The 136,005-nt window shown below is 45.4% G+C and overlaps 15 protein-coding genes and 1 long non-coding RNA gene across 29 annotated transcripts in view; 10 read left to right on the top strand and 6 right to left on the bottom strand.

Moving 5' to 3' along the window:
* Positions 1-384: 384 nt before the first annotated feature.
* On the top strand, positions 385-18,277 carry fubp3 (far upstream element (FUSE) binding protein 3). Of its 4 annotated transcripts, none has more exons than XM_076163805.1 (19): positions 385-536; positions 5,527-5,638; positions 7,021-7,054; positions 7,255-7,304; positions 7,466-7,537; positions 9,298-9,355; positions 9,604-9,766; positions 10,236-10,334; positions 10,580-10,684; positions 10,783-10,885; positions 11,269-11,369; positions 11,658-11,787; positions 14,422-14,582; positions 14,879-14,952; positions 15,086-15,165; positions 15,595-15,651; positions 16,206-16,262; positions 16,396-16,523; positions 16,616-18,277. In XM_076163805.1, exons 1-19 carry the CDS (start codon positions 438-440, stop codon positions 16,622-16,624), a joined length of 1,692 nt encoding a protein of 563 aa, XP_076019920.1. In that variant the 5' UTR covers positions 385-437; the 3' UTR covers positions 16,625-18,277. The 4 variants fall into 4 exon arrangements, with proteins under 4 accessions (XP_076019920.1, XP_076019921.1, XP_076019922.1 ...); XM_076163806.1 differs by having other exon boundaries at positions 15,089-15,165; XM_076163807.1 differs by lacking the exon at positions 15,595-15,651.
* A 4,508-nt stretch (positions 18,278-22,785) lies between these two features.
* On the top strand, positions 22,786-25,921 carry prdm12a (PR domain containing 12a). The gene is made up of 5 exons (XM_076164324.1): positions 22,786-23,008; positions 24,276-24,466; positions 24,578-24,733; positions 24,943-25,054; positions 25,449-25,921. Exons 1-5 carry the CDS (start codon positions 22,786-22,788, stop codon positions 25,919-25,921), a joined length of 1,155 nt encoding a protein of 384 aa, XP_076020439.1.
* Positions 25,922-27,197: 1,276 nt separating this feature from the next.
* On the bottom strand, positions 27,198-28,613 carry LOC143011170 (uncharacterized). Its single transcript, XR_012964898.1, has 3 exons — positions 28,272-28,613; positions 27,543-27,629; positions 27,198-27,454 (listed from the first exon to the last, which is right to left on the bottom strand). It is a non-coding gene; the product is annotated as an uncharacterized LOC143011170 (long non-coding RNA).
* Positions 28,614-28,635: 22 nt separating this feature from the next.
* fbxw5 (F-box and WD repeat domain containing 5) lies at positions 28,636-35,735 on the top strand. Its single transcript, XM_076163927.1, has 10 exons — positions 28,636-29,068; positions 29,945-30,140; positions 30,236-30,393; positions 30,593-30,776; positions 30,977-31,125; positions 31,223-31,561; positions 32,202-32,385; positions 32,466-32,613; positions 32,735-32,947; positions 33,037-35,735. The coding sequence occupies exons 2-10, from the start codon at positions 29,954-29,956 to the stop codon at positions 33,311-33,313; spliced, it is 1,839 nt and encodes a 612-aa protein (XP_076020042.1). The 5' UTR covers positions 28,636-29,068; positions 29,945-29,953; the 3' UTR covers positions 33,314-35,735.
* A 2,100-nt stretch (positions 35,736-37,835) lies between these two features.
* traf2b (Tnf receptor-associated factor 2b) lies at positions 37,836-46,317 on the bottom strand. The gene is made up of 12 exons (XM_076163732.1): positions 46,214-46,317; positions 43,429-43,633; positions 42,446-42,524; positions 42,167-42,265; positions 40,545-40,706; positions 40,361-40,435; positions 40,029-40,103; positions 39,687-39,911; positions 39,292-39,595; positions 38,926-39,074; positions 38,182-38,826; positions 37,836-38,071 (listed from the first exon to the last, which is right to left on the bottom strand). The coding sequence occupies exons 2-11, from the start codon at positions 43,602-43,604 to the stop codon at positions 38,608-38,610; spliced, it is 1,563 nt and encodes a 520-aa protein (XP_076019847.1). The 5' UTR covers positions 43,605-43,633; positions 46,214-46,317; the 3' UTR covers positions 37,836-38,071; positions 38,182-38,607.
* Positions 46,318-46,382: 65 nt separating this feature from the next.
* coq4 (coenzyme Q4 homolog (S. cerevisiae)) lies at positions 46,383-51,283 on the top strand. 2 transcript variants are annotated; one of them, XM_076163735.1, is made up of 7 exons: positions 46,383-46,924; positions 48,557-48,709; positions 49,504-49,600; positions 49,717-49,819; positions 49,927-50,056; positions 50,380-50,473; positions 50,824-51,283. In XM_076163735.1, the coding sequence occupies exons 1-7, from the start codon at positions 46,846-46,848 to the stop codon at positions 51,005-51,007; spliced, it is 840 nt and encodes a 279-aa protein (XP_076019850.1). In that variant the 5' UTR covers positions 46,383-46,845; the 3' UTR covers positions 51,008-51,283. The 2 variants fall into 2 exon arrangements, with proteins under 2 accessions (XP_076019850.1, XP_076019851.1); XM_076163736.1 differs by having other exon boundaries at positions 48,560-48,709.
* A 979-nt stretch (positions 51,284-52,262) lies between these two features.
* bspry (B-box and SPRY domain containing) lies at positions 52,263-55,236 on the bottom strand. Its single transcript, XM_076163733.1, has 6 exons — positions 54,829-55,236; positions 54,184-54,282; positions 53,824-54,054; positions 53,610-53,635; positions 53,376-53,500; positions 52,263-53,130 (listed from the first exon to the last, which is right to left on the bottom strand). The coding sequence occupies exons 1-6, from the start codon at positions 55,234-55,236 to the stop codon at positions 52,595-52,597; spliced, it is 1,425 nt and encodes a 474-aa protein (XP_076019848.1). The 3' UTR covers positions 52,263-52,594.
* A 21-nt stretch (positions 55,237-55,257) lies between these two features.
* Positions 55,258-61,736, top strand: zmynd19 (zinc finger, MYND-type containing 19). Its single transcript, XM_076163737.1, has 7 exons — positions 55,258-55,323; positions 57,341-57,595; positions 58,625-58,684; positions 58,773-58,879; positions 59,678-59,818; positions 59,928-60,108; positions 60,215-61,736. The coding sequence occupies exons 2-7, from the start codon at positions 57,545-57,547 to the stop codon at positions 60,356-60,358; spliced, it is 684 nt and encodes a 227-aa protein (XP_076019852.1). The 5' UTR covers positions 55,258-55,323; positions 57,341-57,544; the 3' UTR covers positions 60,359-61,736.
* Positions 61,737-63,604: 1,868 nt separating this feature from the next.
* tmem141 (transmembrane protein 141) lies at positions 63,605-65,433 on the top strand. Of its 2 annotated transcripts, none has more exons than XM_076163968.1 (5): positions 63,605-63,758; positions 63,892-63,958; positions 64,422-64,505; positions 64,568-64,693; positions 64,927-65,433. In XM_076163968.1, exons 1-5 carry the CDS (start codon positions 63,705-63,707, stop codon positions 64,986-64,988), a joined length of 393 nt encoding a protein of 130 aa, XP_076020083.1. In that variant the 5' UTR covers positions 63,605-63,704; the 3' UTR covers positions 64,989-65,433. The 2 variants fall into 2 exon arrangements, with proteins under 2 accessions (XP_076020083.1, XP_076020084.1); XM_076163969.1 differs by having other exon boundaries at positions 64,583-64,693; positions 64,927-65,424.
* A 2,910-nt stretch (positions 65,434-68,343) lies between these two features.
* Positions 68,344-76,036, top strand: sapcd2 (suppressor APC domain containing 2). Of its 3 annotated transcripts, none has more exons than XM_076164212.1 (6): positions 68,344-69,359; positions 71,059-71,192; positions 73,616-73,762; positions 73,921-74,022; positions 74,122-74,241; positions 74,366-76,036. In XM_076164212.1, exons 1-6 carry the CDS (start codon positions 68,576-68,578, stop codon positions 74,495-74,497), a joined length of 1,419 nt encoding a protein of 472 aa, XP_076020327.1. In that variant the 5' UTR covers positions 68,344-68,575; the 3' UTR covers positions 74,498-76,036. The 3 variants fall into 3 exon arrangements, with proteins under 3 accessions (XP_076020327.1, XP_076020328.1, XP_076020329.1); XM_076164213.1 differs by having other exon boundaries at positions 74,125-74,241; XM_076164214.1 differs by having other exon boundaries at positions 74,149-74,241.
* Positions 76,037-81,648: 5,612 nt separating this feature from the next.
* hcar2 (hydroxycarboxylic acid receptor 2-) lies at positions 81,649-82,533 on the top strand. The gene has a single exon (XM_076163625.1). The coding sequence runs from the start codon at positions 81,649-81,651 to the stop codon at positions 82,531-82,533; it is 885 nt and encodes a 294-aa protein (XP_076019740.1).
* A 359-nt stretch (positions 82,534-82,892) lies between these two features.
* Positions 82,893-86,450, bottom strand: LOC143011124 (uncharacterized). Of its 2 annotated transcripts, none has more exons than XM_076163846.1 (3): positions 86,100-86,450; positions 85,742-85,861; positions 82,893-85,258 (listed from the first exon to the last, which is right to left on the bottom strand). In XM_076163846.1, exons 1-3 carry the CDS (start codon positions 86,296-86,298, stop codon positions 83,547-83,549), a joined length of 2,031 nt encoding a protein of 676 aa, XP_076019961.1. In that variant the 5' UTR covers positions 86,299-86,450; the 3' UTR covers positions 82,893-83,546. The 2 variants fall into 2 exon arrangements, with proteins under 2 accessions (XP_076019961.1, XP_076019962.1); XM_076163847.1 differs by lacking the exon at positions 86,100-86,450 and adding an exon at positions 85,982-86,070 and having other exon boundaries at positions 85,742-85,903.
* Positions 86,451-87,323: 873 nt separating this feature from the next.
* LOC143011123 (uncharacterized) lies at positions 87,324-96,451 on the top strand. Of its 4 annotated transcripts, none has more exons than XM_076163845.1 (18): positions 87,324-87,562; positions 87,754-87,811; positions 88,460-89,032; positions 89,345-90,050; positions 90,323-90,404; positions 90,485-91,052; positions 91,198-92,208; positions 92,463-92,543; positions 92,651-92,763; positions 92,874-92,932; positions 93,025-93,114; positions 93,210-93,253; positions 93,402-93,574; positions 93,688-93,758; positions 93,857-93,999; positions 94,098-94,242; positions 94,928-95,074; positions 95,572-96,451. In XM_076163845.1, the coding sequence occupies exons 4-18, from the start codon at positions 89,496-89,498 to the stop codon at positions 95,851-95,853; spliced, it is 3,564 nt and encodes a 1,187-aa protein (XP_076019960.1). In that variant the 5' UTR covers positions 87,324-87,562; positions 87,754-87,811; positions 88,460-89,032; positions 89,345-89,495; the 3' UTR covers positions 95,854-96,451. The 4 variants fall into 4 exon arrangements, with proteins under 4 accessions (XP_076019960.1, XP_076019959.1, XP_076019958.1 ...); XM_076163844.1 differs by having other exon boundaries at positions 87,324-87,524; XM_076163843.1 differs by lacking the exon at positions 88,460-89,032.
* A 6,244-nt stretch (positions 96,452-102,695) lies between these two features.
* pax8 (paired box 8) lies at positions 102,696-108,571 on the bottom strand. 2 transcript variants are annotated; one of them, XM_076164063.1, is made up of 11 exons: positions 108,550-108,571; positions 106,645-106,810; positions 106,322-106,519; positions 106,127-106,203; positions 105,890-106,015; positions 105,614-105,789; positions 105,389-105,506; positions 104,961-105,185; positions 104,286-104,387; positions 103,044-103,130; positions 102,696-102,766 (listed from the first exon to the last, which is right to left on the bottom strand). In XM_076164063.1, the coding sequence occupies exons 1-11, from the start codon at positions 108,569-108,571 to the stop codon at positions 102,696-102,698; spliced, it is 1,368 nt and encodes a 455-aa protein (XP_076020178.1). The 2 variants fall into 2 exon arrangements, with proteins under 2 accessions (XP_076020178.1, XP_076020177.1); XM_076164062.1 differs by having other exon boundaries at positions 104,952-105,185.
* A 15,914-nt stretch (positions 108,572-124,485) lies between these two features.
* Positions 124,486-127,882, bottom strand: LOC143011033 (ADP-ribosylation factor-like protein 3). Its single transcript, XM_076163684.1, has 6 exons — positions 127,739-127,882; positions 126,571-126,714; positions 126,262-126,378; positions 126,092-126,142; positions 125,699-125,884; positions 124,486-124,747 (listed from the first exon to the last, which is right to left on the bottom strand). The coding sequence occupies exons 1-6, from the start codon at positions 127,739-127,741 to the stop codon at positions 124,700-124,702; spliced, it is 549 nt and encodes a 182-aa protein (XP_076019799.1). The 5' UTR covers positions 127,742-127,882; the 3' UTR covers positions 124,486-124,699.
* A 258-nt stretch (positions 127,883-128,140) lies between these two features.
* wbp1 (WW domain binding protein 1) overlaps positions 128,141-136,005 on the top strand; it is an 8,665-nt gene continuing 800 nt past the window's right edge. Inside the window, exons 1-4 of one of the 2 annotated variants that reach the window (XM_076163682.1) lie at positions 128,141-128,383; positions 129,346-129,448; positions 129,847-130,014; positions 131,816-136,005. The exon at positions 131,816-136,005 is cut by the window's right edge and continues 800 nt beyond it. In XM_076163682.1, coding sequence (XP_076019797.1) covers positions 128,321-128,383; positions 129,346-129,448; positions 129,847-130,014; positions 131,816-132,357 — 876 coding nt within the window. In that variant the 5' untranslated portion in view covers positions 128,141-128,320 and the 3' untranslated portion in view covers positions 132,358-136,005. The remainder of the gene's footprint in view (positions 128,384-129,345; positions 129,449-129,846; positions 130,015-131,815) is intronic. The other variant, XM_076163683.1, reaches the window with a different exon arrangement.

A 136,005-nucleotide genomic window follows, 5' to 3' on the forward strand; every position in this document is an offset into this window, starting at 1 on the left:
AACACCTGATGCAAATGCTGAACCCCTGAACAATGTTTCTAGCAGGTTTGGAGGCGATCGGAGAGATGGTGCTCATTGGACCCGGGTCTATACACATACACACACACAGGCAAGTATAGTGGTGAGGGACATGAGAATTACAATAAAACATGGGGATTGTTTGTTGCGCTAACGTGTGATGTGGTGTGTCTTTATATTTGGCATTACAATCTTAACATTATATATATATAAATGCAGTGCAGTATTATAAAAGTGTATTTTATTGGCTTAATAAGATAGAGATTGGGATCAATTACCAGGTTATTAGCTGATTATATATCATATGACGGTAAGTATGTGGGCTTTCCTGATCTCGCGAGATCACGTGGTTCTCGGAGCTGGAGCCTGGCACGTGTGCTGCTCTTTTTTTAAAGTGTGGCTCTCAGCTGCCGAGGCGGATGATGATGATGATGGCGGAGCTGGTTCAGGGACAGGCCTCGGTGGCTCAGCCCGGAACGAAAGATGACTTCGCAGACGCGTTACGCCGTGTCCGACAGGTAAATCCCTGTTCAGCGAAGACACCTTACATGTTTTGGGGCCACAAATGTCGTGTTTCGACGCGGTGCGGAGCGGGACTTTGCTCCGGCGCACCCAGGACCCCCCTGCTCCAAACAGTCCTCATGCACACAGCGAAGCTAGCTGGCTAGCGCTAAGTAGCAGAGAGCATAGCTGTGCGAGCAGATTAGAGTTTACACGGACATAAAGGTCCTTCACAAACAGTGCCAAGACTGTCACAACGACCAGCCGCGTCGAGTACTGTCGCCAAAAATAAAGGCCTCATATTATGTCGAAGTTTATGTAACTTTACTAAGTTAAGGCGACATACTGCAACCTGTTGTCAAGTCACAGAAGTTAGTTAGCTTAGCTTGCTAACTTACTACAACAAGTTGGGACACTTGCAGCTCGCCTCGGCCCCGTGAAGCCTGACATTTAGCCCGGGGACGAAGCTTAAACTTAAGTTAAACGCCGTCTCAACTTCTGACACGCTGTCAAAAAATGAACTCGCTGGTTTTGAGCGAAGTTAGCCGCGGTATAAAAACTGCTTATTGCTGCAGTTGAAGGGACACAGAAGCTTTGCGTCGTAAACACACGAAGTGCAAGACATTATTCCTTGTAGTTCATTTGAAGTCTACAGAAGCTGTTCTTTATGACGTTTTGCGGCACGGTGATTAATATTGGTTGTCATTGGAGGCTGTGTTAGCTAGCTTAGCGAGTTGGCTACCAAGTGTCCTGGCAGGCAGCATTGGAGTTAGGCCATGTAATAGTAACGTCATCTGGTCAAATAAGCCCCTCGACCCCCCCACTCTGGAGTACACACGGGGTTTTTCCACGTACTAACTGCGAAATAGCGCTGAAATATCACGAACAAATACAACCTGCACATTTGTTGTAAATTTACTGAAAGTGTGTCGTAACAGATGCCACAGTGAGCATGTGCTCCTGTAGTCTGGATTAGTGTTCTCTACCTGTATAAATAGTCTCTTTAGAAGACTCCAGCTGTCTCAATTACCTTTTGTGTTAAACTTATCCTAAATCTGTTACTGTAGCCCACCTTCGAATTGTTAACCCTCGTTTGTATGACTGTTCTGCAAATACCTACCTTTAATTAGAGTTATGCCTGCATGCTGATCCAAACATTGTGTTCAAATCTATTTTTGTGATTGGGAAAGTGTTATATATTTGACTAAAGGGGATTCATGATGTGCATGCAGCTACATTCCTGCCTTAAGTAATAGCTTGCATACCAAAACGGTTCAAATACTGAATGCACATGGACAAGCAAATGGCAAAAGCATGTTATTTGTTCCATTTGGAGACTATTTCATAAGGCCTTTAAAACCACTTTAAGCTTCCCTTCCTTTTTTCTTTTTTTTTTATAGCTGTGTGTACAGTCCTAATTCAGATAATCGCACATTTGTCAAAAGTACCAGCTGCCACCCGCACTGGTAGGTTCATTTCAGCCTCTTCGTTTGAAACTGCACTGAATATAATCTGCACAGACTTGTTTACACAGTTGTGCGAGGTGTTTGTTCCCCTTCAATCGAGCTGTAGTCGTCTGTCTCGCTGTCATTTAGATAGGAACTGCTTCAGTACGCACTGCCTCGTACATTATAACGCTTTTTATTTGCAGAACAATTACACGGGATGAGTAACTTGTCAGCCCATGAGTCGCTGTGACAATCCCGTTTTCGCTGAACTGGTTTTTGGGCGGGTCCATGTGTGTGTGCCTTAGCGTCACCTAAGCACCTGTAGTGTTGCCGAAACTTGCTGATCTGGTCAATTTCAGATGCTAAAAATACCTACGATCATTTGCATTATCAACACGTTAAGGTCTCGGCATGCTGCCACAGTGCGACTCTCATTTTCATGTCCAAGTGGCCTTTTTGTGTGTTTTTTCTGTTATTAGTTTGAGCTCAGACGATCCCCTTCTGGTAAACTAATCAGGCAAACACTTTTGTGATTTTTGGAGAGGTGCAAATCAACAGCACACAGGGGTGGATGTCAAGTTGTCAAACTTGTCTGTGGCATCAGTGTTGGCAGCTTCTGATGCTCTGCTGTGCTGTGGTGTGTTAGTATGCACAGACTTAAGCCAGCCACCAATGCCTCAAATAGCTGTCTGACAGAAATGACAGCATGGGCGAGGGCAGGAGGAGCTCCCTCTTGTTTGGTGACTGTCACACTTAAGTTAGTGCAAGAGCACGTGTCTTTGGTGCCCAGGAGTCGACATCTGTCTTTGGTGACAGCGTTTGTTGATATTTGCAGCGGTAGCCTATATTTAGATATCATAATGACTTTCAGTTGTGCAAGTTCCCAGCCTGGCTGTGGTAACATGAACACCACTAGCCAGTTCATTAATGCGTTGAAATATGCAAAAAACTAGTGATGGGACTTGGCATTTGTTATTTTTTAGTACATGTTTTATCACAGAGAGCCTTTTGCAGATTTGTGTAGCAAAGACGGTCTTTAATAAGTTACAGAAGCAGCTCCACAGTCCACAGTGGTGTTTGCCATGCTGAAGCCTCAGTGGACCCTGAGGGGTTTCTGCTATAGAATAAACAGTTTGCCGTAGTGACGTCTTGAATGAGGTCACACTTGACATGAATATAACCACCCCAGCAACCCGCATCATGAATGATGTCACACACACACAATGGAAAATATGTGGCACTTAAGCTCGAATGCAAACTTGACAGAATTGGCTAACGTTAACAGGAAAGGGTGTGTGTGTGTGGCGTGCGCTCCGTTCAGGGCTCCAACATTTGCATGTGGTGCTTTCCATTTCATACATGTAAAATTAGAAGTTTATTTTTTGTCTGTTACCAAATTATAGGAGTGGTGACATGAACACCCCCCCATAATTATATCATGAATGATTTCACAGTTGACATGAATATAACCACCCTAGCAACCCTCCATAATGACATCATTAATGAAGCGAAAATCCTTTCAAATTCCAAAAGCCATTTGTATCCTGCGGAAGAAGCAACCATCACTGTCGGCAACAAGCCGTGCTTGCAAATCGGGAGATTTGCCCACTTTATTCCAACATGGCTCACACGGTGTACTTTTGAGGGGTAATGAGTGCGGCCAGGGTAAATTATCGGGGGAGAATGTTACGGGAGGGTCGGCAAGAAAAGGTAGAAACACCAACGGCTGCCTTTGCCCTGACGCAAGTACAAACATTGCATGATTAACCCCCCCCCCTCGGCCCCCCTCAATTGTTTATAAGTTAAATTACTCAAACATCTTCAATCCATTGTATTTTAATCTCAGTGCGTAACCCATTCCATGCCTTTCTCGTCCTCAACAAGAGTTCATTTAATTTTTTACTCACGTTTCAACCTTAATCACAAGGCAGACGGAAGCCAGGGAAAAGTGCCGTACGATCACTCTGAGCAGCAAACACAGGGAGATTTTAGTGCAGACACACACAGCCATTAGGAAATGATTTGGAAACTTGGAAAGATGGATTTCCAGTATGCTCCAGGGTCTTGACTTTGTCCACAAACCACTCGATGTTGCATGAAAGCCCTATGTACCTGTGGCGTCACGGTGCTGCCTCACACCTGCTTTCCTCCCTCATTTCAGCTCCAGTCCTCCCTTCATGCGGTTGCTCCGAAGTAGATAATGATCCCCGTCTGAGATTGAAGCCTCTAATTTGTTCGTCATTGTATTTTCATATTGCAACAAAAAAAAATTCAAGTCGGGCAGCAATCTCAATTTTGTGTAATTTTCTGAAACGCTATACTTAACTATGGAAGGAAAGGTGGTAGATTAACAGGGAGTGGAAATTGCAGTCAGCATGGTGTTGTGCGGCATAATTTAAGATTTGAAATGTCCATCAGTGGCAAACACGAGCTGCTATTTTGGGCGCTAGTGGCTAATTTTGAAAGCAGCTTTGTAGTCATGTTCGCTCAGACATTGCATTACAGCTCAGCTAAAAGCCAAACATGTACACAGATGTAAATGTGCAGGACACGTTTGAGAGGCTCCGTCAGCGCTCGGGGAAACGAGTTGAAATGCGTGTTTGAGGTTGCCAAAAAAGTCTGCGGGCCATGAGCGGAGCACAAACAAAGGTTCTTTACCAAGTTTCTCGCCTTATGTCGGCTAATGAGTTCTAGAACTGAGCTGACTTTGTGCTACACTGTAAAAGCTCATTCACTAATTGTGTATAGCGCGTGAACATTAGCAATTAGCTGAGACTTAGGAGATCGGGTAATTAAAACGGTCCCCAGCTGATCACAAGCCTACATACCCACCTACCTGCTGCCTCTGCAAATATGACTAACGACTAGCTTGTTTGATTTGTTGGAATTTTCCTTTCCCGCTGTAGGCAACCGGAATAACTTGATGCAACTGTTAGTCATCGTTTGATTAATTCAGTCATTAAAATTAGCGCTGTGTGCTGACAATGGAACACACATGAATTGCTGATGTGCAGAGGAAAAACAGCAACGGTTGAATCAGCTGGAACGCAAGCAGAGTGGCCACCTGCGCCTCCCCCCTGCAGCAGTGTACTTATTAGTGTTTGTAAAAGGCAAAACTTTTCACAACAGAATAGTGGGTCAAGGCTTAACCTCGCAGCCGACTTTTCAGTATACAAGAGGAACAAAGAGCTGTGATGAAACGCAACACTGACAGTAACAACCCAGAGACTAATTGAGAACAGTGTCTGAAAGGGAGTCTTCTATATGGGACTGGAACTAGTAATGTAGCCGTCTGTAAAATGTGTTTGTCATCTATGGCTCCTCAGACAGGTCGTCCCAGATGATGCCTGCGCAGGAAAGGTCCAATCACTTCTCGTCTCCTGGCTCAACTTAGAAACAATTATGTCTTGACGATCACAGCTGTTCCGAAGCATAGGAAGGGGTTAGGGGGCTTCTGTAGGACGATGTCTCGGGACAGGGAACTTGTAGTTCAAAGAGATTCATGATATATCTACTTATCACCTTTTCTTCTCCTTGTCTGGCGGTGCCGTGTCTCCAGATGGCTGCCAAGATGGGAGGGGACCAGATGCCCAACATGAGCAATTCATCTCCAGTCATTGACCCCTCCCTCTACGGCTTCGGAGGCCAGAAACGTTCGCTTGACAATGGAGGTAGGCCTCTGGTACACACACACACACACATGCACACGCATGAATGTATTCACATATTTTTGCTCGAAAGCATTCCTTCAGATGGCTTTAGGACTGTCTACACCAGGTACAGATGTTATTCATGAAACTAGATTGTCAAAAGTTTGAGGAGCCTTTATGCTCATGTAGTCCTACTCAAAATATAGCTACATCTCTGCATGTCCTTGGATACTACTAATATTACCTATTAATCGAATCTGATGCAGGAGAAACCGAGTGAGGCCCAAAAATGCCACCACTCACCACTAGGGGGGGGGACTTCCTGAATTGTCAATCATGTCTCAAGTTGTCGGGTGGGAGGAGTTGTGGAGGCTGGACTAGGGTGCAGCACGTAGGAGGCTTTCTCTGCGCTCACACCCCCTCCATTACCTTACGGGCTGCTGCTTTAATGGGTTGCATTAAAGGGGAAAATCCTTTGCTGAAATATGATACTAATACGATAAAAAAAGCATTAATTTCCCTGCTGATTCCATCTTTGTTGCATCGTCACCCCGAGTTAATTCATCAAATTTGTGCGGTGAGACCGACTATCAAATTAAAAATCTGACATTGCAATGCTGTGAGAGGTCTTGTTCGCTGCCTTGCAAACTAAATGGGCTCGGCCCATTTTAGACCCCAGGAAATGGAAGCATAAGTCATTTATCTTGTCCTCCTTATCTTGTCACAGTAGTTTTATGATATTTCAGCCCTGAATGCATCGACAGATTGTATGCAGTTTAGGTTCGTCTGTCGCTCGCCTTACTTGTCCTCCGTCGTTCTCATTCAAGGTTGCACTAATGGCACATATTACCTGTGTCGCACTGTAGTTACCTTTTTGACGTTTCACTCCCTGAATAAGTACACAAACACGCACTCCGGCACGGTCCCTGTACGTGGGTTTTTTATATTCATAGCCGTCCGTTCTCGAGCGTTAACCCCAGCGCCTTTCCAGAAGAAGTGGAATCGGTGCAAAAAGCCATAAAATTGATTGAGCCCGCTAGATATCAACTCGGGTGTTCAGGTCCGAGGCGGGACACATCCTCCAGTGACCCTGCAGGACCCTTGCTCGGCACTACCTGTCAAAAATTCAATTCGGCACCAGCAGCCAGTGACCCGACGCTGCCTCGCTCTCTCTCTTTGCCCACCCCCACGCCCCCTGCTGTGGGTCAGACACCAACCTGCAGACTGGCAGGACGGGCCTCCATCTGTTTCCGTCCCCTCTAGTCCCTGACTCATTCTTCCTCATTTTTGCTGCTTCACTTGTTACTGTTTTGAGTTTAGCAGAAGGTTAATGTTTTTTTTGATCTTTTGGTATTTTTTATGTGCTTATGCATTTGCTTTCCTCTCCTTCCCTTTCCTCCCAGTGGGGAACCACCTCGGGGCAATGGTACATCAAAGGTGAGCGGAGCAAACCCTTATGTTTTCATATTAATGCACTTAATGGTAAGTCTGTCCGTGGTTAAGCTGTTTGTCATCCTTTAGGTTACATTGTTTGACATTTAAAGAATCGTAATTGAAGATTTGTAGTTTTTTTTTTTTTAACTATAACATAAGTCTCTTGATTCTCCTTAAATCGATCATGGCCTGATCTCTCACAGGGCTCTTGGAACAGAAGACTACAAAGTGCCTGATAAGATGGTGGGATTTAGTAAGTAGCCCTTCTATTGACCGTAGGCAGTACTACTATTTGACATGGTAATCATCAGTATTGACATTCCACTTAGTTTGGGGCCGTTGCCTGGGGCTCATTTGTAATTCTCAAAAGCTAAAAACTTTCCTTTTCACACTCTCCCTTCTTATCACCCGCAGTCATCGGAAAGGGAGGGGAGCAGATCTCAAGAATTCAGCTGGAATCGGGTTGCAAGATCCAGATTGCTGCCGGTAAGTTGTGCCGTATTATCTGAACCTCCTATTGCAGTCCAATGTTACCATAGTGTGTTTTCGGGATATCTAAGAGGCACAACGTCAGCACACAGTGGCCTATGAGAATGAGATTTTCAAGTTTTTGTAGAGAAATCCAGTGTGCATATTTACTTATCAGCTGCTTTGGAACATGGAGGGATGGATAAATATTCACACTCTGTACCTGTATAAAGGATTAGTGCAAGAACTAGCTGAATAGTGTTTTCCGTTAATCATCTTATTTGTTTCCTCAACATTTGTATAGCTATGACATCATTGTTGTAACTTGGTTCGTTTGGATGGCATCACTGTTGTTTATTTAAGTGGCTTTGGAGTCTGACACTGTTGTATGCCACATTAGAAGCAGCAGTTTTCTTGACGTTGCGTTTGACTTCGTAGCTTTGTGTGCCGCGACATTTAGTCACAAAGCTAAGCTGAGCGAGTATACGTGGCCAGGAGTTGGTCAGATGCTCAGAAAAGGAAACGTAAACCCTCGCAAGCATTGTCTGGTGACGGCAGCGAATCCCTTGGCGGTATCCCCAAGACAAGATGGCTGACGGAGATCAATATAATTGGTTTCCACACAAAATTGGAGATTTCATGAAAATGACACAAGTTTGGATTGATGCTGTGCAAGCGGCACCAGCAAAAGTGGAAATGCCAGAGGAAGATAGTGGCTCGCAAGATTCAGTTCAACCGTGTGACAGTGTTTCGCAGGTTGGCGTCATTGGTAGCAGGCGCACCCGCCCATCTGTATCTCAAAAGAGTCATGCATCGACGGCGTCACAAACTTTGTCAACACTTGCTAAACCAGAGACAGAACGCGCTGCCCTGCTCGAACGGACCGCAGCACTGAAGGCAAAGCGCCAATTTGAGTTAGAAGAAGCCTCCTTAAGGCAACAGCTCGAGCAACACGAGGCCGCCTTAAAACAACAGAGTTTAGGTTTAGCCAGAATCAAAGCTAAAAAAGAAGAATTAGAGTTGGAGACTGCTTTGGCTGAAAGCAGAGCAAGATTAAAAGTGTTTAAACGATATCAAGGATCAGCAGATGGTTGGAGCACTAGCGCACAAGAACATAGGCGACAAAGTGTTGGCGTGAAACAGGAGTGGAGCAGCAGTTGGCTCTCTTGGCCAGGCCATGCAAACCTTCCCTCATGGACATGGTTCCCCCGAGAGCCTGTATCATCAGTGGCTCAACCAAACGTCCAAGCCAGCAGAGGTAATGGCATGATAGAAGTCGTGCAAGATGCACCGCAACCACTGATTTACTCGTAAAACCAACCACCTTGCAATTCCAGCTGCCAACAAAAGCTTTATCAGAGCGTTTGTTAAATGTGATACATTTTGCCTTGATCACTGTCGGTCTTTTGTTCTATTGAGTGCTCAATTTACAGCCGGTAAACCCCTAGAGTTAGTTTGCATCTGCCAGAAGAAGTAGTTTTGCATTTGAGCTTTAAATTTGATAATGGCTTGTAACGTAAGAGCCAAAAGATGAAGTAGATTTAGAAATGGAGACGTGTGACGTTGTTGTAACTGGTTTTGGATGACATCACTTTGATTTGATGGCATCGCTATTGAAAGTAAAGTCACTAAGTCTCGTCGTACACGTGACAAAACGCCGTTTACTAGGGTTACATAAGATGTGACACCTCCCTGCTGTGGAGGGGAGCAGGATGGGCCACTACAACTACAGTTTCTAGGCTGTACAGTATCTGATTCCTGCCCTTCTCTCCTTACAGATAGTGGAGGCATGTTGGACCGGCCCTGTACACTGACCGGGAGCCCAGAGAACATCGAGTAAGTCCCAAAGATAAACACAAAGGCCACAAACAAAACACCTCAGGGCCGTGCGTTAGCAAAGTGATGAATTAAAATTTGAGGTCATGCCCTATTAGCAGTGAAGAGTCCTTTCACTTTTCCCTAATCATTTACTGAATCACCTGAAGACCTCTTTCTTTCACATGTGACGAAGAGAAATGTGAGGCAGCAGAGTTGTTGTGTGGCATCTGTATATGTGCTGACAAACGCATGTGTGTGTCCCTCAGGCAGGCCAAGAGGCTTCTGAGTGAGATCGTGGAGCAGTGTCGGTACGGCCCGGGCTTCCACAGCGAGATGGACGGCAACAGCGCCATCCAGCAGATGCTGATCCCTGCCAACAAAGTCGGTCTGGTCATCGGCAAGGGAGGAGAAACCATCAAACAACTGCAGGTCTGCGATTATATGAGATCTGTTTGTATCCTGTAAACATGTCCTCCTATGAATACTACCTGATTACTGAACAAAATATGTACGAAAGATCAGATGTACATTTCCGAGTATGATTATTGGGTTTATTTGAACATTTCTTAATCGAAGCATTAAAAATACCCTGGTTGTAAGTCATTTAAATTGAATCATTATGAGCATGAATGATTTTCGACTGCACACTAACAGAAGGGTTACAGGTACTTTATTGAAAGGAAAGAAAGTACTAGCAATCAACTACATTTTTAATCACTTGAAACATTTCACATTGAGCAGCGGTGAACACACATCTTGGTCTGCATCTGTCACAAATATGACAATGACAAATCTGTTCCTGGGGAGTTGGCAAAATATCCGGCGCTCCCACAGTGTGAACGGGCATTTGAAACCCCGGTAACAGTTCTGTCTGTGTTCTTTGCTCCGCCCCCTGCAGGAGAGAACCGGAGTGCAGATGATAATGATTCAGGATGACCCCATGCCCACCGGAGCGGACAAGCCCCTCAGAATTTCAGGGGAACCCCACAAAGTGCAGGTCGGTCTCTAAAGAGCTGTGTGTGCCGACATCTCTACAGTTTACACCCAATTTTTTCACATTGTGTGCTTAATGTGCCATGGAAACATTGGAAAAGCAGGAGAATTTCTACCCTGGGCAGTATTTACGCATGCAATACTAAAGCACACCTAATACCATAGACGCACGCTTAAGGCAGTGTCCTGTGTAAACGCCATTATTGTTTATCGTAAAGACTTTGCTGTGGTCTGCATTGTTCTCCTCAGCAAGCTCGTGAACTTGTGGGGAAACTCATCCGGGATAAGGACCAAGGAGAGTTCAGAGTTGGAAGAGGAGACTTTGGATCCAAAATTGGAGGAAGCAGCCTGGATGTAAGGCCGCTCTACAAATGCCGGATAACCTGGCTGACTCGTTTAGTTTCACAATTCTCATGAATTCACTTGAATTCCTTCCCCCCCTGTCCCCCCAGGTGGTCGTGCCCAGATTTGCTGTTGGCATCATCATCGGCAGGAACGGCGAGATGATCAAGAAGATTCAGAATGATGCCGGGGTCAGGATCCAGTTCAAACAAGGTCAGTTTGAGTCAGTTTAGTCAGATTTTAATGATTTGTTTAATAGCATTTTTCCTACATACTCGATTGACCCAAGAAACATGACCAGTCTGAAGAATGAATGTAAGTAATAAAAACGGCCCATTGAGACCTTTTCATGTCATGCTTTCTTTGAAGGTATTGATGTTTATTGCCATCCACAGCATCCAGAAATAGAACATTTGTCCTCTTATTTGCCTCTCAGTTCGGCTGTGAAATCCAAACCTGCCAGCTTATAAACATCACCAGGCTTTCTCTTCCTATTCATCGTGATGTGTGTTTGTAACACTTGAGTCCATGTGCTTGTGTTCCTCTCTTGTCCTAAAGTACTGAACGCTCTGCTTGTCCTTGCCTTTGTCGTGCAGATGATGGCGTCAGCCCGGAGCGCATCGCCCAGGTGATGGGCCAGCCCGACCACTGCCACCACGCCGTCCACCTCATCAACGAGCTGGTTCAAACTGCACAGGTGTGTGTGAATCTAATCACACCCTATAGTTACCTTATCTATCAGACACATTATCCACACACATCAGTTCAAGTGAGTTTGTTTCAGTATAGTGAGATGGTAACGGCGCAGGATTCTTTGTGTACACCTCACACACACCAGGTTAAACATTTAGTGATGTATTGGTATAAAGATGAAAGCGTGTTCCCGTCTTGGAAAGAGTTTTTGTGTAGCCATTTGCAACCATATGAATTAAAGCTCTGCTCAGCTCCTGACGTGGCTCTTTGTTCTCTTTCCGTCCCCGCATAGGAGCGCGATGGCTTCGGCGGTATGATGAGCCGCCGGGGGCGAGGCGACTGCAACATGGGCGGGGCTGGCGGGCTGCAGGAGGTGACATACGCGGTACCTGCCGACAAGTGCGGCCTGGTGATCGGCAAAGGTAAAGAAACAAAGAACGTGTGACCTCATGAGCTAAACCTGATGTGGATCTGATTTAAAAGACCTGTTGAAGCTAAAACGCGACTCGTGAACATTTTGACAAATTTTTCTCCTGTGAGCCTCAGCAGAAACGATTTTATTAATATGGAACGATCCAAACACAGTCTGGCCGACTCGCCGCTCCCTTTCATAACTGATGAACGCCATGTGGTGTCCTGCCACTGCGTGAAACTGATGAGAAGGGGTGGGGGGGTGGCTGAGTGAGCACCCTCCTATTCTCCCTCCAGGGCTCATGTATATAGCACAAGTGGCATTCATTGGTTTCACTAAAGGCTTAATGACGGGGATAATGCGTGTAATGTGACATTAATTGTTAAAGGTGCATAATAACAGCCCTCAATCATGTGGAAGGCTGCCTGGCACCTAATGAGGGTCTTTCAGCCCAATAGAGTGCGGCGAGGGAATGAATAGGAGGAATTAGCTTATTGGCTATTCATGCCCACTCTATTGCCAGCTATTTAAAAGTCATTGACCATTGCGTTGGAAGGGAGCTCTGTATGTGTGTGTGTGTGTGTGCTATGAGTGCGCGCATGTCTCCTCCCGTGTCTGTGTGTGCGTGCGTGCGTGCAGCGGTGGGCGGGGTCAGAGGCCGGGGGGGGGGCCCCCCCTCTTTACCTAAGATAAAAACATGGCAATAGAAATGTCAAGTGGCTTTTGTGCATGTAGTGGGGCGAGGGAAACAAATAAACCTGGGCGTAGCGTCCCCCTCTCCCCGCATTAGCATATGAAGTGGGCCAATATGGTGGAGATGGCGGTGGGTCTGGGTGCTGTCAGCCGCCCCTTAAAGGATGCAGTGATTAATATCTTTACGATGCCATATGTAGCCCATTGCCCCTCTGTTTTGACCCCCTACACACACACTCACACTCACACACACGGCTTGACGATTCAAGCCACCCACCAACCTGCCTTAACTTAAGGACAGGCTGGACTCAGTGCAGCACACACACTTTAGAATAGATGTAATAGTTTCATTTGTTCTCTGCAAAATCCTGAAGTTTCATAATGGCTCAAAGTCTCATTTCTAATTTCAGCCTATGATGAAAGTAGAATCTGTGATCTATGTGTTAATAAAGAGAGAAGCACCAACGTCCCAAAAGGATTTAGGTGTCAGAATGATCTCTTGATATGAGTCGAGGAATATTTGGATTCATTCCTGGATCCAAATCGACATCATGACTGAACTCCCACCATCTTTACACACTGTTCTGTCCACTTTGGATCATTTTTAGTGTCAGTAAAGCAAAACATCCAGGCACCAAATCTAACCTCTTTGTTGAAGGTGTCTTAAAGTCTGCTGCTGTTAAAATATTTATTTGTTTTGCTTGTACTTCATTTTAAACACTACAGTAGAAAGAGGTGGAATTATGAGATAATCCAGATGAGTTGCGACACAAAATGACTTGGAATGTTCTGTAGATTTATATATCCAACCGCATGTCCAACAATGAAAGATTTAGACTTGAACAGAGGCATATATTCAGACATATCTAGTATAAACCTCATTTAAATCGATGTCCCTCTGTTACCTGCTGGGTGTAAATGTGCAGTTAGACTCTGCTAATGTTGTTTTTCCCTTGAGGCCCTTTTTTTTCTCTCCCCCATTTCATCCCACCAGCACCTAACCAGTCCCCTTTGCTTCGCCCTGAATGCCGTCACCAGTTGCACTTTTGTGTCCCCTCCTTTTCTCCACCTCACTAAACCAGTCTCATTAATAAGACCCGTATTATCTGTCCTCACTACAGCCCAGTCCATGAAATGAATAGTCGGGGTCTTCATTGCTCTCTGCTGTCTGACTAGAAGAGCTCATAATGGCTTCATTAAGGCAGAAGTTTCATTTGGTTGACAATGGGTTAATGGCCCATGTGCAGTCTGTTGGCAGCAAGGGATAGGCGACGGGAGGAGGAGAGGTTTTTGATGAGCGTTTTCATTCCGGGGTCAGCCAGGGTCATCCGAGTGTCAGCCACAAGTGAACAAATGTGTAATTGATGTTGGGACAGCCCCGGTGTCCCCCCCCGGGAAGCACCCTCAGCCTTTCCCCTTCAAATGGGCACCAGGGAGGGGTGGGGTGGGCTTGGCGGTTGCGTGCCCCCCCCCCCCATCCACTCCCTCTCCTCATCACAGAGGACAACACGGAGTCAAGAATGAAAAGGCGCTAAAAGAGACAAACGATGCTCCCAGAAGGAGGATACGCTTCAATTTCGGCCCTTTTCTCCTGCCGGCAATGTTTCATTTCTCCTGCTGGTTGTAATTGCTCTCCCCACACGTCGGGAAGCTGGCATCTGATTCGGAGGAGCGGGGGGTTTGGGGGTGGGCCGGTGCGCAGGAGATGTCCCCTTTTTGTTTCCCGATTTGCACGGATGTTAACAGAGAATGGTAGATAAAGTGGCAGGACACATGCCGCCGTCTCGTAAGGTAGCGGCGCCTCAGCCTCTCGGTGGAGCGACTCGGCGCCGACGCGCAGACTGTGCAAGTGTACGCTCGCTCCAGCTTTAAGGTTCTTTGTTTGGCTATGTATTAAACCCCATATTTGATTGCTTTACTTATTGGAAGGTCCTTGTCGATGTCTTTGCAGGCGGCGAGACCATTAAGAACATCAAAGAGCAGTCCCGCGCTCACGTGGAGCTGCAGAGGAACCCGCCGCCCAACACCGACCCCAACGTGCGCATCTTCTCCATCCGTGGCACCCCGCAGCAGTTGGAAAAGGCCCGTCAGCTGATCGATGAGAGAATTGGGGTAGGTGGTCTGGGGTCTGGTCACCCCTCCCCTTCCCCCTTCGAAAAAAAAAAGTTATTGTCTGGGCCCTATATTCATGAGCACATGTCGGTGCGGGGAGCTGCCGGGGCGAGCGAGGCTCCTGTGGTCCTGGTGGCCAGCAGGATGTCACCAGGGGTTAAACATGAAGAATCCATCAAATGGACTTAATGGAGTGCATCAGCGGTCGGCCCTGCCCTCTGACCTTGCCTGTTGGCTCCTTTTTAAACGCAAGTGTGGTCTCTCTCTCGCTCTCTCGCTCTCTCTGTCTGCTCCAGGGCCCAGGAATGGGAGGCAACAGCAACTTCGGCATGAATCCGTACAGCCAAGGACCAACCACTCCTCCGCAGCAGTAAGGGCCTCTTCTTCCTCCTCCTCGCCATATAAAAGCGAGCGCTGCCGGCCCACGGCACATAAGGAGTCATTGGAAAGGCTTTAAAAAGTGATTATTCACGCTGGCATCTTGTGTCTGTTTGTTTGTGTTGAAGTGGCCCCCAGACGTTCATGACCGGAGGTTGGGGTACAACATTTCAGATATGGCAGCCTCAAGGCCAGCAGGACCACAGTAAGTTAACATGCCAGTGAATGTTTTCAATAGAGGCTTGTGGGCACGATCCTGCCACCCCCAGACTAGAGACGCTCACCATAACAATAAGAGATTGTATTCCTCACTTAACAATGCAACAACGGAACAAAACGGACATAAACACAAAAAAGGAGAAACAAGTTTCCCTTCCGTTTGTGTACAAATCGGAGCTGGTTTCACCACAGCCTGTCACATTGCTGCGGTGTGTAAAACGTTTGCAGGCCATTATGTTGTGAGAAAGTCCACGTTTCCCCGTGGCCCGAACGCACTCTTCCCTACGCTGGGAACGTCCACTATTTTGACGTCGATGGGAATGATTACGAGCAGGAATGGCTCGTAAGGTGGAAGGGGGGGGGGGGGAGCCAATCGCTCTCTCGCTCACGCGCCCTTATCTGCGTCTGCTTTCAGGTCACAATGGATCCCAGACGGGCCAGATGGACTGGGAGCAGTATTACAAAAAGCTAGGCAAGTGTCAGGGAGAAATGGAACACTCGCCCGTTTGATCACCTCCCCCTCCCCCTCCTCACTTTAGTGTGTTAGTGTCAAAGCTGCAGGGAAAATTGAAATGACTCTACTGTTAATATTATTTACACTCTAACTTACATGTGTGTTTGTTTATAGCAAATAATTGTGTACTGTATCCCTAAACCCTGAATTGTCCTTGAAGGAGGCAAACGTACGAAACAGGAAGTACAGTTCCTCGCCCGTTAAATCTTCAGTTTTACTTTTTTTTTTTAAAAGTATTCTTAATTGTATTTTTTTTTAGATTTGTTTTAGCACTTTGGATCTGTTTGTATCTGCTTTTATCCTCTGTAAAGCACTTTGGTTTATCTTGTATATTAAATGTACTTTATGAATAAACTTGCTTGCATTGTACTTTGATTAAGACGATGAATGCTTATTTTATTTTTAATCGCCTGCAGCATTTCTCATTTGTGTTTTGTTTGTTGTAAGACGGAGTGAAATCTAAATATACTGAGCACTTAAACTGTCTGTGGTGATCTCCTGTGTGCTTACAGGTCAGCAGAGCCAACAAGCTGCCCAGAGCACCGGGTCTGAGTACAGCAAAGCCTGGGGTTGAGTACCTACTTACTTTATCTATACTGACTGCAGCTGAATTAAGAGTAACGAGCTGTTGATTAAGTGCAGTCTTCTTCTTCCTCTCCTCCTCCTCCTCCTCCTCCCTCTTCTGTTGTCGCTCCTCTGCAGGCCAGGCAGCCGGCCCGGGCTCCCAGCAGACCTCCCCTCCCGAGTACAACGCCTGGGTTGACTTCTACAGACAGCCTCTGGCCTACTTTAACCAGGGCGCACAACAGACACAAGCCCCAGGACTTCAGGTGAGACGGGCAGAAACACACACCTATAGAACCTAAGCATGATATTCATATGAAGTGTGATTAACCCTCTGCTGCTGCTGTCTCTCCTCCAGGATCATTAAGAGCCGACGCCCTGGTTAAAGACTTGAATCACTGAGAGGATGAAAACCTTTTTTAACAGAAGGTTCTAGATTTGCAGCGCCTTGATGACTTTTTTCTTAGTGAGAAACACTAGCTGTAGAGTGACTTATATGCTAAAGTAATATTTCTAAATCAGGAACATTTATTTGTTACTAAATACTTATGTACACTTATTTTGAATAGTGGGATCCCTTTTTGGACTTGAGCAGTTTTTCGTTTTCTATATTTTCCTTTTTGACTCAGATTGTACCGCCAAAATGTACCCGAGAGTTGTAACATTTCAAAAGGCAATATAATCTATTTTTTTCTAGTTTCTGTTGAAATGAAATTATAATTATGCGCTTAGCAGTCTTGAATAGGTTTTGTTATGTCATAAGATGTTTAAAGAGTGTGTAAAATGTTTTCCTTTTACATAATTCAGTGAAATGAAACTGTGATGTTTTGTTACAGCAAATGTATTTTTGTTACAAGGTAAAAAGGATTAATGTCAGCAAATGGCAAGGATTCTAATTTAATTCCTGTTGTGCATTGTATGCTGTTTTTCATTGTCATTTTATTGTACTCTGGTTTAAAAAAAAAAGGTGCAATATCTTATTTCACTTTTGAAACAAAGATGGGTTCTCTAATATTTTGACACTTTTAACTTGTAGTTTTAAGATTTTGTTTCTTTTGACAAATGGAAATATCATGGATAATTTATTACAGTGATCTGATATAGGATATAGGGGGATGTTGCAAATAGCTTTTTGCCTTTGCTACCTTGTAAAACTATGTATATATGCTCATATATTTGACTGTTAATTTAAGATATATATGTTTCATATATATATATACTTATATGAAAATTATTTTTCCCGTGATCATCATGGTCGCGGGAAAATTGTCCCTCTTTTTTTCTGTTCTGTTTTTCATACTGAAAATGCTCAAAGATTGTGAATGTGTGATTTGAAATTTGATGTTGCATCTTGTTATGGAGAAAACATAAGAAGTGCTAGATTTTTGTGTATGTTCTGTACTGGGAGCTATTCAAGACTGCTAAGCCCTCCTGTAATTCTACCTGTGTAATAATTAATTGTAGAATTTTTATGTTTTAAGTATTATGATCAAAACTTTTTGTCTTATGTACCACCCAGTTCACCGGTGCCCCCCCCACCCCCTGAGCTCCGGCCCAGCCCTCAGCGGGGGGCGTCGGCCTCAGTCCAATGCTAATAACCTTTTTAATTCAGTTTTTATTTCTTTGTGTGTTCTAATATAAATGATGCATCGTTATGGAAAAATCATTCTGGTATTAACATAATTTCTTAATGAAAAGGGATATAATTTGAAAATGTCTAATTATGGTGTTTTTTTCTGATGTGTACAGTTAACCATGTATTAAAAACATGAAGACTACCTTTGTGGTGTATGTTAAGATGATTTTGCTTTGTGACATTAGAAATGTGAAGTCTTTTATATTCTTAGTTTGACATCTGAAACATTTCCTAAGATCTCTATAGTGTGTGTGTGTGTGAATACTAACATGATGCATAGAGGTGATTTAGGTCTCAACTGTACGTTTTCATGTTTTATAAGCAGAAAATATATTTTCTAAAGTCTACAAGTTCTCAAATTCAAATAAATTTTCCCGGAAGCTTCTTTTATGGTGGAATAACTTCATTATAGTTAAGATTAACACAGCATGACTTAGAAGAAAATTGTTAATATGAGAACATTTTTAATGGCCAACATCAGATATTCATATTGTTCACTCCTGTGTGTAATATTTGTCCACATGTGTCTCGTCTGTCCACGTTGACACTTCTGCTCCCTGACTGCAGGTCTTCACTGATGTGGACACTCGCTCACTCATTCCTACGTTTTTATGAAAGCAAATTTACTCCTAAAATCCTGACAACTGGTGACTCTTTATTCATTTGTTTTTGAAGGAAAAGAAGAAATATTGAGTATCTGTATTCTAAAGGTGAAATGAAAAGTCTGCAGGGAAATGTTGAATATGCTCAGTTTGATCAATAGGGCTACTTTGATTCATGTGTACAGTCCTGTCAAAAATAAACTTTAAAGCTCCTGTAACCTGACCAACATCACCGTCCTCTTACTAATGCTTCCTATACTCAATAGTCAAACCTCTGACTATATGGATGACATGAGGATTTAAACCAAGTCTGAGTCTCATGGTCCCTAGAAACGATCCATCATCCTCTTTCCTCCTCGTCATCGCTTGGGGGTCCTTGTCCAGCGAGTGTCCCCCCCCTCCTCCCTCCATGCAGCTTTGTCAGTGCACATCTTTGCGCTCAGCGGGGCGCCTGCAGCCTCACCGGACCCTGCTCGGCCCCACACTGGCCTCTGTATTGATGCCGGTGCAGCTGTTTCCAAATCCAGCCCTTGATTTTGATCCTCTTCTTCCTTTTTCTCTCCCCCCCCCGCCCCCCTCTCCTGCAACATGCTGCATGCCCCCGTGGACGTGTCCGGCCCGGTGGTCCATTGTTGCCCCTCTAATAATTTAGTTGTTGCTCCATCATTCCCAGACTGAGGTTGAGAGGCAACATGCTCCATGTTGTCCTTATAAACTGGACTTTTAAACACACACTTTGGGTTTGTGGCAACGCGTGTGTGTTTACTTTGGGGTGTAAACAAGAAGAGATGCGTCGATTATTTTTTTAAGGTGGAATCACAAATATGTTCTAAATTGATCAAATGGATAATCGATTATTTGGGGGAATTGAACAAGTGAATCCTCTAATATCCTCCAAACATCCTCCTATTGAGATCCTATAGAACGGGGGATTTCTTGGTGAATAAGAAAATGCGGAACTGGATTTTATTACAATCAAATCACAGTAGAAATTAAAGATTTAGAATTCATGAAATCATTTATGTAATTGTAATCGAATCAATTGTCCTGCAACACGCACACACCTTAGAATACATTGTTTACATTACATCCTATATATGATGTAATTCCAGTCAGATCACAATAATAACTTGTAAAGCTCTATAAAGGTATATTAAAGTTTATGTTGCAGGATATACAGTATGAACAGAGTTATACTTACCATCGTGTGTGTGTGTGTGTTATCTCGTTCTCTGCGTGTAAACAGCATAGTGTTTAGATTCAGCTTTTTAAAAGTGCCTTTTCTCTTTCTATTGTGTCTTCAGGCTCAGACACTCCTACACAGCCTCTTTACATCAATGAATAGTGGACTCAATGAGCTGTATTGATCTGTGCGGAGACGGTATGTGTTCGGCCTCATTCTGATGTGTGTGTGTGTGTGTGTGTGTGAGAGAGAGAGGGAGAGAGATTTAAAATGTGATATATTTGAGTCACCAAGCTGTGGCACTAAACCATTTAAGACCAGGTTTCTTGCTGTGTAAATGATGAGACACACACACACGCACACGCACACACACACACACTGGTCTCGAGCAGGTGTCCCCTCTCCCTCTGCCCTGTCATTCTAAGGAGGAGGCAGAAGCACCTTCCTCACCTTTTGCAGCAGATAAGCGGATCTCCAGCATCCAGCACACTGAGACTTCTACCTTAATCTGTTTTTAATGACCCTAAAGAGGGTCCCGGGAGACCCCCGGAGACCCCCGGCCCAGCTGCTGCTGCTGCCTGCACGGGACACGGGGCTCGCCTCGCCTGAGAGTGTGTGTGAGTGAGAGTGTGTGTGTGTGTAAGTGAGTGTGTGGTGATTCCTCAGTGTGTGATGTTGTGTTTACTGGCTGCTTGTTGAATGGAGCTGAGCCAATGAATAATTGAGCCACGTGTGTTTTTAAAGTGTAATACCCCTTTAAATGTCTGGGTGGACACTTCTCCTATTTCAAACTAATTCTAACTTTAAGCGTTTATATTTTCGAACGCGAGCTTTGCTTTTGTTTTTCTTCTTGGCACCATCTTGTTTGTCCTTATTGTATAAACGTCTCGTCTCTGCTTTAATAAGCGTAAACTCCGCTATTTATCCGCAAACAAACGCTTTTCTTTGATAGGTTTCCCACCGGCTCTTTGAAATAAAACAATTACCGGACTCTTTGTGCAATAATTGTCAATCATCCACATTAAATTGATCAGCTTTAAATGGACAGAATAATAGCTTCAATGGTTTTACAATGGAAGGGCTAAGCGGGATGATTTGCTATAGCTGACATGCCCGCGGCTTTACCAGCTCCGCATAAAGCCACAGGTTAATGCATAAATAAGCAAATCAAATCCATGCGTTACCCCAATTCAATTCATTTAATTCCTCTTTAATAAAGAGCGGCTCCACCCCCCTGTCCCCCCGCCATTTAGCCGGGATTTGTGCGCTGAATGCTATAAATGTAAATCAATCTAGATGAGAAAGAATCCCATTTGAAAAGAGCGCAGAAATTTCATCTGGGAAAAAGGAGACAAACGTGGGAGGAGCCGCTCATAAAAAGCAGCTGTTTGGCAGTAATCTGTTTTCGTGCCCTGTCACTCACCTTCATCCCGGCCCTGCTCTGCTCACTGCGCTCCTTTGTGCGCACTTTTGCCACCTCTTCTTCTTCCTCCTCATCCTCTTCTCCTTCTTCATCTTCTCCCAGTAGGACTTTTGCACAGTGCACGCATGAGTCCATTTTCTTCTCCTCCTTCTTCTTCTTCTCCTTCTTCTTCTCCTCCCTTGGACAATCCCCCCTAGTTGGTCGGGGTGCAAGTGAAAGCAGCGCAGTTGCACGGATGTCAAATTGTCCTCAAAACACCATGAAAGATTGATTTGCGGGACTTTTCAGGGGCCCTGACGTCGCTCGGAGGGGATCTGAATAGGAAACACCCCGGAGCCCGCGGGATGGAATAAAGATGTCCTCTCTGCTGGAAAAGAAGGAAAAGTGCCCATTTAGCCGCAGTCCATCAAGCCTGGAAAATAGGCAGGAGAGGAAAAGACACGGAGGAGAGAAGAAAAGAGCCGCATATACTCATCTGAGCCCGGGCACAATGGCGCAAAGGCTGAGAACATCCATGAATATTAAACCGCTTATACCTCAACAAGGGGCCCGAGAAAAGTGCAGCACGTCAAAAGCAGCTTTGCGGGTTTTTTGGGGGAACAATGGCGCGAAAACACGTCGAGCTTGTTTCCATTCTTGTCATTCCCGCGCTAAAGTCCACGCAAAAAAATAATAAATACAAATTAAAATTAATAATATCACCACCGCATGAATACGAAATGCATGAGAAAAAAACGTGCGCTCCTCTCCCAGCCTGATGACCTCATTCTGGAAAAAAACAAAAAACAAAACACCTGACGCAAGTAAACGCACCATAGAGCAGCACATATTTTATTTTGAAATTATTTATTCAATTCCACATTCTGACACTTAATTTTAAATTTTGTAATTTTATTTTTAAAGGTACATATTTTTCCTTTACTATATAAGGTATAATAATAATCTATTAATTTTTAATAAATGCATTTATAAAGTATATTATCTATATGTTGTAATAATCTGGGCTGAGATAATCTGTTTATTATAAATTAGACTATAATAATGAGCCTATAAATGAATAAAAGTGCATTAATTATTTGAGTTCTATTGGCCACTAAACATTCTTTAATGCTCTTATAAAAGCTTATCTAAACTTGAATGAGGCTATTTTATCCCATTTTCGATCAAGAGATTATGTCAATTAATATTTATGACCTTTTTCTTTAGCCAATCAGCACGCGGCGATAGAGGTGCATTAATTAGATAGGCTGCTTGAATATGTTGGATATTGTTGGGGTAATGTTTTGGGGTCTCTCTCTCTCTCTCTCTCTCTCTCCCCCTCTCTCCCTCTCTCTCTCTCTCTCTCTCGCTCCCCTTCTGTGTGTGTGTGTGTGTGTGGGAGTGTGTGGGAGCAGGCAGGTCCACGCCATGAGGGGTGTGTCATTAATAAGTAATTAGACAGGGGGTCACACAGCCACTTATAAGAACAGACCCTCACCACCAGCAGGACAGCTCTCCACGCAATCTGACACACACTTACACATACTTTACACGGAGGATCTCCAGCTCCGCAGCTCGGCATCTCTCCCTCTCTCTCTCTCCCAACACACACACCATCTCTCCCTCTCTCTCTCTCTCTCTCTCGCTCTGTGTGTGTGTGCAGCTCTTGTGGCTCTCTGCAGCTCTTGCGGCTCTGTTTGCAGCGATGGGCTCTGTGCTCCCCGCCGACGCTTTGGCTCTCAAGTCTGGATTTAAGTGTCCGGGCCGCTCGCTGTCTGATGTCATCACCTCGGACATCCTGCACAGCTTCCTGTACGGCAGGTGGAGGAACGTGCTGGGCGAGCACCTGAACGAGGAGCGGCACGGAGCCACCGGGGCCACCAAGACCGCCTTCACCGCCGAGGTCCTTGCTCAGTCCTTCGCTGGAGGTAGGCTCACTATATATCCCCCATGTTCTCTTTATTTACGTGATTGTTTATATTTTCCTTGATTATCTTTCTTGCATATTCACAAAGGACGTTTTTTTTGGAAATTTTTGTTATTTTTTTACGGTTAATCCTCAAAGTAAAAGTGTAAAAAAATAGATAGAAATGTACTTTTTTGTGCAGCTCAACAAATGCAAACTTTTCCGCAATATACCAAACTTCCCCGGCGTTTTCCTCTCTGTCTCTCCCCCCCTCCCGGTCCCGGTGCTTGTTTTCGGCCCCTCCGGGTGATCTCATGATCCCTTCCCGGGGCTTCGGGTCCTGCTCGCCCGCAGACTTGTGCTCCGTGTAACCGCCGCTGATTGAAAGACGCTGGGGCATTAAATTCACGTGGTTAACTTTGTGCTTGACCTGGGAAAGTTTCCACTTAAATCTTAAGGGGGGGAAAAAGGTTTCTTTTCTTTTGAGATGTCCCGGGTCTTTTTTTCTCTCTCTCTTTTTTTTCTCTCCCGCATTCATCAATCTCCGGACGGTCTCTTTTCCTCTCTTGGCAGCTATTGGGGCTCCGGAGCTTTTCTCTTTCTATTCCCCTTAAAAGATTTGCTGTTCCTCGCATAATGCGCCGTGAAGGCTAAATCTAATGCTATTCATAGCATGTCAACCATCTAATCGCCTTTCCATTTTTTTGTTTGAGACATTCCAGCGCCTTTTAAACAAGTCCTCGTCTCATTCACTGCAAATTTATTGCTACAAAGTTCTTAAAAGGATAATGAATTTGGAATTAGCCGTTTTCTTTTCCAGTAAACTTTAATGAATATCACATCTGAAGCATGACAAATTGCTGGACCCTGAGCCATAGAGGAGCGTTTAACCTCCATTCTGCTGGAGCTTTTTCTCACTTTCAAATAAAAAAAATATCTTTGATTTCGACATTAAAGAGGCGCAAGAGTTTTTTCTTTCTTTTTTCTCGTTCTGAATGCGGATGAAAATGCTTTCCGAGGGGGTTCCCCTCATCACAAAAAGCCCTCAATTCAGCCAGATAATCGAATTAAACGGAGATCAGGTGTAGCTTAATATTTCGTGACTAAAATAAGATCCAGTCCATTTAGCGCTTTCACCAACTCTGAGACCACAAAAGTTAAACCCTCTGCTCAGCCTGAATTACATTGATGGAACGTTTCTCTCTCTTGGTTGCTAAACGTCTCAAATCTTCTTATTCCACATTCCGTGTTTCCACTTTTAACATATATATTTCTTTCCGTCTTCACAGAAGTGCAGAAGCTCTCCAGCCTCGTTCTGCCCACTGAAGTGATCATCGCTCAAAGTTCGATCCCCGGAGAAGGTCTGGGAATCTTCTCCAAGACCTGGATCAAGGCCGGAACAGAGATGGGCCCCTTCACGGGAAGAGTCCTGTCCCCGGAACACGTGGACCTCCTCAAGAACAACAACCTCATGTGGGAGGTAAGTTTCTGATGACGCGTGTTTATTTATCCACATTTCCTCCATATGACCCGGAATAACTTCATTATCTTGCTGTTATTAAACCATTCCCCCTCTTTGTGGTGCGTTCAGGTGTTCAATGATGACGGCACCGTGCGCTACTTCATCGACGCCAGCCAGGAGGACCAACGCAGCTGGATGACCTACATCAAATGCGCCCGCAACGAGCAGGAACAGAACCTGGAGGTGGTGCAGATCGGTAGCAGCATCTTCTACAAGGCCGTGGAGGTGAGAACACATCACGAAGCTACACACACAACAGACGGAACAGAAAACAAGAACCTTCAAATTAATGTTGTGGAGATCGAGGCGATATAGCCCTAATTTGAGAAACAACGCCCTCTGCTGATTTAAAGAAGAATTACATCTATGATTGTCAAAGTTCATTTTGAGGATGCACTGAGTGACCTTTCCTTCTTCTTCTCTCTTCTCTTCAGACCATTCCTCCAGACCAGGAGCTTCTTGTCTGGTATGGGAACACCCACAACACATTCCTGGGAATTCCTGGTGTTCCGGGCATAGAGGAAGAACAGAAGAAGAGTAGAAATGGTGAGACAACTTATCTATGAGGCAATATCAGTGTCAGATTTTTTAATGAAGAAGTACTGATACACAATGAAGAAGAGTGGAGTTTAGTCCAGTGAAAAACTTATAAACATACTTATATTGGATATATTAGATATTTAGACAATTTGATTAATGCAGAAAAGGGAACAAATATAGATGCAATTAATGACGAATTACTAACTACAGATAAGTATAAAAAGTATCTCTATCGTATAGTACAGTGTACTGAAGTGTAGAATTGTGTAGTGTAGTATAGTACAGTAGAGTAAAGTACCAGTATTTAATGTGTACTGAATTGTAAATGTACTTTAGTTTGGCTTTATTCAATGAAACTTGGGCATGTATCTCATTATCTCCTCCTCCTTTCCTCCCGCAGACGACCCCCACTCATGTGACGGCTCTTCCTCCTCCTCCTCCTGCTCCTCCTCCTCTCCTCCCTCCTCCTCTTCCTCCTCCGTCTCCGCCTCCTCCTCTGCCGGCCGGATGCGATGCGTCATCTGCCACCGCGGCTTCAACTCCCGAAGCAACCTGCGTTCCCACATGCGCATCCACACACTGGACAAGCCTTTCGTCTGCCGCTTCTGCAACCGCCGCTTCAGCCAGTCGTCCACGTTGCGCAACCACGTCCGCCTGCACACCGGCGAGCGGCCCTACAAGTGCCATGTGTGCCAGAGCGCCTACTCCCAGCTGGCAGGCCTCAGAGCGCACCAGAAGAGCGCCAGGCACAAACCGGGGGCGCAGGGAAACGACCCGGCCTCCCAGGTGTCCCCTCAGCCCCCACAGATGAACAGCATGGCCCACCAGCACCAAATGCCCCTGGTGCACCACATCCCCACCATGGTGCTATGATCCCAGCAGACACGGACACAAACACAACACTGCACTTTAGATTCAGGCTGAAAGAGGAGAAATAAGGCTCTCTGACAAACAAAAGGGTTGATGTGATAGTGAAGCATTTACATTTGTTTGTTTGGTCTCATCAGATGATCAGGATGGTGTTTTAATGACTGTTCTCTGGAAAAGCTATAGACTTTCCATGTGTAATCTTTAGAACTAAACCACTTTCCCATATTTTCTACTCTTTTGCATCACATCCCGACCAACTCAGGTGAACTGTTCTTTCAGACAAAGAGACTGAGACATTTGTAGGAGTCTGGACTGTGGCTGCCATCGTTCCAGCTGTATCATTTCACACTGTAAAATGAAAATGTCACTTTATCCTTGTACAGACTGTATACTTTGGAGATTTGTGTAACTCTAAAATTGTATTGTACGCTATTGTACATGTGAATGTAAATACATTTGTGCTTTCTTATATTCTAAATAAATGATATGATATTATCCACTATTGATTATTGCCTGGTTATATAATATCTCTGCCACTTTAAAAGATTCAAACACAACTTTGTGCAAATTATAACAATATGGTTGCTCTAAATTGCCCAGACTATGAACACAAGATCAACACAACATCCTAATTACAACAGAGCAAATCTGTGTAAGACAACAAAGACCTGTAAAAGTTGCAGGTCACAGCTCACAGCTTTGAAGACACTCTGCTGTGGCTGGCTGGGTGTCTCCATGACGATTGACAAAGATGACAAAAATCTGTTGTTGTGTGTCACACAGGGAACAGCACAGTATCAGCTGTGACTGGACCAATCCAGAATGAGAGTTTAATCGACACATTGGCCCTTTTCTTCCAGTATTAATGAATTAATTCTTTTTTACAGATTTAGCATGTGCACTTATAGTTATCGGCTCTGTTATTCCAGTTATGTGTTTATAACAGCCAGTTTGTGTTTGTGCCAGATCTGGAATTTTTGGAAATGTATTGGCATCATATTAAAAAGCGAATAAAAGTGAATATAATGTGCAGCGTGCAGGGAAACGATTCGTGCTCTTTACTTTTCGTCCACTAGGTGACGCCAAATACTAGGGCACAAATGAGTTGCCAGAAAAAGTTAGTCTTACTAATTATCTGTTTCCTGTGTTTCCCATCAGGCTCAGCGAGTAAACAGGTGACATAATTGTGCCGTGTTTGATCACGTGATTCGTCTGTTTCAGTGTAGAGAAACAAACACGTGGAGAAATGAAGAGGATGGAGCCATTTAGATTGCATAGATGTAAGATTTATTTTAATCAGGTAGTTCCATTTTTAATTGCAGTTTATCTGCTGCACTTATCAGCCGTCAGACATCATCCAGCTTCCTAAAGGGAGTTTACAGACAAGTCATCATCATCATAAGTGCAGAGGAGCAACATGGAGTCAGGTAGATAAATGTGTCTCTTCACTTCATTGTCCTGGGTGGGATTAGGAAAGGCCAAACTCATTTAAACCTGGTGGTACTTGTTCACTGGACATCGTCCACACCTTGCCTTCTGTATAACAGTGAAACGATAAGAGATTAATCATCAGAAACATGTAGAACAACATTACAAACGATTTGTAACCCACAATCAGCAGCACCTCTTTGTTGGTACGGACATCCTGTTTGTGCTGTGTCCTTCTTTGACCAGCCACAACAACAAATCCACTGCAGTGCTCTGCACACAGCTGAGGGAGGACAGAGTGAGACAGACAGACAGGGTTTACTCTTTTATCTGTGTGTAGTATCAGCCATGCTACCTTTCAGTCTTTTCTGCTGTAGTAATGCCATGACATGTAACATGATCCCACCCGTATCAGGTTTAAGCCGTTTTAGTATTTATTTACAAATGTGTTTGTCACAGGTTGAAGATGAAGCTGTTTAGGGAAAACCTTTTTTTAAACCCATATAAAACTATATGGGAAGAAATTACTCTACAACGGCTCTTACAAGCAAACATACAATAAATTAAAGGGGAAAAACTCTGGAGGCATACCGAAATCTAGTTTCACAATAATTATGAGTGAAACAGCTCCACTGAAAAACAGCTTCTTTGTAAGGGCTATAAGTGAACTAAACAAAATCAAACATTAGACAAGTTACTACCTCAAAGGTCAACTGCAATAAAGGGTCATCTTGTGCAATGGGACTACTTCTGTTTTAATGTATGAATGGAACTGTGTGTTGTTTATTTATTGTTGTTTATTTATTACTGTCCTGAGATTCAGGCACAGCACAAATGCATTTCGTTGTATTCTTATGTACAATAACAATAAAAGCTATTCTATTCTATCTTGCAGGAGATTTGTCTCAGGTGTTGTTTTACTTACCAGAGAATATTCGTCACAGCATCACTCTTTTGTGTTTTCAAAGACTTTGTCCTGAAGTCCTGCTGTTGCTGAGTACTCACTGTTATGATGTCCTAACACTGGAAGCGAATGAGCCTCAGGTACTTCAATCATCGGTCAGCAAGCTTAGTGTTGCCATGGAGATACAGGGAGCAGCGTCATCTTAACTTTACAATGGCATGTTTTTATGAATGCAATATTGTTTTAATGACAAGGCATCGTATTCTATACAATAATAGCTTTGAGTTTGATATGAAGAAAATCAAATATATATAATATATAATAGATTTAATACAGTTATCACCTGTTACCCCCCCCCCCCCCCCCCCTTCTGACTGTTGACCATTTTGAAAACAAATCCATAATTATGGTCCTGAACACGACGCCAACGAATCTGCCAATCAATCCACCAGCTTTGATCCAAATCTGATCAAAGCTGTCATCCGTCAATCATACAAATGCCAGCGATTACAATTATTGGAGGGATTGATTTTTTTCTAGCAATGGAAATAACTTTAAAAAAAGCTCTGAAACAAACAACAGGAAACCATTTAGAGAAGGCGACAATTTACACAATAACGAAAAATAAATAAATTGATACACACAAAACTGTAGCGTAACGAGATTGGTCGAGTTGGCCTGAACGATGCTTCCGTGATCGGCTCGTCGGGTCTGGCTGGTTCGCCGCTGTGCCTGTAGGCTTGTTGTCATTTTCCGTGGCTAGCCTCTGACGCTAGCTCATCGTCTGGTTTTCTCTCTCACACACTTTGATTCAGCAGGTCAGTCAGCAGCTTTATGCCGGGTCATTGTGATTTAGCTCAAGAAGCGAAGGCGCTGACTAAATAAAAACTGTTAGTCGTCATACTTAAACGCAGACAAGACGTCAATGTTGGAGGTATAAATATCTCTTAGCTTTGGCTCGGGCTAGCTGGCTCGTTAACCAGTTAGCTAGCCGAGCTGTAAATAAAGCCGTAAACCAAATTGCTAACGCCAGCTGCTTAACAAACAAACAAATTCGTGCTTGAATGCAGATTAAATGGAAGTAATTGTTTAACTAAAGGTTGGACGATATACTGTCGATTTAAACAGTAACTTGCATCGGAATTTAACGCTCAGCCAGACAGAATTGGGTTGTCAACAAGTAACAGCTGTAGTATGGGAGGTTCCTATTCACTTTAGGACTCCATAGAAAGTGTAACACTCGGTTGTTTGAGCTTGTTGTTGATGAATCGCGACTGTACTTCCCCTTAGCTGGAAGAGAAGTCACCGTCATAGGCGTGGTGGCAAACGGCGTCGTATCATGTCGGACAAATCACGTTTTGTAGCTCCCATCTGTCAGTGTTCAGGCCGTGTGGTGCCTTTAAAACCTGATCATGAGTCTAACTCTGGAATGACGTCAGACATTCACCTCAGGGTCTCTTTCAAACATTAAATGAACTGCACCTTATGGTAAATCTGACATTGAAGATGAACAGAAGTCAGTAGTTTGGGTTGGGATGATTGGAGAGTCTGGTACCTACAGTGAGACAGGTGTTATGCAGTGAGACAACAGGTCCAGGACACTCTGCTCATGATCATAATGTCAATTCTAGAGACACAGAGGGACGTATTGAAGTAAATCCAATTGAGACTGTGTGTGTGTGTGTGTTGCTCAGGATGTTAGAATGGAGTTTGACTCCCGTCTGCCGGACCTCCTGGTGTTGGAGATCTTTCTGCGTTTGCCCCATGAGGCCGTGCTGAAAGCCGGCCTGACCTGCAGGCAGTGGTTTGCCGTCTCCAGAGATGAGTTCCTGTGGCGGGAGCTGTTCTACTCTTACTTCCGTATCCCCCGTGCTGTACCCCGACACCCAGGTGACCTGCCAGGATCAGGTTACATACACACAGGCTTTGGTCAGAGATTTGTCATATGTGACGCGACCCATAACCCTCTGTTTGCCTCTGTGCAGCCGCCGTGTCATGGTACAGGGAGTTCAGGCGTCTGTTCGACTGCATCCCCTGTGAGGAGGTGCAGACACTGAGGGAGCACCATGATCAAGTCCTCCACCTGGCCTTCTCCCACAGGGGGCACCGTTTCTCCTCATGCTCCAAAGACTGCACTGTCAAGGTAGGACGTCACAGGAACCTAAAGCTCCATCACCATCCAGGACTTATCCACATCCCCCCAGCACATTGACACCATATGACCCCTACAGTTGTATGTTTTCTTACACACAACATGTTCTGAATTACTCTGATGGCACACAGTAAGTCATGATGAGATTGTTTCTTTGTCTGATCCTCCCTCGCCCTCTCCCGTCTCCCAGCTGTGGGACACGGAGCGACTCGACGGAAAGATCGCAATGGTGCACAGCTGCAGCATGCGGGAGTTCAACTGGGGCTACACCCAGTTCTCCCAGTTCAACGCCGACGACAGCCTCCTGCTGGTGTCGGGAGTTTACCTGGGCCCTCATCACTCCTCCTCTGGGGAAATCGCCGTCATCAGTCTGGGTAGGAACTGAAAACAGCCCCATATAACTCTCCAGTCAGTGTTTCCTCTGTGACTCTTTAAGATTGGGTAATTTTGGCTTTTACATGAGTTTCTTTTGCCGGTAGGGTTTTTTGTCAGTTTGTCTGTGTATTGTTGTAAAATAGGGAAAATAACCATTTAAATCTCTCCGTCATTTGCATGTCTCATGTCCCCACTGCAGACAATTACACGCTCTTGTCCCGCGTGAGGAACAAGCCGTACGATGTGTTCGGCTGCTGGCTGAACGAGACCCACCTGATCTCTGGTAACCTGCACTGGATCGGCAACTTGACGTCCTGCTCTGTGCTGTGGCTCAACAAAGCTTTCCAGGTAGAATTGTCCAAAAACAGGAAATTCAAGTTTCAGGTCAGAATAAATACGTTTTAAGATTTAACACAAACACATTCTCCCGTCGTTCCTCCGATAGGATGTCGAGTCGGAGAACGTCAACGTGGTCAAGCGGCTCTTCAAGATCCAGAACGTCAACGCCAGCACCATTCGCACGGTGATGGTGGCCCACTGCCGGCGTCACGACACCCCAGACTTACTGCTGGACTACGAGGCCCAGTTGCAGGCCCAGAGACAGAAAGGCCAGCAGCAGCACCACCAGCCCCTTCTCTTCGACCTGGGCACCTCTGGCAGCGAGGAAGAAGAAGACGAGGAGGAGGAGGGCGGGGAGGAGGTCCAGAGGGAGAGAAGGTTACATGGCCTCTGTGCTCCCCGCCACCCTCAACCCACTGTCTCAGGGATGGACCGGGTGATACAGGTGAACAACACACACTTAACCAGTGTGTTATTGTTGAAATGAACAGCAAATCCTGGCTCTCTATTGTGATGCAGGCCTATGAAAGCATGGGTACTTTTTATATGATGTAATATGTGGAAAGTATTATGCATGGCAGCTTTGAAATAGCTGTAAAAATTATATAACAGGTTCAGCAGGCGTGTGTGTGTGTGTGTGTCTGTGTGTAATCACCTCGGGGTGATGCGTCATCAAATGTTTCCAGAATGTCTTATTCTGGCTTTGCACAGCTTGCAAAATGTGCAGTAAAAAATGCACTATGTCGGTCGTGTCCGGTTCCCCTCTGTCTAATCTATGTTTAAAACCAAAAGGAAGTCACACATTTGACTTAAATGCTGCGGTTGCAACTTGAATTTCCCCTGATGTGGTCATAACTAAGCCCATCAGGCATTTGGGCTCCTGGAAAGAGGAAATGCTGAAGTGTAACATTGGCACGTTTAATTAAATATAGATAAAACATTGGGAAAAAAAACATCCTGATGTATTGAGGAACACTAATCAGGACTTGATCTGTCACATGTGAATCGGTCTCACCTCTGCTAAAGGTGTTGTCCTTCCTCCTCTTGGTGCTGACCTTCCTCTTCTTCCTCTCCTTTCTGTAAAGAGTCGTAAGAGAGGAGCGACCACGGAGAGGGAGATTGAGTCTCAGGTGGCCCAGCTCATGGGCAGAGCGCACACGAAAGCCCCCGAGCCCGGCCTCACTGACCCCTCCGCTCCCACTGAGGGAGAGGAAATTACGTATCTACTCTTCACCACCGGCAGCCTTACGTACTCTCCCCACCAGATAGGTAAGGGAGCTCTCACGCCTACGAAATCAACGGGTGCCGCGCTGTCAGACTCTCACGCGTCGGTCCGTCTCCATTTCCAGGTATCAAACGCATCAAGCCGGACCAGATGACGACCTGCGGGCCCGTGCTCGGCAAGGAGCGGGGGTCCGACGAGTTTTTTGACTCTCTTGATCACGTGATCGATATCCACGGGCACATCATCGGTATGGGCCTTTCTCCAGACCACAGGCGAGTGACAGAAGGGACGCGTTGACTTCACTTTATGCGTAAACACAACCTCCGTGCTGTAATGTGACCCGGTGCCTTAGTCGTGTCAGTCAATCTCACTGCTCTCCATTCGTCCAATCAGGTACCTTTACGTGAATAGTCGGGCGTGGCCGGCCGGTTGCGTGATCTCCGACCCCATGTCCCCGCCCCCCATCGCAGAGGAGATCGACCTGCACGTCATCGACCTGAAGAGTTTGAGGGAGGAGAGGAGAAGCCTGCGTGCCCACCGTGCCTTCACGCCCAACGACGAGTGCTTCTTCATCTTCCTGGATGTCAGCAGAGACTTTGTTGCCAGGTGGGATGACAACAAATCTCTTATAGATGTAATATATGCTAAAAACAGCAGCGTTGCCTTTATTACAATAACTTCACTGTCCCTTATAGCGGAGCAGAGGACAAGCATGGCTACATCTGGGACCGCCACTACAACATCTGCCTGGCACGGCTGGCGCACGACGACGTGGTGAACTCGGTGGCATTCAGCCCCGCCGACCAGGAGCTGCTGCTGTCCGCCAGCGACGACTCCACCATCAAGGTGTGGCGTTCGCCGCGCATGGTCCGCTTAACTCAGATCCCCGCCAGACCCCCGAGGCCTCGCAACCTGCTGTCATCCTGGCTGAACCGCAACAAGAGCACCGGCAGCGTCAACGGAAAACCGTGAGCCGGTAAAGCACTCCCAGCGGGAAGGGAGAGGAGAGAGGAAGGTTGATCTTTCTCCTCTGTGGTGTGAATATTTTACACTCCTTGTGTGTTTGCAACGTGGGTACAGTATGGGGTTTCGTTTGAGCACACATTGTTGTGACCCACGCCAGCGCTTGGTGTGTACAGCGAATAAGATGCTGGTTGTGATGTGACTCAGGAGAGACGTGCTTTGGAGAGCAAATGGCCGCACAGGCTGCTTAGCTGTACGCAGAATGTCTTAACAGCGTCGGCAAACGGAAAGACAGACGTCCAACTTGTTTTGCACAAGAGGGTTAGGTCTGTTTTTTTATTTGTAAAGTGGTTTCACAGAGGGCTTTCCCAACACACAGGATCAGACAGGGTGCGAACACACACACACACCCGCTGGACCTGAGCTACAGAGATGATGATGTCCTCAGACAGGGCCTGTGGGTCGTGCTTTCCTCATGTTGGAAATTAACGGCTTTCAGAGAATGAGGAATGTAATCTTGACTTCAAAAAGGAGCGACCCTGTTTCCACATTATCACTGTGTCCAGGGAATAACCGGTCACCGACCACTGATTGGAACCTTCTTGGGCCTATGCAGAAAACAAAATGCAGCTTTCATTTCATTCATTCATTCATTTCATTTGGACGATTTGCCTCATGTGCTATTTATCAATAAGTGCAGCTTTATTCGGACATTAACAGTTTGATTTTTGCCTTGCAGAGATCCATTGCATTTAAACTTGAGCCTGCTAAATAAGTAGCTGAAAATGAATAAATAAAGCCACAGCAAACCAAGCGATGAGAAGCTCAACCCTACACAGTCAGCAGACACTGATCGGCCTGATGGTGGCACTTGTGGATTGACTGCATGTGGTTTGCGACAACAACAAAGTCAGCATTTTAGTGTGACCACTAATCGACCCCATTATTAGGAACACCTGTGTAGTGATCAAGGCCTTTAATCAGCTGCTTGATTGGCCACACCTGTGCAGTACAAAGGAGAAAAGTGAGTTTACATGTGATATAAATACACTTGTGGGCAGAATTTAGAGAGAAATAAGATTGTTGAGCACGTAGAGCAGATATTATACCAATTGAACCTGGCTAAATTTTTCTTTAATTGTAATAGAATTGTTGATTTTTCCTTCCTGGTTTGCTATAATTGGCTGCTACATTTGAGTGGGCGTGGCTCCTGAATCAAAAGCGCTATATGTCATGAGTCCTGTGCAACATTAGGACCGTATAAGTTCATGTCAGTTCTGCAATGACGGTCACTGCTCTGCCACCAGGGGGCACTGTGTGACGTCAGTCTCATCATGGCTTACAATTACAAATATTGTGCCATTATTGCAGTTGATTGCGAGTGGCCTGTTCCTCTCTCATTCTTCTGCACTCACAAAATAATGTCAAATCATACTTAACATTACACATATTTGATTAAACATATATAATTTTGATTTGTAATATAGTTTCCTCCCTCACCCAGCCATGTCTGTTCCCCTGTTAAAACTCTGATCACATTTTCGGTCTTTCTCTATAGGAAACTTTATACTTTCCACCAAACCTACATCCTCTTCACGCCTCCCTCCCTGTACTTGAAAGCAAACACAGTACGCCCAAACTGTAAATAAACCATTCCAGCCACACCCATGGACTGCAGACTCACACAGATCTTAAATTGGAACAGCAGATACAGATTATCTTCAGCTATGTTACTGATGAGCCACGCCCACTCAACTTTGACAGCCAATGATATATGTAATATAGGCCAAAATGTAGAAGTGGCAATTGCAGCGCCACCATGAGGCCGACGAGCTTCTGTCCCACCTGCTCACCCAGTTCCATCCAATTCACTACACTAGATCCTCCAACATTGTATGAGAGATTCTTTTGACCTAATAAATAGTGACACATGTTAAGAAAAACAAGCATTTTATGTCACGTTTGACACATTTTATATTTCACAGCATGCTCACTTTTCCACTCGCTCGTGTTTTAACCACAGACTATAAAGGTCAACACACAAAACAGTGGCCAGGTTTGTTAAAGACGCAGTAATGCTTGAGTACCAGACTGTGAGCGTTTACCCTATCTTAAGCATTATTCAGTTTGAGTCACGCACAATAAAGGCAGATTTTATGTACATAAACTGAGCAGAAACCTCACCAAAAACATTTAATTTCTTTGGATGAGTTTATCAAAATAACATTGACGGCTTTCATCATGGAGAAAGTCACGAGTCCCCCCTTGTTTTGTGTGTGTGTGTGTGTGTGTGTGTGTGGTGTATTGTTACAGATCCTGGAGTGAAATTTGATTTTGACGAAACTAGTGTTAGAATATGAAAAGAAATATATCTACTTTATTCCTGCTACCTATGTTCAAAACAACATCCTGGTCGACATTTCTGTCTGAATGCGAGGCGGCAAATGACCTTCTCCCAATGTTTAATGTCCAAATATTATGTGGGTGTGTATTTGTGTATGTGAATTGTCTCATCACTATCCTAAATGTCCCTTCCCCCTAGATAAACAACAAACCAAAAACCCTGCCTGCCTATGAACACAAACACGGTTGCCCTTTGTCGTTAGGCGCGTAATTTGGGGATTTCTCTTCTGGTTGCAGATGCCAATCAGCACAGATGTTGAGGTACTTTATCGCTGTTGTTTGTGCGACTATGTGCTAAGGCGACCTGATTTTTGGATTGTAGGTCAGCTGATGAACACGAGACTCTCATCACCTGCTCCGACTTTTTTTCTACTTTCTTTGCGTTATGTTATCGTTGCCTGAACGGTGAACATCGCCGTCCAGACTTCGAGTCAGATTTCACAGCTTTTCTGTCCTTGCCTCTTTCCCATCATGCTCCCTGTTCTCTGTTCTCATATTCCCTTCAATAAAACAAAGCATGAATGAGTTGAAGATAAGTCACAGCTTCAGCTTGAATACTTTTAATTCTCTTGCAGTTTGATTACAGTGTGTGAAGAAGCAGCAAGAGAACGTGGATACTCATTTGTTGCTGATAATTTGGTGTGAATTGAGGAGGATCGCTTGATGAAATTAGTCATTCTGTCAACTCTTCATATCTCAGCCGTGGGATGACGTAGGAAGGTGGAATATGAGGGAAGCCACAACCAAAACAGCAACAAACTAAACCAACCAAGATCCGGTTTAATGTGCGTAAGTGCTTCAGTTATCTGTTTTCCGTTGACACATTGATTTACGTGTGTGTGTGTGTGTGTGTGTGTGTTTGTGGTAGGTACTTTTTCCTTGTCTTGCTGCGCAGGTAGACATCTGGCCTCTGTCAGAGTTTCTGTTTCTCTGACGCAGAAATGATAACCAAGACGTGAACATTTTGTCTCACTAAAACCTTTTTTACATTTTCTCTTTAGTGTGGCAAAATGTTTCAAGTCCAGTGTCCAGAGTTTGAGCCAGAGTGAAAGTGAAAATCAGTACTAGTGTAGTAGTGTGTGTTTCTTGCATTCACACGGATCAACATAAGTGATGACATTGGTTAAAATCATAGTGTAAGATGATCCGACAGATGGAATGTATTTATGACTCATCAGACAGTGGTGGTTCTCGACATGACTTGAGACTGAGACTCAAGTGGGCGCCGGGAAATGAGTCAGACTTTTTTGACAATCGACCGCAGATGGATGCAGATGTAGTGGTGGCAAAGGGAAACGACAAATTGAGTCTCTGTGCCTTCCGTCTGTAATTCCAAAGTCAGACAGATGAAATCCCTGTTTGTCATTTTGCAGGATGTGACCCATTTGTGAGCAGAAAGGACTTCCCAGTACATTTTATAAACAGGAAAGTGTGCAGAGACTCAAAACTTTCAATGGCAATAAATGTACAAAAATAGAGAAACTTATCCTCCATTATCTGATCATTTAGTTGGTGGGGAAAATAATGGAGAGACCCAATTGTATGAATTTAAAGTGATTTGTGATGTCATTAGAGTGACATCTCAATAGTAACTCTGTGGTACCACAAGTACAACTACAATTACACACTTACTTGTCTAATATGGCAAATTATATCAATATAAACTGTATATAATGCGGTACAATTATGCCAATGAAGTATAATGCCAATGAAAAACAATATCAATGTTAATTCTATGGAAGTGAGAAAAACAAATATTGTTGTTCCATGTCAAACCCCAAAAGATAAGCCATTCACCTCTGTCCTCCCCATCACCCCTAACCACAGCCTCCTCGCTTGACGTGTGAAGTGTGAAGCGATGGAATTCACATACAACCCCGTCCTGTAACATAAGGTGTTGTAACATCAGTCTACCTATGTTTCCTAGCAACCCAAAGTGGTATTTATACCACTAGGGGGGCACTAGGACAACAGGTCAAAGTTGAGCACAGTGATATATAAGGTCTAGGTAAGACAAAGGTAATGTCCACATATGAGGACACAGGGTCTCAGGAGGATAAATACTAAATAGCCCAACGTCTCTTATACAGAAAAAACAAAACATCAGAACAGATGAAAAAGCACATGATTTTGGTTTACGCTGTGTGTTTATTGTAGAATCAATCCTGTGAATAACATTGCATATTATAACACCTAGTAAGTGAGGGTATGATTATAATTAAGATTAGTAATAACCATATAAAAGCATAGTATCTATATTCCCTGGTTAGAAGTCTATTCATAGCTCTCCACCAATGAGGGTGACAAAATGTGTAATCACCAATCAGTTACATAGGTTTAATCATTGGCGTACAGTAAGCCAGTCTACCATCACACACACACACACACACACACACACACACACACACACACACACACACACACACACACACACACACACACACACACACACACACACACACACACACACACACACACACACACACACACACACACACACACACACACACTCACATACTCATCCCTTTGACCAGGACTGTGATCTAACTCGAGCATGAGAGGACAAATGGTCTATCAGTTTGTATTTTGCTGTAAGCGATTACATTTAGATTTACCCTTAAATTCAATATACACTATTACACATTACTGCGTAAAAGTGCTGTTAATATAATAATAATAATTAAACTATAAATAATTATAGTATTTAAATATTTAATATAAGTATATAATATATACTAAAATAAGCCCTTAAATATCATAAGGTGTGATATAAATGTTGCTATGCGATTTGATTTACACATAGTGTAAATATATCAATATCACATATCATTAGTTCAGTATATATATTATTAGATATAGGTATATATGTGTTGTATACAGGTTGGTGTGGCTTCCACAGCCTATAACCCCGTCAGGTCTACGATGGCTTTGATGAATATGGTGTCGTCCCTCAGATAAGGACTCTTTCCTGCCAGTTTAGCCAGCGGGCAGAAGAGCGGGCAGCCGCTGGCGATGTTCATCTCGCTGATCGGCCTCTGGAAGGAGGTGGAGCTGACGTCGGGGCGGAACGCGTCGATGATGTGCTCCCGGTTGTTCTGGTCCAAAAGCATGAGAGTCACCTGAGGAAAAAAGAAAACAGAAACGAAGAAGAGACGTTCGTTTGGGGTTCGAGAGACAGAAATGCGTTTGTCGGGGTGGGGGAGGGGAAGCTGGCCCACCTTCTGACTGAACGGCCACTTGAGCAGAGCGTCACACTTGCCCTTCATGACCACGAAGAAGAGCGACAGGTGCGTTCCTCGGCCCGTCCCATCACCGTTCAAATAGAGCCTCAGACACATCTTGTAGCCGTACTTGCTGGAGTAGAAAGCTGTAGAAGAAGAAGAATGGACAATGTAAGCCATGACATAGCATTGGCGTCATGGGAGAGGAGGTGTGGCTCACACTCCCTAAATGAAAACACTGGTGTGCCTGTGGAAGTTCCCTTCTACATTGTATGCTATACTTAACACCAACAAAGAAGAGAGCAAATATAGAGCATGAGTGATGATTTAATGGCCGGTTTTGTAATCCATCTAACAGCTGACCTGGTGAGAACATGGCAGGTGTTCGACCTCCCACCGCCTCCTGTCTGCGACGGGAGAAGTCTGTTATTTTCCAGACAAATATGCCGTCGAAGGTGCAGAACTGCAGCTCCCGCATGAGCTGCTCGGTCTCGGCCAGCTGCAGGTCCCTCACGGTCAGCGTCCGCTCCAGCTGTCGCACTTTATTACCCAGGTTTTCTATCTTCTCCTGGTCCAGTCGGTGCTGATGCGAGAAAGCCTCCACTGTGATGGAACTGCGCTCCACCTCTCGGTTCAAGACGCACACAATGTTCTCCAACGCGTTTACCTGTCAACAACGCAGCCGGAAAATTCAGTTAGGGTGGTGGGAGAAAAGAGAAGATGGGAGACAAAACGGCATCGCATCAACTGAAACGCACTTTTTTATCTATGTCAACTGAGTGCGTGGACGTTGTGGCTCCGCCCCCCACACCAGCTCCCTCCTCAGGAGCCCTGTAGAGGCCCAGGCCAGAGTCCTCCTGCCACTCCCCGACTCCGGGAGCCTCCGTTCGGATCCGCACCATGGACAGAACCATGGGCAGCAGGAGACGCAGGTGCTCCATGGTGCTGCTGTGCTCGTGGTCGCTGAGCTTCCCGTTCTCGACCTGAGCGGGAAACAAAGACGCAACAAATGATTCAGTTCACTGAGTCGTCCTAGTTTTGATGTTATTCTTCTTGGAAGTGTGACATCACAGGACAGCTGATGAGGTCGCGGCACGTACCACAGCTTTGCAGCCCACTTCGCTGAATGGACACGCCCCCTTTGACTTGGCACAGGAGCGGCTATGGTCACTGAACTGATGGAGGAAAAGAAGGTAAATGAGTGTGTGAGCCATCAGCACCAATGTGAAAGAGAAACGTTCTTGGGAGAAAATTAAGTTTCTACTTGAGTACGAAATAGCTTATGTGCACTTTCATTTCAATTTGAATAAGACAATATTTATTTATAGGGCTTAGTTACACATTCGTTTTTCATCACAGATGGGACGGGTGCTTTGTGTAACTTTACATGAGAATTTACATGGAGAGTTTCAAGGTCATTTTTAGCCCGAACCTTTTCTCTTGGGATCTTTTTCTTGCCGCAGTCTTTGCATTGCAATGGAAACTTAACGCAGATCTCATCGTGGGCCTGAAACACACACACACACGCACACAAGAACAGGAGCGTGAGTAAAACCCATTCCAAGATCATACAGACGACACGAGAGAGAGAGAGAGAGGGACGGGCCGAGTTTCACCTTGATCTCTTTGAAGTTGAAGGTGGACTTGCAGTACTTGCAGTTGAGCGTCCGAGCTTCACACTCCCTCTCATTGTGCCTGTCCTTCTCGGTGCGGAGAACAAGGTTCTTGCAGGCGTCGCACTTCACGCGCTCGTACTCGCAGCGGCCTTCATGCTGCGCCTGGAGACAGAGGCGGATAAGAACATTCCTTAGCAGTATGTCAGCATCTTTATCACTCTAGGTATGAGACTCTTTGTCTGCAGATCTGACACAGCCCGACATCATTCTCATTGTCTAAATGCCTTTCTCAGAACAGAAGATTCCTGAAACACGACTTTGTGATCGGTTGAAAGTAATGACGGCTGCAATGTGGTAAAGTGGGTCAGGTTTGTCAACAATTGTCTCCAAGCCTGCCAACAAAAACAGGCACAGACGCACTTCGTGAGAGGAAATTGCATGAAAATAATGTAATGTCTTGCGTGTGAAAGAAAAAAGGAAGACAGGGGAACAATAACAAAAAACAGAAAATTAAAATAGCAAATAAGCCTTTCAATTCATTCATCTGAAAGCAGAGGGAATGCTGGGGGATTGGTGTGGAGGGTGGGGCTTATTGGAAAGGAAGAAGGAAGCTACTTGTTTCCCCTGTCTGAGCACATGCGGAGCCACATGCAAAGGTAGGATAACCCGTTTCTTCCTTTTGACTCATTTGTTTGTTACGCTAGACAAACCTTAATCTGAAAGTGACAAGAGCTTCAAGCCAAAACCAGACCACATGTACTGGTTTGTCATGTCGCACCCGACCCAACCATGTTTCTTTTCCGGCACGGGTTTGGCTAGCAAGAAATAGCAGCAAGGTTCCCAGTCAACAAATGTCGCACACGTACTACAGCATAACTGCACCATTCAGCACAAACACAAAGTTTCCTCATTAACAAAGAAGCAAAACCAAACTTCTGCTTGTCGGTTGCGGAATTGTAGCGCAAGTCGTAGCGCTCGTGCTGCAGCGGCCATTTTGCTAGCGGCAGGATAATCTGAAATCTTTGCCGAGTGTGATCACATTTTAACTCTCTTAGCCCGTCAAAAAAGCTTGTGTGAGATAACTCCCTTCTGCACACACAGCGTCTGGTCCCTTTAATAAGCCGCTTGACCGCACATGAATGACTCCAGCTGCCAGAAACAAATCAATGGTATCCCATCCTTCTAAGGGCTTTTTACAGCAAAACCCTTATTCCGTCATGTTTCTGTTTTCACGTCTCTAGTCTGAAGGTCAGTAAATCCCGCGTGAAAACACTTCTGTTATGTCTCTCAGTGGACAATAGACAATCTGCCGCTTAACCTCTCGGTGCTTTCCGCGCGTCTCATGCAGCAGATGCAGGGACTTTCCAAGGGGGGCGTGTTCGGTTTCACTTCCTCTTAAACCTTCTGTGATAAAAGCTGCAGCTGAACAAAACATCCCTCACAATGCAGTGCATGCAGGGAGATTTTGTATTAAAATAGTAAACATGTAACCACGCGGGTTTATGTGGGTGGGGTATGTTTGTTTATTCATACATTTATAAAGGACAGAGACAAAAGGTCAGACAGTGAGACATAATACATCCACACTGGCAGCGAAAACAGTATGAAACATCATCCCTCACCTCATACTCTTTGATGGATCCTGTCCATTCACATCCCTCATTGAGACACCTGGCAGGCAGACTTGCTATCTCTCGCCCCGCTGCGTTGTCAGGGAATGCCTGGTAACCACAAAGAGTTCATTCAGTCACATCCTGTTTGTCGTAATTACAATGGGAGAGAGAAGCAGTGTAGGGGGGGTTGGGGTAAGGGTTGATGGGAAATGTGCTTGTGTCTCATCTCAAGGATGTTTGTGTGCGTGTGTGAGGTCAAGACGAGCAAAGGCTAAAAATGCCTCTTACCTCATTAGTGGTAAGAATGGACATAGGCTCCTCGTACATTTCCTCCTGGCGACAGGCCTCGCATGGCTTCGGGCCCGAGCTGAGAAGAGGATGACACATTATTACAGTCAAGTCACACACAAGCAGATCCATTACAGCATGAATCGGGGTATAATAGATGCACAGCATCGATCAGCATTCAGGCAAAAACAACAATGAAGGTCTCCATAGCGACCTGTTGATGATGTTGCCTTATGTGCAAATCATATGGAGCTTAGCTGTCTTTATCATTTTGAATGGCATCTCACAGCAGCTGTTGTGATACACTTGAATTCATGCATGATTTCAGAGACATTTCATGCTACTTCATTCCAAATTCATTCCCGGCCTTTCCGGCTTTCCATTGCCGCCCAATAACTTTATCACGAGGCAGACTTTATCACGAGTTCAGGCATAAGCACCCAACCAGGACCTTGGCCTGTGGAAAGTACCAACACAGGAGCTGATTGTAAATATTTGATCAACCTCGACATTTGACTCTCACTCATGCTTAGTAGGGGGAAAAACAAAACAAAATGTGAAAGAGGGCTTTTATTTGCGTTTGCACGGAGCATAAGCAAGAACGAGAAAGCAGCCATTGTGATAGTATAAATTAATAATTACTATCTTGGGTTTGTGCAGTTTTCTGGGAACTGACAGAGCTGCAAATGCAATTAAGCAGTAAGTCCTGCCAGGCTGAAGAAAGTGATACTAGAGTGTCTCTTATTGGCCAGTGCAGAGCCTTGTGTAACTCATTGACCTGAGCACTATGATCCTATCACGTGGAGCATGATGCTGCACTTTGTGATTTATATCTTGGGACTAAGATTCCACAGAGATCAGCGCTTGGTGTGCTGATGTGTATCAGCATGACAGAGTAGGTCAGAGTTTTCCAGAGCCAACATTAGAGGAAGGTTTAGAGCACACACTGCTTTAGGAAGCATGAGGAGGTTGAGGAGTTCTACCTGGTGAGCTGTGTGAAGCAGAACACACAGAATCGGTGGCCACACTGAGCCTGGACCGGCTTCCTCAGGACCTGGAGACATTTCTGACATTTGTATTTATTTTCCATGGGCACCGACAGGACACTGTGTGGGAACCCTGGCAGGGAGTTGTTGTACTCTATGGAGATACGGGCCATTCCTCTCCATCAATCTGTGTGGCTCAAGCCTGTGAAAGACACACAACAGGCCATATTGTTACTTCAACTATCATCACATGGGAGTCCAAACCCATGAGAAGAGTGATTTGACAGCTAGAACATTTGGCTGATTCATGTCTGTGGAATGATTGTGGGTCCACCCATGATATTCAGTTTAGCCCTTCTACAAGTCACACACATGCTCAGGAACGCAGCAATCATATCATACACAATTCATATTTCAGCCTGTCTGGACATGCAGTGCACCATCATTTGCAAGTCAAATAACATTGAAAAACATTCAAACTTATGGAAAACTATTCAGGCTAAACAACAAAGGGATCAGCAAACTGTACAGAGGGGAGAGGAAAGGGTTTTAGAAATAATGATTGGAGCTTTGCCCGGATAAGTGCATCTAACCGATCTATTAATCTAAAAATAAGTACAGTGCACTCTCCAAGCTCTGGGAGAATAGAAGTGTTGTGTTCCAGCATCCTGCAGCAAAATGAATTTGGTAAACAAGTTCCTCACATGTACGTGCAGGACAAATTCTAGATTCAAGATTCCTTCAACCCTGCAGAAATATGTTTTGGCATGAGGGCGTTGTTACACTGACCTCTACGGGCAGAACGTAGGAATGCGCTCTAATTGCACAACGACCGCATCTTAACAAATCGTCAAAGTCATTACTGCGAATCCAGAAGCTATTTGTTATTGTTGTTTTTTTAAGAAACCGGCAGGTGTCATCATTTTACACCTTCCCACTGCTTATCGAAAACTCGGGAACACTGGGTACAAAAATTTCATGCATGCAAGTCATTTATGTAGCAGGGTGACTGGACACTGCCAGAGCCAAAAACCTTCAGAACTCTGGTCTGATCTAGTAATTTTCACCACTACTTTGTAATGTTTGCTGGAGAGTTAATCCAAACATGTCCACGTGACTCGGAGAATCCACAATATCAGCAATTTCATCCAGTTTGGCTTCGTCAGACAGGATTCACTGAGAATTCCATGTAAGGTCACAGTTTTGTGCTGTTGCTGTAAAGAGGTTATCATGACCACAGTTTGCTGCTGCTGCAGTATCACAACCCTTTTTCACTTTCACCTTCTCAGAAAAAAGAACCAAAAGAACCCCTTCATTTTTAGAATGAGTTTGTAAGTAATTATACATACATGACCAGACACAAGCAATACACTCCTTCGCTGTGACTATCACTACTATATAGTCACAGTAATACTGCCTAGCAAATGTTGTTTTATTTATACAAAATGCTTCTATTTAAAATGTAATTTTGAAAAGCAAATTCAATTTGTATTTCAACATGTGCACACTGACACCTTGGTTTAATTGTGTGTTTATATTTGTTTAATATTGGGTGTGTTTATATTTGTTTAATATTGGTTCCAGATTATCTCTCTCAGAACTAGAACAACAAGCATATTCACGCTTCCATTCACTTTGTTATCTTCTGCAGGAACCTACTTTATCTTCCCTCCTAACGTCACACAGGTGTTATGTTCCTGATGTGGTTACTTCTGTATTTATCATGGAACTTTGTTGCAGGCCAAATCCCCCAGGTAGGGGAAAAACTCAAGGTGCAAACTTGAAACTCAACGCTCTCAGAACCTTATCTCTCTTTTCCTTGGAAATTATTAAAAAAATTAAACCGCCACTACCACTTCTAATCTCATAACAGTGCATGTGATGTAACAGCAGAAGTCCACAAGATTTCGCAAGCTCCAGTGCCGCAATAAGTCACTTCATTTCAAAACCGAGTTCAAACAGAGCTGGTAGAGAATGAAGCAGCTGTACCAAACGTCAGAAAACTCTTTTGAGCTGAAAATACCACAATACAAAGGCAAATGTTAGTAAACAATAGAGCAAGAACGAGTGGGTAGGTGATTATAACCAGGCTGTTGTGTGTAGAAATTACAGGGTAGTAATTAGATATCCTGGGAAAACACGTATAAAGAGGCGCCACGTATCCTAGAAAACAACCTCTGGTCGCATAGTTACCCTCCAGACAAAGAGATCCGTTTCATAAAAAAATTTAAAAAATACGTCTGGGGAAAAGATACATAGCTAAAACTTTACAAACAGCCAGAAAACCAATATTGATTTAAAATTTGAAATGTGGAAAAACACACGAAGACTCAAGGTAAAATATTGTAAGAGATATCAGCCCGCTTCACGTGTTCAGTCATAATGTTTCTTTCTCTAAAAGGTCTTAAAAGTGATCCAAAATCAGACAGAAACGACGCCCAAACATCAGATACAAAGAGTTCAGATACAAAATGGTCATTCAAAAAACAACAACCAGTTACTCCCGCTGCAAGTCAACAACAGCTGTGATCCTAAACGTCTCTCTCTCCCTGCCAGAGACATACACTCTCCCTCAGTGTGCGCCAAAGTGCGTGTCCCTCTAAAATGTCTGTGTGTCTGTCCAAAAGTGTTTGTACCAAACTGTTAATAAAGCTTCCAAACCCAGTAAACATCCGCCCATAAGCTCTGCGTGTCGCCATGGTCTCACTGAAATATTGTAATATACGATCTCAGCCTGATTCTCTGATCGACTCTGAAACAAAACCCGAACATTTTAACTCACCTCGTTGGTAAAGAGCAGATCCCCAGTATACTAGTAACTAGTAATAGCTGCATACTCACTATACTTCTTGTCGCTACTCGCTACACCCACATATCGAGAGCATAGGAGGAGGGAGTACACAAAAGCCACCAACACTCTCACTCTACTTGTTCATGAAGACACTACGCAACTACAGGCTCATGGCGTCTCCTTCTACATCATTGATTGCTGAAAATAGTGTTTCTGTAAATTACTCAATTTCAACTACGGTGTATTGCGGTGTATTGTACTTCACATTTTTATCTCCAGTGCTGATGATTAAGCGACTTACTTTGTTGGATACGAGTGACTCAGCAGCTGCAAGTGGTTATGTGAACAAGTCGCCGAGGGAATAGTACATAAACTACGTGGATTACTGACCTTTGCCCCCTAAATGCACTCGTTGTGACCAGAGTACGAGTATACGAATATACCGTGTGGCCATTAAAGGACAGCTCAACCTTTTGGCACTGTTTACTGTGTGCTTGCTGTACGCGCCAGTGTGTCTGGACTGGGACCCGCTCCGGAAAGTGGATCAATGCAGAATGCTGTTGAAAGTTAAGCCCCGCCCTTTCGCTGGATGCCAGCATTTGACAATGTAGCTCACGCGCAATATGGCGTTATCAACAATGTCACGGCTGTGCAGTCGTCAAACTCTTCAATGGGTAAATCCGCTCCGGTTAATCTCTAAAGGTATGCCTCAAAATGCAATAAATACACACAAAGACAACAGCTAACAATGTTTTGTTTGAATTGTTTGCTCTTAGAAATTACTGCTAGTTTCTTAGCGTGCCAGAGAACGAACACAGTACACACACTTCAGCTATGTAGCTAGCAGAGGACACTGCTAGCTAGTATTCTCAAACTGTGGTACGCGGCGGTACGCGGCGGAAGAAAAAGAAAATCTGAACCATGAGAAAATTGAAATACGACTTAAAATAAATGTTTACACGCGGCACACTATTACCCCTTACCGATAGTGGCGCTGCATGCAAACTTCAACTATTACAGCTGACTATTACAGGCTAAACTTAACTGTGATGGCAGGGCAGAACAGCTGTGTTTACCATTAGCAAAAGAGACGGTACACATAATGTGTGGCGGGGGATCGCCAAACAGTTAAATTTGGTGCCACTTTCAAATGACACAGTGCTGCGGAGAATGGGAGCACATGACGTTAAGACGACACTGAACGCATTGCAAATAGTCGCTATTATTCCATCGAACTGGACGAGACTACTGATGACGCAGGTTTTGCCAATTGACTTGTTTATGTCAGATATGAGCATGATGGTGCAGCTAAGAGGACTTTCTGTTCTGCCTATAAGAGTTATAGTTGCCAAAATGCTGTGTGTTTGAAGTAGAGTTGGTTGTGTTTTTGATTTATGATCTCACATGATGTGCGTGTGTTTGTATGTATGCGTGTTTGCGAACTATTCATACCCATAATGCAGTGATAAGGCAAACAAATGGATGAAGGAGCTACATTACAGGTTGATGTCACTTCATCCACTTAACTCCAGCTCAGTTTTGTGAATATGAAGGCGAAACGATTCAAAGTTAGACCGAAAAGAGCAGACCTGTTTAAAGTGTTAAATTTCATTCCGGCAACTTTCTATTACACAAACAATATGGGCCACATGTAACGAACACGGATGGCTTTAAGGATCTAACCCAAATCTGATGCAGTGTTTTTTTCTAAAATGATTCACTTGTATGAACAATACTGGAGGGATTGTGTCCTAGTTTCATAAAAGTCTGTTTTTAACTGACTCCAAGTTGAACCCTGTCCATATTTGGGAAGAGGTGAATGTTTAACAGGGAAAAATCAGGTCAATACTGTGTGCTGAACTAGTTTAAAGGCACAATGAGGAGGGGCAACCAGCGAGCACAGAATCCCTGCAGGTTGACCTAATATCTCTCTAAATCATTCTATTATTTTAAAGCAAAAGCAAACATTTGTTCTCCTCAGTATGTGCCTGGCTCAGAATGTGTATGGAAACCCCCATCTGTGTTAGTCAGACATAATCAATGAGGTTAAGTATTTCCTTAAGTTTCAGGTGAAGTGGTTTAGTTTAGTCATGCTGTCATGTGAAGTGCACTCATTTGGCTGACCTCAGAGATGCAAAGTCACAGTCACATGTTGGGTTTAGAAATTCCCTTCTGGCTCCACAATCTGCATCAGGATATTGTTTATTGATCACTAGTCAATTGATCTATGTCATTCCTCTAATCACTGCTGAGTCGGTCTTACGACTGGACACCACCTCTTCTCCAGAGTCTTCTTGTTCATGTTCATCCTGCTCCTCCACCTTTTTGCCTCAGCAGTGTGTGTCCGCCTGCAGCACAGTAGCAGTGAGTTTACAGGCGGCTGCTACGATGGGCTGTACCCAGGACACATCCCCACCACCCCCATCCAGAAAGCCTTACTGGCTGTGGGCTCGGGGGTGGCGGCGCTGCACAACCCCTACAGACACGGTGAGAGGCCACATGTCATCAGTCATTTGTGTTGTCAGACTCTTTCACAACCCTTAACGCTCCTGGAATGTAGTCAAGCATGATGTGATACAACTGCCACCACTGGTTATTGAACAATCTGGGTGTTAAGAGCGTGACAGTTCAGTTGATTGCCTTTCCAAATATGACTCCAAAGGGACTCTAACCAACTTTCATATCTCATGTGTTGTTCATTTAGAGACTCTTGTTCTCTTTATAGTATGATAACTCTACAAAGAAAAGATGAAAGGCCCCAGTTGTGGTTTAACTGTCGGAAGAGATGACAGTTACACAACACTGTTATTACTGTAGGCGGAAGTCTAACTTGTACTGGTTGATCAGGCAATACACGTAAAAGAGACAATACTCCAGTCAGACAGGATAGATGAGTGTGTTTTACTATGGAGATGGAGATTCAGTCAGTCGGCCTGAATACAAACAGCAGAATTTACTGGAATTAAGAAAGTAAAAGGATCCCAGCATCTTTTTTTTTTTTTTACTTTCACCCCTACAACCCCTTTTTTTCTTCTTCAATATTTATCTCTATTACTCCGTCTCTCACACTCTCTACAGTGTCAATTTAAAACAAAACTATTTAAAATAATCATTGTTTGAAATTAGGTTGCATATAAATGTTTAAATAATAGTCAAATCAAGGATAAAAGTGTGTATTTGTATATTATAAGCCGTCTTTGCTGAAACATGATGATTTAGGGAGCGTTAGCAACAAGTCCACACCTTTAAAAACGTCAAACTCTTGCGTGTTCACCACACAGACATGGTGGCGGTGCTGGGCGAGGCGACGGGATACCCCGCGTTGATAAACCTCAGGGACCAGATGAGGAACGACCCCGAGGGCTACACCATCCTGACGTCAGTGTTATAAAATGCTGCCATGTCACGTTGTCTTCGCGCGTCTTTACGTCTCTGCGATGATTGACGGTTGGGATTGTTCTTCTGTCTGGCTTGGTGTTAAATGCTGATAACAGCGAGAGGCCCAGAATCCGACTGTCTACACTCGACCTGGACAAGATGGCATCAATGCCCGACGGCTCTTTCGGGAGAGAATACCTCCGTTTCCTGGACGACAACGTGAGCTGGGGGGGCGGCGGGTTTGTAAAGCAGCAAAAAGGCGGCTGTGGCGTTACATTTATGAACACTAAGTGCAAAATAAACACATTTTCTTCCTTTCCCTCCAGCGTGTGACCCCCGATTCCAGGGCAGATGTGAAGTTTGTGGACGATGAGGAGCTGGCGTACGTCATGCAGAGGTACAGAGAGGTCCACGATATGCTACACACGTTACTCGACATGCCCACCAGCATCCTGGGTGAGTGTGAAAATGAAGATGACGTCCCTAGTTGAGACTGTTGGGGGTTTATTGCGGAACTACTCTCAGAAAGAACAAGTGGCTGTATACAGAGGAGACAATAGTACTGTTGATTACATTACGGGAAGAGCGGGATAGTCAAACATTGTTATCAGGTTTCCGGCTCGCGTGACACACAATGCACTGTTCTGTATGGGCTTGAAGGTGTTCTGGCTGTATGCTGGTAAAACTCCCGTGACTGTAAATGATCAACTGTGGGTGTGAAAACTTTTGAATCTTCTCTGGTTTGTTTCTCTTCTTTGATCTCTGGCTGCTGTGCTCAGGGGAGGTGGCAGTCAAAGTGTTTGAAGCGGCCAACACCGGGCTTCCCATGTGTGTGCTCGGCGCTGTACTGGGGCCACTTAAGCTTGACTCCAGGTACTGCAGCTTTCTTGACTGATTGTTATATATGTATATGTTTTAACTTAAACACAAGTAATAAACCCGGCGACCCACTAGAGGATAAACGGTTACAGCCAATGGATGGATGGACATAAGTCATAAAATAAAGTAAATACACATAGATGAGCAATAAAAAGAGGAGGTGTAATTCCCCAAAATGTCCAGTATGTGTAACTGGAAATCTCTCTGAGTCATTCACCATTCCTCAAATCAATCATCGTGAACTACCCTGTTCTAATAAAGAACAATAGAGATTTATCTTGCCAAGCTTCCTCATCATAAGTTAGTTGTAACATTTATTTCCCCCCCATGTCACCTTCTCCTAGTCGCCTCTGGTCCCTGCTGTCTGATCTGGGCCCCTGGGCCCTGCAGAGCGGCCGGCAGGCTCGCTGCGTCCTTAACGTGTTCTACGAGAGGCGATGGGAGCAAAACCTGGTCCAACTCCGACAAGAGCTCAACATCCAGACGCCGCCCGTTATCCTTAGTAAGAGCAAAAAGAGGAAAACCTAAGGGGTTGTCAAAGTAAGATTGACGGCTCTGGGAGAGAACGTGTGTGTGTGGTGTTTTTCAGCAATGGATGAAAACACTGATTATGTGTATCGTTTCTTTATGAAATGTCCTATTGACATTGCAGGTCTCCCAATGCTACGCACTGAAAATATAAAGTTATGATCTGCAGATTTGCACATTCAAAATGTGTTTATGATTTAAGCTTGGAGACCCTTCAGTTGAACCCCAGTTATTATGGTGTCATTCTACTGAAGGATTAAAAATCTCTATATTGTCTTAATGTTCTAATTTTCTTTTGTTCATCTCTGGGCATGTTGTGGGTAGAGTATTCAGTGCAGCAGGTAAAAATGACAATTGACTGGCCATCTTCAAACAAATGGAATCCCTACATAAACTCAAACTAAATGGGAAGAGGGAAAGAGGATGTTTAAGAGGCTTAGCTGTACAAATGTTCGACTTAAAAGAAGTGAAACCCCACAAAATTGCCACATCTGAGGATATCCACTTTCAACACAATCTGCTGACAACGGAGCAAATACTCGCTATGGTTGCTCTTTACATTTGTGCAATCATTTGTTCAATCAATGTTAAATGCATCTATATGTTCTGTATCATGTTAATGGAATTTATAAAGATCTACCTTTGACTTGAGACATTGTTAAACTACATGTGAGTATTTCCAGGTAGCTGAATTACTTTGGATCTTCATTATATAAGAGAATTGTCTAAACTTTAAACATTTCTAAAGCAGCCTGTTGGTGTATTGACTAAACGAGGCTGAGGTCCATGGTTGGACAGGATTCTACCTCTTGTCACTGCTGCCCCCTAGTGGCGTTCAGGCTAAACCCCTAATAAGTCAGAGATCTTGGCTCTCTTCCTGCTCATGTTGAGTATAATGAGAACTTTTAATCTCTTTTAAATCTCCAGGTGTTACGTAGAGCTGCCTAACAAAAACCCTTTCCAACTTTTTTCTTAATGAGTTTAAACACGAGTTGGCCCTGAGAAAGAACAGTGTGTAACAACAAAGTCTACTGCGCTTCTGTCAACATATCACATGATCCCGCTGAGGTGCAGGAATGTTCCCCAGCTGGCTCAGTCACACCAGAACATCTCCACGAGAACAAGAACAATATCTGGGCTGCTCTGGGGAAATACTGATGACTAAAAAAAACAGTAAAAATACATTATTGTAGAGCAAAGATGTGGAAATCTTTACTGCAAAATCAGGAAATGACACAGCTGACCTGGACACGTATGTGAATCATGTGTTTACTTCTCTTTGACACATTATATAGGAACAAGTTGTCCCTAGAAACAACACTGTTCATTAAAATCTTCATTCTGTTGATTAAACTGAATAGAAAACAATATAACATCCGTCAACTTTGTAATAAAACTACTGTATAATAGGATGGACAGGTACAGAAATCTAAATACATTAAATTGTTAAAAACAGTACAAAATAGTGAATCAGTACATCACAATAAATACAAATCATCTTTAAGTCTGCTGATCGTATTTACATATAAGGAAATGTAGTCTGTCCCCAAGCGGCCCAGGCGCCAGGTGATGCTCTGGCGTTGTGTGTCAGTGCACGACGGTGATGCTGCGATCGGCGACGGCACACGCGAGCAGCAGGGGGTCGCTGAAGTGATGCGTGAGCGAGTGCAGCACGGCGCAGGACTCCGGCTCGTAGAACATCAGCGTCTCGCTCGGCCAGTCCAGGAGAACCCCGATCCTCTTGGGTCTCCTCACAACTGGCAGGTGGACGCTCTTCCCCGCGTGGCAGAAGGAGTACTCGCCGTCGTAGTGGGACAGCACCCAGGACTGAGCGTTGGAGCCCAGTCGTGACTGGCTTCCGGAGCCTTTGCGCTCCAGGCTGGCGTAGCAGACCCCCACCTTGAAGGCGCCGCTCTTGTCCACGTCGATGACCCAGCTGTGGGTGCCGGACGACATGGAGGGCGAACCCAGAGCGTTGGGCCAAGAGTCGAAACGTGCCGGGTCGTAGGGTGGGGACTCGCGGGATTTTTTGTGGAGGAAGGTCAAAGTGCAGAGGTCATCAGAGAGGGACAGGAGAGGGCTCACTGTGCGCTCGTCAAACTTTAAATAGGCTGAACCATACGCTATGAGGAGAAGGAAGAGGATGAATTAGACGTCACAGTCTGCTGCCTTACACAAGCAGATGTTGTATTCTTAAGTAATCTTAGGATCTTAATCTTGGGAAATGAGGGGTTAAGGAGCTTTATCTGTCTCAGTAAAGGTTTTGTGTGATATACTCGAACATTTCCCAATAACTGGGAGCTTAAGTTTGCCAGTATGTAATAACACAGTAGCTTCTCCTGGAGTGTGTCAGGTGTGTGCTACAAACCGTTTGGCCCCAGCAGGACGGCGGTGGCCCACAGGCCCCTCAGCAGCTTGCTGTCGCTGCAGCCTGGGTTCATGCTGAGCTGCTCTGTGTCACACGGCTCCCCAGCACCCTCTGCCGCCTCCACCCTGACACACACACACACACACACACAGGCAGCACAGGTCACTTCTCTGGGCAGTGGATTGAGCAGAAACAACACATTCACTCGTGTGTCACATGATGCTGATAGGTTACCTCTCTGCTATCTCCTGGACACTGGTCTGAAAGAAAAGACAGGAAGTAAACAATGACAATCCTGTGCATAATTGTAGCCTATTTATTCATCATCACGGCCATTATCTGGATACTGTTACTTAAGCACAGGTTCCCCAGATATTTCCCCACAATGATGCCCATTCATCCCTGAATTCCGAACCCTAACCCTTTTCCTCCCCGTCCCATCTCTCACCGCCAGCTGGGCGTCGGGCGAGTGTGTCAGCGTGTGCACCAAACCGGAGCGCGTCTGCGACAGGTTGGCCAAGGCCTTGCTCCAGTGGGCCCTCTGGGTGAGGAGACACTGCTCCACCCGCTCCTCTTCCCTCTGCACCTCCTCCAGGAGACGCTGCTCCTCCTCCTCCAGGGCCTCGCGGGCCGCACTGACCTGGGCCAGCACCTGCTCCCTCGCCCTGCTCGCCCCCGACTACACACAAGAAGAAGGAGAAAGAGAAGGAGAAGAAGCGGAGAATCACTATCAAGGCAAGGGGAGACGTCCAGAGGAGATCACATGGGTTTTTGAAGTTAATAATCAATCGTTGTTGGAGGGTCAGACCTGAAGCTTTTGCTCTTTGATTGTCAGCGTGTGGTTGATAAAACGTTCAATCCTCAGGGCCTGCAGCTGGATTTTCTCACACACGTCCACTAGCTGATTCTGGAGAAGCAAACACACACACACACATGCTGCGGTTCTTGATTGAGCACATCACCTTTGAACACAATCAACTTGAAAATCCTGTCAAGTGTGATGGTGCAAGAAAAACCACAGTGGTACTTGGAAACGTGTCACACCCAAGAAATAAGCATTAAGCACACAAGTGAACATATTTCTTCATGACGTCATCACTTCGTCTGGCCAGAGCTCATGACAGGCCGCTTACTTATAAACTATATATGCTAAACTATTGTAATTCTTCCAGGCAAAATCTCATATCAGAAACTATTAACTAGAGTAAGTGTGTAACATTAAACATAAGGACAAGTGTCACACACTGAGGTAACATGAACTTGTGACAGGTAACAGGAACTTATCTGGTTTATTTGCCATGTTAAGCAAATAACAGTGTTTACCTTATCAGCTGATGGATCATTCCCCAACGATGGAAACACAAATGACGTCACATGTCAGTCAGCAGGTTAGGACCACATGATAAGCGTGTACTAGTAAGAGTGGACATGAAACACGCACACGCACACTCACCCGGACTGCTGTTACTCTCGCGGCCAGAGGGGTCACCGTGTGTCCGTGGCAGGAGCCGACGATGGCGCAATGGGGGCAGATGAGCTTCTGCTCGGTGGCGCAGAACCAATCCAGCTCCGCTTCGTGCTCCACACACAGCTCGCACTCACCGGAGAAGATCCCAGACTCGGTATCAGAGGTGGTCGCGGCCGGTGATGTAGCACCACCACCATCGGTGGCGGCGGCGCGGCTCGCCGTCGTGTCCGCCACCAGCTTGTTTTCGCTACGTTTCACGCGGTTACCGTTCAACACGCTGAAAATCGGCTCGTCCTGATCCATCTCGGGGTGTTTGTCGGTGTTCGGGGTCTCCTCCCGGTCACCTGGCGCCGGTTTGCATATTAGATCGCAGGTTATGAAGTCGTCGGTCATGGCACCGGAGCGCGACAGGTGCACCGGAAGAGCAGGAACGCAGCCTCGCCTCCGCTACGCTGTAACGCAGTAACACAGGTGGAACAGGTGAGCGGAACACGGAAGTAGCGCGGACAGCAGAGGTCAGCAGGTCTGCCGGTTTCACCTTGTTTGATGTGTGTGTGTGTGTGTGTGTGTGTGTGTGTGTGTGTGTGTGTGTGTGTGTGTGTGTGTGTGTGTGTGTGTGTGTGTGTGTGTTGATAAGGCTGCTTGGGTCCAGCAGGAATGACAACAATACAAGATCAATCAAAAACACACATTTTACCTGAGTTTTGTCACGTATCCATCGATGATCTATCGTGACGTATAATATTATGTTGTAAAACACATTGGAACGATCTAAGCTGAACCTTTTTGATTGATTGATTCGATCGATTAGTTGTTTATTTACACACTTGTGGCATTTGGTGCCCACCATGACGTCATTATGATACTCAAGTTTTAAGATGAGTTAAACATTATTAGAGGCTTAAACAGGACATTCAGGGGACATTCTCCACAAGTCCAGATTAAGTCCTCGGTGTCCAGCCCTTCATTAGCACTACCCTAAACAGCTACAAGTAAAGTAGTTCACCTGTAGCCAAGCTATTCTCTAAAAAAAACAAATGTGATGCCAAATATCGTAAAAATCCAAAAGAAAATGCAAATAAAAAGTGATGTTGACCATTTTTTAATCAATCTTGATTGTTTCCTGAGATCTCTTGCAATGAACTGTGGGGAAAGGTTGAAACAAAGCAGTAACACTGGGTTTAGCATGGGTTTGTAACTTCTCTGTATCCCCCCCGGTCCCTATCGTTTTTCAGTCTTAACATACATCAAAGACCATGTGTTGACGTCACAAAAAGGTTTGGGAGAAAAGAGCTCATATTACTGGAAATTCAAACCAACAAGAGCAATGACACACACACACACACACACACACACCCCCCCCCCCACTCCTCCCAGTTTCACCTCCCTATAGGTAACTGGATAGGAGTGATTGACAGGAAGGAGTTGTGCCTTCTGGCTCAGACTTGATATCGGTCAGGTGTGTCTCAACACATTTTACTTTGAAATGAGAATAGCAGCGGAACAGGGATGCCATTGTTCACACTAACATATTTAGGTGATGCTGGTGAATTTACACAGTGTTTGATAGTGTTTGGTAAGCCTTCACCCAGGTTCGTAGCTTTCTGGAGCGATTGATACACAAATCAGGCCACACTGTAAAGTATCATAGAGAGATAAGCCCTCAGGAGTAACTGCCAGGATATATTGTAGCAGTTTGTGTGGGTCCAGGCAGAAAATACGTCAAAATTGACAAAGAAGCAGAAATAAGAGAAATAATGTCAGTGAGAGAAATAATGATGCTGTAAATGTTACCGCCTGGTTGTCTGTGTAGGTATCACTGCAACACTGGGACTTAAAGCACTACAAAGAATAGATAGTTCACTTTTCCACTACTGAGCACATCTGTTTCGTTTTCTTTAAAGTAACAGTACCGGCAAATTACCAGCAGGTGACAGTGTTGATATTTGGGTAATGTATATACTTTGCATTTCCCGTAATTTACAATCGCAAGAAACAGCATATTTGAGTATATATGTAAAATTCCGAACTTTTACTTTAACAAGACAGATTGCACTGTAAACGTAACTTTGGCAGCATTACTACCAATCATGCTGTCACTTTGAAAATAACATTCTAGACTTTCTGGGGTTAAGCAGTTAATCAAAGGTAAAATGTGTGTCAGTCATGAGAGTGAGTTTCTTGGTTGAGCCTGGAGTAAAACGTTTTTAACAGATATATGCAATGTTTGTTTGATCATTTATTTTCTAAAGTACACACCAGACGCCCACCCTACGGGGAGCTTGTGATCAAACATCCCGATCGCTTATTTCGCGCGAAAATGTCTGGTGTCGGTCACGTGTACAGGCGAGTCTAGCATGTACTTGTTTCTGATTGGACGACACAGTCAGACGCGTCGTGTTGGAAAACATGATAACACTTTTGATTGGACAGCTTGTTTCAAGAACTGTATTCCCATTGGTTTACAATATTTAGCCTCCATGTTCCGCCCCCACAGCTTTCTCTGCCTTCCTGCGCCAGCAGCGGTGTATCACGGAGGCTTGCCTACTGCCGGAGAGCTCCGGAGTCCGGGCAAGTATAGCTCCCACCTACCTTAACTGGCATCGCGGCGGGGCCAGGGGTCCGCCTCGACGGTTTTACACCTGAACATCGCCTTGTTTGGATCTTAACATTCGCTTTGTTGCCACTGCCCGCTCGCCTGATGTCGGATTTCAAGCTCGGGATTGTTCGGCTCGGCCGTGTGGCCGGGAAGGTGAGTTGGATTCCAGGGCTGCCATGTGCGGCCGGGGGAGGGCCCGCCAGGATTAGAAAAGCTCCTGGAAAAACGGTTTTGGCGGACATGTGTCGGCGCTATGCTACAGCTTAAACGTTTAACAAGCCGGTGTGGTTGTGTCAGTTACCTGCGGTCGCGTATCTGCCGCGCCGAGGCTGCCGGAGGAGCCGGCCGGGCTGCGTTTCTGTTCCTCCGCCGCCACCACACCGTCTCATGTCGCTGTGAAGCTAACACTAGCTAGCATGTAGCAGCCCGTGGTAGCGGCTAATATTAAACACTGTTACTGCCCAATATATGCAAACGCGCTCATTGTTTAATAGTTGTGTGTATGATGCAGTGTAGCGATGGGGAAGACATAACGAGAGCAGTATGTGTGGCTTGTACGACAGTCGGCGACTGTTGTGGTGCCTGGTTAGCAGCTAGCTGTGTTATCCAGATGAAACGGCTCGCGCTGTGTGACTTGTAGTGCAATGAGGAAGCCATGCTGTGTGTGTGTGTGCATCGCGACAAAAGCGCCACAACCCCTCGATGAACACACGGTATTAGACTAACAACGTGTTTTTGTCCGAAGTTACGTATCCGTGTGAACATTTACCTTTTTTATGGGTAATGAAACGGTTTTTGTCTGGTGACACGGAACCTAGAACAAGCAGACTTTCTAGTCTGTAACGGAAAGTCGGTTGATGGACGTTTCCAATGTCCGTGATGTCACCAACCACACTTCCAGGCGTGCTCATGTTATCCCCACGTCACACACTCGTGTTTTGGTCTCCTGACATGTGCGTCTGCAGCCCCACTGAGGCAGAATGGCCCCACTCATCAAGTGTGTCTCTGCCACCGTCACATGCCGATCTGAGGAGTGTAAAGGTGTATTAACTGCCCTGAAACTACACTTATCAGCTGTCTTATTAACAGATTAGGCTGAGGTGTGTGTGACTCGGGTCATATTTGTCACTGATATAAGTGTCACTGACTAGATAATAAACCTTTTCTATCCATTTGTTTCAGACAAAGTACACACTGATTGATGAACAGGACATCCCGCTTGTGGAGAACTATGCCTTTGAGGTAAACTTTCTCCTTTCACCCTAAAGCTGTGTTATTTCACATTGTAATTCAGCCCTCATTCTAAGCTTCTTCTAAATGTTGTCTCCAGGCTCGCATGGAGGTCGACGCTGATGGCAACGGAGCAAAGATCTTTGCTTACGCCTTTGACATTGGCAAAGGCCGCTGGGCGGGGAGGCCGCTGCACGAGCTGCTCTGGTAAGTCTCTCAGTCTCACACAGACAGACGCTCGGCCCTGGGAGCATCCTTGATAGGAGATCAACCAATACAGGCTCCATATACTTTACTGCTGACACACCGGCAACCATCTTACCAGCCCTGTGTGAGCAGACAAGTGATAAAGTTGACAAACAAGGCCGTCTGTTATGTTGTGCTCAGGGTTTGGACTCATCTTAATATAATAAATAGCAGTGATTGTGTTGATGCAGTGTGAAGTTAATACTATATACAGCAGACAAAGCCACTGGCACACAAAGCAGACCTGTGATTACCAACATTATAATTACTACGTTGGCTCTAACCCTGTAATTTACCGGCCCACAGCTCGGCCGGTTGGGTCACACTGCTGCAAGTAAAACAGAGGCGGCACACTGCAACAGGAAGTAGTCCTGTCGTACACATTTAAGTGTTATTGGCTAATTGAACTCTAAATGGGAGTTGCAGTCAGAATCTCCAGTGTAACACACAGGACTCGCTCCCCGTCAGTGTAAGGTTGGGCCCTGGCCCAGAGCACAAATCAATACATCTCCACATTATGCGTATCATAATGAGCTCGGGTCGCGTTTCTCATACGCAGGCTGTTGCTCGCGGAGGTGTGATTTTAATTGACGTTTTACCTAATTCGCCCAGTTTTCTCACCCAGTAAAGTCAAGCTAGACTCGACCGTAAAGCTCAACTCGCAGCCCAGAGAGGTCACACTGCATGTCACCTAAACCAAAGGGGTCAACAATCAACATGAGCGTGGGTGTCATCTGACTGTAAGCGTCTTTTCTCCAGGGAGAAGCACCGAGGAGGCATCGCCCCCAGCTTTCAGGTCATCCACATCAACTCGGTGACAGTGGACAACCGGCTAGACAACCTGCGGCTGGTGCCAGTCGGCTGGAGCCCCAAGCCGGAGGAGATCTCCAGCAAGCAGAGGTACGAGAGTGAAGTTAGTGTGTGCTGGTGTGGGCCTGTAGATGTGTAGACTAGAGGCTGTGTGTCGGATGTTCACCGATGTCCCCTCTGTGTCCTCCCCCCTGTCCAGAGAGCAGTCCCTGTACTGGCTGGCCATCCAGCAGGTCCCGGCCGACCCGGTGGAGGAGCAGTACCTGGAGCTGAGCCGCACGCGCTACTACAACGCTAACGGGGAGCTGGTGGAGGAGGAGGAGTGTTCCTGCACCTACTACGAGTGCCACTACCCCCCCTGCTCACTTATCGAGAGGAGGGTAAGTACAGAGACGGGGTTTTCTGAGGGGAATTATGTGGGAAATCTTATCTTATCAAGGTTGTCGGGATTGATTTATTTATGTTTTGTTCCGTGTCCGTCCGCAGCTGCGAGAGTTCAACATCTGCGGCCGCTGCCAGGTGGCGCGCTACTGCGGCTCCCAGTGCCAGCAGAGGGACTGGCCCGCTCACAAGAAGCAGTGCCGCGAGCGCAAACGCGTCCTCGCCCTGGAGTCGGAACCCGAGCGGTGATCTGCCCGCCCCTTAGTCCTCAACCCGAGAGACGGGAGAGGAGGAGGGGGACAAGGACAGCAGGGGGGGCAGGGTTAAGACTTGCCGCCGGGTGGGGGGGGGTGGGATGAATGGAGGGGAGCAGGGACAATGTGCAAAACGGAGGTTGTGGGGAGGGGGGAGGAGACGCCTGACGCGACTAAACAACAAAAGACAATGTTGGTTGCTTGATTGTCTCGGGGGGAGATGGAGGGAAGCAGAAAGCATAAAAAGACACTCGACCACTTCCCAGAACTGCTAAATCTCCATAGCTCACTTTCCACGTGGATGATGTGGAAACGTATTATTATTGTTATTATTATTAACATTTTTTCCTCGAGGACGGAGATACTCGAGCTCCACCTGCTGCTATGGTTTTGTACGGGTGGGGGGGGGGGGTGTTGTCTGTCTCGCGATGAACCGGACGAGCTACTATGGACCACAGCTTTCTTTCTCCCCCCCTCCGACTACGTCAAACGTGCGTCCGGGGGCCCGGCTGGTACAACGGGGGACACGGACCTTTTCACTGTACGGCTCCCACTGCACCCGGACCTCTGCAGGCGTCACGCCGCTCGGCCACTTCCCCCCCACCAACCCCCCGCAGCACACTTCTACAAGATTTCACTGATTTGAATCACACTACCAGTATTTTGTGTGTGTGTGTGTGTGTGTGTGTGTGTGTGTGTGTGTGTGTGTGTGTGTGTGTGTGTGTGTGTGTGTGTGTGTGTGTGTGTGTGTGTGTGTGTGTGTGTGTGTGTGTGTGTGTGTGTGTGTGTGTGTGTGTGTGTGTGTGTGTGTGTGTGTGTGTGTGTGTGTGTCTCTGCGCGCGCTTGTTAATGTGTGCATATGTGCTGCCAATAAGGACTGAAGGACATTAAAATGATGGGGCAGGGTTTAATGTACGTCTGCTCTCTTCCTATGGGGGCTGTATTACACAGTTTTAAATTTCTTCAAATGGTATTTAATCCTAATTCTGTTTGGGGGGGGGGGGCTGTCACTTTAGTAGCTGCCAAATCATTGATTTCCCTTGTACCATGTTCTTGTGATGGGTCTGCTCAGCCGTTGTGCTGATCCTGTTTTTGTTCAGTGCGAAGGCTGAGGACGAGGCTTTGATTCTTCCGTTATCACATATTGGATCGGTGATAACGCAGAAAAGGCAGATGAATCAAACTCTCTTCAGACCGGCTCCTTGGTGATTATGTCATTTAAGTGTCTGACAGCAGACGCCGGCGTCGTCTCCGGCCTCCTGCAGAGTTTGTCCACCCTCAGTTTGACTCCCTTTCGCTTTGTTTCCTTTCCGTTGGGATTTCAATCTCAAATCTTTTCATCTGTTGTATTTATTTAAACCAAGTTGTTTTGATTGTGAAGCATCTCTGTCCAGCGATGTAGTGATATCCGAACGCAGACGGGAACTATTTATACGTCATATTTTGGGGCTTGAAGAGTTCATCCCTGTCATCTTAAGACGTTATTGTCTCCCCCTGAATCCTTCCCGATCCCGACGGGAACGACTCGGCCCTCCGTCAGATTGTTCCACCGAGACATTGCACGCCATCATCGTCACTAAAATCTTCCACGTGAGAGACATCCTGGAGTAAAAAACTTGAATTCCCCCCACAAACACCTTTTTGGTAAACTTGTTTTGCAGAGTGGTTTTATGAGCTGAAGCTTTTTCTTTTCCCGTTTCTAGGACTCGGTGGTCTCAGTAAAACTGTTCGATGTCACTTTATCCTCATCTGCCTGCCTTCCTTGTATTACTACAACGCACACCTGCTTACTGTGTCCTCTTGTTTAGGTGAGGAATCCAGACGCTTAATGAGTTTGGAACTCACAGACGTAAATGCGACTTGTTTATTGTTCATTTTATGTGTGTGTGTGTGTGTGTGTGGTTGAGTGTGAGAACGGGTTTTCAACACTGTGCACTAAACTTTGGCTCCCACGTTAGCGTCTTATTCATAGCCGGGATAAAGGGGAGGGGGGAGTGATTTTCTTTTTTTTTGAGGGAGTGTACAGATTGTCTCTGAAATCTTCTTTTGTAAGAATACAAGCATTAATCACCTAGAAGTCAAGAGCTACAATATGTGAATGGAACGTTTGGCCGGGGGGGAGGGCGGGGATAACTGAACATTTCTTTTCAGTGTAAAATGATGAATAAATAAATAAAATGAACCTCATGTTGGAGTTGAAGGTTCATTTAGGAGGTAAACATGATGGATTCAGTATGTTTGGGTGCATTCTGACTCTTTATGTGTAGATATATACATTATAATACAACTGCTAAGGAGGTTATGTTCATACCTATATGTTTTGTTGGTTTTCACTCGAACGTGACCTGACGTTGATTGATTGTGGGGGTGTGACCCAGGATACAGATCCAAATCCCAGTGGAGTTTAGGAATTGTGAAGTGATGTATTAATGCTGCAAGATAGTCAAGATTCTACTTCGTCAATACAGCAGAGCAAGGAGGAGGGATATTATTATTTTTTACAGTTGGACAAGGTCAACTTTGTCTAGGATGGTTCAGCCTTGGCTGAGGTATGAGTTCCATTCTACTTCGCAACTGAAAATATGTCGATGTTATCTTTGCCATGTTCAACTGAGTCAGTGAGTGTGTCCTCTGTGTATCTAGAGTATGTGTACACTTTATACATGTGCAGAGTGGGGAGCACATTGACTGCTATACCATAAAATGTAATTATAATTACACAGATGATAAGATAAGGCAATGGAAGGTTGTAATTACACCTTTCAAGGCTTCCACTCAAAGTGCTTGAGAGCTGATAACACTCATAAACACGAATCACACCTTAAAAGACACAAACAAGGTTTGAAAGGAGACCACACTGCTGTCTGATGGACTGAATATGGGGTCAAATAAAAGACCCAACAGTATGATTTATATAAGGTATGTTTAAATACATCTTTTATGTTTATCTAGTCAGATATCCTTTTTGTGTGATAGTCATCAGTATTAAGGGCTGATTTTTCGATTAAAGGCATAAAACAATTGGAGAAATTGACATTTTCTGAAGTTAAGCATCACCACGCAGCGGGCCCCACTATCTCCTTATGTGAATTAGGATGTGTAATTCCTCAGCTCCGCCCTCTTTCCTACCTGAGGACCTTGATTGGTGCGGCACCTGGTCGGGCCCTCCAATCCAGAAGCAGCAGATGTGTAGTAGTACCACCTCCCTTCCTGTAGGCGTCGCCAGTTAATCTGACTTGATGTATTTTTCTGGTGCGACGCACGGAAGTTTTGAGTGTGTCTGGATGAATTGTTAAGTAATGAAATTGGGACCTCCAGAGTCTCCGGTGTCATTGTGAAAAATGGTCAATCTGGGTCTGACACGAGTGGACGATGCGCTGGCTGCCAAACACCCGGTGAGTTTAGCGTTTTTACCCCGTTATCTCCTCTGACCGTGCGGTGAAATTACCCGGTGATCTGCGGGAACACTGCGTGGAATACCGGGACTGCTTGTTGTCATGTGTTCGTTCTCATGTTTGTTTGTTGTAGGGTCTACAGAGATATGCTGCGTGTCAGTCTCACGCCTTCATGAAGGGCACCAGCACCTTCGTACTCGGTAGGTACCCGGTGTACTCGGTGTGTTGCAGTCCAGAAGTTAAATACGACGAGGGCTGAGCCATCAATTATTATTATTAAATTAAATCCCAGTTTCACATAATTAACAATAGTAATAATAATCAGCTCTCAGACTTCAATTATTCAAAACAAATTTGCGATTTTACCAAATAAACATAATTCCAATTGTTTTTTCAATATAGATAGATGGATATACTTATGTATATCTTTGTGTATTTAAAAAAACACAATTTGTATACAGTAAATTGAATACATTTGCAAGTAGTTACCTTACGTGCATTTAAATATCAACACTTAATATACATACACCCTTAACATTTTATCATCTACTGTATTTATTATTTATACTTAACAAAGTGTGATGATGCAGACACATGCAGAGCAGTTGTTGATGTTATGTGGACTTAAATCAAATGTGTGTGTTCATGTGCTGTGCTGTGTAGGAGCTGTTGGTTTATTTGCCCTTCAGAAGGCCCTGCAGAAGAGACTCCCTTACGCTCTTCAATGGAACCTTCTCATTTCAATATGTAAGTTAACTAAACATAGGACTTAAGTTGTAGCAACCGATAACCTGACCTCTGACCTCCAGTGTCTCCTCCGTCAGTGGCGTCATCAGCCGGGAGTTACGCAGTGACGCGCTGGGAAACACAGAAGTGCACAGACCTTTGGGTGCTGCTAGAAACGGGCAAACTCCCGGATAGATCGGCCCCACAGGGTGAGCACTGACCTCTTTGACCTCTTTGACCCCTTTGACCTTCTCTGTCAGAGCTGAAGTTGGAAATGTAGGGATGTGGGAGTATTTCGTGGGGTGTCAGCTCTTTGTTACATCATAAACAAGTAACATCAGTTGATAGGTTCATACATTTCAGCCCTGTGCCTTTTATTGTGTGATTTTAAATATAAAGTGAGAGTAATATAATGTGTTTTGCATTTCTCTTGGTCTTTCAGAGCCAAAGCCAGAGGAACCAATGGGACCTAGTCAGACAAAATATGGTGACAAGATGGAGTAACTGATGGTTTGAATACAATTTTTACAGTTTTCTCCCTTTCTGAATAGACAGTAGATAGCAGACGATCCTTCATGTGTGGATGTGACATAACACATATACTCAATTTGTTTTCACTCAATATGAAGCATGAGTGACGCCTTCCATCTTCTCTGGATTTGTGCAGCGTTGTCAGGTCATTGAATAGTTCAGTGAATTAAACTTTTACGTTTATATAAAGTAAACGGTGCAAAGAAATACATTTTGTTGTGAAATTATTTTTATATTTGGAGCAATGTCAACCTCTGCCACTAGTGGTCACTGTATACCTAAAGAGGGTTTATTGTTTACAGAGTATCCGCTTTGCTTCGTGTGTTACATCTAGAGTACAATCTGAACATTTCATCAAAAAGACATTGGACTGAATCATCAATTTTCAATGAATTAGCTGTATAGTGCAATTGTAAAGTTATTTAATTACACAATCCATGTAGAAACGACATACATTTTTCATAATAGTTCATATGCAGCATGTTCTAACACAGCACAACATCATTTCTTGTTTTGAGTCCAAAGTGTGTAACTGAACTTGTTTGCACACTGTAATGAGGTATTAGGGGTGAATACTCTTGGCCACTGAAACAATGGACTCTTTCAAACACACCCAGAATGAATTAAGTGACCAAAGTCCATTTTGATATATTGTGAACGACCCAAACACAGTCTGAAAACTTTACAACAGACTTGGAAATGCATGCATGGAAGTTTCTCACAGTAAAAGACGTTTCCATTTCTGGTCCTATCTCTGTACCTGGAATCTGATTTAACACCTCTTGTGACTGACAGTCAGAGAGAGAGGGAGAGATTTAAAGGGGTCATTTAGTGTAAAACATCAGAAATTTCACATATGTCTGTATTTTTGAAAGCAGTTTTATATGTGAGAAGTGTAACTGATCCTTCATGACCTCATGTGAGCCTGAGCACCTGTATGGAACTCAGCCATCATTAACTGACACCTTAATCTGCTAACAAGAGGAACTGTTGATAAATGCTGGAGTTTCTTAGATGAAATTAAAAAAACCTTGTGTATGTCAGTTTGGAGCAATTCACTATTTTTAGAATTGCATTCAAAACACAAGTTAATCCACACAGTCTACGGCTTATTAAAGATTAAATCTGTCTGTCCTGCTGACTCAGGCAGGACTCAACTGAACAGTAGCTTATCTATCATACCATTGTGTTGAGTTCAAATCCCAACTGAAAATGCCTGTTCCACTGTTTGCATTCTTGCACTAAAACAAGACTTTGAGAATCCAACCCAGAAGGCTGTTATTGTCATTCTGTTGGAATAAACTGAATGTGATTCGTACTTCGATTATCTTTAGCAGCTGAATCTTTGATACATTCTTTACAGCAGTGTACTTGGGGCGCGTGCGTGCGTGCGTGCGTGCGGGCGTGCGGGCGTGCGTGTGAGAGAGATTCAGAGAGACGCTGTCGGACTGTGAGTCAGTTATCACACTGAGTGGAAGCTTCTACTGGACATTCCGCCCTCTCACTCTCTGCCTCTCCACTTATATAACCCCTGACTTGGAATGCATGAGATACAGAAAGATTAATACAAGGAACACTTTTTAAAACTAACTATAGATTAACCCGACCCAGCACTCCCAGTGGAAACAACAAACCCACCCCTGGATCTATAGGGTTAGAGCTTGACTGGTTCCTGCCTTCTGGCCTGCAGTCAAATCGGATTCCTCCAAATTAATGTGTTGACAAGAACAACTGCTGTGTGATTGATTTCATCTGGGTGCAATGAGGACCCCCCCCCCCCCCCCTGTATGTTTCATGTATGTGTGTTTATTGATCGTATGTCCAATCGTATGGAATCTCTTGCTTAATAACGAAGCACGATGTGTTTGATGAATACTTAGGCAGATGTGTGGTTCAGTATCTATTCTGATGCAAGAGTTAATATTTCCGGTTAGGCAGGCGATAACTTACATGGAGGCGATTGTGACACTGCGACTGTAACCACCACCTTTATGCACTGATGGAGGTATGGATCTGTCAGTGGGATGAGTGTTCACGTCTGGGCAGGTTAGAGCGAAAGATACAGGCCCACACAGAGACTGGGAGTTCCTCTGTGTGTGACTCATTGTGAAAGAAAGGAAAGAACACATGTCCCTAACATGCCCGAGAGTGTGTGTGAGGAATTCAAGAAGTGAATTGTGGACAGAGTGTGAATCTATGTTATCAACTTTATTATTTAAAATACTTCAAATGTCTCATGCGTCAAACTCCTCTGCACTTTTGAAGGATCCTTGTTACAAACTCATACCTAGATGCCTTTGTTCTACATTCCAGAGAGGACAAACTGTCCCAGGTGTCTAAATATTCCAGACATTGCATTTATAAGAAAACTATTATAATAGATGGAGCAACACTAACATTATAACTTCGTCTGGAATCTTGATCTTCACGGCTGAATTACAGTTATGAGGCCTGCAGTAAATGCCAAATGTCCTCAGGGTAGAGCTTGTGGTGTGGGACTGGATTGCGTTATAATGTCATAAACCGAGGTTAGGATGACGAAATTTGATTGCTAAATTCTGAGCCCTAACTATAAGGAAGCAAAGATGTGCTGTGATGATTAATGTGGACGGTAGATGAGGCATTTGATGATTTTACACATTTGAGATAATTGATTTGAATAAATTGTAAAAGTATTTAGAATTGGAGCGGAGGATTTTAATCGACTTTATACTATTGAAAAAATAAGTGCAACACCTCTGTGGAAAACATGTTTTAGCAAGGCTTAAAACTTAAACATCCACATTTGTTTTAGGATCACAAAAGGCCTCAAATGGCTATTGTTGGATCGGATTGCAGATTATTACACAAAGGAGGATTTTATCATGTCAAACCCATTATACTGTACATATATTATTCAAGAGTAATTCATATGTTCACAGTTTAAGAAAAGAGACATGCAACGCTTATAGGTTACACTTCCTGAAGGGTGATCCGTTGTTTTCACCTTACAGGTCGGTTACGCCACACACACACACGACACCTTAATGATCGTGTGACAAGTTAAAGGTGTTTGAATCTGAACTCAAAGAAACCCTTCGGTTCCCCGTCATGGCCGCAGGTGTAGGTGTATATGGAGTGTATCCAGCCCGTCAGGTTGTGTTTCGGGGATCATATCCAGCCTTTTTATGAATAACGTCTCTGCATTAGTATTAACAAAAGCACAAATCAAACTGGTGCCTACCTCGGCTCTGGACCAATGGGCGTTGAGCTCGTGCGCGCCGCGGCCAATCGCTGCGCTCGTACGAAATTCAGTGGGCGGGGCTCTCCTGAAAAAAGGAAAGTCCGAGTCCAGAGCTTCAGCTTTACACTGAGCTGGAGAGGAGCGAGGGGGAGGCAGATGGTAAATAAGTTCAATTAAAATACAGAGTACATTTAAATTTCGATCAGTGTTTACTTGTGATTCGTGAGTATTCATTTCGTTTATTCCGCGTGTTCCGCTGTGTGTTTATGTGAAGTTGGAGTAGTTGTGTAGTGTGGTTTTTAGTCATAGTTTGCCAGGGGGAATTATCGATAACTTCATGGCTTTGGTAGCGGCTGATCGGGGCTGTAAACTGAAAGAGGCGCCTGTAATTTACGGCAAAGTTGAGCCGAGAGGAGACGCGTTTCAAGGCGGGTTTAAAAGTGGCAAAATGCAGTCCAACGAGCCGGAGTACTCCACAGATGGCCTCCCTAAAGCCTTCCTGCACAGCCTAAGGACTCTGTTTGACATTTTGGATGACGGCAGACGAGGTTTCGTCCACATCTCCGAGATCGAGAGCCGCTGGCAGGGAGCGGACACCCGGGACCTGCCCGCCGGGGTGCTGAGCTGCTTGAGGCGGGTCGCTCCGCCACATGGCTGCCTCACCTTTGAGCGGTTCGTGGCGGGGCTGCGATTCTCCATGCTCAACCCGCAGAACAGCCACCATTTCAACGGCCAAGCTGTCGTCCATCCCAAACAGCCCCCGCCTCAACACAAACCCGCGCCCCCCTCCGCGTTCTGCGCCGGGACGCGGGTCGAGAACAAGGTCCGTCCGCCGCTGGGGCCCAGCAACGTGACCAACACGCAGCAACGCGCCTCCTCCCTGCAGAGCCGAGTCAGGCCCGAGGAGGTGCCCGGGTACCCAACATGTGGACCTCCGCGGTACGGCGCGTGCATCGAGAGGTCCGGCCGGAGTTTGGAGCGGATCCCCGTCCCGGTGGAGAGTGTATGTTACCGGGCCGACCCGGGCCATGCCGCCAAACAAGCCCAGTTTCAGCAGAGTCGGGGTCGAGCCATTGAGTCACTTGCACTGGAGTCACCGCAGCTCCGAAGACCAAGTCCAGGTAAGAGATACTGTGTGTGTGTGTGTGTGTGTGTGTGTGTGTGTGTGTGTGTGTGTGTGTGTGTGTGTGTGTGTGTGTGTGTGTGTGTGTGTGTGTGTGTGTGTGTGTGTGTGTGTGTGTGTGTGTGTGTGTGTGTGTGTGTGTGTGATGGAGACGAGTTCAGGGTCTCGAAGTTTATCCAAATTTATAAAATCATCACTTTCAGAAGCATAATTTAGGAGCGAACACACACACAGGAGCATACAGCAGTAGAGGACTCGATGTGAGATGCTGCTGACGGTGCTGATCCAGCTCTTGTCTAAATTGAAACTGCTGTCGATTTGCTCCTGCTGCTGAGTTTAGATCTTTGTCCTGTAAAGCTGACGCAGATCTTAATGAGCTGCACTCTCACTTGTGTTAGTCTGCAGTCATGCATTCAGCTCATATTATAATTTAACTGGACGCTTTGACCCAAACATCCCCACAGTGTGGACTGGAGTCTGAGTCCCAGCAGAGGTCAACATACAGCAGTTACTCTGGGGTTTAACTAACACCATTCAAGTATCAGTGTTTCTTAACAGCTTAACCAGACCCTGTTTAAATGCCTCTGCTCCACTGATGGGTGCTTAAGTTGAAGAAGGCCTGTTATCTCCAGGGCAGGGCAGAGATCATATCAGAAATTCCTGCTGAGATTTAACCATTTGGTTCTCTGGCTGGGGAGAAGATGTGTGACAGTTGTGTAGATATCTATTTGTGAAGTTAAGCCTGTGTAGATTGGAGAAACGTAGAAAAAATTATGTTTGTTATTTCTTCCCCTGTACAGTCATACAGGAACATCCCCTTCTCTCTATCTCTGCCCCGCCTCTACACAGGGCTTGTTCTGATCTCTATGTAGCCAGGCCTGTCTGTCTCTCTCTGTCCCTCTGGAGCCCTCGGGGCTTCCACATCTCACACGACTCGTTCTCAGGACATACTTGGTGTTCCTTCGGTTGGATGGATGAGCAGTCAGTGTGCATGCAGTCATCTCTCACATGAAGACAAACTGTGTTGGATGAGGTTATATTGCAGCAGGCAGGACAGAGACCACTGAATTATGACAGTGGTAAAAATCCCCCACAACCCTCTGGACATCATCACCAAGAGCTGCATCTCTCTTAGTTAAGGAGACAGACTGTGGGGTTGTAACTAAAGGTCAGATAAAAATGGGGAGATGAGATAAGACAATATAATTATATCACAAGATCCTTCATCTTTGTTATATTGGAGGCAGCTCTGATGGTTAATCGTACATAATTAATGTCCAGCCTGACCCATCATGCAATAGAGAAGTTGCCAGTCCCTCACAGGACTAAGGGCTGTATTGTATAAGTATGAGTATAACTATGTGTATCGTTCATTTTAGGTATTTTTCAAGTGACAGTTTTGTCCTGGCTTTGTGTTGAGGTCAGTGAGTGTGCACTGTGTAATGAAACTGACTATCTTTTGAATATAGCGCCCTCCTGTGGTAAACAATGGTAAAACAAATCCTCACTGAAATAAAGCTGATCATCCTTTGACTGTAGTTTCTCTGGCCTTGAGCCAAGACAGAGGAGAATTAGACAAGTTAAATAAAAGGTAATTGCCGGAACTTGTTGAATAAGTATGTGAGGATAAATCTAATAAATACCATGCATAACAGATAACTGATTTCCGTGTCTCTGCTTTAATTTGTTCATTTCAGCTGTTGTGGAATCTGGCTTATCAAGATCGAAGAGTGAATCAGCCACAGGATTCACAGGCGGCTCCAGGCGACATGGGCGAAGTCGAGAAGACCAGAGGCGGCACACCATAACCAACGGAGTGGATTATGGAATGGTTAGTGTCCCTGCTCATGTGGTGACTGTACGGTGTGTTGGTGTCTGTGCGTCAGTGTTCTTGTAATTTTGCTCCCACTGGTCGTTATGATGGTTATTGCCATTTTAGTTGCTGTTTGTTTACCCTACTGCTCGTTGAGAGAGCAGAGGATTTTTGTTCAGGGCTTGCAGGGAGGAATTGTGGGTTTTGCTAGTTTTTCAAGTCTTGTCACCTTTTGTCTGGAAACATTTTGTGCTAACGCAAAAGCAAATAATGGAGACATGAAACATGGCAGGACAGTGTGAGAGAAAAGGCCTGCTGGCTGCTGCTCCCCCGTCGCTCTCTCACTTCCTATTGGCCGCAACTTTCCCCTCCCTTCCCCCCCTCACTCTGCCCCTCCCACCCTGCAGTTCTGCACTCCTGCCTCCTCTCTTGCCCACTCCCTCTCTCTCCGCCTCTCCCCCTGCCTCACCATTTCTCTCTCTCTCTCTCTCTCGTTCTTCTCACATCTCTCGCCCCTCTTTCCCTCCCCACTCGTGTGTCGCCGTCGCTGGGTCTTCCCTCGGCAACTCTGTGTGTGTGTGTCACGTCTTCCTGCGTGCGTGTGTGTGTGGAGAGTGAAAGTGAGGCTGACTGACCGGCTGACACCCCTCCCTCCCTGCCCCCCTCCTTCTCCTCCACCTTCTCCTTCTCCACCCTGCCCTTCCGTCCCTCCCACCCTGGCCGACTTGGCCCTCTGCTGCCCCGATGGTAGTGAGCCGGGTCGGGCCCAGGGGCCAGGTGCCAGAGGGGGACTCGGTGGGCTGCCCCGGGCAGGCCTGGACGGCTGTCTGGGCCGCCTACACTACCGTCTTCATCCCCCTCAGCAGTAGCCTCTACAGCAGCAAGGCCCTGCAGTTCTTCCTCTGGGTGAGTAGGAGAGCGAAACAGACGAGAGGGAGAAAAGGGGGAAGAGAGTGAGAGAGAGAGTTTGAAAGGACAAATGGGAGAGATAAAACAGTTGTGATCGAGCTCAGTGACTTTGTATTCAGAGCAGGCCAGTGCAAACTGTGGATGTGCTCCGGATTTAGGAACTTTCTATTTCCTGGCTGCAACATGTGGAACTTTGTAAAAGATGAAAGTTGAAACTCCATCATATTGTTCTTTGTGTTTTTAGTTAAGCAGCTTGCCTGGTCGTTTGCGTGCGACGTGTATTAACGCCAGCTGGGACATTAAATCAAGGCTTGCACACACACACACACAGACACACACAGACACACACAGACACACACAGACACACACAGACACACACGTATGAACTTTTTTCCCGCAGCTTCTCCTTTCGTTTTTTTTTGCTCTCTGTTCTTCTCTGTTCTCTTTCTCTCTCTCTCTCTTTCTCTCTGTGTGTGTGTTGTTTTCCCCCCTTTTCAAATCAGTGTATTCTCCTGCCTGTGGCCTAGAGCGCATTCACACACAGTCTGGCTGACACTGTGTCATTCTAGACACACAACCTCACCCCCACCCCTTTTTCCCCCTGACCCCCCCTCCCTCTCTTCCTCTCTGTGCGGTCTCTCCTCTTACACCCTTTGGGAGAAGCAAGCGAAAGTGGTGTTAAGTACGAGCAGCAGAGTCTGAGTTAAGGTCTCTCTCACTCCCTCTCTTGCTCCCTCCCTCTCTCGCTCTCTCTCTCTCCTCCCGTCACATTTGTTTGGGAACTCTCTCCCCCTTTTTTTTGGCACATTCATCAACGTGTGTCACTGGGTGTTTTTTCCACAGTCAGGACAGTGCGGACGATGGAATGTATTGAGGGGGGGGGGGGGGTTAGAAAGATGACACACCAGGTGGCTGAATGCCAGCCGTGGGGCCTAAACGGTGGCAATGTGCTGCATGAACAGCCTGGTCAGCACAACTCAATGCAGCCTGGCTGAGGTGTACACACACACACACACACACACACACACACACACACACACACACACACACACACACACACACACACACACACACACACACACACACACACACACACACACACACACACACACACACACACACACACACACACACACACCAGTGGGTTGGCCGTAGTTGAAGTGGGTCCGCTGTTTACCCCATTCTTAGGTTGCTGCGTGGTTGCCATGACGCCGGGCTGATTGCTCCTCTAAACATTGTTCAGGAAGGCAGAGACTCGGGCACAATTGGTGCGGCGCCATTGTCTCCGGCTGCACAAAAGGGGCTTTGCATCAGATGCCTCATGGGAAAAGATGGGAGGTGGTCAGAGTTTGTTTGGTTTTCTTCGACTTGGGAAATCTTCAAATTGAATTTAAGTTTTCTTGGCGTACGTTTCCTGCTGTGGTCGTTCTTAACCCACGTTTCTGTTTCCTCCCTAAACTCTCCCCTACTTCTTCTTCTCCTTTTTCAATCGGCCCATTGTGTCGTCCTCGCTCGACTTCCGACACACACAGCTGAAACAAATGAAGGAGCTGGAGCAGGAGAAGGACTCTCTGCTGGCGGGCCTGGAGGTGGTTGAGCGAGCCCGAGACTGGTACCAGGGCCAGATCCACAACGTCGCCGACAGACAGAGGCAGGTCGGCCAGACCAACCAGTGCATGGTCAGTATGCGGTGACGACTCCAGGCGCCTATTTCAGTTTAAGACCTCTTCACTTTGTCTTCCTTTTCATGGCTTTGGCTTTGAATCAGTGAGGTCGTGGCTGTAATGGATCAGAAAGAGGACTGGGCTCAATTTGTCTTTGTGTTTTTCCCCGTTAGGATATCTTCACAGAAGCCAGTCAGAGCCGCATGAACGCCCTCATTCCCAAACTGCAAGAAGTGAACCGCTGCCTCAACGACCTCATCACCTGCAATGGAATGGTGAGTGTGTCTGATCCGGGACGCTACAGCCACACGAGTGAAGAACTAAAGCAGATTGTGACGTTTCAGTGTATTTGGTGTTGCTGTTTTGTTTCTCAGCAGTCATTCTCGCCCACTGGTGTTCAGGCATCAACGCCCTCCCCAAGCTCCCAGCCTCTGGGTCCAGCCCCTCCACAAGCCGTCCAGAGACTGAAGGACCAGAACCGACTTCTCACACAAGTAAAGGACATCACCTGCTGTGCTGTTGCTAGTTTCATGACAGTGCGATTACAGTTAATTCAGCCTTTAGTAGCTCAGGTTTCTCACTCACCTTCTACCGCTTGTCTTCTGTTTTTTCATCCAGGAGGTGACGGAGAAGAGCGAGCGGATCGCCCAGCTGGAGCAAGAGAAGTCGGCGTTGATAAAGCAGCTCTTTGAGGCTCGTGCTCGCAGCAGCGCACAGGACACCAGCATCATGGACTCCACCTTCATCTGATTCATTCAGCACAGAAACAACGCAGCGTTTAAGCTATGAGACTGACTGTTATTACCACAAACACGACCACCACCGACAAAAATGTGATACATGGACCTGATAGCACGATGGAACGTCGACAGATCTCCAAACCTTAACTGGAGGAATCTTTGGGGAAAACTGAAGCGACCCTATCAGACTGTTGTTTACTCAGCTTTTACCACTTGTGGCACCTTTACCCGTGACATGTCGAGGCAGGACTGCAACACGTGACCACTCCATGACCACTTCACCCAGACACGGAGTCACGCACAACCCAGATGTAAACCCTCCTGAGGAATACTACCCGAGAGAACGGGTCTCTCTTTGTTTACGGCCTTTGCACACAAGCTCTCGCCAAGCCGAAAGCCTGGAATGCCGCCCGGAAGCCCAGAGTGTTCCGTTCGGATCCCAGCAAATGTCCCACCGTCAACAACTCCTTAAGGATGAGCTTTACCTCTGCTGCTTCAGTGAACTGCAAGAAAACATGGACTTTGACCTTTTGAACTTTGACCTGATTATAGCCGGGGGGGAGTGACTTGTATTGGAATTCAGTGTCATATTCTCACAGTGGAATGGGAAAACAAATCACATTTCAGCTCCAATCTCTCATTTAGGTACTTGGATCTTAGTTATTCATCTTAGTTTACACTCCGCACATCTTTTAGCATTTTCTCGTTTGTTATGTAAATAGTGATTAACAATAATATGAATAATCTGGCATGCTTTTTGGTTTGTAGAGTGATTTAAATGCTCAGTACGTTTACATGCACTCAGTACTGTGTATTGTTTCTCACTGCGATTAAAGCGCGTGTAAACGTACTGATGACTGATGGAGGAGCTTACCTGTAAAGGCGGAAACGGGGTTTTAATAGCGTAGCAGCACGTTTCACTGTGGGACCTTTCCCCGATGTCGCAACGTTGTTTTTGTAATGTTGAAAAAGAGACGAGGGAACACAACCTAAGAGCCAACGAGATGTAAAGAGTCGGAGGAGAGAAGTTTTGCACGGAGGAGAGACGTGAGGAGGAGAAACGTGGTCGACGGAGAATGTGTAGGAGGCGGTTGGTAGATTTTGTACAGATGATGACGCGAGATAGGCTGCCGAGTGTCTAAGCCAGGTGTCGTACTTTTCACTTCAAAGTATTTTCTCTTCTGAAGAGATTTCTCTGGAGGTCAGCACAGAGGTCATCACCCTCACTCTGCCAGCATCTGCCTGGAACATGGATGGCTTTAACTTTAATGTAAAAACATTTAGCCATTCACAAGTTTACATGAAAATATTAAGTTAGATGGTGACAGTAGTAAAATAAAGTAGTATTATTTTTTTTTGGTATTTAGCTCTATGGCACTGCTGGAATGTCCGCACATACTGTTTATGTCTCGTTTCCCGCTTGTTTGATTGTATGTCCAAGCTGCTCAAACTACAACGTTTGGGAGTGACACATTATCTCCACTGTTTTCTTTTGAGAGTGAGTATTACAATTTCCGCTCAACTAAAATAATAAACCTAAAAAAACAGCGCCGCCCTTGTCTGTAGTTGTGTATTCAGACCTGTGCTTCTATGTTACCCGCGGTCCAATATATGTAAACAAACTCCACGCGCTTGCAAACTGTTCTGTGATTGGTCAGAATTTACCGGAAGTTTTGGCGGAACACCTTCGCCCGGACAAAATCGCCAAAAAGCCCAAAATGAAACATTGGCAGCGTATGTGTCTAATTGCTGTACTTGCCCAAACTCATTGATTTATCTCTGTAATGGATATCGACAATACTCACATTTTGAGCGTATCAAGGCTACGTTTGGAATACAATGCCTTGATACATCTAATTAGAAGACTTGACCTGATGTTCAGCTATCAATTTCTCTCTCTCGAAGACGCTTCAGGTAAGCCCGGTAAGATATTTACACTATTTAGTCTAGACATTATCAGCAAACTTAAACTCATAAATCACAAGAGACTTCCAACTAATACAAGTGAGTTGTATCCTTTACTGAGTCGGTTGCATTCTCACTGCAAACAAACCGGATATCGAATGGAATCGATACCTCTGTATTTTAATTACATGGTTGCAGGAATAAAAACATTTTCTCCGCAGCTAATTGGTGAATTTCTAAAATGCTCTGCTCATTTCTTAGTTCTCCTGCGTAGTTCTGATATGGTTTCGTGTCCCAATTAAAGCGAACCTCCCTTGATAGCGAGTCTCACGTGACGTAATTAATCAAGCAGTGATGAATCTCACCTGAGGTTTTTGCTCGTTTCGAAGACATGTTGTCCCTATGGCTCAAAGTGTTTAATTCACCATTCAAATCGGATTTTGATAGTTTAAAAGATGATATTTCACTGCGAAGAACAATATAAAACGTAAATATAAAAAAGGCCTCGAACGGACAACCTTGTGATCACCAACCATCACCAAGCAGTTCACTGAAATTTGAAAGGTGGCTTCTTGTAAAATATATAGTTTTTAACACTTTTGACAGTGGGAGCTCCCTCACTTCTGCCCCTCACTTTACTGTGGGTGATCGACATTGACAGAGACATAGGAGAGCGAGAGAGATGTACTATTTATCTGCCACAAGCTTAACAAATCTTGACTATTTACTGTGGGGTCCTCCAATTAAAATGAAATCAATTGTTTTAATCTGTCAGTCAGATTGAAAATAAATACATTTATAAATGAAAAATATAACAAATTAATTTCAGATTAACAAATATTAAGAACCTGAAGCTAATTTTAATTAGATTCTAACAATTCAAAGCATTGGTTTTATTGTAAGGAGCAAAATAACATTTAAATGTTAAATAAAAACACCCGATACATGTTTTCATATGATGAAGTTACATTTTAAATATAAATATTTCTTTTAACAGCCAAAAGGTGTGGAAATGCTGAAAGTGCTTGAATTTGACTTTGAATGTCTACAAACCCTGCTCACTAATGTCCACCCAATGACCACAAACACTTTAAACATCAGTAAAGAACGATTCATGTTTCAAGACAAAGATGAGAATACAAATATAAGATCATTACTTATTGTGTTCCATCGTTTATTCTCTGGTGTGTTGCTCCTTAGGAATCATCTGTACTAAAGGGCCTGTGCGTACAGAATCAGATGGGTGTTTTTGCAGTTGCCATGTGTGTTTCTCTGCTGATAAAGAATTTCGCAAACCAGCGAGAGTCTTCCCTAAGAGGAGCGAGATGTCTTGTGTGAACCCGACACCATTATAAACAACTGCAGGGACGCCAAGGTAAACAGATCTGGGTCCAGTTTCAGACAGGCGGCCTCCCAAGCTGTTCAAACAGCCTGAAAGACGCACAAAGCTGCTGACTGCAACACTGCAAACACTGTTTATAACCGTAAAGGGGAAAACATGAAGAGCAATTAAATATAATGGGCCTTGTGTAAAGAGTTGGGTAATTGATTGTGTAACGATTAACAAATAAGTCTCAAACTCATTTCAGTCTGCAGTTCATAAATCCTCCAAGGGCAAACACGCCCCCAACAAAGCTTTTGTATTCCGAATGAAGAGTTACTGATGAAAAATACTTGTAACTGTTGTTGTTATAGCGCCACCATCAGGTTGATTGATGTTTCCCTTTTTGCAGTAGTGGTGAGCGCACATGTCCACCAGGTTTGCTTGCAGTTGATTCATTTATTCATGAGATGCAGCACTTTGGGAAGAATGAGCCACGCCTACTCAAAATATCCAACAAAATCGATTCAAAACGTCGAGAAATATCCCAACACAAGATAAAGGTTCTGTTCGGCTTGGTCAGGCATTCCACAAGCAATATCTTATTGAGTATCGATGAAAAATTGTAAGAATCCAGGGAAAAACTCATTTTGATTCTATGACTTACAGTTCAAACGTTATAGGACAAAGTGGTAATTACAGCGCCACCATCAGGTACCAACACTGGCCAAAATATGGACATAATAAAGAACAAAGAAAACAATAAAATATGGAAGGTTAAAGGTCACCTGAAAGTCCATGTCCCTCAGTGAATATGAGTGAAAACTAAACACCTGAACACACAGACAGCCTCTTAAACACACAACTGTGAACGGTGGCAGTATAGGTGGTTTATTGTGCGACAGGCGTCACAGCCCAAATGGTTGTCACCCTCATGTAACACATTACACTTTGTTACACTCACTTTCAGAAGTGATTTTCTTGCATCAGTTGTTTACTGACGATTTTCCGTCAGGCAGCATTGCATCACTGCCAATCAGTGTGAATGGATTCTCCGCTTGCCACAACACGTCCTCCTAACAAAGCTTTTCAACTCTGCAGTCTTCCCACCCAGATGTCAAATTTTAATGCTTCTCATCATCCCATTCAAGTGATTATTCAAATTCTTACTCAAATCCTTATTTTATTTGTAAAATTTCAAACTGGAGTATGCATGGGGGGCTAAGCAGGCCAGCATAGCGTCCGCAGGGAAGCCTTCAGGTTCCTTACGCTCACCTCCACATCGTGATTGGATGATGGGCTGGAGGAGGATCCCTGAAGTGTTGGGTCATCTTTTCATCCTCTCATTTTGAGGGTGATGGCTCATTGTTTGGTCACAGAGAGACAGGGGCACGCAGGAGTCGGAAGGATTAAGTGGAGAGCAGGGACGCGGCTGTGAAGAAGAGGTGTTGCACCATCCTGCTGAACAGGTAAGGGTCGAATCTGGGCCACAACTTTTTAATAGAAACGTTCTTTTTGGTTCTTGCTTTGCGTCTCATTATAGATGAGAATATAGTAGCAACTTTCCGGTGCTGCAAGGATTATCACTGGAAAGTTCTATAGGGGGTGAGGCTCTAAACTGTAGTTGCACATTTACATGTCACCCTTGGATACAGAGATAGTGGGATGCACTGCGAGTTCAAATAGAAATACAGTAAACACAGGTGAGAGCCCTTTCATAAAGTCTATCAACATATAACCGCATCATTGTGTTGCTGTACTGCATGCGGCCGCCTGGAACGGATATAGGATACAGTAGGTGTGTACAGGGCGAGTGTGAGGCAGGCGACAGGGACGGTTCATTCAACAGATTCTCACTTATTGTAGGTAGGAATAATAAGATCATAATATACATATACTGTATATGTATGACATCATTCTTCATAAGTGTGAGTACAGATTGATATTGTGTTGTGTAGTAAAATACATTGTGTACTAAGTGTACAGGTACATCTCAATAAATTAGAATATCATGAAGAAGTCCAATATTTTTTGTCACTCATCTCAGAAAGTGAAACTCATATATTATACAGATTAATGACACATAGAGTGAAATATTTCAAGACTTTATTTCTTGAAATTTTGATTATTATGCTTACAGCTAACAGAAACGCAAAATTCAGTGTCTCAGAAAATTAGAATATTACATAAGATCAATCAAAAAAGGATATTTTGAACAGAAATGTCAGGCTTCTGAATGAATGTTTATTTCTATGCACTCAATACTTGGTTGGGCCTCCTTTTGCATGAATTTCTGCATCAATGCACTGTGGAATGGAGGCAATCAGCCTGTGGCACTGCTCAGGTGTAATGGAAGCCCAGATTGCTTCGATAGCGGCCTTCAGGTCATCTGCATTGTTGGGTCTGGTGTCTCTCATCTTCCTCTTGACAATACCCCATAGATTCTCTATGGGGTTCAGGTCAGGCGAGTTTGCTGGCCAATCAAGCACAGTAACACCATGGTCACTGAACCAGCTTTTGGTACCTTTGGCAGTGTGGGCAGGTGCCAAGTCCTGCTGGAAAATGAAATCAGCATCTCCATAAAGCTTGTCAGCAGAAGGAATCATGAAGTGCTCTAAAATGTCCTGGTAGATGGCTGCATTCACTGTGGACTTCAGAGAACACAGTGGACCAACACCAGCACATGACATGGCAGCCCAAATCATCACGGACTGTGGAAACTTCACACTGGACTTCAAGCAACGTGGATTCTGTACCTCTCTACTCTTCATCCAGACTCTGGGACCTTGATTTCCAAATGACATGCAAAATTTTCTTTCATCTGAAAAGAGGACTTTGGACCACAGAGCAACAGTCATGTCATGTGCTGGTGTTGGTCAATGCAGCCATCTACCAGGATATTTTAGAGCACTTCATGATTCCTTCTGCTCACAAGCTTTATGAAGATGCTGATTTCATTTTCCAGCAGGACTTGGCACCTGCCCACACTGCCAAAGGTACCAAAAGCTGGTTCAATGACCATGGTGTTACTGTGCTTGATTGGCCAGCAAACTCGCCTGACCTGAACCCCATAGAGAATCTATGGGGTATTGTCAAGAGGAAGATGAGAGACACCAGACCCAACAATGCAGATGACCTGAAGGCCGCTATCGAAGCAATCTGGGCTTCCATTACACCTGAGCAGTGCCACAGGCAAATCGCCTCCATGCCACGGCCCATTGATGCAGAAATTCATGCAAAAGGAGGCCCAACCAAGTATTGAGTGCATAGATATAAACATTCATTCAGAAGCCTGACATTTCTGTTCAAAATATCCTTTTTTGATTGATCTTATGTAATATTCTAATTTTCTGAGACACTGAATTTTGCGTTTTTGTTAGCTGTAAGCATAATAATCAAAATTTCAAGAAATAAAGTCTTGAAATATTTCACTCTATGTGTCATTAATCTGTATAATATATGAGTTTCACTTTCTGAAATGAGTGACAAAAAATATTGGACTTCTTCATGATATTCAAATTTTTTGAGATGTACCTGTAGTTGGTGTGCATGAACGTTAGGAGGTGGGTTTGTGTCCACAGAGCAAATTGCTACAGAATAAATTTTATTATCACAGTATCATTGGTCATTTATACTTTTATGATTCATAGAGGTAAATTACTGCAGTGGGTGCTTTAGGTTCCTCCCACCCCCTCAAACACGTACAGGTTAGGCAAACAGGAAAGCCTCAATTGCTCGTGTGGGTGTGGATGAGTTTATCTCTATGGACTGTACCATAAGTGAAAATAAGGATGTATGAATGGATCACAGGGATATTACATGAACACCTAGTAAATCTTATGCTGAGCGGTGTGTGTGTATCACTAATCTGACCTGCACTGACCTGCTTCTGTTCGCCTTACAGGTGCCCGTCGTCCTCCTGGTCGCACGCCGTCATGGAGATCTTCTACGTCAACTCCACCTTTATCTCAATCTCTCTCAGGCCTGTCAATCACAGCTCTGCGGACAAGACGGTGTACGAAGGTTGCAAAGACATGCCAGCTGTGCTCATTTGGTACCTGGGCCTCCAGTTCATCAACATGTTCCTCGGCATCCCGGCTAACATCATGGTGCTGTGGCTCATTCATAAGAACAAGGGGGACTCCTCCACCTCAGACATCTTTATACTCCACCTGGCAGTTCTAGATGTGTTATTTTGTCTCATCCCTCCACTCGAGCTGGCAAACATCGTCTTCTTGACCACCAGCAGCACTTGGTACGTGCTGCGCTTCTTCTACGGCATGAAAGACTCCTCGCCGCTCTTCCTCTCCTGCATCTGCCTGGACCGCTACATGGCCGTGATGCACCCCATCACCTTCACAGAGCTCAAGGACCGCAGGCACCGAGCGAACCTGGCCATCGTGGTGTGGCTGATCACGCTGGCCTACGCCACCGCCAAGTGCGTCGGCAACATTGTCAACTTCGAGAAGGTCTTCACAGCCATGATCCTGGCGACCTTCCTCTTCATGGTGTACTGCAACATCGCCATCCTCTGGGCGCTCAGGCAGTCTGGGCCGGGCAGAGACGAGATGCACCCCGTGAAGAAGAGAGCCTTCAAGATGGTCCTCATCATCCTGGCCATCATTGTCTTCAACTACTTCCCGCCTGTTGCACTCTTCCCCTTCCAGCACTACTTCTCCCCTGACGTGTTTCGCTGTTATATTCACTACGTCGCCTTTGGTTTGATGGACTTCAGCAGCAGCATCCAGCCAATGCTCTACCTGACTAAGGAGCTGCGGTGTCGCTCCTGCTGCCAGGCCGACTCCACCCAAAGCTCATAAACGCTTCAAATCTGACAGTTTGTAATATTAAGAAACGGTTGATATTGTTGTGAAATAAAAGGTATTGTCAAGTTCTCCCTCCAGCACGACTTTGTTCCCCCTTAAACACAAAAACGTGTGTGTGTGTGTGTGTGTGTGTGTGTGTGTGTGTGTGTGTGTGTGTGTGTGTGTGTGTGTGTGTGTGTGTGTGTGTGTGTGTGTGTGTGTGTGTGTGTGTGTGTGTGTGTGTGTGTGTGTGTGTGTGTGTGTGTGTGTGTGTGTGTGTGTGTGTGTGTGTGTGTGTGTGTGTGTGTGTGTGTGTGTGTGTGAGAGTGTGTGTGTGTGTTCAAGAAGGAGAATAATAGAAATATTTGGGGTAATTCTCTTTTTTTTAATTTATGGAGAAATCACACAAAAGTAAACACACTTCCTGTAGCAAATAGTCAGTGATATGCATTGTTATATATTAATCAATTACCACAATAAACTGGAGCCCCACTGTCATAGAGCTGTAACGTTACTCCTACAGTACCACTGACCCGTACGAAAACCTGGACATTCTTTCATAACATCAGTCTGGCCGTTCACACTGAGCGCGCGTTTACACAAATACATTCAGGCTGAACGTGTGTGTCTGTGTGTAAAGCTTATGTACAGCATCTGAAATGATCGACGTGGCGCACGTTCCTAACCGGCGGGTACGAACGTGCGCACACTCTTAGCTTAATGAGACCGATAATCACTTTTCCTTTCACGGGAGAAGAACACAATCTCTCCTCCATCAGGGTCATTTCCTATAGAGCATTTCCAAAATATATTACACACATTTCAGTGATATATATATGTATTACGTCTGACTTATACGTTTCTCTGTTTCCTGTAGTTGTTATTATGTGTTGGGAAGCTTAAGACGAGAGAATAACAATCGTTCACCTTTACAGCATCGGTAAATAGCTTAACCTACTAAATCACAGCAAGGATCAGTTTACAGTATTTTGCACTGTAACAGAAATGTCATGTATGTCGTCGTTGACTCAGTCGTTCCCTGGAGTTTGGTCCTCTTCTTCTTTTCCGGAGGCCGAGCGCGGCGCTTCGTCTGCCTTCGCTTCGTCTGCCTTCGCTTCGTCTGCCTTCGCTTCGGCCTCGCTGGTGCTGCCGTCGCTCGCCGCCCTCTGCTCCTTGGTGGTGCCGTGCGTCTTCAGGTGCTTTTTGAGGGAGGACTGGTCGGTGTAGGTCTTGCCGCACTCGCTGCACAGGAACACCTTCTCCTTGGTGTGGACCAGCTCGTGTCTCTTCAGGTGGCCCGACCGGCTGAAGCTCTTGCTGCAGTACGAGCAGATGTACTCCTTCTCCCCCGTGTGAGTCCTCAGGTGCAGTTTGAGGCTACTGGCCACCGTGAACTTCTTGCCGCACTCGTTGCAGGAGTACGGCCTCTCCCCCGTGTGCATGCGCATGTGTATGGTGAGGTGGCCGGCCTGACTGAAGGTCTTCTTGCACAGTTCGCAGCTGTAGGGTCTCTCCCCGGTGTGTATCCTGTAATGGGTTTTGAGGTCGCCTAAGCCGTTGAACCTTTTTCCGCACTGTGCGCAGCAGTACGGCTTCTCCCCGGTGTGGATCCTCTCGTGTATGCGCAGGTTGCCCGCGTTGCTGAATGTTTTGCCGCACTGTTTGCAGTTGTACGGCCTCTCTCCCGTGTGCGTCCGCAGGTGGACCTTGAGCTGGTTGTGCTCGTTGAAGCGTTTCCCGCAGTACGGGCAGGAGTACGGCCTCTCCCCAGTGTGGACGCGCTTGTGTATCCTCAGCTGACTAGGATGGGCATAGGTTTTGCTGCAGATGTTGCAGCTGTAGGGTCTTTCCCCCGTGTGGGTGCGCTTATGGGATTTGAGGAGGTCCGCTCGGCTAAAGCGTTTGCCGCAGTAGCTGCAGCTGTGGGCCTTCTCGCCACTGTGTGTCTTGATGTGGATGTTGAGCGAGGTCGCCCGGCTGAATGTCTTGGGGCACGTAGGGCAGCGCAAAAAGTTGTCACGGGTCTCCAAAAAGTCAGTGTGAGTGGCGAGAGAATCGCGTTCTCCCTGCGATGCTTCGTCTGGCATTAAAACACGCTTACACCCGCTCACTCCTGCAGGATCCATCTCTGAGTTGGCGTAGTAGCTGACCAACTGCTCCTCTGACGACAAGCCTCCTGCCTTAGAGAAGCCATCGTCCTCAGCAAACTCCAAAATCCCATTTTGCCTTTCTTCCTCTGGTTTAATGAATTGCTCCTCATCCTCGGTCGCCACAGAGTAAAGGTCAGAAACAACAGCTAGCTTAACTTTACCGTTGCTGCCTCTACAGTCCTGCTCGCAGCGTGGCGATTGCTGCAGCTGTGTGTACTCATCATGACTGTCATAACTATTTTCCGTGCCCTCTGTTTTTATCTCCCCGCCTGTCATGTCGAGAAGGGATGAAGGCTTGGAGAGATCAATGGCGCCGTTAGCATCCAGGTCCAGTTCTGGTTTTATAGATAGCAAAGTTTGTCTGGGCATACTTGTCTCCGACGTACAGACACTTTGCTCTCTTATTAGTTGATTGGCTTGCAGGAGGAAAGCGGCAGACGCTCGGCTTGCCTTCATCTTGTCTTTATGTTTCCTCCGTGAGCTCTTCTTGTCACTGCTGCATATGGACAGCTTAAAAGTCCCCTTAGCGGTGCTGATGGCTGCGTTGTTCCATTCTGACGTCGAAAGCTTTTCAGAGGCATCTTCTGCATCTGTGAACATTCAAAACCAAAACAGTCAGCAAATGTGTAATGACCGCCAAATTGTGTCATGAAAACTGACCAACAAGTGTAATTCAGTCATAGAACCATAACTCACTGTTTCAGTCTGAACTTCAGTATGAACTTATGAAGTTAGCAGGCTAATTAGCTCAGCAATCCACTGAAACATCTGTTATAGAGATGATGCATTATAACACAGAATACTATAGCTTTGTCAATCAAGTGTGTGGTAGCTCTTGGCAATACACTTCATTTCTGAGCAGTCACAGATCAATTACGTATTGAGGAGTATGAGTAATGCATCCATATTCCAATAACATTAATTCTTATCATTTTGAGGTTATGTTGAACTACAAAATCATGCGTTACTTTACAATATAGCATCATTAATGACTGACTTGTTCTACTCTAACGTTGTAACACACTCAGGCTGGTCTCTGTCAGGACAGTACAGGGGTAAACACGGCACCGTACCTCCATCTGCAGGCTCCCCGCTCCTCGGTGCTAAGAGCAGCCGCCTCAGGTCTTGGTTTTCGGGGTCAATCCTCTGGACTTTCCCCTGGTGCTCCGACAGGGGCCGGTCCACTTGTTTCACTGTCACATTGATATTATTCATTTGTCAGGAGCCAATGCAGGCTAGACACACACACACACACACACACACACACACACACACACACACACACACACACACACACACACACACACACACACACACACACACACACACACAGCGTGCAGGACATGCTGAGACTAAAGGTCAGTGACAGGCTGGTCGCTGTCAGGATAGACCGGGGTTAAACACAGGCGTGCCTTAGGTTGACCACCGTACCTCCAGCTGCAGGCTCCCCGCTCCTCTGTACGAAGAGCAGCCGCCTCAGGTCTTGGTTTTCAGACTCCATCCTCTGGATTTTGCCCTGGTACTCCGAAAGGGTCCGGTCCACTGACTCCAATATGTCGTTGACTGTGGCTTTGAAGATCTCATTCAGTGAAGACTCCAGGAACATCTTCAGATCAGTCGGCACGGCCATGATAGAGCCGCCCGGTGCCCGCTCGGGAAAAGTCGCCGCACACTTTGTATACCGGACTGTTTGTAAACGGATGGAAGAAGAAAAGTGGGTGTGTGTGTGTCTGCTGCCGTGTGCGGAACAAACAAAGCAACGGCGGTCGCACGAAAGTGACGGTGAGGCTGTAGCTCGTTTGGTTTTACTGCTGAATATTTTGAAACCAGACCAGCGCAAAGCCACCAGCGCCCCTGTTGGTTCGGAGTAGAACGGCAACAGAAATGTGCTAATGGCATATCAACGACAGAACTGCGGCAGTATCATTATATAACAAGTAGATACTACTAGACTCACCATATGAAGTACTGGTACTACACCTAATACCTTGTTTTCTAATATTACTGCTCTTATAGTAAAAAAAACAATGCTAACCTGTTGTTATTAGCTAACGGCCTCTAATACTAAAGCTAATCATGCTACTAGTCTAACCTAGTCCAAGGCCTGCACTAGTGGCATTTTACACCGTGTCTGAAATGACGGTCTATATTAGTAATAATAATAAAATAATAATAATAATACTTAAAACACTTAAAGTGATGTTATGTGAATGGTGTTATTGCAGATAAAATTAATAAATGCTAACGGCAACTTTTGTTATTTTAGGACAGTATAATAAAGGAAATGCAGACAAATACAGTCCACATTAATTAAAACAAATAATAATAATAAATAATATGTAGTTGTATCAGCATTAATGAAAAGAGCACAACCTAATAATTCTTTGGAGGTTTTAATGGGGCTCTGTATACAATTCCTGTTTCATATACAGTAGGCCCTGCATTTCAGCCACAAAGCCATTACACAAACAAAAAGAGGTAAATACTTGTGTGGGGCTGATTACTTCTATTGGAATTGTGACGCCTTCTGGTTTCACTGCATGATTTCTGGTTTGCGTTGCAGGAATGAGGCTGTGCCACTCCCCTTACCTGTCCTTTGCGTGTGTGCTGACATGCCTTCAGGACAGTGGGCGTGGGCTGAGGCCTCTCAGGTGTCTTTGAGTCGTCTGCCAATCACAATGTGCCCTTTCTTCCTATTTGTTACCTTTCAGCAGCTCCTCTCCGCTCTCCAAAGTCTCCCCTTTCTTTACCGGCCATATCTGCTGACAGACGAACAGGACAGAGGGAGGCGGAAGTCTGATCGTGAGCCTTCCAGAATGGACAGGAGCCACCAAAGAGAACTGGATCCAGACTAGCGTGTGTGACTTGCATGCATGTCGATACGACACCACAGAGTAAGAAAGGCAGCCAGACTTAATGAGAGTGGTGTGTGAGGCTTGTTTGTTAAACGTGCTCCAGGCTCAGGCAACTGAGGGGGTATCTGTGTGCTCGTGTGTGTGTGTGCGTGAATGTCTGTGATGGAAAAGCTCTTTGACAGTGCAACAAACCCAGCATAACACAGCGGTTTGTCTTTCCCTCCCACAAGACTCTAAGCCTCACAAGTCGGCTGATCATATGATGTTGCATTAAAGAGCCAGGAGGAGGTAAGTCACACTTTAAACCCTCCAGATTTTCCCTCCTAATGAGGGATTTTCTTTCTTTGACATTTAAAAACCGTAATGTTTAGGTCTTTGCCATGTTCACCTCTAGAGACTTAGGAATCTAAAACCTGGTTAACAAACCCTTTTATAGACAAATTCTGTCACGGCACGTGTTTTGATTATTCACACTTTTCGCAATTTTCATTTCTCCCACTTGGGTCAGGGTTTGTTCCTCTTTTTACTGTGCAGCATCAGTGTAGTGGTATTCAAGGGCATTCAGTCTGTGGTTCAGCAGAGAAAAGGTTTTACAAGTGTCTGACAATAGCTGACTTTGTTCTCATTATCTCATTGACATAGTTCAAAAAGTGTGTCTCCATCTCTGCGCTCTCTGGAGATGCATACAAAACATTATTGTACCATTTTTACCATCAGTAACACTGCCAAAGATAACAGCAAATGTAGAGGATTATCTGTGTTATCGTGCCAAACATTCAGCATCCTATCACAGGGTGGAGATTCCAGCATCTTCCAGCATCGTTCCAAAGCAAACACATTTAATGAATTTACAGATGATGTCGTTTGTCGATCTGTGTCTCTCTCTTTTTTTTTTGGTTGCCCGTCTTACATGCAGCGACTGTTGCACCCTGACAGGAACCGAGAAGTGAGCACCCACACAGGAAATGTGGTCAAAGGCTGTCCCGGATGTCGGTTTCGTGACGTGTGTAGAATAATGAAGACAGGCAGAGAAGCAGAGAGACAGAGAGCTGAATATGCAAACCAGTGAGATATGGGAAGTTTAGAAGTATATTTCTAACTCTGATAACATTTTGTGGACCATGTGTCTCGGTGTCACAATGTGCATGATGATATCACAGCAACGGTTTAACTGTTCATCTAAAACAAACCCTGGACCCCACCCTCTCCTCCTCACTTCTCATAATCTTCACTTTACACTCCTCCTCTCTTTGCTTTCTCTGTCTCTCTTTCACTCTCTTTCTTATGCCCTCACTCGCTCACTCTGCCGATTGTTGTGTGTTGTGGTCAGGAAGTGCAGAGTGAGCTTTTGAAACATTTCCCCAAAACGCGACTGCAACAGCACATCCGCAGTGCCGCGGCAAAAAACCTTCACACCAACAAAAAGGACCGAAGTAAAATAAATGTGTGTTCTCATTCTGAGGGCGTGCAGATGGTGTAATATATTTTTGTGCTGCCACTGTGAAAGCTGTGAGTATTTCAGTTTTATTTTAGCATCGCCACCAGTGTTATGAGTGACCTATTTATCATCTTTATCGCCTAATCTGATGTTCCTCCCCAAAGGTTCTTCAAATTGAAATATGAAATTTTGGAAGTGGGTCAAGCGGAAACCAGTCTAACTAAACCATATTGTACCATCAGTCTTTCTCTCAGCACATGTCTGAGCGTTTAAAGAGAGGGGCGTCTCTCTCTCTCTCTGTTGTTTCAGGTGGAGATGTGGTGAGGTTGTATTCATCCTTTTTAAACAGTTTGAGCTATAATGGGTTTGCTCTCTCATCACAGATCTGCGCTGGAGGGTGTAACACACTTTCAGGAGCTCGCACCTGTGTGACGCTACAGCATGAGCCTCTTCATCACCGCCTTCATCACCACCGACTCATAGCTCGGAGACATTAACAGCTGCGTTTTCCGCCAAAACAAAAGGAGGAGGCTCATGGAGGAGAACGGCGTGTGTGAAAGCTCCTCTCTGCCAATCTGTCAGCCAGAGCCATGGACTTCTGCAGACCCCCAGCTCCTCAACGGACAAGAGGAGGAGGAGAAGGAGAAGGAGGAGAAGGAGGAGAAGGAGGAGGAGGTGGACGTGTGGGGGAGGATGGAGGTGCAGATAGAGCAGACACATGAGATGGAGCTGAATCCTCCCCCGAAAGGAGGTCTACAGAGTTGTGAGGAGGCAGAGCAGCAGTGGGAGCACATGCTGTGGCCGGTGTATCCCATGACGCGCACCGCTGCTCCCCTCTCCTGTGCCACGGTGCAGTGGGACATGGCTGAGCCCTCCTCAGAGGCGCTCCGGCCCTTGATGGACGGCGGCTCGTCCAATGAGCCGGACTCTGGCAGGGCGACAAGTCTGGAAGCCACGCCCCTTTCACTTCATCCATCTGAAGACGCAGACACAGAGTTTTTCTCACAGGAGGATGCAGAGGAGCAGGACGTGCTCGACTTGCTGCTGCCTCTGGACTCGAATCCAGTGTGGGTCCAAATCAGCTCTCAGGTACAGTACATGACACACACACACACACACACACACACATGCACAGAGGTGTTGTATACATATCCTGTGTAACTAACCCTTTATTCAGGGAGCATAGACTTGCTTAAGATGCGTCTCAGTATAGGTCATCACAGTTGGTTGTAGGTTGACATACAGTAGTTTGGGTCAGATGACACTCAGGGTTCTGCTGCCTACTGATCAAGCCACTGGTAAATGTACATTTTCTCACATATCACATGGTGCTGACTGGTGTGCTGTGTTGAAATCTCCAGACACGTGATTCTGTTGATGTGCAACAGCAAGCATCACTAGAAAAGGACGACTGGAGACAAGAGCCGTCAGACCGGAATAATGGTGAGTGTGAGACGCTGGGAATTAGCTGGAGGGAGGAGTGTTTCACAGTCTTGATCTTTCTGTTATTTCTGATCTTCCAGAAGTCCTTCTGAGGACAGATTCAGAAGATGAAGAGGAGCAGTTAGTGTCACAGGAAAGTGTTGAAACTGTGGAGGAAGAAGAGCAGTTAGTATCAGGAAACAGTGTTGAATATGTGGAGGAAGAAGAGCAGTTAGTATTGGAGGATAATGCAGATTCAGAAGATGAAGAGGAGCAGTTAGTATCACCGGACGGTGTTGAAACTGTAGAGGAAGAAGAACAGTCGGTATCAGAAGATGCTGTTAAAATTGTAGAAGAAGAAGAACTGCTAGTATGGGAGGACGCAATTAGAAAGTTGGACTCGTGTCATAATCCTGAGGAAAGGGAGGAGGACTCAGAAGACAGAGCGGACAAACAGCAGAGCCTGGAAGAGGAAGAGGAGACGCCGAGCATTGTGCTGACTGGGCTGGCGGATTCAGAGGAAGAGTTGCATGTTGATGCAACAAATGGGACTGACAGCGAGGAAGAGAATGCAGAGAAAGTTGAGCTCCCTGAGGTGCAGACTGTGACAAATGTCTCTTGTAATGAAGAAGACGAAGACACCAAACCTACTGGCTTCAGCTGCGATGTGTGAGTATCATGACTGTCACTCGATGTGAGAAAGAGGAACTGTTTCATAGAAGGAAGTGTGTCGACACACTAATCCTTTCATCGCAGCAGGCTTGTCACTGTACTGTGCACTGAACTACTTTGTTTGTCTTCCATGCCCTTTCAGGGAGTTTCCTCAACAACCACTACAAAGAGGCAGCACTGGACTAACAACAAACCTCCACGAGCTGATTCATCTCCTACAGTCGGAGGAAGAGAGGCTCTCAGCCAGCGACACAGAGAGCGAAGAGGACACAGAGCTACTCCAACTGTTCAATGACCATCCAGCATGTCAGACTGAAGAGCCAGCGATGTCCAAAGATGTCGATCAAAACGTGGATCCTGAGGCCACACAACAGCCAGAAGACAGCCAAGAACAAAAAGTAGAGGAAGCAGGGAATGCAGAGAGGACAGATGAGGAGATAGACGAGGAGACAGGACACTTGGAGCAGGCGGAGTGTTTAGAGCAGCAGTCAGAGTGGATAACAGATTGTGAACAACCTTCACAAGATCAAGGGCCATTAACGCAGCCTCAGAGCAGTGAGTCAGAGCCGCTTGAGGTGACCGAGTTGTGTGAGCAGATCCAGCAGGCGCAGCAGGTGGAAGTGAAACTCTCTGAAGACCAGTCAGACCTGCTGCAACATCTGGAACAGCCGCCGCAGTTAGAACCTGCAAAAGGGTCAGAACAACCTGAAGATCCGGCGACGTCGGAACAAACAGTCCACGTTGAAGCAGAAGGTCCTGGATCGGCAGAGCGGTCGCAGCAGATGGAGCCTTCAGAGCAGACCAGCCCGTCTCCAGAGGCACCAGCCCTCTCCGCGCAGACAGATGAGGTCGAGAAAGGGACAGAACAGCTGTTTCCCGTGAGCGAGGTCTCACAGCCTGCGACGGAGAGCGAGTCGGCTCGGGAGGAGCGACAGGCCGAGGTGTCACAACAGACCGGAGGGCCGTGGTGCGTGAGGGAAGGATCCTTACAGACGCTCATATCAAACGGAGGGCAGCCTGACCCAGCGGAGCCGTCGGAGCCCATTATGAACGGAAGTGGGGTTGACAGAGAGATGGCCCGGCGCCTGGCTGAGAGGCTGCACACGCTGGATGGGATCCAGCGTGCAGATGTGGTGAAACACTTAGACAAAGAGTAAGAATGTGTTTCAAGATTCTGTGTTTATCTGCATCCATCTTTATCATTTGTGTACATCTGTATAATAATATGTCGTCTGGGATTTGAACTATGAATGTTTCCCTCTTCTCAGCCGTCTAATTTAAGACACGTACTGATTTAGAGTCTGTTTCCTCAGTCTGAGCTCAGCCAAACACCACACGTGACTCTTCAGACTCAAGTTTAAGAAACAAGAAGGCCGTAACGCTGTTTCAAATTCTCTCTCTGTTTAGCAATGACTTCAGTCGCGCCGTTGGAGAAGAATACCTTAAATTCTTTGACTTCACCGGGCAAACACTGGATCACGCCCTGAGGTGAGACTGATGGAGGCGGAGTGACTAATCTGATTAAGCTTTCCCCGTCCCGCACGCTCACGAAACACTTAATCATCTGCTTTATTCACCTTTGATTTCCCTCCCAGAGCGCTCCTGAAAGTGGTGATCCTGATTGGAGAGACTCAGGAGAGGGAGCGCGTGCTGCAGCATTTCTCCGGCCGCTTCCACGAGTGCAACCCGGACTCGTTCTCCTCCGCAGGTGGACGTTATTGACTCGCTGACTTCATAGCTTGCTATTGTTTGACCCAATCAGAAGAGACAGCGTGGCAGTGAGCGATCGAAGGTAACGTCTGAATTGTGTGTCCTCAGGGGCCGTGCTGACGCTGACGTGTGCTTTAATGCTTCTCAACACCGACCTGCACGGACAGGTAGGGAAGGATTAAAGAAATGCTGATCTTACGTCGTGTTTTCTATGATATCTGTTTCACCATATGTCCAAATGTCCTGTGTGGGTTGACAGAATGTTGGAAAAGCCATGTCCTCCTCCAAGTTTGTGTCCAACCTGGATGGGATGAATGAAGGCGAGAACTTCAGCAAGGATCTCCTGAAAGTAAATCCTTCGTTAAATTTCCAGAAAGCTATCAAGTCGATTCCATTCTGGAGGAAATGTTCAATCCTTTTTCTTCCTTTTCACCTGCATTTCAGAGTTTCTACAACGCCATCAAGAGTGAGGCGCTGGAATGGGCCGTGTGAGTGCACAGCTCCTCGTTTCACTCTCCTCTGAAGGAAACTCCCTTCAAGAGGAACCTCGTGTCGTCTGTTCTTCCTCACTGATTCTTTCCGTGTCTTTGTCTCTCGCCCTCATCATCCGCGTTTGTCTCCCTTTGCCTCGTGAAGCAACGAGGAGGAACTGAAGAGCTCCGTGTTGCTGGACGACGATACTAAAAAAGATGCCCCGCTGCGCTGCAAGAGTAACCCTTTCCAGGACGTTCCCCACGACAAGAAGGCCATCGTGGTCAAACAGGGGTTCCTCCAGCGAAAGGTTCACGCTGACATAGACGGCAAACGAAGTGCGTGATATCATATTATACTGAATAAACCACATGTGCTGATATTCACCTGTACATCTTAATTATATGTTGGTAAAGATATTTCATATGTCTGTAATGTTCCCATATCTCAGCTCCTTGGGGGAAGAGAAGCTGGAAGACTTTCTATGGCGTGTTGCGCGGAATGGTCCTTTACCTACAGAAGGTCAGTCACTGTCAGCTGCTGTTCTCTGCACACGGATCTAATAGCACCCTCAGTGTTATTTAACCCTGTGTGTGTGTGTGTGTGTCTGTGTGTGTCAGGACGACAGGGGGGAGCCGCAGAGTAACGAGGAGGTGGTGAGCGTGCACCACTCCCTGGCCGAGCCTGCAGCCGACTACACCAAGAGGCCGCACGTTTTCCGCTTGCAGACCGCCGACTGGAGGGTTTTCCTCTTTCAGGCCTCGTAAGTCAGAGCGCGGCTGGAACACGCGTGTGCTGCATATGCGTGTGTGTCTTTATATGCACCGTGGTCAGTCAGCGCAACATCTGTTCCCCCCTCAGATCCAAAGTGGAGATGAATTTGTGGATCAGCCGTATGAATCTGGTGTCAGCACTCCAGTCGTCTCCTCCGTTCCCTGCTGCCGTGGGCTCCCAGAGGAGGTTCTGCAGACCCATTCTACCTGCCTCGCAATCTGCTCACACTCTGGTACACTTGCCTTCATCTCTTTATTGGTTCCATTTTTCATATGTACATTTTAATTATGTTTACTGAGTCATATTTGTTTTGTTCGTTTTGCATAGAATAATATTTATTCCTACTAGATGAAACAAAGCTTTACCTCTACAGCACAACGTTTCCAGGGGAGCTATTTCAAATATTTAAAGTTCCCTCCTTATATGAGCCAGTACACACAGTAAATGCTCTCTGACATGTATGTTGTTCACATGTCAGTTTCACCTTGAACATACCTTTAAGTAATGTGCTGATGCATCTAATATCACAGTGAAATAAATCTAAGCTGTCATCTAGTTTTCATATTTTACAGCTGGCTGACATGTTCATGTAAACAGGAACATTCTAAACCAATCCCTGCCCTCTGACCTTTTCTTTCATTGAGATGTCTCATTAATTGACACTATTGAATGGTTCCTTCCTGTGTTATGTGCTACACCGACATCCTGTTTCAACAAGAACTGTGTCAGGGCACAAAATGCTCACACACGCGCACACACACACACACACACACACACACACACACACACACACACACAAGTCAGGTGGTCTTATGTCTTTCTTGTCTCATTTGGATTGTCATCATACATTGTAAGAAGGTGAATCCTGGGGCATGCACGAGCTTATGAATTGTTTGTACAACCTAATTCTTATTCAGGAACGTCAGCTCCAGTCCCACTCAGGAATGTTGGAGTCATTCGAGGCGGACCTGCTGTACCTGCAGCAGAATCTTCCTGATGGCCGAAAGGCCAAAGCCAAGGAGCTGGAGGAGCACCGGGTCAGAGCCGAGTACCTGCATCATGAGGTAATGGAGGAGATCTGATTCTCTCTCTCTCCTGCTCCCCCCCCCCCTGCCTTCAGTTTAGTAGGTGTTACGATTCTTTCCAATGTTCCAGATGTTGTTTTTCCACTCTGTTAGCCAGATATGTTTACTTGGAGAGACCACACACTTTGACAGTAAGTGTGTTTAGGGACTTGGCCTGGGCTGCCACCTACTGGCATTAGTGTAAACTTTGTGAGTGGTTATTTCTAACTCTCTGCTGTATTGGCAACTGTACTGCAGAATGTCACTTTTTACAGACTTTGTTGTAGAATTTGCTCATTACATCATGTCTATGTAGCGCCTCCTAATTAGCCCAAAACATACCACCATTCAGCATAATCCACAATCTCACAGACTGCTGCTGTAATGTGTATATCAACATGTCACAAGCGGTTGTTTATGTACATTAATTAGACTATTAAGTGCTTCCATCTGTTTATAAGCCATGTGACCCTGTTTCTCTCATTCCAACCCCAAAGATCTGTCGCTATGAGGTCTACATCCAGGTGCTGGAGGCCTGGCAGAGTGTGAAGCAGACCGGTGAAGCCGTGCTGAGCGCGGCGGGTCTGAACCTCTTCGATAAAGCCATGCACACAGAGGAGGGGCCGGGCGAGGAGGACGGCGGGCTGAAACGCTCTCACTCCAGCCCGTCTCTGGAGCTGGACATGGCCACTACCACTGTGATCAAAGTCAGACGCAATATTTCTGAAAGAAGGACGTACCGCAGGACCATCATTCCTCGGAGGAATAAAGACGTTTGAAAGGTGTGTGAACAGACGACAGGTCAGTGAGTGTGTGGGGGTCGTTCCTGTGCACTGAGGATGTTTGTTATTTTAGCGCCGATCAACACAAAGTGGAATAAGAGGGGAAGACTTCCAGTGGTCATGTCTGAATTCTGCCTGAGCACGTCTGCTGTGATGTGTTATTTTTACATTAATTTTCATTACTTTTTCATGACATCATCCATATTTTTTCAGTGGCACTTTTTTTTACAATAATGGACTTTAAGTGGATCATTCTCCGTGAAAGTCTTTGATGAGTGACTCAGAATATCTGGACCTGAATTGTATTATTGTGTTCAGGCGTCGAAACGGTACAAAGCTGCTGTTTGCTAGTCTATGCCACAAGAGGGCGCTGTGCTACAGAGAATCCCTGAGTGAAGCGAAAGGAATAGACAGAGATGTCAGTTTTATAATGATGTATTTTTATTAAGTCTAAATTGCACTTTTGTTTGTTCTAGAAAATGTGTAAAAAATTGAGTTTTCTATAATGACAACAATTAAAATGTACAATATGAAGGTTTCATTTCAAAATGCTGTGTATTTGTTTGGGAGAAATAAAACGTTCCTTACATTCACACCGGGGTTAACACCGCCTTTAATTCAGCTGTTTACAAGATTAAAGGCAAATAAAGTCGCACTCTTCCTCTATTGGGCACCATTGAACAACAAGAACAGCTGATGAGTGTGCAAGATGTTTCATCATGAACACTTAGACAGCCAGGTTTCAAAACAAAAGGGATACTTGTTTGTTAAATGAGCTCGTTTGAACCATAATTTAACTAAATGAAGTCTTTCCTGTCCTAAAGCTCTTCAGACTCAGCTTTCAATAAAACCTTCATATAAAGTTGCACGGTCACCTCAATTATGAATCTAAACTGTTTGCGACATGATTTCTGTAAGAAAGGTGCAGAGTGTGTGTGTGTGTGTGTGTGTGTGAGAGAGAGAGAGAGAGAGAGAGATCGCTCTCAGTGGCACGGGCCCCATTTTGTTCTCTTTCAGCCTGACATGTTGAGCAGCAGTCGGCCTGCGGTGGACAACAAAAAGAACAGGATGTCTGGAAGTAAGCACCCCCCCCCCTTCACACACACACACAAACACACACGGACACACACACATTCTTCTTTAATGTCCAGTATTATACACAGGAATGTGATGTGACAATGGGTAACACGGTGAAGAGCACAGACAAAGCAGGCGGGGTCACGCCATTCTGTCTTGGTGTCTTGTGTGTCCACATGGGATGAAGGGACATTTTTGTTATACCTGGTGTTCCCATTTCCTCCTCCTCCTCTTCCTCCCACATAGGAAAACCTCTGTCCTGCAGGTTGTTAGAGGACGCTGTGAGCGATCAGCTGTGTGTGCTGCAGATTGGATTGCTCCGTTAATGTGATAATGCTCATCTTCTTGTCCCCTGAATGGCTGCAGTCTCCATTCATTCACTGGAATAACAACAGCTCATTAAGATAAAGTCAGATTCCGCAGATTGGGCTGATTGATGGGCCGCGTGAATGACAGGTGCCCCGGGCCGTCACTGGCTGCCGCCGCGCTGAAAGGCGACGCCATCTCTGCTAACCTGAATGCTCTCAGCTCTGTGACAAAATGTGTGTGTGGAGAGAAACGTTTCCTCTTGCATTTCTTCTTGGCCCACCCTCTCCGAATGGTTGTTATTGCGTGTTTGGCGCTGGCGTCACTGCAGAGCTCTCCACCAAAGCTCTTCTCACATGGCCTGTGGACCATGACGTCGGTGATGGTGGCCTTGTTTTGGAGTGCCATCGCTCTCCTCCCCTCCAACAACAAAGAGTGGCTGAAGCAGCAGGGGCTGCATTAGCCGCTGGGTTCAGAGGGCATCCTTCCCAAGGAATTGGCCTGTTTTTGTTCCATCTGCGCCGCTCCATTCTGACGCCTGAGAGCTTTGTGAGACTCAGTCAGGCCTGGCTGGGTAATTAAAAAGGCAAGAGCAGGACTTGTGATCATTAGGGGTTTGTCCACTTTGCTTTTTTTCCACCCAGCAGCATCCACTTCTTCTTCCTTTTTACCTTCTCCTCCACTCACACACAGTCAGTAAATATAAGCCTCAAAGACACGCACACGCTGTCTACACGGCGTTCCGTGTTTGCCGGCGCTCGCGTACGTTCATGTCCCTCCCGACACACATTCTCCATCTGCTGCTGACGCCTTGCACGCTCTACTTGTTACTCTTGATCTCTTATCTGCACTAACACTTGATTTCTCCCTCTCTGTCTATTCAAGAAGCCCCCTCTTCCTCTCCTCTGGCTTAGCCCCCCTCCTCCTCCTCTGTCAGCAGCTTTGCTCTTGACTGCCGGTGTTGAGACGTGGCTTTCTCTGCACAGGGGCTCTTGAAACGTTTCTGCGCTCCTTTCAGCAGTTTTGTTCTCCTTTCTTCCTCTTTCACTGAGACATTAATTCCGCTCTCTCCCTCCCCTGCTCACAGCCGACGAGGGTCCTCCGCTGCCAAAGAGCCCGGCGCAGTGAACATATCGCTGTTATTCTGCTTTTCAATGGGATGTGATATTCTTTTACTACTGTAACTCGATGTGAAAGAAATGGGAGGCACTGGAGACAAACCTGAAATGGAGATGTGCTCCTTCGCCCTTTCTCTCTAGATTGCACTCGTTACTGTTGCTTTTATGACGGGCCGGACTTACAAACCCAGACATTTTCATTCAAATCCACTCCAAACATGAATAACACTTTTTTTGTGTTTTGTGTATCCATCCTTTAATCGGCAAAACAAAAGTCCGCTCTCATACCAAAGCGCCTCATTGAGAGAGTTTGGACAAGTGCCTGCCTTGCTGAAGGGCGTTTCCAGACATGACCTCTCTTTGGCTTCTCCCCAGGCTCCGACAACACTCCTCAGGCAGAGGCTCGGTAGCTTCTAACGCGTCGGACTCGCGGACAAACATAAAGAAAACCGAACGGGAGCTTTAAAGCAGCACAACGCACGTTAATGCAATGCACAGCCTATTAGACCCCCAAGAATGTCTGTGAACTTATCTCCTCCATCTTATCTGGTTCATCTCAAACCTTTGAACTTGTATAGGAATTTGAGTTTTAATGGCCGAATTTGAATCGTAGTGTATTTGCACGCGTCGTGTTATCTTCAATCTACAGTTTGTCAATGAGGAAGACAACAGTGGAGAAGTGTGTGTGTGTGATGCTGGGTGAAGTATTTGCCAGCTGTGTTTGACTCCCTGGCCTCCACAGGTCACCCCTCTCCCTCGGGGCAGTACCTGATACCTGGAAGATTTTATCCACCTTGGTGTATATACATATAGTGCTGCATGTGGGTGGGTGTGCATGTGTGTGTGTGTTGTGTGCTCTGAAAGGTGCGTTTTCCTCAATGACTCCCAGTCAATAGCCGCTTCCTGCCTTGAGGGCCCGTGTGTTGTTTAATAGGCCGGTGTGACACAGGGCACCTGTGTTCCTACACAGATACACTCTCTGTTTGACCACTTTGCTCTGTTTGACTGGCACATTTGTTCCAGCTCCCATTATGCTTAAAGGTGGAGAGATTAGATACCTGCTTGAAATTTGAGGAAGGTTCTGTCATTTGAAGTCTGGGACTCTGGTTCAATCAGAGATGTTTGAGTTTAGCTGTGAAAACCAGGGACAGAGAGGAAGTGACGTCTTCTGTGTGTAAAAACAAAATAAGGCCAAAAGAGTTCAGAATAATCACCCGTCCTTTGTCATAAACAATTAATAAACAAGGTGCTGGGTTCACTTACACAATCTGGGTTAAGTGCTTTTCTCCCTGGAGCCACAAAGACCCCCGAGTTGGGAGGTGCCGGGTCAGACGCGGGAGTCTCGCCATTCACAGTCTAAAACAACAGCGTGTCCCCCCTCAGCCTCATTTGTACGGACAAATTCCGTCAACCCTTGCAACACTTAGTCACTGGACTGAATTGCCTCAGACCCAGAGATAAATGGAGAACTTTCCAGATGACTGACGCGGCACAACCCTGGCCCGTCATTCCAGTGACTGCCACACACTCATCCGCTGCCTTTTTGGAAGCAATTTCTCCAGAGGCCCCCTGTTCTGTCTTTGAGTTTGTCCCTATTGTGGTAATAGGACACATGCCCTTTTATTCCAAAGACACACAGACACACACACACACACACACACACGCACACACACACACACGCACATACCACAGACATACATACAGAGAAAGAGAGAGGAGCAATGTTAGTATGTCGCTGTGTTAAATGTAGTGACTCCCCCGTCCTGCCAACTTTGTCTGCCCTCAGCTGTTCCGGCCCGGTGCCTGTATTGTGCTGGTGGGCTCATTACCAGAAGCGCTGTGGCCCAAAAACCTCCCGGCTAATAGGCCCGGAGAGAGAGAGAGAGGGGGAGAGAGAGAGAAAGAGAGAGAGAGAGATTCCTCCTGTAGTGGAATATAATGTTTTGTTTTTTACTCTTTTGGCACTCCGAGTGTTAATGTTTAACATTTGCTGCCGTTATTTCTCTGGCCGGCCGTCAGCTGGTGTGCGGAATGTGAAATTGCGAGTACAATGGATTGCCACATCGGCTTCAGAGCTCCTCTGTGGACGGGAGTGTGTATGAATGAATGTATATAGATGTGTGTTTCTGCATGCCTGAGCAGGGAAGTGGAAAGAAATGAGCGTCCAGTCAGTTGGTGCGGTTGGTGGGCTGTCTGGAGTGGGTCAGTCCACTTATACAACAGCAGGTTGGAGAGCAGCTTTTGTTTAAAGTTTACAGTTCGGTGTGTGTGTGTGTGTGAGGTGAGTCAGGGAAATGGCAGGCGTGAAGAGAAAGACAGATGTCACGGTTAATTTTTTATTATGTGCCTTGAGTTAACTGATGTGTGGGGTTTTTGAGTGATTTTCCTAGAAGTCGTACAATAGCAATAATAGTTTGACCCGAAAAAAGTTTGTTTCTGAATTAACCTTTGAGCCACGCTGATGTTTGTCTGTAGAAAATGAGCGGAGAGGGTAGGGTGGACTAATGAGAGGAAGTATCAGCCAGCACAAGTCAGACAGAGAGAAAAAAAATAGTCAGAAAGAAAAGAGACAGAAATAGCAAAAGAGATCGCCAGGTTAAAATGAAAGAGAAAACATAGAAAAATATCAAATCAGACAAAGAAAGAAAACTAAAAAAGTAAATGAAACCAACATATGTCACCTTTTTAAAAGATGGAAGATGGTCCTTATCATGCCATTAACGACCAACATCAACCAAAAAATCCAACAAAAATAAACAATGTCATCTTAGAATCAACAAATAAATGAAGTTTTTTTTATGAATTGTCAGTCTATATTTTTATATTTTGCCTTTATGCAGAAAACCTACAGCTATCTTTGTAGCCAATATCTTTACCCGCCGCGTGGTATTAGAACGTAACGTGTAATTATGAGTACATCGTAACAAATTGCTGCAAGGTGCCATCCGGGTAACTTCTCCTCTCCGCCCGGGCACGAGGCTGCCGCGCGGCTCTCACGTGCGCTGCCTGCCAGCAGCCTTCGGTCGGAGCGCGCGCGCGGCCCTCGGCGTCACGCGGTGGCACCAGGTGGGCCGCGGCACCGGCGAACCGTGGCCTCGTTAACGTGCCGCTATAATGAGGCCGCGAAGAGGGGCGAAATAATTGCAAATAAAACTACATGATGCAGAAAATAAAAGAAGAAATTAAACAGATGCGCGTGTTTTCAGGATCATTGACTTCGTCCTCTTCAACTGCTGAGTTGCGGAAAAAAAAAAATCTGCAACATTTTACGTGCATGCAGCTGGAAGCGACGGTGTAATAATAATAATAGTAGTAATGATAATAACAGTAATAATAACGATATTTAAAAAAAGAAAAGTTTTAAGGAGACAACAGTCAAGCCATTCGTAAATTTGTCATGCTTTAATTAAAATAATTCTTTAGAAATTCATTATTTACATCTGCAATAATATTAATAACGGTATAAGAAAAAATAGTCACAGTTCTTAACAAACATCAGAACATCAGCATGACAACAAACTAAGCTCATCTGAAAGCAAAACAAACGTAATTCAAGCTTTGTTGTTTATAGCCAAATCACCAGCCCCCTCCCCTCTGTAATCATCAGAATAGAATTGCATCGCTTCCCCATAAGCAGTTCATCATTTACAGTATGTACATATTGCTAGACGGGATACATAAATTGTCTTTGAGGAGCATATGTAGGCATTTGTGTTTTAATTGTGGTTTGATGTGGCCTCCTCCAGTCAGTTAGATATTCTACATTCTCTACGTGGAAAGCTCTTCAATCTGAATTTACACAATGAAAACCACACACAAAATTCATCAGCAAGCGGACGTAGATTACACACACACACACACACACAGAAATGATGTCAGGGCTGAATAAACAATTAAAAACAGCGTTGTAAACAAAAGCAGGCATATTTCAGTGTGAAGACGTTGCATATTCACTGCAGGAGTGGTTTCAAGTTGCAGATGTGCGAGAAACAAAGTCTTTGGCCAAAACAGTGTGTAAGGAGAGCTCAGCGTGTGTGTGTGTGTGTGGAAACAGTTCAGTGTCAGTATGTGTGTAAACGTGCACGTGAGTCAGAGTTACCCTGGAAACGCTATCAGTAATGACAAATAAATAACATGTAGGCAGGTGTGGTGGACCATGACAGATGTAAAAAAAAAAAATCAGGTTGCAGGTTCATCAGCGTGTCATCCGGGTTTGGTGTTCACTCATTGGTCCATGATCACACGTGACAGCTGGTCTGTCTCATCGCCTAGTTCTAGTCCTGGTCCTGATCCTGGGCCTGGTCCTGGTCCTGGTGACCTCCACCCGCGCAGCGTGGACTAGAGGTGGTCGTAGGCGGCTGTGGACGGTGGAGCCGTGCGGGAGGCGGAGCCGTAGTAATAGGGTGAACCTGCAGGGGGCGACAGAGGGAGACCATTAGAGGTGGAGGTCAAAGATGTTGGAGGTGGATGAGATCTTCTTGATCCATCTTATCCAGCACTTTCAGATTTCAGAGCAGATGGCTGAGCTTAGACTGTTTGTTGCACATTTACTCTTATTTAAACACTGTAGTCATTCACTAAATTAGAAATTTGGGTGACAGAAGATATTGTTGAATCATAATAAGATAAAGTAATTATACCCAATTTGTCTGCCAGTATAAGGGAAGTAGTAAACACTTCACTCACCCAGTATGCTGGAGTTGGTGAACCTCCAGGCTTCACTGTAGGAGGTGTAGGGCGAGTGGCTGTAGGACTGAGCCGAGTAATCTGCACCTGCGCCGGGAAAAAAGAGAGGAAAACATCATCAGATCCAACTCTGAGATGGGCTTTACACGCCGAAAATGCAACAAACTAAGGCGACGTTTGTTATTGAGCCGTAGCCGCCGCGAGCGTGTTGAGAGTTTGCTTGTTTGTCTGTGTGCCAGCTTCAGTTTAGCTCATAATTCACCAGCAGTTAGTGTATCCTGTAAACCATTAATCTGTGGTGCAGGTGGATGTCTGAAGGTAAAATCCCCGGGCTCAGCGGTGCGTGGATGCTGCTCCCCTCATTCTCTCTCTCTCTCTTCCTCTCCCTCTCTCACTCTCTCTTTCTCACCCCCCAGGTCGTTCAGTCAGCGTGTGCCCCCTGAAATGCCCTCCTCCTCTCACTTCCTGCCTCAAACCTTCCTTGGCACTCCTCTTTCTCCTCTTTCTTTTTTTTAAACATTCCACTATCTAATTGGTAATTATGTTGGCTGGAATGAATCCCTGGGCCCCCCCACCCCCACCCCCCTTTCGTCCTAACTCCCCCCCCCCACCCTCGCTGAGTAATTGTGTATCAACGCTTCCTCACAGCGAGCCCACCAGAAAAATAATAAATCAGACCCTCTCATTTCGCGCTTCGAAGGGCAGACTTCAAATAAAAATGGCGCATCACACACCACACACACACACACACAAACGCTGCCACGCACCTGTGTGGCTCTGTGGCCGTGTGTGTGTGTGTACGTGCACAGCAAAGACTGCCTCCCCTTCGCTCAGACCTTAAAACCCCCTTCTCCCCCCCAAACCATATCTCTCTTGTGGGGCCCCCTGGTTCCCATGGCGATATTTGGTCAGAGGTGTCTGGGTGGGGGTGTGGGCAGCAGGGTGGAACCCCCCAGCCGGTTCTCTGTACCCCCTGGGCCCATGCACATACACACACACACACACACATGGCTGACCACCCTAGCAGGGCTACTCATTAACTCAGCTTGTCTCCCTGTTAATCTGCAGCCCTTCTGTCTCCTTTTCCTCTTATTTCTCCTTTCATCGCTTTGTGCTTGCCCTCCCTTCCTGCTGGACTCATTCAGCACCCGGTGACTTTCGCTTTGGCACAGATTCTCCCATTTGACTTTGCGCGTTGCGGTATTGAATTTGGGTGTGAGTGAACTAAATTGCGTCTCTTACCTGCTACCATGCCAGTGATGGCGGACGTGGAGTATCCACCCTGTCCAGGTGAGGGGATGTGAGGCGGGTAGCCTGGCAAGGTGGAACTAACCATGTCACGGCCTAAAACACACACACACACACACACACACACACACAACGTAAGACCTCGGAACATCAAAATCTATGGAAAGTACACTTTATTTCACTGAAAACTATGTTTTTCAGAATTCTATGCCTTTCTAAGTTAAAAAAGGTAACTTCCTGTGGCGAACCCACTGCACAACATCGTACATATTACAAAGATGATATTGAAACAAGGAGGCAGTTTGGTCTGAAAAAGTCCATGTCTTTGATAAAAGTCAACTACGTTTTTATTTTTAGATCAAATCTGTGGAAGTAGCTAACGTTAGCTAGCTAGCCAGCGTTGTTGCTAGCTAGTTTGATAACTTGGATGACGAAGCAGTGAGGACAGATGAAGGTTATTGTGACCAAACATTCCTGTTTTCCGGACACACTCCTTGTTCTGAAAGCACCTGCTTTCACTTTGCATTTCAATTGCATTGTATTTTCCCACAATGCATTGTCACCTAGCTTTGTCTCTAAGTTTCAGTTGACATTTTGTAGACTTCACACTTTTCACAGGCCGGTGATGAACATGCTGGGAGAGATGAATGAGATGGACGCCTCCTTTACCTGTGATGAGTGACTGACTGCTGAACTGGCCATACACAGGTGCATGATGGGAGAATGAGTTGAAGGTGTTATGGTAATTGTTGGGGCCGCTGCAGCTGCTGACAGACACGGGCCTCTGCAGCCCCTGCAGCTCCACAAAGGCCAGGTTGCACGGCGAGGGGCTCGTGCTGGTCACTTCCGGGGACATTTCCTGTTTTAAACAGAGTGGCAGCGGCTGTAGAGGGTCTGAGGGGGGGGCACGGCCAGTAGACAGGGAGGGGCGTGGGTGAGAAAATGAAAACAAATGAGATGAAAATGACTCAAACTTATTGAAGTTATGGCAAAAACAAAGAGTGAGCGGCACCGGAGGGGATTCAGGATGCTGTAACATCCTGAAATGAGAGATGATGATGCTGTCTGAGCGCCATGAGCAGCGTTGAGGGACTTACCGGCAACCATAGTGTAGCCCTGTCCTGTGAGATTTCGTCCAATGGCTGAGCTGGAGGTGGACAGGCTGCTTTTGGCCTCTTCTAGACTGCCGTTGATGAGCGACAGTGGGTACAAAGTCTGGGGACGACGGAAGACGGATTAGCTATTGGTGGATGTTGTTTGATGTTGAGTGAACGTGCTTATGGAGTCTGCGGCCGATTCATTCGATTTGTAATTACCGCTACCTGCTCTGTTTTGCTGCTGGAGGCGGAGCCGAAGGAGTCCGGCGGGTAGTGATGGCGGTCAAACCCGCAGTCCAAGTGCTGTGTGGCGGCAGAGAAGTGGTCCAGTCTCATCTGTTTCCTCGGGACGCCCCCGCTACCCTGCGAGTCCACGCTGTGCCGACAACTCTCCTGGTCACCTAGAGAGAGAGAGAGAAAGAGATGGAGGTCGATTAGATGATGGCGACTGTGGTGAAACAGGTTCTGTGTTGTGGCGTGTTGGTTTGATCCGAGTCTTACTGTCATCGTGGCTCCGCTTGCCCTCCGTGCTGGGCTGGGGAATCCCCAACAAGCCACTGATGGAGTAGGTGGAGCCCAGAGAGTCCGAATGTGGAGACTCAGGAGGAGTGACGGCCGAACTGGGAACTGAGAGAGACAAATGAGACGGACAGTGAGACAGAGACATTGATAATTAATCAGTAGATGATACACCCAGGTTTTGTGGACTTTGTGTGTGTGCGTGTGTGTGAGACGTACTTAGAGTCTGTCCTGGACTTAGACCTTTGCCGTCCAGAGGCAGATTGAACGGCTGCTGGACCTTTGTTCGGATTATTCTGAAACGAAGAGGACAAATGGGCCTGAGTGAGCAGCTTAGATGTTATGTCCAAAACCAATCAGCCAAGTCCTGAGTGACATATGAAAACACATTCACACAGGGTTCAGTTGTGTTACCTGTTAATGGAGCTCACGCTAGGCACGGTGTCGCCGTCACACACTCCCTCCGCCAGCAGCCGGTCCCTGATTTCCCAGGCGAACATGGTGGGGTTTTGCCTCTTGTAGTCTGCGATCTTCTCCACGACCTTCGGTGTGGCCACTTTGGGCTTGGAGCCGCCGATCACACCCGGCTTGATGCTGCCGGTCTCGTAGTAGCTGAAGATCATGAGATTATTATATTAAAAACGAACACTGACCCTGTTCCTCACGCGTTAACAGACTTCAAAGGTCAAACACGGGACCAGAGGTTGATTAACAGTTAGAGGACATGACATGCTTACCGTCCCAGGATCTTGCTGACGCAGCCGTGGCTGACTCTGAGCTGCCGGGAGATGTCACAGGGCCGGACGCCCTGGTGGGCCATGTCCACGATGCGTTGCCGGATCACCTCCGGAAGCGGACGGCCATTAACAAACATTCCGCCTAGTTGGTTAAGACCCCCATGACCTGGGGGAGGAGGGGGGATGAACACTTATAAATGTCGTGAAATCTGAACCCATGAGCAACTGACAACATCGCCGAGCTACAATTTAAACATGTACACGCAAACTTAACCTACGCTCAAAGAAGAAACAGGCCATCTTAGCCATCCACAGCTTTAGAATACAAAACCTGTCCTCACATTTAGCCTGAATGACAGAAACTATAATACAAATACAAGCTCCTGTCTCACATATGAGGATTATGATATAAAGACTGTGAAAAATAATCCAAAGACACAGCAGAATGGGGACAGTGAGGACTCACGCCCGCGTTTAAAAGGGAACCGGCTGATAAAATAGGATTTGACAGAGTTTGGACTGCGATCCACACTGTGGCAATGTGAGTGTGTGTGGCGGTGTGAGCGAGCCTTAGTAAGTTTAGTGAGCATTTGAACGAAGATTTTGACATAGAAATTGATTTAAATGAAGAACAGCATATATATTTTGCAATTCGAATATAGTTTTATATTTATATCTATATATTAGAAGTCTATTTTTACGTACAAGTCAATTGTAAAATGAATACTTCTTATAGGATGTGAGATTCAACAAACAATATCTTCACATGTATGTTGGTTACTAGATATTTGGTAATATTGTGAGGCAGTAAGTCCATAATAATATTGAGAACTGATCTCCCTACATGTGAAATGTGTTGATTTCAGGCAGGGAGGCTGAAACCAAAGACCCGTTCAGATGTTTCCTGACTGCACGGTGGTGACTCTGCAAGAACACCATGGCTTTTAATTTAACCCATTCAAGCTTCCTTTCTGAAGCTCTTTTTCCCAGCTTTCATTTCCACATCAAACAGCGGCGGGACCAGGCCGGGGAGGATGAAGAGAAGGAGGAGGAGAGATGGGTGGGAGGAGGAGGAGGAGGAGGAGGGGGTCTCTATTAACGCTGCCAGCGGAGTGTGGAAAAAAATCTCCCCGCCAAGCTTCATCAACCTGCAGGATATTAAAGCGGAGCAGCCCTGAGGGGGATGGAGGTGCACGTACACGCACACACACGGGCACACGCAAAAGAAGGCGAGAAAACGGTGAGCGGCAAATAAATGGAGGAGAGAGAGAGAGTGTGACGACATGCAGGTTTATATATTTCACATGTATGTTTATATATAGGATTAAATCTGGTATATTCTTGGCCCATTTTAAGGATGCTCCTTTTTGGAAGCTATTTCTATTGGGTATTCTATTCAATTGTGTGTAAGGCTTTGAAGGAGAAACAGAGACATTACAGAGCAGGTGCTGGGGAAATTAAATATGAAAAAGGATTAAATTATGCTTGAAGAGTTAAAACATAAAGTCAAGTCCATATATGGATGTAGATCTAATGGTCTCAGTTCTAGATAGATACATAGATACAGCCTGAGACATAAACATAAACAAGCCTCTGAGCCTCCTCCATTCAGAGTCATTCTTCTCCTCGGACGGTCCAAATAGAAGAATGACTCTGAATATATATACCTGACAGCCTCAAGTGCCATTTAATTACCCTCCTCAGTATCCTCCAAAACAAATGCAACTCACTCTGTAAGAATCACAATAAGCTGACAGGATGCGTCGGTGCATCCCAATTTCTTCCCCTACAGTGATTGATTGTGAGAGGGAACCAGGCGGGCCGAGTGTGTGTCCAGTCAGCAGTATATCTCTGATAGTGCAAACAGGAGTGTGAAGAGCCGCTCAGCTTGTGTTGTCTATTTACCTCTTCCCATATTGTTGGACATATCCCTGAGTTTTTGGTCCGCAGTCCACCAGCGGAATGTGACGGCCTCCTCCACGTTGTCCCCGCAGTTAAAGTGTTTTTACTCCACGTCTTGCCTCGTCTAGCCTGAGTGTGTGTGCTCCTGAAACACCGCAGGAGGACATGGGTTTGTGAGAATGGCTGTGTTTTGTTTTTTTGCCTGTTTAGAAATGTGATGCCTCTGAGAATTGAATCACACTCTTTCCTTCTTCTTTAGGTGTAAAGGTGTGAGTGTGAAGACATGCATTCTGGGACATTTGACCCTGACCCTAAAGGCCAACATGTCTGCATTAGACTGAATGGAGAGGTATGTTTGACATCATCCACACTTGTTATAAATGCTCTAATTTAGTTATCACTGTTTGCACCACCTCTCTGCTTCTCCCTTTATTCTGCCCAGCTGACGTCTGTTATGCTGATAATCTCTCTTCATCAACTCCCTGAAGTTATTAATTATTATTGACTGTGCTCATTAATCAATTTCCACTTATCACAATGAGTTAGTATTTATTTACAGCAAAGTGAAGGGCCTATATTGTGACTAATAGTGCAGTGTTGCTTAAATAAAGCGCCTGCAGTTGAGTCTTCACTGTAAACTGAGGATGAAATAATGAGTGAATGTGAGTTAATGTGAGAGGAAGCTCACATTATTGATCCCAACAACATGGAGGTTTTACACCCAGCTCTGATTTGTTGAACAAAGAAGAAGAAAAACATGGATGAAATAAAAGATAGGGATTTTTACATATATGCAATAACTGTGTGTCGATGCTCTAAGTACTTAAGTGTGTGTGTGTGTCTGTGTCTGTGTGAAAAGCTGCCAACTCCATAAAGAGTAAAGTGCCAAGATCAGAGACAATTATGAGCAAAAACATTTGATAAGTGAAGTAAACTGAGACAGTGAGAGCAACATGCATAATGAATGAACACGGATGTTTATATAGAAATCTTAAGTTCAGTCTGGAACTGATGAATACTGTAAATATTTGTTTTTATTCTCATCCTTTGCTGCAGATCTTAGAATAAATCAAATTATGCACAGATTTGGGGTTAAATTCGAGTTTAATCTTCACTGTGTAAATGCAGATGAATTGTTTGACACACTAACATGATTGGCCTCCGATTTGTGAGCAGTTAAAAAACTCTTAACTACCTTTGATAAACTATGATCAAGTATTTGAATTCACTTTCACTACATTAACTGCACTTTAATTGTATCATTTTCCAGCACAAAAACATTTTAATGCATTTTGGAGAAGTTAAATGTAAGTGTAAAGTTTTGGTTGAATGCCTTTATTTTTTCTTCTTATTGCTATTTATATTACTTGACTAAACAAATATTTGTAATTCCAAATTGTAAGACAAATATGTCTAAATAATTGATAATTCAATCAAAAACGAAAGAATATTTTTTCCAATCCTACATTATGATACACAGTATATGTCAGGTTGAATGATTTCCTCAGGCTGAATCCTTCAAAGTCTAATATTTAAAATATGGAAATTTTACTTTAATTCTAATTGTGTCTGATATTAACAAAATATAATAGACTTCTTAGATTTCCAATGTTATCATTTACTGCTGGGGAGTAAAACTTAACTACACCTACCATATCTACTCAATGGTATGATAGTTATTTATTGTCCCTTTAATTAAAGTGTATAAATGTTGACTCCTGTACAAATTCTGTGAAAATGACATTGAAAATATTTAAATAATGCACGAGATCACAGCGTGGTGCATCGCTCCACTAAAACTAGGACATTAACTTTACTAACACATCCGCCGTTTCATTTTATTCTCTGACATTTCTCTTATTTACACACGTCGCTTCAACGTTTTTGTTCCCCAATTATGATATTTTCCTCTATTTTTGGATTTCATTACAACTGTGGGTTAAGGGTGTAAAACTGAAAACAAAAAAATGCTTCAAGATAAAAGTGGACACTCACACTTTCTCTATGTGCGAATAGATTTAAGTATGTTTTCTATATAATAACACATTTAAAGACAAATCTAGCAGCTCCCTGAAGTGAAGGTTTATATTTGAGATCATATTAAGAACCACAGTGGGATAAATATCTCAAATTAAATTACTTTTCGTGTGTATTATGAATCGCTTCTCTCCTGTGTGTATCAGTAGCGTTCAGCTCCTTTTGGATTCATATTCATTCATCTGGACCTGCGTCACATTACATCATTATTCCTATACATTCTGCCTATTCTCTCATCGCAAACTTGCATTAATATGAACACTTTGCACAGTTGCATCTCTGTCATCATATTTTCCGCCTCGCTGTATCATCGCGATCACTAAATTCCATTACATTGCCTTTAATTTGTCTCACAATCAATCAATTCCTCTCATTTCCCATTCAAACGGAGCTAAACGCGCTCTTTCTTACCTTCCCACGGCGGAGATGCGAAGCAAAACGTCCCCAGCAGGTTTTCTAATATTATCCAAAATTGCCGTGTGTGTGTGTGTGTCGGGTGGTCCGGGCTGTTCAGGAGGAGACGGTGTGTGTGAGTGTGTGTGTGTGTGTGTTTTGTCAGCACAGGCACGGAGCGGCTGTGTGTGAGCGCGCTTGGTCCAGGTTTTATCCAACCGGCGGCGACGCAGGGGACGGAGGCGCGCGGCTATTGGAGAAGGGAGGCAGGGAGCTACGATGGGGGCGTGGCTTCGGGTAAAAGAGGGCGTCACCCATCTCACCCCTCCACACCCTCCTCACTCCTCCCCCCCCAAAATAGGAGCGAAGCCCACCGTCTTGATTGACCCTGTGTTTTGATGGCATTACGCGGGGCTCGTTTCCATGTGACTCCGCCGCTTTCACACGCAATTTAGTGCTTGATTTGCTGCGATCCGTCACAGTTTCCTCGCTGACAGGTATCCTCACCGACGACCGCGGCCCACGATTTGACACGGAAGGCGAGTCACTCACCCGTAATCGTCCCCAAAAACTCATTGGAAATCACTTTTAGAAACTCGTCAGGAACTATTTTACGCGCGTTTATGCGTAAAACCAAAAAGGCGCAAAGGCCAACACGTTTACCAGTATGAGTTTGTCCCTCTGATCAATTATTGACCTGACATGATTAGTCTTTAAGTTCTTACCTCTGCAGAAAAGGATGACAACCTTAATGACATTCAGAGAACAACATTCTTGTAGAGAGAAGTTTAACCGTCATAATACGATTACAGCTCAGACGTGGTGTCTTGCTGTGTGTAATCTGACCTCTATCACTAAACCAATGACATATTTTCTCAAAACAGTTTATTATTCTCACTTTTCCTCCTATTATCTAATGAATTAAGGCTTCTGAAATTGTAAATAAACGGAATATTTCAGAATTTATCTCGGTTCTCTTCCCAGGAACCATAATAAGTCTCATTAGTTCAATTTGATTCTATAAAGTGTTATTATTAATAACAATCATGCACTTCTATAGAGTTACATAAATGCCTTCAAAATTATTGTGAAAGTATGCAAAGTTCTCAGTCTGTGTCTCCACAATAAGAATAAATAAAAGGAAACTGACATAAAATTACGTATCATCCCATCAACTATTACACAGCAGCTGCACGCGCTCTTAAAGTGAATGTATAGAAAACATGCATTACTCTATATCTGCACCAAACTAAGTCCTGGAGGCTAAGTGTGTGTGTGTCTGTGTGTGTAAAACTCCCGCATCGGGCTCGTTTCATTCCCCCGCTGTGTCCACGCGCAATGTCGCACCAGGGTGTCAGGATCCCTCTGAGTGAAAACGCCGTTAATGTTGTTCTCACATGTCTGTAAAGCAAACACGACACCTCTAATGACTCTCATCTATATGGCACCTTTGTCGCCCCTTGTCTGTCTGATACAACAGCGGGTTGATGCAGCCATATGGATGTATAGGATGAAGAGGAGATCACCTATATATGGAGCTATATAGGATGAAGAGGAGATACTGTACAACTTTAAACGATCCACCGAATCTGTCCGGATTAATGAGTCGTTTTATGCTGCTTTATTCAGTTTCAGCAAACCCAAAACGCGCCCTTTAAAAGCGCCACAGCTTCCTCCCTTATCTCCCTCTGTGATTGAAGCCCTTCATCCCTCCTCTTCAATCGCTCTGCCATTACACCGGGGCCGCTGTGGGACAATGGGGCGAGTGTTTTTAAATAAATACAAGTGTCTAAAGAGACTTAAAGGGAATCATAACATGAGATGGAAACACACAGCGGACCTCTGTGAAGTGACCACAACGCAGGGGGATGACAACCGCCCGGAGGGGAGGCACAGGAGGCAGTGGAGAGCGAGGTTACACAGAGTTTAACAAGGGATTAGAACTCTACCGATGCTATCTGTCTGTCATGATACTGTGAATTAAAATAGCGTCTAATTATATGGGAGCGCTGGCCAAGGGGCACAACTCGTATACACACCCTTAATCCGGACTCTTCTAGCGCCAGGGATCAATAATCACCAATACATCCAAGAAGGGAAATAATAAGATCAGGTGCAGCTTCTTTCTCTAACAGGTGATTCCCCCAAAAATTAAGCAGACTGGTCAGTTTAGATCGGCTGCAGGTTCTACTGAAGGTGAAATGTTTCAATGCGCACCTCTGAGGAAGAGGAGCAAATACAATAATACAAACCCGTCACGTTTAGTTCAGATGGGAGCGACCAAATCGACAAACAGTACATAAAAAATAATTCAGCTTCGTGTTTTGGCATGAATTGTCATTTTCCTTTTTGAGATTAAACATCAAAATTATTTAAAAACAAATATCTGTTTTTGTTTCTCTCATTTAGATCTAGAAAGGGTAGAAACAATTCGTCTTCATCATATTGGATTTAAGGCAGAAAACAATGTCGGCTCTGTGATGTGCACGTTGCTTTTCCTGCATGTATTTATATTTTTCTTGACTTGGCATACAATCTAAATCAACGAGTGATCATTAAATTAAACGTGTATGAAATGTTCCACTTTGTAAAGATAAAACAAAATTCATTTAAGTGTATTTCAGCCGTAATTTACTACGTTTCTCCCGTTATACAGTCTCAAATAGCTTTATAAACTCCACATTTGTATCGTCGACGAGAGAATTATCAGCGAATTAATATCAAACTGTGACATTAATCGTGTATTATTCAGCGCTCTGGATGTTGTGCAAAGGAGTAAACTGTGTTAAAGTTCTCTCGGTCGTCTGTGGTGGAATGAGGCCCTGTGTCCGGGTGTGTGTGTGTTGTTGACGTGTGTGTATCTCCGGATTTACTTCCCCACAGCATAAAGATTGTGTGTCCGCGAACGCCTCGTAACCTGCGGCGACAGGTGGCAACAAGAGGGTCAGGGTTAAAGGTCACGACAGCTTCCGCCCGCCGCGATACCGGAAGTAGATCAGATTTGACTGATTCAAGATGAAATCATGGACGGGTAGTCTGCAAACCTCGCGAAAAGGTAAAAGCTCAAAAAATGACAAACTCTCCTAACTTGCGTCTCTCACACAAACCGCGTGCGTGCGTGCGTGCGTGCGTGTCTGTGTGTGTGTCCCGCAGTGAAGCATCGCCTCCCCTCTCCTCTCACACACTCACTCACTCCCTTAAGATGAATGATTCCAGGAAAAACCCTCTTAATGACAACTTGTATAATGTGTGTGTGCGTGTGTGTGCGGTCAGCGGGTCGAAATGAGCCAGATAATTAGATCATAATAGCTGGAGAAACACCCAAGTATTGATGATCCCATTATGATAAAGCATGGACTGAAGTGTGTACCTGTGTGTGAACATTCACCTGAACTACACACACACACACACATATATACTGTATACTGTGTGTATTTATGAGCAATAAGTTTGTCATACCTTACGCTTCTTCCTTCCTGTTTTGATAGAGGGTTTCTTAGGTTTTGTAAGTGAAATTATCTACATTTTTTAGGACACAGAAGAAGAAGAGCCTTTTATATAACATTATAGAATGTTGTAGTTAAGTTATTACTCATTGTTATAGAAGGAAGTGGTCTTGATCACGATGTCACCCATTATCTATAGACTAAAAGGTGCGTTCAGGGCCCTGCTGCGTCCCCAGTGTCCCGTCTGTCACCATATGGGCCTGTGTGGCGTTTAGGTGTCCTGTCCTGTGATGCATGTGTTGCTAACAGTAGCTTTTCAGCTTTCACCCCTCGCTCTTCCTCTTTCAGCGCCCCTCACTCTCTCTCTCTCTCGCTCTCTCTTTTCTCTGAACCCGCCTTTACACCATCTGTTTGCCCCCCCCCCCTCCATTCTGCCCCCTTCATCTTTTTCTCCTCATCTTCCTGTGTTTTGTGCACTGTCCACCCTCCCCTCCAGCTTTGTCTGTCTCGGTCCAGCCCCGTCCCATTGTCCCCTCCCGGCCCCCTTTCTGCCTCCCATTTCCGCTTTGGTGTTGCCCTCTGACCTCGCACCCTGTCCCTCCTGCTGACGCCCCCCCTCCACCCCCCCACCCCTCTCCTGGAACCCCAAATCTTCTTGTTCTCCTCCTGACTGCTCCCCTCCACCCCCTGCTCAAGTTTTTTGGGGGGTAATAACTGTTGCAAGCAAGCTCCTCACAAAATCCCAGCGTGATGCTATTGTGAGGCCCTACAATGGCAAACAGGCTGTAATGGCCATTAGAGACGGAGGGATTTGGCCTGCGAGTCGTGTTTAGATACGTTTAGCGCAAGCAATTTGGATTCGCAAAGGTTGATAGGTTGACCTTCCTTCACTTAAGATTTTAGTGTCATCTTCCTCTAATCTTCTGTGTTCACAAATTTGCTGTTATTCTTGGCAAAAACGTTTTTATAAACTGGAAGAATTTGCTAAATGAACAGCCGTCCCTTTGATTTCGCAACTTCCAGTATCGTCTCAGTCAGCACTCGTCTCCATGGAGATATAGGCGAGCGATGGGGGGAAACTCAGGTAATCCTCACAGACACACACACACGGCGAGGAGGTGGAGGATAGAGTTCATGGAGATATAACCTCATTATCCACGCAGAAATGTGGCTGGCACGCGGAAAATATTCGAACGCAACTTCATTAGCATGTGAGCTCGCGTCAGAGAGGAAACCAAAATACTGTTTGACAACGTCTGCAGTGTTGTCTTGTTAACTCCCGGCTTCTAATTAGCTCACCACTGAGGCTAAGTGTCTCTGATAATAACTCCTACAACTATAAAGATCAGTCCTCTGTGTTTGCTGGACTGCTTGTCTCTTCGTGTGGACGTCCTCTTTAACTTAAAGACCGGATTTTCCCTGAGACGTGATTAACATTATTTCTCTTAAAGCAAATTGGCACCAGTTTAGATCAAATCCAGTGTAATTTTTAGAACCCAACCAGTGATTCCAAACCTGGTCCTGGTCCAAGTCTTGTCTTTTTCCTTTAGAACGCAGCAAAGCGTGACACTTTCCTGTCCTGATGGGAGTGATCTCTTTCAGGATGATAGAACATCAAACCGTAGGGCAAGACGGGGTCAGCGAGTGGCTTGATGAGTATGAAAATCATATAAATCAAGTATGCAACAGCCCTTGAAGTCAGCAGATCTCAATCCAGTTCAGTAGTTGAGGGAGATTTTGGACAACTACACCATCAAAACAGGAAATGTGTTCTAGGAGACTCGAGGAATAGTTGCCAAGGTGCGCTGTAGTCCTTGCTAAAATGCTTTATGTCGCTTTAAACTTTAATTTGTCACCTGAATATCAGAAAACACTGTTAGATTTCAACAAACTAAATGGCAGTGACACAGATATGAAGTGTTCCTACCGTGGTGTCAAACATCTCGGTCAGTGTGGGTAATATATATGATACATAATGAGATCTGAGTTCGTATCCGCTCATGGATCGTGACGCCAACGATTGTATGCAGTTTCCCCACCGAGCCATCTATTCTCACACGGATAAAGCCTCCATTTGTTAGACCGCAACAGACAATCAATTGGAAAGAAATGTTAATACTGTAATGCTGTAAGGCGTAAAGAGAGAGAGAGAGAGAGGGAGAGAGGGAAAGAGGGAGTGCCCACCCCTGCAAATTTACTGCCGCCGCGTCCCACTGATGCGTTGTTTGACGATTATGGATAGCCCAGGGTAATAGCAATGTAATTAGGCCTTTACTGTCGTGTAATTCTCCGTCAAGCACATTGTCAATATCTTGGTTGATGAGGTTGAAAGTGAGATTGGAATCCGTGACCCAGGCCAGCCGCCATCATAACAGCAGGCAGGGACAGAGAGGGAGAGAGAGAGAGAGAGAGAGAGAAGGAGAGAGAGAGAGAGAGAGAGAGAGAGAGAGAGAGAGCTTGTAGTGGCGTGTTGATGTTGTGATATTTGCTTTTGTCCCTGTGTTGATCTAAGCTGACATTATGCTGCATGGCCCTGATCGCTGTTTGCCTGAGTGTTACATTTGTCATCTGTGGGAGGGGAACGAGGGATCACAGGGAGCGGAGAGCAAAGTGAACGAGGGATGGCCTGGCAGGTGAAGTAGGGAGGGAGGGAGATGTGTGTGTGTGTGTGTGTGTGTGTGTGTGTGTGTGTGTGTGTGTGTGTGTGTGTGTGTGTGTGTGTGTGTGTGTGTGTGTGTCAGTAGCAGATCTGCTGGTGCGGAAGCAGATCTTTTCCCTCAGTGACTCTATTAATTTACCTCATTTATCTTAACCCCCCCTCCCCTCAATAAATACTGAAGATCTGAGTCTGTGTGTCCCTCGGTGTGTGAGTGTGTGTGCGTGCGTGCACATGAGGAACCATACATCTGTGTGTGTGGACGTGTCTGTGTACACTGTGTGTGTGTGTGTGTGTGTGTGTGATGGAATAAAAACACAGCAGCTCCCCTTTCTATTCCCAGGGGACAAATCCGTGGCGGAAAAACTCATTTTCCTGCAAATAGTTTGTCAGCCAAGCTAGGAGGAGTGATAAATTATCACAGACGTTAGGTGAAGGAGGGTGACTGGGAGAGGAGGGAAGCCCTCTTCCACTCTCACTCCTCTCCCTCTCCCTCTCCCTCACTCAGCCCTCCTTTCCTACTCTTTCCCTCTGTTTCCTGCTATCATTTCTTCTTACCTCTGCCTTTTCTCGTCCTCCATCTCACAAAACAGCACCAGGATGCACACACACGTCACATGCAGGTCCTTTCACTGACACACACACACACACACACGCACACACACACACACGCTCTCTCGCACAGGAACACACACAGCACCTAGTGCAGTTAGAATTGGGAGAATGCGGTTGCCCCTACAACTCAAGTGTGACTCCCCATTCCAAATGATAAATTGATGGGCAGAAAAATGGATTTGTTTTCAACTAGTAACACATCAAAGAAATAATAATTCTGTGCGGGGGAGAGTGGCGGGATGATGAATGGGGTGGACAGCTGGATCACAACGGAGCAATGGAGTGAGTGAGTGAGAGAGAGACACAGAGAGAGAGAGAGAGAGGGGGGAGAGAGAAATGGAGAGATGAGGAGGGAGGATGTGAGTGAGGGGAAGTGGAACATCAACACACAAACAGAACAGTGTCACAAACGCTTTTGAAGAAGATTGTGTGGTCTGATCTTCATCTCGTCCCGACCAACGACATCAGAACAGACGATGTAAAATTCCTCACATTATTAAAGTATAAGCAGGAAAATATGTTTATAAGAGTAAATGAGTGTGTGAGTTCATTACCTTGACTGAGCGACTGAATGCATCTTTCATTTGCATTCCAACTGAAGTGAGACGGATATAAAGGGACAATTGACTTCAGCATAGGACTCGTGTGGTTCTCAAACTGTGGTGCGTGTGCCAATGGAGGACATTTTGACAGAGAAAAATCATTAACAAACAAAACAGACGATCCTTATTTTTATTTTTGCATAGCTGCCTGAGAGTTTTGCTTAACGCACGACACCTGAGGCCTGTGGTGGAGGCCAGGGTCACTTCTGATGACATCACTACTGTGGACTATACCAAGGGCACAGCTGCACATAATTTAGCTTAATTAGAGTTTGAGATTTGTACTTGCCTCCTTTACACTAATAAAGGAACCGACAGACACGAGAAATACACAAAAACCACAACACAACACAACTCCATATAGGTTTAAAACACAACAAATTCAAATAGACTGAAGCACACACACACACACATATTATTAATATAAAAAATGCTGCTTTTTGACTTTTCTGACTTTCTACAAATGTACAAACTGAATCGCGAGGCCGTTTCCATTTAAGTGTCTGGAAAATGAACGCCAACATTTGATCAGCTGTTCCAATATGAGCTCACACGCACTCTTCACTCATGATAACTTGACTTTATGTGGTAATTCCAGTGCGTCAAGATTTGACAGCTAATGCAGCTTATTCATTTCAATCTTAATATGCAGTTTAATGGTCACGTGTTAGAAAGAAGACAACAGGTGAGTTGTAGTCTCTGCCGTCGTTCTTTCTTGGGTTTCCGTTCCCATAGTAACCTGGAAATCACCATTAATATTTCACCTGATAACTCATGCACAACTACAGTCCTCCCACTCAGACACAACGCCACTCAGGTAGCCATTTGGCACAGGTAATAACCATAACAGTATACAGTTAACATTACCACTAAAATCACATCATCATAATCATCATCATCATCATCATCATCACCATCACCTTCGTGCCCAGCCTCATTACAATTATAATCGTATTTATAGGCAAAAATAACAGTTGAATCCAGTTATTGGGATTGCCACCACGCAGAGTGGATCATTAATTGTCAGTGTTCAGTCTGCACTATGTCTGTACACTGTGTGTGTGTGTGTGTCCGTGTGTGTGTGTTTTCATCCCACTCAGTTTTTCTTTTACCATATCCCTCTTTTTTTTATTCTTTTTTATCGCTCCCTACACTCTCCCCTCTCCCCTCGCAGTGATTGATGGAGTTAGGCAACGGAGCACAGAGCAACGTGTGGCCAGCAGTCCAAGACAAGCCTGCATCAGAGAGAGAGAGGGGGGAGGGAGGGAGAGGGAGAGAGAGAGAGAGGAGAGGGGTTTGGTGAGGAGGTGGGTTGGGGGATTAAACAGGGAGAGGTAAAAGGAGAGAGTAGAGAGAGAGAAAGTGTGTGAAAGAGAGGGAGGGAGGGAGGAAGTGGGAGAGGAGTGTGTGTGTGTGAGAGGGAGAGAGAGAGAGAGAGGGGAGCTCAGCTGAAAGCCACAGACTTAATTCTATGCATCATTAAGCAGTCTCACTCAATGCAACATCCCCTATACATCATCCACGCTCAGTAAACACAACGATGACATTACATTAGCAACTGCAAATGAATTTTCTTTTTAGAAGGAAATTGAGAATACTCGCTTTCTCTCTCTCCCTCTCGCGCTTGCTCTCACTCGCCCTCTCTTTCACACACACTCTCACACACACCCGCCTGGTGCTGGTGCTGCTGCTGCTGCTGGAGCCGCTCGCAAAAGCTCCAAGCGCGGGGGGCCATAAAATGCAGGGGGAGATATAAACAAAATAAAAAACAAACAATATTTCCCTTTCCCCGCCGCCTCTCTCCCTCTCTCTCCCTTCCTTTCTCAGTTTGTCAGACACAAACACACACACACAAACATACACACACACACCATTCTGCTGAGATTTATTTAGAATGTGCGAGCGGCGTCGTTAATGTGAACATTTTACCCGGGTTGCTGCAGGAGTATGCATCACTTTTATTTAAAAGCAAATGGAAGCTCCGGCCCCCTGGCAGACGCCTTCACGTTTGTTTACAAAGCGTCATCAGTAAGTCGTCCTCTGCTTTGTTAAAGTTGCAGATTTGTCACATTTACCTCCCGTCTCCTCTGCTTTTATCTACTGCACTCCTGAGGTTTATTATTGTAGCGCTCTCACACGGCGCCGACGTGCGGACAACATAAATTATCAAGCAAGTCAAATGAATAATTATGTTTTTATTGCACAAATTATGCCCTTTCCCCTAAAGTAGACGAGCTCCGAAGCTTGGGAAATCTATTAAGGCCCGGCTATAGATCATCCCATCCACTGTGGCGTGTATATAGATCCGTCGGCTCATTTGAGGAATATTGAATCAGTTACAGTAAAGTAAGCCCCCGGATTGAGTCAAATGTAAAAATCCATGCATGTGTGAGGAGCTGTCAGCGTGTGCCGTAATGACGGATGGCGGCAGGCCTCTCTTTCGGCGAGAGGTGATAAAAAGTCAAATTATGAGTGCTGGGGAGGGACAAGAGAGAGAGAGAGGGGGGGTGGGGGAGCAGAGGAGGAGAAAGAGAATTGGAGCAAATCCATCAAATGATAAGGGCAATCACTCAATCTCCTGCACGCTCGCCACCACGGAAAGTGTTATTTCCTCTCTCAGTCGTGTCACCGACGCAGTTCTTGACTCGAGGGGTCGGTGACGGGTCAAGAGTATGACCTTTGACCTCGGCGCGAGTGAAGACCGAGACGCTGGCTCGGGGTCGGTTATCGATCCGGAGCGGTCGCACTTTACGCACGCTATCATCTCAATGCTCACGATCGTGTAGTCAATCACATTAGAGGAGAAAGATTGACGAAGAGAGAGAAGTCACATATTCATCTGTTTCTTCTGCTCTCCTCCCGTTGACACAGTTACATCTCACAAATCTTTCCCTTATCTCAAATTTCTCACATCAACCCAGTGTATGGCCACACACACACACACACACACACACACACACACTCTTACACCAGCACTCCCTCTCTGTTTTGTATCTCGGAAGCATCAAACGGAAAGGACTCGGACCCCCTACCGAGTCGACCCTCCCCGACCCCCTCAGCGCTCTGAGTCTGACCCGCTCAGAGGTGTGAACTTCTGTCCCCCCCCCTCCTCTCTCTCTCCTGAGCCTCCCAATCATCTTTACAGTCCCCCCCCCCCCGCCCATCCCGGCCTGGTTTATGACTCTGCAGTTTGATTATAGGAAAAGGGGAGCTGGGAGAAATAAGCGACCTGGAGAGGCAGACACACGTTCACATCAAAGCGGCTATGAGAGGAATGTGGACGTTTGTTGTTTGTTTTATCATGCAGTACCAGCACTTATCTGGCTTAATCATAAAGGATTGGCCCCGGGAACGAGGCAGCGGGGACAAACTGTCCCCCTCCACTGTAATTGTGTTTGCTATAGAGGGGCCGGCCTGGATGCGTTTCAGTTATAGCTGCTTACAAGGGACATGGGAGGTTTTATTTGAAGAGAAAGTGGACGAGCAGATTATGAGAAAGAGCCTGGCGAGGGACAGAGAGGCTGTGTGGTAACGACGCACAGGAGTGTGTTACTGAGCTTTATTTACGCTCCTTTAGTGTTGTGTTTGTCATCATGCTTAACCTCAAATCAGCAGCTATGAATCATGTCCTGTCCTTATGTGAGACGTTATTAAGATGAGGAATCAGGGTTTAGTGTTTACTTTGATCCATACAGTCTCGTCTACCTCGTCTCCAGTTTTAAGTTTTCATTTCATTTGCTCAACAATTCCTAAGTGTCATGCTTTATCTAACAGCTCTAACAACGTGCAACAGTTTCAACAGTAAAAATACATATGATACACCAAAATATAATATAATAACAGGTGAAACATAGAAAATAATACAGTTCAGCTTCTGCCAGTGTTAATAATAAAGATATTGATTTGGACTCAAGCATTTGCCATTAAGATTAACAATATGTTTATAAAAACAATACAAAATGTAAAACAAACACCCAATCTTTTTTTTACTGACTTGTTAATTGTTTATAATATTCTGCGATTTTACAGATTAAACCTGATTATTAGGTGTTTATTTTGTGATGTAGGTGTGATGTTTATTTTGTGTCACAGGTACGCCTGTTTCATGATAACACACACACCAAAAGACAAGTCAATCAATACTGTCCAAAGAGGTGCAAAAGTAGTGCAAGCAGTGTGTGTGTGTGTGTGTGTCTACATCTTCAATCAGGCCTCAAGTTTCTCGTACGATAATTGGAACGTAAAAAAACATCTGTATACCAAAAGCATCTGGGCGCCTTCTCACCTCCTTTTAAACCTTTCACCATCCAAACACTATGGATGCATTCCCACTGAACTGCTGTTAAAGTGTGTAAAATACACAACACTTTAATTAAGTCACAGGATCTCTCTCTCTCTTTACCTCCCTCCCTCTCTCTCTCTCTCTCTCTCTCTCTCTCTCTCTCTCTCCCTCTCTCTCTGTGTGGACCTTTGAGTCAATCAGACTCCCCTGCCCTTCGTTTTTCCCTGTGTGGGAGGCCGCTGTGCTGGCCTGACTAGCTGGGAAAGTCCCATGATTTATGGCCTTTTGCAGGCCTGACTGCCTCTCGCCTTGCTGGGGACGGCGCCAGAGGTAAGATGGGCCCGATGCCTCCTCGCTCCGCTCTTTTATTCTGCAAATCCCATTTCACTCATCGGGATTTAAAGGCACTTTGCCATCTGATTCACTTGGTATTTGAAGATTTATCAGAGCACTTCCACGTGTAATTGGATCTATTTTTTACAGGCCAGATGATTATCACATGGATTAGATGTTAATGATTAAGCAATGCAAAGGGGAAGAGAGAGACGCCATTTTATTACCTGTCTCACATGGTAGACTTTCATTTCCTTGTTCATTACTTTTCCTCAGTGGAGTACGCTTCACAGACCCTCGTAAGTGTTAAATTAATTTGAGGGAGCTGAGGGAAGTTTTCACTTAATAACGCCAACAGGCCTCCTTTTCAATTTGTCCCAAGTTCTCTGCCGGGCTAAATGTTTACCTTGTGACTCTCTTGGTCCAGGTCGAGCGGCTCACTGCTGCTGCATCGACACAATCCCAAAACACCAGGCAGAACAAAGTTGCGTCTTAAAAAGCTCATCCTGCGTGCCGACAGCTGGATCATTATGAGGTCCATTTTGAGGCATTCTGCAGTTGTTTCAGCCTCCATTGGCGGATCGAGCAGCTCTGACATATTAAAATCAGCCAACCTTACATTCGGAGAGGAACACACACTTAACACACACCAGCAGCAGCAGGGCAGTAACTCAAGGCCAAAGGAGGAGGTTTATTTTTTATCATGGGCAAAGGCGCCAAATCATGTTGGTATGAAGGGGGCTATATAAATGCAAATTGTATTGGAGAGCTATTAGTCCTGGAAAAGGTTTGTATGTAAATGCCCTATAGGACCACAGAGGAGCACTCGGCCAACTCAGATTAGCGGCGTTTGTTGCAAATGTGCTGCAAAAGACAAAATAGAAAACTAGACGGAAAATGCAATTGCCTCGTGGTAAATCATGGTGAACAAGGTGAGAACTTGAGTAATTGAATGGCCAAGGTGTTTTCGATGTAGTTTTATAGTGTGTGCAAGAGAGAGATGTATGGGGGGGGCGTCTGGTTCCTGCGAGCGTCTGCGAATGTTCACAAAGGCTGCCGGAATCACTTCACGCCGTTTGGCTTTTGCAAGGGACAAAACTCTGATGCAGAAAATGCGAGGACATTCGAGTTCTGCCGCTGTGAAATTCACAGATTACCCAACAAGTATTTCACGCTCATTTTGTCCACGACAAGGAGGGAAATGCAGACAGTGCGGGCCGTCAGAGGCTCTGTGAGGAAGACAATAGAATGCCATCGAATGAAACGCCGGTGATTAATGCTGTCGTCTGCTTTGTGGCCTTAACATCCAACAGACTCGGCGACAGAGCAGATTTATTACAGAATGAAGACAAATTTACTGATTGTTCACACATCATATAGAGAGGGAAAGGATGCCAGAGGATTAAATGACTAGTAGAGATGCAATGATGAGGCAGAGAGGAGAGGCAATAATGGAACAAGGCCGCCCTCTAGCGTTCACATAAGGGACAATCAAACATTTAACACCTGCCAATTAGGAATCCAACACAAAATAGAGAATTTATGTTTATTACAGACAATTTTCAAAGGTTTACATACAAAGAGTCACATTATAAAAATATTTTGTGTAGAAAGACTAATAAGACTAATATATACAGTATATACATTATAAGATACTCAATGAAAAGGTAAGTGACGAGCTCCTCCTCCTCTTCTAAAATAGAAGTAAATAGAAGAGTTGAATCTATTACTGTATCAAATGTAAAGTGCAACTTCAAATTCCTCTGGGATCTTCTGGACAGAGTTGGAGTTATCTCTTCCGAATGGTTATATTCCTGCACACCCAGGTCATGCCGTCCTGAAAAGAAGAGATAATGTAGATGCAGGATGAATAGTTTGATCAGACTGCACATTAAATAACTAACAAATTCAACAAATGTTTTTTTAAATGTATTTTTAAGTAGAAAAGCAAAGACACCTCATGCAAACATTGCAACTTTGTTAGATCTGTGGTTTTGTGTGTGTATTCTGTACATGCACGTGTGTATTACATGCAATAGCGCCGAATGTATGGAATATACTTGAGGAAGTGATCAGCTTTTGAGTTATATGTCCCAGAATGTTGTTTGTTAGTTGGATAAATGAGGTCACTCCACTCCAACGCGTCTCAAACACAAGCGGATAGGCTCTGGGAAATCCTACTCAGGCCAGACTGCGTCCTCTCGGACTAAATGATCTGTTATTATCCATTATTTGATGATGTGTTATAAATTGAGTGGGAGTTGAAGCATTTTGTTGCCGTGGCTGGGGTTCACGTTCTCACAGGAGGAGAAACGCTTACAGGAAAACCAGCTGCAAAGCCTCTTTAGTCTTTACAGAGATGATAATATGCTTGACCTGGGGTTTCTAATCTGGTAGATCATATAAATAGTATAAAGACTCGCTGCTGTGGGGCATCTATAGATTACAGATCTGTGGGTCTGATAATGGCAAATTGTTTTTAAATTACGGCCAGAATCAGTTAAATAAAAAAAGGAATCGAATTTATTAGTCAATGTGACCTACAGTGTGTTTACTAAGTTGTTTGCTTATTCTAAGTATTAACCAGTAAGCAGGATTACATGTACCCAAGTAAAGTTCACATTATGTTCTTGTTACATTGCTGCTGCTGCTGATGTTGAACCACCATCAGTCATCCAAGTAGAGAATCCTAAATGTAAGGCTATTGTTCATTTTGTTGCATTGTCATGGATTCCCTCATAGCACAGTTTAAGCATTCAGCAAACAGAACCTCCGTAGATCACAGTACCTGCAGTCCCTCGGCAGTGAGCGCAGAGCAGGCCTGGATCTGCCACATGCGGTCCCTGATGATGTGTAGGTTGAGGCCCTCTGCGAGCTCAGAGGCTGGGATGGCGGTCGTCAGGTCCTGCTTGTTGGCAAAGATTAACAGTGGCACGCCGGCGAGTGTTTCCTCCTCCAGCAGCTCAGACAGCTCCTGAGGAGACGCACAGGGATAATCAGCAGATTTTGAATTGACTCCAAAACCCACAAAACATTTAAAATAGGCATTTTGTAAATCATTATCAGAATGTTCCAGAACCAGAATTTGTTTTATTTCAGTATTTCGATTTCCCTGAGTCTCTCCCAGTGAACAGTAGATGTGTTGTATTCCATACTGATAGACATGTAAATGACTTCTCACCTGACTCGTCTCTTCCAACCGTTTCCTATCTGAACTGTCAATCACATAGATCTGCAAACAAAACAGTGATAGATATGGATGATGTCATATGTAAATTACCTTTTACAGAGACGAGTGTCTGCAAATAACATTCATTTAGTTCTGATACTGTACTTCCATCTCAGACCTACCAGCACATCCGTGTTCTCAAAATAATTTCTCCAGTAGGGGCGTATCTTGCGCTGGCCTCCAATGTCCCAAACATTCAATTTAAAGCCAGAGGACTGAACGCTCTTTATATTAAAACCCTGTGGAGGAATAAAATGGATGCCTAATTATATAAAACCTGGACGGGGTAGAGTAGAGTAGTATTAAAGCAGGAAGCCACCATGAGGCCTCTTGCTCTATTAGTCTGGAAAATGAGGAAGTGGTGTGACGAACCTAATCTATTTCTCTCTCTCTCTCTCTCGGTGTGTGTGTGTGTGTGTGTGCATGCGTACATGTGTCGGGGTGATGTGGCTGATATCTTCGGCTGCCAGCTGTTTTAGAAGGGTTGTCTTGCCCGCGTTGTCCAGTCCTAGCAGCAGCAAGCGAACTTCCTGTTCTGGGGCGCGCTTCATCCTCCGAAGAACAGAAAGCAAGCCCTACCAGACAAACACAACAGACACACACACACACACACACACACACATACACACACACAGATCAGCAGAGTGCACGTTAGGCAATGAGCCTCAGCTGGACAGCAGGGTTTCAGATGGTACATCATAGGGCAAATTCTTCCAAGTGCAAATTTAGACTGCAATCAAAAATACACGCAGCGGCCAGACCACACCGGAAGACCAGTAAACATGTCATCACTGTATTGTTGGCTTGGCTTAAACTGTATCAGATTCCGCATCAGCTGCAGGACCGCCCGCAGGATTGTTAGAGTTACTGGTGGTAACACGTACAGGAGGCTAAACACTCAGCCTGCAGCCAGAATCACTTAGAGCATGGATTTAGCTGTTAGCTCCTTGCGGTGGCCTACATCCACCGTGAGCCAAAAGCTCTCATTGGCCCGGCAAGATCAGGCATGTGCACAGCTCGTTTCTGGAAGGAAGGCTTTGGCTCAAGCCCTTTAACTTGCCACACGATCAGCTAAGATGAGACACTGTCACTATACACTGACTGAGAGCGAACAACCTACCAGACATCCCTCTGTCTGTAACTCTGTATCAATCTGACCCAAGCAAATCAGTGTGTAGATAAATATGATATCTGATCATTACTTTCACTGTTGATTAATCTATTGATCACTGGCTATAGGCTATCATATGTCTTACCTGGATTTATAAACAATGTAACAAGGCATAAGCATCAACAGAACACTGAAGCCAGTTGACTTTTGGACCTTTTAAAGTCATACAGTAATAAATATGTTTCAAACCTAGAATTAGATTAAATGTTGAATGTTCTATGTTCTCAGCTGTGCGAATCATTTCACAAGTCTAAACAAGAATAACCCTCAAGTTGAAACCATCAGATGACTGGAACCTAACACTACTAATCTAATCCTATTCAGTCTTATACCGTCATACACATAAGAAACATTACTCAGTGCAAAATGTCAATCTACAACTTTATAGCCTGAACCAGAATCTGCAGTTGATAATCACCATCACTCACCATGTTTGCTCAGATGTTGTAGATCTGCTCTGGCTGAATGGATTAACATTTATGACCAAGTGACCGGTGCTTCCTGGAGGAACAGCTGTCAACTGACTTTGCAGTAACAACGTCATCGTAAACAACGTGACCCATCATGCATCAAGCCCATTATATATTCACAAGTATAGAAAGATGAAGAAGATAGACACAAGGTGAGTGATCGTTTGTTTATGAAATAATTGTGTGTTGATAATTACTGTACTATTTGAATGTTGCGATGTTTTTAACTAAATGTTATTTAATTATATTTAATTCTGTGACGTAATTTAAGTAAGAATCCTCCATATTGAACTTGTATTTACGTTGTGTGAGATCGATGTTGTTGTTGTTTTTGACACGCTCACAGCGCCCTCTATCGCCCAGCCTGCTGTACCACATTATTGTTGTCTCGGTCCAGGAGAGGAGAGACATTAAACATGTCTGAGTGCGGCAGGCACTACCGCTAACCAGCAACAGCCACCTGCAGTCAACACAACAGGCCGCCAATTCGACCGACTGCTATATGGTTCCCGTCGTGTCACCGGCCGACAACCCAGAAATATGCCGCAGAAAACACTGGGATCCATTGTAGGTCTTCTCTGTACCGGGACTTGTCTGGTGCAGGTAAGCCGCGGCTGACGTTTTTGGGGTCGGCATACGCTTTCAGGCGAGGCCGCGGCTTTTAGGCAGGACGAAGGCCTCTGTGGATCTTTTTGTCTCCTGTACAAAGGGAACGAGGTGGCTAGCATTGCGGATGACGTCAGTCTTTGTAGACAACTTCGCATCTATATTTCGACAGGTCGCTTGAAGAAAATTTACCACTTATAAACCTACAATTGTGTATTCCGGCTTACTTTTCTTTCCAATTTGAATTATGGGTGTCGAGACTAGCTTGTTGCTAACGGTTACCCGGAAAATGTACGTGTTTATTCATAATTGTTTTTAGCGGAAGGAATCTGCAGTTTATATGATGGAGTCGTGAATTTAACTTCCAGATCGATTCTATTTTAAATCGGTTTATTAAGTTCTATAACATTATTTTACCTACTGACCTAGTTCGGATGTGTGTTAACCCCACAGTCTTTGTTGCACATTTCTCTACCAAGCCCTCTAAAATCACCAAATGGCCTAACATAAAACAGCAAAATGTGTTTTGGTGAAATGAAATACATTTCTACAGTCATAAAATATGATGTCATCGGAGCAGCCATTGTTTTAACTGACTTTGACCCTGTGTGACTGTTAGAATACCTCTATCTTCCGCTCCCTTTTTCTGTTTTGATTGTATTCGGTCATGTTATGTTGGTGTCCTCGGAGCTGTAACTCTTGGTCTCAGCCGGCCCATATTGGAAATAAAGGTTTTGAGTCTGAGTCTGTTTTATGTGGTTAAATATAGGAATCCCAAGCCTCATATGGGATTAAACTGCATACAGAAACACAAATGATACTAAAGTGACACAAGACAAAGGCCACATTGATGCTCTGCTCTGCTGCCAGCCTTTCAAGAGCTCGTTAAGCATTTTCTTGTGTACTTGTTTGAGTGAGTACTATTCACTTTGTGTACCTTTTGTGTATGTGTGTTAAAGGGAAAGGAGTTCTGTTTTGGGGTAAACAATGAGCAATACCGCTGTGAGATGGGATACTGCTGCGGAGGGACAGAGTGCTGCACCTACTACTACGAACTGTGGTGTAAGTTACAATCCATCAGCTCTGATTTGATTAAACTTGCAGGCACCCTCAAAGTGGTTGGACACAGGGGATTGTGTGTGTGTATATGAATACGATTCAAAATCATCTGGCTCTTATTACAAGAGCGCAACAAAAGACTGTTTCAATTAACCAACAAAGACCTGACAGAATCACCAGGCTTCCTGATACTTCAAACAAAGATAACTGATTGAAATGCTCGTAATGTCACTATAAGGACATTAGAGCTTTTGTGTAGATGTCAAAGTAGTAGTATGCCAAGGAATGTCATTGGCTCTCACATTCACAATCCCCCAGCTGTTGTGTTAAACCTTGCCTGATAAGATAAGTTACTTGTAGGGATGATTGTTATGCTACAATGCTCACATCCTCCCTCACAGGGTTCTGGTTGGTATGGACACTGTTTATCATGCTAAGCTGCTGCTGTGCCTACCGACACCGGAGGGTTAAGATGCGTCTGCAGCAGGAGCAGCGCCAACGTGAGATCAGCCTCATGGCCTACCAGGGAGCCTCCTCCAGTTTCATTACTGCCCCGCCACTCAATCTAAGTGAGTAGCCTGACATCCATTTGTCATTGCAATCTCCAATTTCCGTAGCTGTCACATATTAAAACATAAATTAGGGATATGTGATCTCACCAAAGACAATATCACAACAACTTATGTGAACTTGAGATTGGAAAAGAGCTTATGTACTGTGTATGTATATATATAGTCTTGTTATATGATCTGGTTAAAGGCCATATTTTAAATAAGCTAAACTGTAAATCCATCATGTTGCATGCTGCTCTGTTTTTAAAATAGATTTACACCTGGATGAAGACGGGGTTCAACTTTCTCTTTATTTCTCCATGTTTATCTCCCAGAACTGTGAATAGAAACAGAAAACAAACGATAGATACTATATTCATAAATACACTAATAATGCACGTGTTGCTGTTTAGTATAGGGTTGGTTGTTTACAGTTCCATCACACATTATTTAAGGTGATAGTGAGGCATTTCGATGTCATTTAAGATGTTTACTTTTGAAGTGAGAGCTTAACAGCAGCTTCCTCCACATCGTTTATAATTGCAGCATGGCATGGTGTGTGTGTGTAACAATGGCAAGTCTGATTTGACTCCAGTCTTACTTAGTGCCCAACAGCTGTTTGGCTAAAGCTCAAACATGTCCAACAATGCAGTCATTATAAAAAGAACGACTCTGTGGGCCTCGGCTAAATACCAATTCCTGTTGTTGTCGCTGACATTCATTGCTGAGAAACAAACAAAAAGATCAACCAAGAACAACATCAAAGCTCTATTGATGAATCTAGTTCTTTGGGTCTTTTGTGTTGTGCTGCTTCACATTATAACACAGTTGTTGCTTAGTGATGATTCCCAATGACATCATTCACAGATTTTAAGTTCCAGTAGAAAGCGGACTTCTTTGTCACACACACTCAAAAACACTCTCATACTCACACACCTGGAAACCGTCCAGCACAACCACAGACCGGTCACGGAGCGACTCCAGTGAGGCAGCGGAGTGTTAGGGTGTGTTTGCTCACGGGCACCCTCAGTTGAAGTAATGATGATGGGGCATTTCCTTCTCATTTATGTCCCTGCCCAGATCTTAACCTGCAGGGTCCAGGGATCAAACTGGCAAGACATGAGTCAAATGCCAGAGGAGAGAAAACTGAAGTGACTCTTGTTTATTTGTCAGAACCACAAACTTAACCAGGTTCTTAGTTGCCTGTAAATCAAACACTAGGATATCTTGATCTTCTCTCCTTGGAGCAGCTGCTTCCCGTCCCTGGATGAGACTTTGCATTGTTGTGGCAGACGGCCATAGACTCAGATTTGGATTTGGAGGTGCTGATCCTCATAAATGATCTCATGGTGTTCAGCTGCAAGGTGCCTGATGGTGTATTGGAGATAAATCAACAGTAGACAGCCGAGACGCCGCACTAATGTCACTACACTGGGCACCTTGGCTGCAACTTGACATCCCAGCCATGAATATTTCAAACACAAGTGGGATAAAGTGCACTCTGGTCAGAGTACAAGGCTCGTTCAACAGGCTTGACTTGATGTAGAGAATGCAAATGTAGCTCTTGTCCTGAGTGTAGAGGAACACGGTGAGCTGCTACCTTGGCACCCTGGACTCCTGCAGCTCCTCCGCATCACACCGTGACTAACATGATAATAAGCTCTTTCCAAATACTCCAGGCAGGGTTTGGCTTTCTTGTCTGTGCCATCCAACATTACTGTCTGTTGACTTTGAGTGGATCACTGAACACGCCTAGTGTATTTGATTTAAGGGCGTCGACAAAATCCCAAATAAATGTTGTATATTTGCTTATTTGCAGGGTTCTGGAATGATTGCAAACTTCCTGACTATGAAGAGGTGGTAGGTCACCCTCCCACACCCCCTCCTCCTTACTCTGAAGACCCCCCTGAGAGCGCCCCAGCACCGCCTCCACAGGTGAGCCAGTCAGAGGAGGTTTCAGGGCCACAAACCTTGGCCGAGGTCGAGCCGGGCGCGGATGCACAAGCCTCCCACTCCCCAGCCGAGCAGGAAGCGGCGGCGGCAGCAGCACCCATCCAAGCTCAGTGTGCAGCAGAGGAGAACGCGGAGCCTCTGTTGATGGCAGCGGAAGAGGACGAGGAGCTCGTCACCCGGCGCCGCCACGTCACGGGCGACTCAGGGATCGAGGTGTGCGTGTGCCAGCTGGACGTGGACGAGGGCTCAGGTTTTGAGGAGGAGAGCGACGAGGAGCACCGCATGTGCAGGGCCGCCGGCGGAGACTGCTGCTCTGGGCGCCGGCAGCACAGCTTCAGGCAGAAAGAGCTCGGCGCCGAGCTCCCGGGCCTGAGCGCCGGCACCAGCACCGGAGATCACATGGTGTGACTGAGCCAAGCAGGCGACCAAGCAGCCAACCACACCGGCTCTTTGCTTCACACCAGGGGTGATAAGGGGTCGCTGTTGCCATCATCATTTCCACGGTGACAGTCTGCGTTCTGCACACAGGCATGGCTTTAAAATGGTGATGATGATGATGGTGATGATGAGTAATCCTTAATAGCTCCTGATTTAGAAAGAATGAATTTGTGTACAAACTCCTGGGTTTATTTTTTTTCTTAGAGAGCAAACCAGCAAACGTTGTTGATGCTCCAGTTTGTTGTTTTGGTTTTCTTTGGGTTGTGAGAAGACGGATGGACTGAAACCACAGTCGACTCTGCCGTCACATTTCTCCCTCTGTCTTCTTACGCTTGGTCACAACATTTCCTACTACCGTGACTTCTGCTGGTGCGCTAACAGCTTTATCTCTCTGGCTTCTTTGTTTTTCCCGCTGAGCAGAGGTCCCGAATCGAAATCGAACCTCTCCAAGGAGCTCAACCGAAAAAGGGGGAGGTGGGGGGAGATCCCGGACGGAGAGAGGAGAGGAGCCCACGTTCGTGGTTTTGGAAGGCTTTTGTTTTAGGTACGGGTGTAAATTCTAGGCCGCCGCTGCTCTGCGTTGGTGGCTGCGAGCGCCTGGTTTCCTCTCACGTGAAGCCCCTCCCCCCTGAACCCTGAGTGACCACAGTGGGTCTGATTTGAACATGTGCCCCTCTAAGAGTCGTTTCATAGTTTCCTCGTCGCTATATACAATGTCCTCACTGCAACTTGGTGGGTTTGGAACAATCCACTTAGACGAGGGGACATGATTTATTTGTATATGCATGAGATGAGACCGCCCTCCCCCCTTCCCCTTCCCCTTTTTGTGACTGAACTCGTTTTTCCTTTCGTATTCATTCGTGCTTCATTGAATGTCCACAGTAATCAGCGTTTCTTGCAACAAAGCTCCTAAAGCTGGGGCCGCTAAGAGTGTGTGTGTGTGTGTGTGTTAGTGAGTGTTGGACGTGTATGAACGAGTCCAGTCCTGTACGGTGTGTTTATCATCTGTAGAGCCGTCGCCTCCAGTGGAAATATTTGCCTCTACTCTAGGACCTGACGGCACACGATAAACAGAGGAACGCCCCGGTGCTCTGCGTGACGCGGGACTTCCTTTGACTTTGAGCCGGCGAGCAAAATCACCAAAGGGGTTGCGAGCACGTTTTTCATTTTCTGTCTCGCTCCCATCAGCTGTCCCGACATTCCTGCTGCGGCCAGGATGTTTGAAAGAAACGGGACTAGGAGGGTAAACTTTGCCCTGGATTGAGCTTGACGGTGTTGTGGGGACTCTGGTCGTCGGCCATGTTTGTGTCTGCTATGTAGCGCTTTGGCAGGGTGATGGATTTGCAGCGGTATTTTCCGTCGGCGCGTCAGGAATGGTGCATCGGCCTGCAGTGCAGCCGCTGCTGGCACTCGCTGCAGATTTGACTGTAATGGCTGCATGCTCTTCTGCCGTGCGTGTTGTCTGATGGGAGGGATACACACCACATGCACACACACGCACACACACACCCAGCAGGGGGGCAAACGACCCAAAAGTGTTCCCTGCAAATCACCGCCGATGGATCATGATTCATCAGCAGCTCGGTCATTCCGTCTCCCCTGCAGATTGTCCTCCTCCTTCGTCGTTTGCGGCCTAACACTCCGGAACGCCTCCTTGACATTTGCTGTCGTCTTTTTCCACGAAGAGCTTGACCTTTAACCTTGCAAATGTGAGCGACGGGGGTCAAGGAAATGTCATTCGAAACTTCAGTGAATATGATCCTGAAGTCTCTTAACAACACAAAACCTTCAGTTGTTCATACCGACACGAACGATTGTGTGTCTCGTCTTCTCCTTCCAAATCTGAAACTAATAACCGGGGTTTGGGAGGTGAAGCGTGTGTAGTTGTGCAGTTCTGCAGTTGTGCAGTTCTGCAGCAGCAGTGAACGTTTGCAACCCAACAGGTGCTGCGATCGGCGTGTAGATCGTTTCCACTGTGATCACGACCGCACGCTGGCTTGGTGACCCTCACACCTTACGCTGCCTTGCTATTCATCAGTAGAGAGCAATTTTCTGCACAATAATTAAACAAACAGGCCTCTGTGAGCAGAAACAGACGTGCTGAACGCCTTATTAGAATTGTTTCCGGTATAAAAAGGCAAATCGTTTTGAGCGGCGGTGGCTTTCGGAGCAGAGGAGTGCCGCTTCTCGACAAGTCTCGCCTTTGTTCTGCGAGCCGGTGTGTCAGAAAGAGGAAGTGGTTTGTTTGAGATCAACCCCCCACCCACACACACACGCAATCTGAAACTGTCAGGTGTTCCTTTGTAGCGGCGCTCCGGTTTTGTGTCCGAGGGTTTTTGTGTGCGGGAATCACAATGCTGCTCTTGTCGAGTTAGATTTAGCAGATTTGCGCTCGTATGTTCCCATTTTCCCTCAGTGTGTCTGGAGGTGATTTAGTGATCACAGCACCATGAAAGCATAAAGTAAAGAGTAAAAAACAAACAACCTTTCTTCTCCTCTTCTTCTTTTTGGGTTGGTTTTCATTGTTTTGTCATGATACCTTAGTTGTGTGTTGTCTGGAGGGAAGAAAGTTGAACTTTGTAACCTTTTTTGCTGAGGTGCGTTTAAGACTGAACAGATGTAGACAGTAGAATAGATGAAGAGGGGAGGGAGGGGAGGGGAGGGAGGGTCAGGGTTCCTCTGTGGGTGAATAAACTGGAGGTTGATCAGTTTCCCCGCTGCCTCCCTTGTTCCACATGTTTACCTAGAGTAAGGGCTATGCATCCGTTCTGGACACACATCCGTTCATCAGTCGGCTCATTCACTCTGAGGTTAATCCGCGCCGTGCTTTGTCGTTAAACGCCATAGTTGCCCAGATCCACTATCATGAACACGGTCCGAGAGTCGCTGTGTTTTTTTGGGGGGATTTGAGTCTGAATATTATCGCTCATGTTTTCATTGCTGATTGTATGCGAGCGTTGATGTTTGTTTGATAGGCTTCACAGAAACTGAGTGTGTGTGACGCGCCGCCGCCGCCCTTTCCCCCCCTCCTCTTCCTCCTCCTCCTCCTCTGACGACCCTTTGCTTAGGTGTGTGCGAGGGGGGAGGCGGGGTCAGTTCACACAGACACGGGGAGCCGTGTCGAAGTCACCGTCGGCGCGGCCATCACCGGGTCTTTGGCGGCCTTTGGGTTCCCGCTCTCAGGGTTATCCGTTATCGTACGTCCCCGTCATGAAGCCAAAGCAGCCCCTCTTCCTCCATTTCCTGTCTCCCGTCCTCCCTTTATGTCGGCGTCACACACACACCTCACGCGTAGTATATTGTACTTTACTCCACTAGGCTATGCAAAAAAACAAAAAACAAAAATGTAAACCTACTGTTATATGCTGCGATCCCTTTCTCTCTCTCTCTCTCTCTCTCTCTCTCTCTCACTCTCTCTCTCTCTCTCTCTCTCTGTTGTTTGTCTGTGGGCACCAGTACGAGCAATATCACTCTTAGTACTCGTGGCTCTGCGCTGTACTGTAATGTACTTTTTGGTTGGTCTGTGTACATGTATTTGTTTTAAGAAATCTTGTTAAACCTTACACACACACAAAAAAACAACAACATGTATTGCTACGACGACGTGTTTTAGTATGT

This window comes from Genypterus blacodes, unplaced genomic scaffold (genome assembly GCF_046128005.1).
Source record: "Genypterus blacodes isolate CSIRO-AG114 ecotype Tasmania unplaced genomic scaffold, CSIRO-AGI_Gbla_v1 ptg000133l_1, whole genome shotgun sequence".
Lineage (NCBI taxonomy): Eukaryota > Metazoa > Chordata > Actinopteri > Ophidiiformes > Ophidiidae > Genypterus > Genypterus blacodes.

Excerpts from the sequence above, each read along its gene's own strand:
- pax8 (XM_076164062.1), bottom strand. The coding sequence starts at position 108,571 with ATGTCCAACAATATGGGAAGAG. Across the intron at positions 106,204-106,321 it reads AGCGTGAGCTCCATTAACAG|AATAATCCGAACAAAGGTCC; the intron begins GTAACACAACTG and ends TCTTCGTTTCAG. Across the intron at positions 104,388-104,951 it reads ACTCATCACAGGTAAAGGAG|GCCGTGACATGGTTAGTTCC; the intron begins GCGTCCATCTCA and ends TGTGTGTTTTAG.
- zmynd19 (XM_076163737.1), top strand. The coding sequence starts at position 57,545 with ATGTCGGATTTCAAGCTCGGGATTGTTCGGCTCGGCCGTGTGGCCGGG. Across the intron at positions 57,596-58,624 it reads TCGGCCGTGTGGCCGGGAAG|ACAAAGTACACACTGATTGA; the intron begins GTGAGTTGGATT and ends CATTTGTTTCAG. Across the intron at positions 58,685-58,772 it reads TGGAGAACTATGCCTTTGAG|GCTCGCATGGAGGTCGACGC; the intron begins GTAAACTTTCTC and ends TGTTGTCTCCAG.
- coq4 (XM_076163735.1), top strand. The coding sequence starts at position 46,846 with ATGGCGTTATCAACAATGTCACGGCTGTGCAGTCGTCAAACTCTTCAA. Across the intron at positions 48,710-49,503 it reads GCACAACCCCTACAGACACG|ACATGGTGGCGGTGCTGGGC; the intron begins GTGAGAGGCCAC and ends TTCACCACACAG. Across the intron at positions 50,057-50,379 it reads CATGCCCACCAGCATCCTGG|GGGAGGTGGCAGTCAAAGTG; the intron begins GTGAGTGTGAAA and ends TGCTGTGCTCAG.
- LOC143011123 (XM_076163845.1), top strand. The coding sequence starts at position 89,496 with ATGGAGGAGAACGGCGTGTGTGAAAGCTCCTCTCTGCCAATCTGTCAG. Across the intron at positions 94,000-94,097 it reads GTTTTCCTCTTTCAGGCCTC|ATCCAAAGTGGAGATGAATT; the intron begins GTAAGTCAGAGC and ends TTCCCCCCTCAG. Across the intron at positions 94,243-94,927 it reads CGCAATCTGCTCACACTCTG|GAACGTCAGCTCCAGTCCCA; the intron begins GTACACTTGCCT and ends ATTCTTATTCAG.
- prdm12a (XM_076164324.1), top strand. The coding sequence starts at position 22,786 with ATGGGCTCTGTGCTCCCCGCCGACGCTTTGGCTCTCAAGTCTGGATTT. Across the intron at positions 23,009-24,275 it reads TGCTCAGTCCTTCGCTGGAG|AAGTGCAGAAGCTCTCCAGC; the intron begins GTAGGCTCACTA and ends CCGTCTTCACAG. Across the intron at positions 24,734-24,942 it reads TCTTCTACAAGGCCGTGGAG|ACCATTCCTCCAGACCAGGA; the intron begins GTGAGAACACAT and ends TCTTCTCTTCAG.
- tmem141 (XM_076163968.1), top strand. The coding sequence starts at position 63,705 with ATGGTCAATCTGGGTCTGACACGAGTGGACGATGCGCTGGCTGCCAAA. Across the intron at positions 63,959-64,421 it reads CACCAGCACCTTCGTACTCG|GAGCTGTTGGTTTATTTGCC; the intron begins GTAGGTACCCGG and ends TGTGCTGTGTAG. Across the intron at positions 64,506-64,567 it reads GAACCTTCTCATTTCAATAT|TGTCTCCTCCGTCAGTGGCG; the intron begins GTAAGTTAACTA and ends TCTGACCTCCAG.
- hcar2 (XM_076163625.1), top strand. The coding sequence starts at position 81,649 with ATGGAGATCTTCTACGTCAACTCCACCTTTATCTCAATCTCTCTCAGG.
- LOC143011124 (XM_076163846.1), bottom strand. The coding sequence starts at position 86,298 with ATGGCCGTGCCGACTGATCTGAAGATGTTCCTGGAGTCTTCACTGAAT. Across the intron at positions 85,862-86,099 it reads CGGGGAGCCTGCAGCTGGAG|TGAAACAAGTGGACCGGCCC; the intron begins GTACGGTGGTCA and ends TCAATGTGACAG. Across the intron at positions 85,259-85,741 it reads CGGGGAGCCTGCAGATGGAG|ATGCAGAAGATGCCTCTGAA; the intron begins GTACGGTGCCGT and ends GAATGTTCACAG.
- fbxw5 (XM_076163927.1), top strand. The coding sequence starts at position 29,954 with ATGGAGTTTGACTCCCGTCTGCCGGACCTCCTGGTGTTGGAGATCTTT. Across the intron at positions 32,386-32,465 it reads GTACTCTCCCCACCAGATAG|GTATCAAACGCATCAAGCCG; the intron begins GTAAGGGAGCTC and ends CTCCATTTCCAG. Across the intron at positions 32,948-33,036 it reads AGCAGAGACTTTGTTGCCAG|CGGAGCAGAGGACAAGCATG; the intron begins GTGGGATGACAA and ends TGTCCCTTATAG.
- bspry (XM_076163733.1), bottom strand. The coding sequence starts at position 55,236 with ATGACCGACGACTTCATAACCTGCGATCTAATATGCAAACCGGCGCCA. Across the intron at positions 53,636-53,823 it reads CGCCCGACGCCCAGCTGGCG|ACCAGTGTCCAGGAGATAGC; the intron begins GTGAGAGATGGG and ends CTTTTCTTTCAG. Across the intron at positions 53,501-53,609 it reads GTCCAGGAGATAGCAGAGAG|GGTGGAGGCGGCAGAGGGTG; the intron begins GTAACCTATCAG and ends TGTGTGTGTCAG.
- traf2b (XM_076163732.1), bottom strand. The coding sequence starts at position 43,604 with ATGGCCCGTATCTCCATAGAGTACAACAACTCCCTGCCAGGGTTCCCA. Across the intron at positions 40,707-42,166 it reads GATCCATCAAAGAGTATGAG|GCGCAGCATGAAGGCCGCTG; the intron begins GTGAGGGATGAT and ends CTCTGTCTCCAG. Across the intron at positions 40,436-40,544 it reads TCAACTTCAAAGAGATCAAG|GCCCACGATGAGATCTGCGT; the intron begins GTGAAACTCGGC and ends TGTGTGTTTCAG.
- fubp3 (XM_076163805.1), top strand. The coding sequence starts at position 438 with ATGATGATGATGATGGCGGAGCTGGTTCAGGGACAGGCCTCGGTGGCT. Across the intron at positions 7,305-7,465 it reads TGATAAGATGGTGGGATTTA|TCATCGGAAAGGGAGGGGAG; the intron begins GTAAGTAGCCCT and ends TATCACCCGCAG. Across the intron at positions 7,538-9,297 it reads CAAGATCCAGATTGCTGCCG|ATAGTGGAGGCATGTTGGAC; the intron begins GTAAGTTGTGCC and ends CTCTCCTTACAG.
- LOC143011033 (XM_076163684.1), bottom strand. Across the intron at positions 126,379-126,570 it reads GCCACATCACCCCGACACAT|GGTTTTAATATAAAGAGCGT; the intron begins GTACGCATGCAC and ends ATTCCTCCACAG. Across the intron at positions 124,748-125,698 it reads TCACTGCCGAGGGACTGCAG|GACGGCATGACCTGGGTGTG; the intron begins GTACTGTGATCT and ends TCTTCTTTTCAG.
- sapcd2 (XM_076164212.1), top strand. The coding sequence starts at position 68,576 with ATGGCTTTGGTAGCGGCTGATCGGGGCTGTAAACTGAAAGAGGCGCCT. Across the intron at positions 71,193-73,615 it reads ACGGAGTGGATTATGGAATG|CTGAAACAAATGAAGGAGCT; the intron begins GTTAGTGTCCCT and ends CGACACACACAG. Across the intron at positions 74,023-74,121 it reads TCATCACCTGCAATGGAATG|CAGTCATTCTCGCCCACTGG; the intron begins GTGAGTGTGTCT and ends TTTGTTTCTCAG.